Source organism: Oncorhynchus mykiss, chromosome 16 (assembly GCF_013265735.2).
Source record: "Oncorhynchus mykiss isolate Arlee chromosome 16, USDA_OmykA_1.1, whole genome shotgun sequence".
In the NCBI taxonomy this organism is placed as follows: domain Eukaryota; kingdom Metazoa; phylum Chordata; class Actinopteri; order Salmoniformes; family Salmonidae; genus Oncorhynchus; species Oncorhynchus mykiss.
In genome coordinates this window covers 53311463-53452127 of record NC_048580.1, presented here as the reverse complement: position 1 = coordinate 53452127, position 140665 = coordinate 53311463, and the positions used below count along the sequence as shown (strand labels likewise).

At 43.3% G+C, this 140665-nt stretch overlaps 4 protein-coding genes and 1 pseudogene across 16 annotated transcripts in view; 3 read left to right on the top strand and 2 right to left on the bottom strand.

Moving 5' to 3' along the window:
• Nucleotides 1–288, bottom strand: part of LOC110492289 (ephrin type-B receptor 2-like) — a 50533-nt gene extending 50245 nt beyond the window's left edge. For both annotated transcript variants that reach the window (XM_021566488.2, XM_021566489.2), the window contains exon 1: nt 98–288. In XM_021566488.2, the coding sequence (XP_021422163.1) occupies nt 98–194 (97 nt within the window). In that variant the 5' untranslated portion in view covers nt 195–288. The remainder of the gene's footprint in view (nt 1–97) is intronic.
• Nucleotides 289–11866: 11578 nt separating this feature from the next.
• Nucleotides 11867–13136, top strand: LOC110491099 (annotated as a pseudogene).
• An 11311-nt stretch (nt 13137–24447) lies between these two features.
• On the bottom strand, nt 24448–86040 carry LOC110492287 (polyhomeotic-like protein 2). 6 transcript variants are annotated; one of them, XM_021566485.2, is made up of 12 exons: nt 85454–86040; nt 45233–45381; nt 42812–42889; nt 42335–42496; nt 41589–41678; nt 41300–41422; nt 28842–29053; nt 28477–28606; nt 26557–26668; nt 25579–25705; nt 25160–25433; nt 24448–24864 (listed from the first exon to the last, which is right to left on the bottom strand). In XM_021566485.2, the coding sequence occupies exons 7-12, from the start codon at nt 28992–28994 to the stop codon at nt 24710–24712; spliced, it is 951 nt and encodes a 316-aa protein (XP_021422160.2). In that variant the 5' UTR covers nt 28995–29053; nt 41300–41422; nt 41589–41678; nt 42335–42496; nt 42812–42889; nt 45233–45381; nt 85454–86040; the 3' UTR covers nt 24448–24709. The 6 variants fall into 6 exon arrangements, 5 of the variants coding, with proteins under 5 accessions (XP_021422160.2, XP_036803143.1, XP_021422161.2 ...); XM_036947248.1 differs by having other exon boundaries at nt 28842–29050; XR_005036545.1 differs by lacking the exons at nt 41300–41422; nt 41589–41678; nt 42335–42496; ... (1 more) ...; nt 45233–45381; nt 85454–86040 and adding an exon at nt 29679–29813 and having other exon boundaries at nt 24448–24558; nt 24592–24864.
• Nucleotides 75136–127804, top strand: LOC110492286 (solute carrier family 2, facilitated glucose transporter member 1-like). 4 transcript variants are annotated; one of them, XM_036947246.1, is made up of 11 exons: nt 102669–103060; nt 108485–108580; nt 108887–108961; nt 110980–111140; nt 122356–122596; nt 122778–122940; nt 123354–123541; nt 123659–123763; nt 123982–124083; nt 124204–124407; nt 125468–125671. In XM_036947246.1, the coding sequence occupies exons 5-11, from the start codon at nt 122366–122368 to the stop codon at nt 125669–125671; spliced, it is 1197 nt and encodes a 398-aa protein (XP_036803141.1). In that variant the 5' UTR covers nt 102669–103060; nt 108485–108580; nt 108887–108961; nt 110980–111140; nt 122356–122365. The 4 variants fall into 4 exon arrangements, with proteins under 4 accessions (XP_021422158.1, XP_036803141.1, XP_021422155.2 ...); XM_021566481.2 differs by lacking the exon at nt 108887–108961 and having other exon boundaries at nt 102674–102790; nt 102895–103060; XM_021566483.2 differs by lacking the exons at nt 102669–103060; nt 108887–108961 and adding an exon at nt 75136–75268.
• A 10765-nt stretch (nt 127805–138569) lies between these two features.
• LOC110492285 (targeting protein for Xklp2) overlaps nt 138570–140665 on the top strand; it is a 10218-nt gene continuing 8122 nt past the window's right edge. For all 4 annotated transcript variants that reach the window (XM_021566478.2, XM_021566476.2, XM_021566475.2 and 1 more), the window contains exons 1-4: nt 138570–138727; nt 139047–139182; nt 139848–139988; nt 140087–140222. In XM_021566478.2, the coding sequence (XP_021422153.2) occupies nt 139068–139182; nt 139848–139988; nt 140087–140222 (392 nt within the window). In that variant the 5' untranslated portion in view covers nt 138570–138727; nt 139047–139067. The remainder of the gene's footprint in view (nt 138728–139046; nt 139183–139847; nt 139989–140086; nt 140223–140665) is intronic.

Genomic DNA, 140665 nt, shown 5'->3' with positions numbered 1-140665 from the left:
TATAATTAATATATTTTTTGCTGAGAGCTTATGACAGTCGTTCATGCACGTTTTAATTATGCATTCTGACGAGATAAAGAAAAAGCAGCGTTCTTACCTTCGACAGCCCCTACCATTGGAAATATCCATACAAAATATAACATATCCATAACAACTGAAATACTTGGCATTTTGGCTGTAAGAAGCCAAGGCATTCATAGAAAACAGGTCCACCAGCGGGCCATTGACAGCGAATTCATCTACAGAAGCGCAAAACCACACACAGCCAATGGTTAGAACGGACCGCTTTTGCAGGGAGAACACGCATAATCTAAACGTTTGGGCGAAACCAACGTGAATCATACAGGGGGCAATGTACACGACATGGCCAATGGTGTGTGGACACCCCTTCGAATTAGTGGATTCGGCAATTTCAGCCACACACGTTGCTGAAAGGTGTTTAATATTGAGCACACAGCCATGCAATCTCCATAGACAAACATTAGCAGTAGAATGGCCCGTACTGAAGAGATCAATGACTTTCAACGTGGCACCATCATAGGATGCCACCTTTCCAACAAGTCAGTTTGTCAAATTTCAGGGCTGCCCAGTCAACTGTAAGTGCTGTTATTGTGAAGTGGAAACGTCTAGGAGCAACAACGGCTCAGCCACGTAGTGGTAAGCCAGACAAGCTCACAGAACGGGACCGCCAAGTTCTGAAGCACGCAGCGTGTAAAAATCGTCTGTCCTCGGTTGCAACACTCACAACCAATTTCCAAACTGCCCCTGGAAGCAAGGTCAGCACAATGACTGTTCGTTGGGAGCTTCATGAAATGGGTTTCCATGGCCAAGCAAGATCATCCTGCCCAATGCCAAGCGTCGTCTGGAGTGGTGTATAGCTCTTCACACTTCACCATCTGGCAGTCCGACGGACAAATCTTTGTTTGGTGGATGCCAGGAGAATGCTACCTGCCCAAATGCATAGTGTCAACTGTAATGTTTGGTGGAGGAGGAACAATGGTCTTGGGCTGTTTTTCATTGTTTGGGATTGTGCCCTTTGCTCCAGTGAAGGCTAATCTTAATGCTTCAGCATACAATGACATTCTAGACGCACAGTTTGGGGAAGGCCCTTTCCTGTTTCAGCATGGCAATGCCCCCATGCACAAAGCGAGGTCTATACAGGAAGGGTTTGTCAAGATCTATGTGGAAGAACTTGACTGGCCTGCATAGAGCCCTGACCTCAACGCTATCCAACACCTTTGGGATGAATTGAAACGTTGACTGCGTGCTAGACTTAAACACCAAACATCAGTGCCCAACCTCACCTATGCTCTTGCGGCTGAATGGAAGCAAGTCCCCGCAGCCACGTTCCAACATGTAGAGGAAAGCCTTCCCAGAAGAATGGAGGCTGTTAAAGCAGCAAAGGGGGGACTAACTTAATTTTAATGCCCATGATTTTGGAATGAGATGTTCGACGAGCAGGGGTCCACATACTTTTGTAGTGTATCTGTAATTTGGAGATGGCTGCAATCTTCCTTTGCAAGATCCCTCTGATATGAGATTTTAATAATTGTTGTAATTACTGTAAATCAACTCAATGTGAACTATTATATGGTGGATTTCATCTTTTTTTGTGTACATACTAGCAACAATACTACCACCACCACTATAAATAGCCTGCCACCAGTTGTAGCTACAATTACATAGAGCATACATTCATAAAATATTTGAATAAAGTGGTTAAATTGTTTGTTTTGTTGATTGACTGAGCCTGTCTTTATAGGACATGTTTTGGAACACACACACACACACACACACACACACGTTAGGATCACACTGTTGAGTGGAGATAAGAGTAGTGCATAGTGTTTCTTAACTAATGGTCATTAAAGCCACTGGCTCTTTGAAGCAGCTGCATGAACATTATTACACCTCTCTGCTCAAATATTAAGACTTTTCAAATGCCTCAGCAGTAAGTATCATTTTTATAAATGTATATATTTATATTTATTATGATAATCTGTAGGTGAATAATAAACAAAGAAAAGCATGTAAACTATTTTCAAATGAAAAGGTCAGACATCTTTGGCGCTTCTCCTGAATGTACAGTATCCTTCAAGAACAAGGGTGCCACCGTGAGTAGGAAATAGAAACAACATGATATGAGTTGTGTTTTTTTTAGAAATAATGGTTTCTGGAGAGGTTGGGAGTCAGGTTGACGCCTGGAAACAGAAATGACAGATTGGGGCTTTATAATCATAGAGAGGGTAGACTATTGTCTGAGTCTGCTTAGTGTGATGGATCATCCAATTGGAATGCTAGGATTTGGTATGGTCAGTAAGAAACAAGTGGCACGCAGCGTGTAAAAATCACACAAGTGTGTCAAGTGCACACTTGGTCTTTGACCCTAACCTGAGAACATCAACAAAGCAATGCATCCTGGAATTAACCCCTATTTAGTCATGGATTAACACTTCCCATTTCTCTAATCAACAGCACTTCAAGTAATGTGACAGACATGGAGCGCAGGGCACCTGATATCAAGCCTTAAAACCCCCTACTGTAAGAACAGTACGTTCATTTCCCAACAACACCTTAATTAAGATCTGCCCATCAATAAATGTATTATGATGAGATAATTATTTATTATAGTAATTACATTTATTATAAAATTAATTATTATGATAAGATTGTTGGATACAGTCCTAATTTAATAGTTTGAATAAATGTGTATTTAAGATTATATTTTGAAGTAAAAAAAAAAAAAACACCTGCTATTTCTGTTTCCATATTGCATAAAGACAGAATAACACAACCAAAGAAACAACTATTTAGAATGAAAACAATTAAACCACCCACTGGCCACTGCATTAATAATTTGAATGTTGATCCTACCTGAATACTGTATACTATGGGTCTTGATGTACTAGCATAATTTAGCGGCTAGGTGGATCTAGCACATCACATCTGTTTGGATTCTGAATTATACATGTTTGATGCACAGGGACACATCAAACACATTGATGTGCTGATCAAAACCATAGGCATGTCTATTGTCACTGTACACTCTCAGAGAGTGAGCAGCAGGCTGGCGCTGGATCTGTGTTCCTGTGCTGCCTGTGGACAGCTGAGATCCGCTCAATGAGAAATAACAAAATAATGACAAAGCATCCCAGTCGCGCTTCTGTGTATTTCATATTTACATCTAAAATATTTGCCAACATTAATCATACAATGCATTTTGTGGAAAAATTGATATCTGGCATATTTTTCGAGTATTTCAGTTCAATTATATAGCAGATGAATGTGAAACATGCTGCTGGGATTTCAGTTGGAAAACCAGGCTGATTCACAGCAAAACACAGTAGAGTTTCGGTAGATAAAGATGTAAGGAAGATAAAACAGAGCAGTGCCTGCCGACCAGAGAGGGCAGGGGGAAGTGAGGAGGGGGGCAGGGGGAGGCAAAGAGGGAGTGAGTGGGTCTAGGGTGAGGAAATAGAGCAGAAGATTATGGGACTGACATAAAGGAATCCAGCATAACTCAGTCTCAAGATGAGTGAGGGCTGGAAAACAGCAGATTAGAGGAGCCAGAGGTCGTTCCCATGGAAACCTTTGCACAGGGAGATGGCCACCCTCTAGTCTGACAATGCGAGCTGAGCACAGATTGTAGGTCACACATGGCACCAACAATCCAGTCAGGTCTAATCTGTCTTGATTTATGGGTCATAAATTGAACTTGGAAGCTGGTTCCCTCTCTGGCTTCCTTCACTGATGACGCTCATTTCTTTATTATTTCATGTCGATCCTGCCACACAGCCAAATTTAGCAACACAACCTGACTAGATAGGGAAGTAAAGTCGGCCACAGATTTTTTAATGAATGTTATAAAACTGATCCATGGTCAGCTCATACCCTCAAATACAAAGGGATAAAACACACACACAAACACACAAACACACACACACAGATACGTACACACACATGGTAACATGGCGTACAAAAGAGCTACATAACTAGTGTGGTCTTGGATAAAGGTCTTTTTATAGAATTCAATAGTCTATGGACTTACATCATGCATTACGAAAAGACACACACCCACTCACTTCCCTGATTTTCCCTGAGGCAAATGCTGAAGACTCACACTATGATCAAACAACTCCCCTGACCGTTTCCTGCCTGTAATGACAAAACAAAACCATCAGGGATTGGATCATTATGTGGACAAATTGGGCCTCCAGGCAAAAACCAATGCTTGGGAAATAAGTATTTACTAGACAAAAAATTATTATAATTAATTAATTGCAAAGAATAAGGTTGAAATGGTCAAGGTAACTTTTCGGTGACCTCTGACTAGTGCAGTGCAGAGTGAGATAAGTCAGAGTGAGGCGTGAGGTGAAGAGGTGACAAGGTACATGGTGGATGTCTGAAGATGTCCGAAGATGTCCTAATATGGATGCCGTACTTAATGCCATACTTAATAATTTTTTTTCTCAGTATTTCACCACCACAAATCCTAACTGTTTCCTGAAATGAGAAGTACAGTAAGTAAACACTACACTGACTATTTCCAGTCCCACGCACCCAGTGAACTTGTCCTTGATTATGATGTGTACTGAAGTGCGTCTGGCCTTTCAGGCCTCTGCACTAAATTGAAAAAATTGACCTTGCTGATGGAGGTGACACGAGCCTGCTCTGGAAGACATTTCCGGAGCTAAATGGTCTCTACAAAGACTGCCACGCAGCTGCAGGAAGAAGCAAATACAGTAGTTAAAAAGTACTTTAATATCTTGTGCCAGACATTGTTCTCCTGAGAATTCACCATATTTTTATTTTAAATTTTTCATAAATGCTGTTTAGAAGAAACTTGCAGAAATAGGCAGTCAGTCATGCATGACTTGTGCCCAAAACCTACATTCTGTAAATTTTGCATAATCAAAAATCTTAATTTAAAAAGTCAATATTAATTAAGGAATGATGTAGAACAGACAAATGTCAAGATGACTGTAATTGACATCTCACTTTGACACCTGTATGATGGCAATGTGAAGAAAAACTATTCACGCTGCATGGGGTTAATGTCTATCTGTCTGTCAGTGACCTTCCACTTTCTCCTGCTTGGCTGCAGTGATGAGGTCACAGCAGAGATAGGAGGGGTCAGAAATGGACAGCAGCAAATAGCATCTTCCTCTTTTCACCTCATCCGGAAGTGGCTTGGCTTGTGGAGCGAGGGTGGAGAGGTGTCTAGAAAATCTCTAATTTGCATTCTCTCTCTCTTTTGCATTTTGGTACATATCTAAGCACATATCTAACACAAATTGTGAATATAAGACAGGCTCTGAGCCTTAGGAATTCCTCCTACACTCACATGCAGTAATCCATTCTGAGGATTCACTCTTAGAAAAAAAGGAGCTATCGAGAACCTAAAAAGGTTCTTTGGCTGTCCCCATAGGAAAACCCTTTGAAGAACCCTTTTTGGTTCCAGCTAGAACCCTGTTGGTTCTACATGGAACCCAAAAGGGCTCTATCTGGAACCAAAAGTATTGTCTTATGGGGATTGGCAAAGAACCCTTTTGGAACCCTTTTTTCTAAGGGTGTGGATTCACTTTGTGTTTTGTCTGTAGCTACTGTATGGCCGACTGCCTGTGATACAAATTAACTTCCAAAAGGGTTCACATATCTGGGTGTCTCAGTTACCCGCCATTTGAAAGACCTCCTAAAGGCAAACAGAGTTACTATAACATACCAAACAGAGTTACTATAACATAACAAACAGAGTTACTATAACATACCAAACAGAGTTACTATAACATACCAAACAGAGTTACTATAACATACCAAACAGAGGTACTATAACATACCAAACAGAGTTACTATAACATACCAAACAGAGGTACTATAACATACCAAACAGAGTTACTATAACATACCAAACAGAGTTACTATAACATACCAAACAGAGTTACTATAACATACCAAACAGAGTTACTATAACATACAAACAGAGTTACTATAACATACCAAACAGAGTTACTATAACATACCAAACAGAGTTACTATAACATACCAAACAGAGTTACTATAACATACCAAACAGAGTTACTATAACATACCAAACAGAGTTACTATAACATACCAAACAGAGTTACTAAAACTTACCAAACAGAGTTACTATAACATACCAAACAGAGTTACTATAACATACCAAACAGAGTTACTATAACTTACCAAACAGAGTTACTATAACATACCAAACAGAGTTACTATAACTTACCAAACAGAGTTACTATAACATACCAAACAGAGTTACTATAACTTACCAAACAGAGTAACTATAACATACCAAACAGAGTTACTATAACATACCAAACAGAGTTACTATAACTTACCAAACAGAGTTACTATAACATACCAAACAGAGTTACTATAACTTACCAAACAGAGTTACTATAACATACCAAACAGAGTTACTATAACATACCAAACTAGACTTTGAGAGCTGGAGGCTTCTTTCAGGGTTAATCCATCTTTTTCAATGTGTTCCAGTTTTTATTACTAAATCCTTCTTTAACAATCTAGATGAAGTTATTACCTCTTTCATTTTGAATATGAAAACTGCTTGCCTGACTGATGTTGTTGCTATTGTTATAATTATTTATTTTAAAATATTTGATTTGCATCCATTACGTGTGGATGGTTTGGTCCCGCTGAGAATCTTCTATCATACCTGTCCATATACCTCTGAGCTGTGCTTCTTGGTCCTGGCCCTATCTAACCTCTCATTCATTTTAGGTATGTGGAGGCATGACCTTCTAACAATGTAAAAATGTCCATGTCCATTACCCATATAAATATATATTGGCTGTTCCACCAGTTTGGTGCCTTTTGAGAAATATATCTTAGTTAACAAATTACTTATGATTTCAATAATTTGAACATTCTGTCATGAAGTGCATAATGTCCAAATTAATAAAAAACAAGTTATCCCATCTCAAGAGGTTAAATTTGAAAAAGGACTATAGTAAGAGCCTATTAAGTGCCAAATAAAATAACAGAGTTGACCGTAACAGGGTTTCACGATTGAATCTTAAATCAGCCATGAATCCCCATATGACAGGGGGAATGAAAGCTTGTTGTTGTGTGCAACAAGGAGTGGCAATTAAATGCAAGCTTTACAAAAAAATATGTTTAAAATGACCCATCTGACTGCATGAATTAATCTGATATTGTAAACCATGAAATGTATATGAAATATGAAGAAGAACTAATGATATATGTAAAGAAGTGTGTGTGCAGGGTGACATTAGTAAACAAAGACACTGCATAACATTTGCTTTGGGGGGGGGGGTTCATTTAATTCCAGACTGTAACAGACAAGTTCTAGGATCAGCCAAGGTCAACAAAGACCTGGTATGGAAGGCATGCAACACAAAGTTATCCCAAAATAGACATCAAATGTTAAAGGGTCATAAAGGCTAAAAAGTGTTACATTATATTTATTTTATTTCACCTTTATTTAACAAGGCAAGTCAGTTAAGAACAAATTCTTATTTACAATGACGGCCAACCAAAAGGCAAAAGTCCTCCTGCGGGGACAAGGGTTGGGATTAAAAATTTAAAATATAGGACAAAACACACATCAAGACAAGAGAGACACCACAACACTACATAAAGAGAGACCTAAGACAACAACATGGCAGCAACACAGCATGGTAGAAACATCACATGACAACAACATGGTAGCAACACAACATGGCAGCAGCACCACATGGTAGCAGCACAAAACATGGTACAAACATTATTGGGCACAAACAATATCACAAAGGCAAGAAGGTAGAGGCAACAATACATCACGCGAAGCAATGAACAATGGGACTATATATGCTGCATGCATACAAATAAGTCAAGCCCTTAAATATACTAACCAACACAAACACACAATAGTTGTATTCAGAATACCTACTATTAACCTTACAAAAAACACACAGAGACTGAAAAAGGATTGTCAACTACAAACGGAATGTTCATGGACTATAGCTGGAGCGGGGGCTTTGCAGACAGGAGGACTGTACCCGGCTTGCCGTCTCCTGGCTTCAGGAAATGCACCACCATTTTGAGAGAACAGGTGGAGGTGCATTGTTCATAGTCACACCTGGAACCAGTCAGAGCACAGAAACAATTAATTTAAACTGACCAATGGGAGAGCATACACAGTTCACATGACTACTGTAGTTACTCTAACTAGGTCAGGCACCTCCATCCCTTTACAAGCCTTACTTTGAATTATTTTGATAAGGCCTCCACAATTTCTGCACTAAAAGCATACATTAGTTTAGATTTTGTAAGAGCTGTCATGGTATATCTAGAACCTACTCTGAGTAAACTATTAGAGGAAAATGTGTTTTGTTAGACACAATTATATTGTCCTAATAATATTGTTGCTGGGTTAACTCAGATCCTGGAGAAATCCAATCAATCCTTACTGGTGCTTAATGTTGCTATCATGGTTGTTACTACCAAATCCAGTTTTAATCTTTTATGGTATGATGAGTGTGCCGCAGCCTGGTTATAGCCACAGTATCTACTGCCCTCTTGTGGTCTGATTGGAATGCGTTATGACTCGAATGTGTCATGCCTGATACATTATGTAGGAAGCTACTGTATCTGTCTCTCTTACGTATTTGAGCTTCCTACCCATCTGCTTCCTACCTGTACTTGTATAACTCATAAACTCTTCCTCATACATATGTACTTATATCTAGTGCTTCCATAAACCTTCTGCAGTCAGCATATGAAATGCCAAATGTATTTTCTAAGACTGAGAACAGAAAGCTCCACTCCATCCTGTCAAACTCCTTCTCAGCATCCAGTGAAGCCAGCAGGACAGGGGTCTTCTGTATGTTTAATAATATCAAAAAGACTGTGAATGTTATCAGAAGAGTACCTGTCTCTAATAAATCCAGTTTGCTCCGCTTTTATTATTTTGGAAAGAAGTATGTTTTGTCTTTTGGTGAGCAATTTGGTAATGATTTTGTAGTCAAAGTCGAACAAGTTTACTGGCCGGAAGGACGAGCAGGAGGGAGGGTCCTCGTCTTTTTGAGAAACACTGTAAGGCAGGCTGTATACATAGGGTCTGGGAAAGCTCAGTTTTTCAGGATTGGCATGTATATAGGGCTAAGCTGGGGCCAAAAGGCTTTGTAGAATCTGGGAAATCGGTCTGGACCTGGGGACTTGTTAGGTGGCATGGAGATAATTGCCTCTAGGACCTTCTCAGGAGTGAGTGGGAGTTGAGATGTTCTTGGTCGGTCTCTGCACCTGTATGTTTTCTCTCAGAAATATATCATTTGCATAAAAAAATCATGAAAAGTTAAATGTATCTTATTTGGAACATATGGAACATATGACCTGCTGTTTTGATGGCCATGATTGTACTCATTTTTTAAAATTGGTATGCAAGCAATCTTTTAGGCCTATTGCTATACATATATTGTATTCTATTTAGTAAAGAAAACAGGGTTTTTTATCTCTCAAGAATACTCCAAGTTAAGTTTGGCTTTGGCTGTTCTTAAGTTGACTTCTGGAGGCACTGTCTGATTGTTTATGTACTTTTTCACAGCATTCCAGGTCCTTCTCAAGAAGGATTTGTGTGCTTCCATTGCTTTCTTCTTAGAGGAAGCATATGCAATCAGATGACCTCTTAGTGTGGCTTTGGCAGAGCCCCACATTGTGGCCAGAGAAACAGGAGATTTTAAATTTTACCTTTATTTAACTGGGCAAGTCAGTTAAGAACAACTTCTTATTTTTAATGATGGCCTAGGAGCAGTGGGTTAACTGCCTGTTCAGGGGCAGAATGACAGATTTGTAACTTGTCAGCTTGGGGATTTGAACTTGCAACCTTTTGGTGACTAGTCCAACACTCTAACCACTAGGCTACTCTGCCGCCCCAGTGCTTAATTGTCTTGTGTGTAGTTGTCTATCCATGTAGTGACCATGCTTTGTTTGATAGCATGGAGATGTTGCATTTCCAGCTCTTTGACCTCGGGATGTTTTTACAGAGGTCAAAGCGGAGGCAGACAGAGGCGTGATCTGAAAGTGCTATGGGTCTGATTGTACAAGTGGCAGAATTTATGAAAATCTTAGGGATGAAAATATAATCTGTACGAGAGAAGGTTTTATTGGAATAGTATGTATAGTCCAGAGATAAGCCATTATTCTCTCTCCAGATATCTAGATATCTATCAGTCCCATCTCTATAGTAAGAGAGTTCAACATCTTTGCTGATCTGGGGTTTGTGGCGGGGACTTGAGATGATTTGTCCAGATTTTAGTTGCGGGTACAATTGAAATCTCCAACCAGCACTTAAAAGGAAGCACAATGCTCATTGAACAGGGTTATAATTTTCAACATGAAAGCAGGAGTATCTGTGTTAGGGGAATATATATATATATATAGTGGAGAACAGGAGGGCTTCTTAAATAAAAACGAACAGGTCTGTGAGAGCCGGAATTCTTACTGGTTGGTAGGTGATCAAATACTTATGTCATGCAATAAAAATGTTGTTTTTTGATTTTTGTTTTAGATTCCGTCTCTTACAGACCTCTACATGCTTTGTAAGTAGGAAAACTTGCAAAATCGGCAGTGTATCAGATACTTGTTCTCCCCACTGTATATATGTATATATATATATATATATATGTATATATATATATATATATATATATATATATATATATATATATATATATATATATATATATATATAAATATATATATATATATATATATATATATATATATATTTATATATATATTGCCCAGACAGTGACCCAGTTAACATAATCAGTTTAGAAAGATGCAACATTACCCTTGAATAAATATGTGTTGGAATTGAGTGTCATACAAATGTAATCCTTCTTCCAAAGCAACATATACAGGCAGTGGTAATCTTGGCACCTCAAACCAAATCTCAGCTACAGTGGCTGTCACGTGAAGAGGTGAATTATAATTTGTCTCTAGCTGGTGTAAATCCTCATCCTCAATGCTGTACATCACTTCAACCAGAGGCAAACCTAATGGCTTGGTGGAAGTAGAGAGAGACAGTGTGATAGATTAGTGTTACAGAGAGACAGTATTACATGTCAAACGTACATGGCCAATTTCTAATTAGACCACATCTACAATCATCAACAAGTATTTCTCCATAGATCTCTAATGGTCACACCAACCATGTGTCTGCTCTTAAATCCCAAGTGTAATTAAGAGAATGGTATAGATGGTTGATTTGTGTAGTGAATCAATTTGCCCTCCCCCTGTTTGTCGTGAACTGATTTGATTGCTGAGGATGAGAGCTGAGCTTAAGGGTTCCCTCCTCTCCTAGGCCTTCTCCAACATGGCTTTACAGCAGAATCTCTGCAGATTATGACATCACATCCCCTAGTTGGCGGACAGGGAATAGAATCACCCGTTCAGGGATCACCGGCTGGGATTAAGTGTGGGTAGATAGCAATGGACATCACATTTGATTGCATTAGCACCTGGGATTGACAGTGTTCTGGTTCGTGTTGCTATTGGCTTGTATTGCTATAGACTGCCATGTGCTTGATGCAACAATCTTTTGGTTCAATGTCATGTTTACTTTTGAAAAGATAGTAGCAACTGTTGTGTTAATCAGACACTTCTTGTCCACTAACCAATGTATCCTCATCTGCCAAGGAATGCTTAGTTAGGTAAAGTCTTTGATTGAGGAAAATACTTTAAGAGGTGCAATATCTGTAAGATAACTGGAGACCAACTTTAATGTATTTTCCATCCACGGGTTGCAGGAGGAATAACACTAGACAATTGTTTTCCCTGCAGCATCGCTAGTCTCTCGAATATCTTTCCCATACTGATGCTGTACAAGCAATGGGAGGAAGGGAAGGTGGCCTTCTTGGATGACTCTCTGGAGAAGTATGCAGCAAACTTCACCATCAAAAACCTGCTGGGGAAGCGGCGGGATGATGTGGATGTCAAGGTTGGTTCAGAGATACCCAGCCTCATTCAAACCTCTGTCACCCTGATGGCCGGAACAGCTCTCTTGTAAAGGCACTCTTCCTCATCATGACTAGCTTACCCTGGCCATTACGTGATTAGAGAAGAGAGAGGCTATACTTGGAGGTTAATGAGCTCATGGCTTGTTAGCCTTTTCTCCTGACCAGATCCCTCTGTATGTGCTGTATTGTACTCTACTGTACTTTCACTGGATTAAACCTGAGGAAAGTTCCCTTGTACATTCCTTTGACTCCAGAACTCAGTTTTGTCATTCATTTGACCATAGCGTTTGACTCCCAAATTTGTGTTTCCATTTCAGGGTTACCGAGGCAGCTTCGGGGCAACAAATCTACTGTGGGGTGGAGACACAGAGGTTGCTATAGATCTGTTACAGGATGATGTCCTAATGGCAGACCCAAGCACCAAGTAGGGTACACCTAATTCCCCTTCCTGTCAACATCTAGTACATTTTTGTAAAGGGTGTTTGGGATTTCATGTGACTGAGACATTACCAATGTTTCCTCCTGCTCCCTTACATGTCACTACAACAACGTGGACTTTTCCTTATTGGCTAACGTCTTGGCCGAGAAATTCTCGTATTCGGACTATCAGCGCTGGGTGTCTGACAACATCCTGGAGCAGCTGAGGATGGAGGAGACAGGCTTTGCCATCACCCCATTCAAAGCCAGATGGCGGTGGGCGTGTACAGCAGCGGCCAATTGGCACTCCTCTATGAAGTGGGCTGGTACCGGCTCGCTGGCCAGATGTACTCCACAGCGACCAACATGGCCAAACTGGGTGTGGTGATTCTGGGGGCTTACAGCCGGTCCCTCCTCTAACAGGACACCCTAAAGACCCTGCTGACCCCTCTGTTTCGCTGTCACAAGGGCTACTTCACCAACTACACTGGCACACCCTGGGAGGTCAATGAGCAGCTTGGCTATGAGGTGGTCCGTAAGGACGCAGAACAAGACGGCTACGCCGCCACCTTCTCCCTGGTTCTCCGGTTGAAGGTGGGCCTGGTGGTGCTGATGGCCGGAGTGAGGCCGCCAGCAGCAGACAGGGACCTGGTCATGCAGGCCTCCTTGTGGCTTTTTGCCAAATGTCTAATGCTGTTCATGCCCAGGTAAGTACCAATCCTACTTGGGGAGAACTGAGCTTTAATAAAAATGTACTGCAAGGTCATTGTAGTAAATGAAAACTGAAACAAAAACTAATCATTTAAAAAAAAGAAATTGTAAACTGACATAAAATAACTAAGAAACCTGTTTGAAAAGCTACATAAAATAAAAACCATAATCAATTAGATTCAGTTTTAGTATTTTTTTCATCTTAGTTTTGGGTTAAAATCTAATGGCCTCTGAAGCTGGCGGGTAATTGCTGCCAGGAGATTGCCATGTTTCAAATAGGCCTAGCTTGTGCATAACGGCCGAGATCAGTAAAGCATGTTGGGGGGTGATGAAACAACAGAAGCCCATTCATTTTCAATGACAAATTGAAGCTCACTATAGCTTCAAGCCCCTACTGGATTGGCTGTTAATAAATAGCACTATCTAGCATGCTAGCTAGCTTGCTAGAACCCACAAGAGGGTGAAGCTAGCGTTGCTATCAGAATAGCCAATTACCGGAAAGAGAGAAGATGGCGATGCGTGCAGAGGGTAATTTATCTTACTCTGAGTAACCTAAACGTTTATCCTTCTCAAACTTACTTAAATGTAACAAAACTTGGTTTATAGTTAACACAACAGAGAACAACACTCAGTAGACTGCTAATTTAATCTGAAACTTGGCAAAAGGGAAGAGAAATATGTGTGAAAAAGCACTCAGCTAATAACCCTGATCCTTCTCGGATGGGCACTGCTAATGTAACTCTATGGCAGCACCCAAGGGGCTTGAATTTTCAAGCTCTACCGTTAGACTTGGCGGTGATGTAGTGTCCCCATGAATGACAGAGCACTGAGCCAATCACGGTGCAACTCTCCGTATATTTTCTGCCCTGAATGACAGGTCGCTAGTCCATACACCTGAGAGACACCGCCACCAGACTCCTCAGGAGAAGAAATGGAGGAATCTGGACATTCGATTGATTCTGATTCTCCAGTCAGTAGATCTGCACCTAAAAATACAAAGAATTGTCTTTGCGCGAACTCCAGGTCAATTGAATCGATGATGTCACTGCAAAGATAAATGAAAGAGCTGATGGTCTGGAGAAAATGATACTTGAAAACACATAAAAAGGAGAGTATCAAAGATCTTAAACTTGCAAACACTGCAACCTCTGATAAATGTACTGCACAGGAGAAAACCATTGCCATCATCCAAGAGCAGTTGTCGGAAGCAGAGCAATATCGGAGAAAGCGGGGGCTACAGCTTTAAGGTGTCCTGAGGACCAGGGTGAGAATGTGATGTGCAAAGTAAGTGACATCTGTAACCGTGTGGCCCCAGACTTCCCAGAAGGATATATGGACATGGCTGTGGATGTCGCTCATAGTATTGGGAAGAAGCAAGATGCCATCGGCAGCCACTCGATTCTCATCCAGTTCGCTTTCGCACAGCGAGAGATGCAGTTTGGAAGAAAGCAAAGGAAACTGGTGACCTGACTGCAGCAGACAAGGCTTCAAAGTCTTGGCTTCTTGTCCAAAAGCCCAAAATCAAGGAAAGGGTGGATACTACAAGGGAATCTTTTCCACCTTTTTCGCAGATGGAAAAGTCTCTGATTGGCTCAACTGGGGGTGATTTGCTCCAATAAACTAGCGTTCTAGTTTTGAATTGTGGTGTTATGGTTTACAAGTTGACTTCTGTTAATACATTTATGAAGCATCTTTCTATAGAGAGGGTAGAGTGGAGATTGTATATGATTTTCCTTTCTATTTTTTATAAATGGACTTGAAGTTTGTAAATCAATGCCAGGGGGATACGAAACTTGTTGAAGAGGAAAGCTTTTCTATGTTTTGTAAGGACTGCAACGCAGATCTTGTATTCGTGCAAGAGACACATTCAAGCAAAGAGGACTATTTTTTTTTTAAATCAGTAAGGCAGTGAAATTTTCTGGGCCCATGTGATTAATCATTCAACTGGGGTTACAATTTTAGCACACAATTTCAACTGTTTTTCTTTTACCTAAATGGAAACCAATGGACATTGGCTAGTGGACATATCATTTTTGTTGTGTAATGTACAGTATCAGTCAAAGTTTGGATACACCTACTCATTCAAGGGATTTATATTTGTACTATTTTCTACATTGTAGAATAATAGAATAGTGTAGACATCAAAACTATGAAATACACATATGGAATCAAGTAGCAACCAAAAAAGTGTTAAACAAATCAAAATACAGTATATTTTAGATTTTAGATTCTTCAAAGTAGCCACCCTTTGCCTTGATAACACCTTTGCACAATCTTGGCATTCTCTCAACCAGCTTCACCTGGAATGATTTTCCAACAGTCTTGAAGGAGTTCCCACATATGATGAGCACTTGTTGGCTGCTTTTCACTCACTCCTTCACTCTACGGTCCAACTCATCCCAAACCATTTCAACTGGGTTGAGGTCGGGTGATTGTGAGGTTTGAGGCCAGGTCATCTGATGCAGCACTCCGTCAATCTCCTTCTTGGTCAAATAGCGCTTACACAGCCTGGAGGTGTGTTGGAACATTGTTCTGTTGAAAAACTAATGATAGTCCCACTAACCGCAAACCAGATGGGATGGCAAATCGTTGCAAAATGCTGTGGTAGCCATGCTGGTTAAGTGTGCCTTGAATTCTAAATAAATCACTGACGGTGTCAACAGCAAAGCATCCCCACACCATCACACCTCCTCCTCTATGCTTCAGGGTGGGAACCACACATGCAGAGATCATCCGTTCACCTACTCTGCATCTCACAAAGACACAGTGGTTGGAACCAAAAATCTCAAATTGGGACTCATCAGACCAAAGGACAGATTTCCATTGTTTGTGTTTCTTGGCCCAGGCAAGTCTCTTCTTATTGGTGTCCTTTAGTCATGGTTTCTTTGTAAAAATGTGATCATGAAGGCCTTATTCATGCAGTCTCCTCTGAACAGTTAATGTTGAGATGTGTCTGTTACTTGAACCCTGTGAATAATTTATTTCAACTTCAATTTCTGAGGCTGGTAACTTGTCCTCTACAGCAGAGGTAATTCTGGGTCTTCCTTTCCTGTGGCAGTCCTCATGAGAGCCAGTTTTATTATAGAGCTTGATTTTTGTGACTGCACTTGAAGAAACTTTTAAAGTTCTTGAAATTTTCTGGATTGACTGACCATCATGTTTTAAAGTAAAGATGGATTATTCTCTTTGCTTTTTTGAGCTGTTCTTAATATGGACTTGGTCTTTTACCAAATAAGGCTATCTTCTGTATACCACACATACCTTGTCACAACACAACTGATTGGCTCAAATGCATTATGAAGGAATGAAATTCCAATTTAACAAAGGCACACCTGTTAATTGAAATGCATTCCTCATGAAGCTGGTTGAGAGAATGCTCAATGTTTCTGACTTGCCTAGTTAAATAAAGGTTCAATAAAAATGCCAAGAGAGTGCAAAGCTGTCATCTAGGCAAATGGTGGCTACTTTGAAGAATCTCAAATATAACAAATATTTTTATTTGTTTAATACTTTTTTGGTTACTGCATGATTCCATATGTGTTATTTCATAGTTTTGATGTCTTAACTATTATTCTACAATAGTAAAAAGAAAGAAAAACCCTGGAATGAGTAGGTGCATCCAAACCTTTGACTGGTACTGTATATGTATAATATTCTGGTCTTGCAAATGACTTACTTCTATAGGAAATTGAGAAAAGTATTTTGGGAAAATACTTATCCAGTCAGAATATAGTTGGTGGGGATTTTAATATGGTTTATTCTAATGAGACTGATAGATTGCCCTATAGGCCTAACATTGGTGTGAACAAATTGGTGAATTTCTGCCAAAGCCTGGACTTAATTGACATGTGGAGAGTTAAAAACCCTGGAGAGAAACAGTACACATGTAGTAATAGAGATTGTTCAGTACAATCAAGAATTTACTTGTGGGTGATAACCTCTAGCCTTGAGCCCAACACTGTAGAGGTAAAAATACAGCCTGCAGTCCTGATGGATCATAACGTCATATGGCTGTCTGTAATAATGTACAGTAATGATGGTAAGAAATACTCTAGTTGTTATTGGAAATTGAATAATGATGATTTCTTAATGATGATTAAGAATCAAATGTCTGTTTATTGGAATTTAGCTACCTCTAATGCAGAATATGGGAAATATTGGGAACTGCAGAAAGGTAAAATCCCCTCAACCTGTATTACTTATGGGAAACAGGAGATGTGAGGCAGCTGAGTTTTCTAAGAAAATTGCTGATATCACAGAGATTGAGCATTTTAATCATAATGAGAAAGCTACATTGAATGATTTACAGAAAGAACTAGATACATTTTATGGGGAAAAAGCTAGAGGATCCTTCATAAGGTCCAGAAAACACTAGATTGAAAAGGCAAAAAGAACAGTAAATACTTTTTTTTAAGAGGAGTGGGGAATTTAACACACGTTGGAAAAGTAAGATTAATGGTGTAAACTCTGAGGATAGAGATTTGTTATCAGACTTTAACACTAAGTTTTATGAGAATCTTTGCTCCATAGATAACAGTTTCAGTGACTCTAAGGATCTCTTTGATTCTATAGAGAATGTTAACTCAGTTAGTAAATCATTTAGTTATCCATTATGGACATCCAATATCAAATAACTCAATTAAAAAAGCACAAATCTCCAGGCTGTGATGGAGTAACCTCTGATTTTACAAAACATTTTTACTAGAAACCTTCAAGGAGGCTATAAAGAAGGGAGAACTACCTGCCTCTCTGAAGCAAGGGGTTATTACTCTTATACCTAAACCACACAAGGGTCTCTTAATTATTGATATTTGGCGTCCAATCACACTCCTCAATAACGACTACAAAATGATAGCCTCAATCTTTGTGAAAAGGTTCAAGTCGAGCTTGAATGATCTGTTTGATGAATGTCAATCAGGGTTTATGAAAGGGCGCCATATATCGAATCATTTGAGGCTGGTGTTGGATTTGGTTGAGTATGGTGATCTATTGGATGACTTCCCTGTTATCGTATTTTTCAATTTTCAGAAAGCATTTGATACTGTAAGTCACAATTGTATCTTTGATTGTCTTAAGCATTTGAAGTTTGGTCATTTTTTTGTTGATGCTATTAGAACGATAATGGTGACAATAGCTGAATCAACGTCTGTCATGGAACTTCCTCAAGGTTTAACATTTACAAAGGAATACGACAAGGTTGTCCAATCTCACCTTTTTTATTTTTGTTAGTATCTCAAACCTTATGCTCAGTTTCTCAAAGTCAATTTGAAGGCATTACATTCCAAGCCTGAGAGCTCAAGATATCCCAACTGGCGGGTGACACCTCACTTAAAAAAAAAAAATGTGTCACAAGCTAGATTGGCATTGGATATTGTGAAGCAGTTCTTCAAATTCTCAGGTTAGGTATGACATGTTTCCAAATGTGAGATGTTTGTTCTGAAAGGAGCTGTCAATCCAGCAGATTGTAACATCTCTGAAAAAGATACTGTAGCCTACCTTGGTGTAAAGATCACCAACAATCTTATGGCTGTTAATGATCTTAATTTGAATCCTGTAACTGAATCTATCAAAATTTAATTATCCTCATGGTTAGAGCGGGATTTAAGTTTTCATTGGAGTGTACTTTTATCCAAAGCTGAGGGGCTATCTCATAAATCCTATCTTTTTTAATCTATTGACATTCCAAAATCTTTAGAAAGTTTATTGTACAATTTCATATGGAAAAACAAGCCACATAAGATAAAAAAAGGCTTGTGATGGCAGTCTAAATGTCTTAGACTTCCCTCTCTTTAATCAAATACCAAAAGTCAACTGGGTTAAAAGGGACTTAAAAAATCCTCATCGTTTTTGGAATATTTTTCTTTTTTTTTCATAAACTCTGAGAGCTTAATTGTTTACTACAATGTCCTTATATTGTGAGTAAACTTCCCGTGAAATTGGCGACTTTTCACAAGCAGGCTTTAATGTGCTGGGCTTTGCTGTATAAACACAACTTTTTACCTCATAAATGTTTTATATGGAATTATGGGTCGACATTACATAGAAACAAGATGTTATCTTACCATAATTGGTTCTTAAAAAACATTGTCCTTGTCAGCCAATTAGTTAGTATTAATGGGAATCTTTTTTTATACGGAGAGAATTTATTGAAAGATACAACTTTGAAGTTTCAAGCAAGGAATATGACACTGTTATAAAAGCTATACCCAGTGGGATAAAATCTTTACTACAGAATAATGCATATTCTGGAACACCTATTGTAAGCAATGTCGAGGTGAATGGCATAGCTTTACTAGGTAAGCAATTCAACAATTGTTTATTAAGTGATATTTTCTACAGGAATTCCATTCCTTCTGCCATATTTGTTGGGCTTCATCATTTGATGTGAAATGGTGCCGTGTTTGGCTCACTGCACACATATTTAAAGTGACCAATAAAGTAAAGGAGATCTACTTTAAGATTATCCATAGATTCTACCCGTGTAATAGCTTGATTTCTAAATATATACCTGATGTTACCAGTGAATGCAGTTTTTGTGAACTAGAAACTGAATCTATTGAATACTTATTTTGTAATTGCTTACACAGTGAGGTGTTCTGGACTGAGGTGAAACTATATCTGGGCAACAAAAGTTTCACAACCATTGAAATATCTAAGTTTGACATATTATTTTACAACGCTGATTCCACAATTGAATGTTCATACACAAATCAAAATGCACCATTTTTATTATCTGATTTGGAAAACCGTTTATAATCATTAAAATGTATGCAAAATAAAATGTTTAAAAAATGTAATCGCTACATGTCTGTATTTGATTTGGTCTGTATTTATACCTCTGGCTGTTCTGTTTTTTTTGTGTTTTGCATGTTACTGTTTAATAAAATTTAAAAAATAGTAGATTACCACTAGCTAACAGTGAATAAATATGCTAGGTACTTAAGCTAGCCAAAGGGCGCACATAGCGTGAACAATGGCAGCAGCAAACCCTAAACCACCAGTGTTCGGTCAATAATGACAAAGCCCCATATGTTATTATTTTGAGTACATTGATGAGAGAGACACAAGTAAATGTATTGTCGGGTTAGATGGTAGCCTGTGTGGTATAGAGTTCACCTGAACAGCATCCACAAAGAAGCATTCAAATAATTAGAGGAAAAACACTAAGTGAAACAGCCATCAGGTACCTCTTCCCGTGGACAACAGAACAGAAACCTGGAAACCTCAAATCAATGAGTATAGACAGTGCATTCGGAAAGTATTCAGACCCTTTGACTTTTTCCACATTTTCTTACGATACAGCCTTATTCTAAAATGGATTAAATAGTTTCCCCCCTCATCAATCTACACACAATACCCCACAATGACTAAGCAAAAACAGTTTTTTTGATTTTTTTTTGCAAGGGCTTACACAAATATGCTGTTTTTCAATTTGCAAAAAAATATAAAACCTGTCTTTGCTTTGTAATTATTGGGTATTGTGTGTAGATTGATGAGGAACATTTTAGAGTAAGGCTGTAATGTAAAATGTGAATAAAGTCAAGGGGTCTGAATACTTTCCGAATGCATTGTATTTCTCTGTTGTGGTTTTTCCAAAAGCACTCCTAGAGAGCGAGCTGGGCACTACTATGCACATGATGCTGCTGCAATGATCCATTTTTGTATTCTATTTTCTCCATGGGAAGCAGACTTCCTATTCTCTCTGGAAGTGAAGGGACCATTAAGCAGAATCTTCATTTGGCGCAGAATCCTCATTTGGCAAAGACTAGCACAGTGCCTGTGTGTGCCAAGTTTTCTCTAACCGAAGAATTCATGCCTTTGTACCAGGCTAGGTGAGTTGAAGCTGCACTCCATAACATTTTCCACTAGGGGCACTCATGACTAAAACTGGATCAGGGATCCGCAGTTTGGGGTCCAGGTTGGAAACCATGCTAATTAGCAACTAAGCTCCCAGACTAATTTTAAAGGAAGTTTGAGGGGGTCACGAGAAGAGGGAGTAACCTGAGGATTGATTGGCTGAAAACATTGGTATTTTCACATTTATCTTCAAAAGGCTAATAGTGTTGTCTAGTTCATTTGCTGATTAGTGGATTCTTACTGTAATCTTGTGAGCACCGATAAATACAGCGTATGCTTGTGTAAATACTTAAGAAAAATCTGTGGTAATTTGAATGGTTGTGAACATTTGTGGCTGCCCATCCTCATGACTCTGAGATCTGCATGTTTGCTGCTTGTACTGGCTGTTGAAATAGACAGCTGCCAACCTTTCTAAAATAAGACATTCTAGATATATTATTATTCTATACAAATGGTCAGCTTCTTCCATAATATGTCTGATTGAAAAATATTAATCTTCAATTGCTGTTCTCACACGTCTTATTTTGATAAGCTTCGTACTCCTACATCGGTCATGGCTTTTCAAAGTTTATACAGTAGAGGAGCTTATTTGTGAAATATGTTTCTATTTTCAAAATCAGCCAGTTGAATATTAACTGATTATTTGTATGGGATACACCACTCAAAATGTATTTCAGTTAAACATTCACAAACAGTCAATCTTTTCATCTGGATTTGTCACAATTGAATACATTTGTAATAAATGACAGTATGGTCTGGTGAAGAAGAGTAAGAGTAAACAAATACCATGTTTATTTTTTAAGTACAAAATGTGGTATGAGAGAACTAGTTCCATAACTACAAAATACTCAACCAAGTTTAGAACTTGAAAAACGCGTGAGTTTCTAATGCTAAACATCAGATAAACATGATGCTGCTTTGGTTTAAGCGTTACAACAGGCTTCAATAAAGTCTATAAAATGCCTACTAGACATGTTGCAGTGATGACCAAAATAAACTAAATTCAGAGCGATTTAAATCTAATAACACCTGCATTTCCTTGTGTGAACTAACGCTTTAATTCAATACAGAGTACAAAATGGAAAGGTGATGGTCTGGTAAATAGATTCCTTTATCATTTTAACCCACCAATCTATTCAAAATGTCACTGAGGTATTTCATCCACAACAGGTGAGGGAAAACTGAGTGTCCCTCCACAATGTTCCTGACAAATTAAACCTTAATAGTACATCACCCAGAATAATTCAAAGTTGGAATGAGTTACTTTTTCTGGCTTTCACACAGAGTTCATAACAGTAAATCCATTTCTATTAGCCCCGATTTCTGGAGGCCAGGGTCATGACTTTGAGGCCAGTTAGGACAGACAATTACATATTGTTACAGCTTGTCCCTTTAAAAATGGTCTTTGCAGAAGTAGGAAGAATATTGAGAAAGTGAACAAATTCCAATTTACAATCCTCAAAACACTGGTTCTGTAGAGAAAATACCAGACAAACAATTATAAAAAAAAATGTTTTTAGAGGATACAATGATTTGAGGATATTTTGTTGAATATATATATATATATATATATATAGTGCCTTGCGAAAGTATTCGGCCCCCTTGAACTTTGCGACCTTTTGCCACATTTCAGGCTTCAAACAAAGATATAAAACTATTTTTTTGTGAAGAATCAACAACAAGTGGGACACAATCAAGAAGTGGAACGACATTTATTGGATATTTCAAACTTTTTTAACAAATCAAAAACTGAAAAATTGGGCGTGCAAAATTATTCAGCCCCCTTAAGTTAATACTTTGTAGCGCCACCTTTTGCTGCGATTACAGCTGTAAGTCGCTTGGAGTATGTCTATCAGTTTTGCACATCGAGAGACGGACATTTTTTTTCCCATTCCTCCTTGCAAAACAGCTCGAGCTCAGTGAGGTTGGATGGAGAGCATTTGTGAACAGCAGTTTTCAGTTCTTTCCACAGATTCTCGATTGGATTCAGGTCTGGACTTTGACTTGGCCATTCTAACACCTGGATATGTTTATTTTTGAACCATTCCATTGTAGATTTTGCTTTATGTTTTGGATCGTTGTCTTGTTGGAAGACAAATCTCCGTCCCAGTCTCAGGTCTTTTGCAGACTCCATCAGGTTTTCTTCCAGAATGGTCCTGTATTTGGCTCCATCCATCTTCCCATCAATTTTAACCATCTTCCCTGTCCCTGCTGAAGAAAAGCAGGCCCAAACCATGATGCTGCCACCACCATGTTTGACAGTGGGGATGGTGTGTTCAGCTGTGTTGCTTTTACGCCAAACATAACGTTTTGCATTGTTGCCAAAAAGTTCAATTTTGGTTTCATCTGACCAGAGCACCTTCTTCCACATGTTTGGTGTGTCTCCCAGGTGGCTTGTGGCAAACTTTAAACAACACTTTTTATGGATATCTTTAAGAAATGGCTTTCTTCTTGCCACTCTTCCATAAAGGCCAGATTTGTGCAATATACGACTGATTGTTGTCCTATGGACAGAGTCTCCCACCTCAGCTGTAGATCTCTGCAGTTCATCCAGAGTGATCATGGGCCTCTTGGCTGCATCTCTGATCAGTCTTCTCCTTGTATGAGCTGAAAGTTTAGAGGGACGGCCAGGTCTTGGTAGATTGGCAGTGGTCTGATACTCCTTCCATTTCAATATGATCGCTTGCACAGTGCTCCTTGGGATGTTTAAAGCTTGGGAAATATTTTTGTATCCAAATCCGGCTTTAAACTTCTTCACAACAGTATCTCGGACCTGCCTGGTGTGTTCCTTGTTCTTCATGATGCTCTCTGCGCTTTTAACGGACCTCTGAGACTATCACAGTGCAGGTGCATTTATACGGAGACTTGATTACACACAGGTGGATTGTATTTATCATCATTAGTCATTTAGGTCAACATTGGATCATTCAGAGATCCTCACTGAACTTCTGGAGAGAGTTTGCTGCACTGAAAGTAAAAGGGCTGAATAATTTTGCACGGCCAATTTTTCAGTTTTTGATTTGTTAAAAAAGTTTGAAATATCCAATAAATGTCGTTCCACTTCATGATTGTGTCCCACTTGTTGCTGATTCTTCACAAAAAAAATACAGTTTTATATCTTTATGTTTGAAGCCTGAAATGTGGCAAAAGGTCGCAAAGTTCAAGGGGGCCGAATACTTTCGCAAGGCACTGTATATATAAAATACTTAATTACAACATTCCAAGGCATGAACTGTAAAATACAGTCCTAGGCAGGTTTTCAATCACTTTCCACCAAGACCAAAATGCCCTAAACACCAACTTCCAGTCAAGAACCAAAAATATATTATCTATGGAAAGGTTATACGATGCAACTACCTCACAATTGTTAGAAACTGACTACTAGTAATGGCATTTCCTTACTTAAGTACCACGTTGTCCACTTGGAGTCTGGCTGGGTGAGCTACTTGTGCACAGTACAACATCCACAGTACAACTCATACAGTAGCTAACCATTCCTGCATGGCATGGGAGACAGTCCAGAGTCAAAGCTCTAAAATTAAATAGTGCTGTCAATATCCTGTGGACCATCATCTTTTATGGGACAGAGACAAAACCGTCGTCCATCCGCCACCACCCTGGAACGCACCTGCAACAGCAGTAGGCTTGAGAATGGTCGGAGTTGAGGACAGAGATCATTGCAGAAAAAGACAGTGTGTAGCGACTCCAGAGAGGGGCTACGAGTCTCTCAGCACACTGATCTGGGCAAAGATCTTGAGCGCGGGCCCCAGTTTAATGTTCATTGTGCCCATAAGGTGGTCCTCTTTAAGCAGCAGCAAGGACTGGCCGTCGATCTCCTGGGAGCGGAACTCCTCGGCTATCGCCAGGCAACCTGGGAACAAATCAAACAGCCACTGCATTGCTAGGAAAGAGCTTGGAAGCAAGCATTTCACTGTACTGTTTTACACCTGCTGTATCATGTACAAAATAAACATTAACTTCAACCTCTAAATAAAGTTTGATTTCATTTGGATTTGAACTAAGTTTGTTGGCTGAAGTAGGTGTTTTACTACAGGGCTAAAACAAAAGCCTGCACATCTCCAATACCCTGTATGGGGCGGCTACTCCACCATTTTGGCTGATATTAAGCATCTGTTGGGGTATGTGGAAAATGTGGCAATGCCAACCTGGCAGGGAGCAGATGAAGCCGTAGACGTCCTCCACGTTCCACTTGGCTGGATCGCTGGGCAGGAAGTGCTTTGTGAGGTTTTGTCCACAGCCTTCCATGTGCTCGGGCCCTCTGTCCACCTGGGGCCTGTGAGCACCGAAGCTGGCAGCAGACAGGGGGGGCGAAGGAGGACCCTCGTAGCTAGACATGTCCGAACACTGGCTGGACTCCCCGTGAGAGGGGTGGCTGGAAGTCAACGATCCACCCCCAGTTTGTTGGCCAGTGGTGGGAGTCTGAAAGCACAGGAAGGGTTTAGCTTTTAAGTGATCATATAGGACAGGTCTGCTTCAACCTGCCTTGCAAAGAGGGCATCAATGGAAATACATTTTTAAAGTCATACTGCATTTATTCTTTATATTTTGAACAGTGCCATTTCACCCGTTTTTTGGTTTCTGAACTTGAGTTCTGTTGGTTTCCATCCAACATTCTTTGCTTCTTCAGTTTCTCCATGGTGGTTTGTCGATTTGGAAAGAGGCCCATTCGCTTTGTACAGCCCACATTATACCTGCACAAAAATGAAATTGTGTGTGGGGGTGGAGAATAGACAATGTATCAACAAGTAGCTTGGGTAATCAAGTATGTCAGAAGCTGAGCAAGCCATTTAATTGTGGGTCTACATTTGTCAGAGAAACAAATTATAGGCTAAAGTAAAGAACAAGCCATTTATTTGTTATTTCTGCACATATACATGTGTACTACTGCTATAATTACTACAGCAACAACTGCTGACAAACATGTCATTCAGAAAGCCTGAGTTGTATTATTTAGACCAGGGGTTCCTAAACGTTTCCACTCTAGGCCCCCCTTCCAATATTGGAAAAAATCCTGCTTCCACCCTGCACACACCATGTCTATTTCTATGGACACAAGTACTGTTCATGACAACTTGTTGATGTTGAGATTTGGAAGTTTGAAGGTTATTTAGTGCAATTCTACACATCGTCATGGGGTGCAAATATCTTCATGCAATTCTATACATTTTGCCAAGTCTATAGTGTATTCATGTGATACTGACAAAAAAACAGCTGGCATGGGCTAGTTGATCTGGACATCTGTTAAATAGCTCTAACGTATACAATAACTAACATGACAAGAGGAAATGATGCACTAGCCAATTTCAAAATTGCACATTCTACTATTACAACTTCCAAGAGTAAGTTTAAAGCTGGACTAGGGGGCACGCCCCCTACAGCAGTGAACCACTGCATTAGACCACACCTAAGGAAAATGTTTTACAATGGGAAAAGGAAATTGGTTCAAATAGTCCCTCCCCGTTGCAGTCTGTATCCTTCCATTTGGTGCCTAATGAATACACCTCAGATTTCAGTCCCAGCATGTTCTCTACCCAGGCCTTACCGTTTGGCACATACTGTGGAGCAGAACCTCTTGGATCTCTTGAAGTTGTAGGCAAAGTCCACTCTGCCACATAGCTCACACGTCAGGGTGGGCTCCTCCTGCGGCTTCAGCTCTGCCCAGCAAAACAGATACACATCAACAAATGGGAACCAGGGATGCAGTGGTAAAAAATACAGTTGGTATAAACATTGAATCCCAGTTGACATGGCAGGCAGTGAGTGGCATGGTTACATGGCTCAGACATTTGGCTGATTTGACACAAATAAAAAAGGTATACAAGACATTTGTACAGTATGTGCCAAATATCAAGGCACTTATCAAAGTGCCAATTTGTGCCAACAATGAGCCAATGAAATTCCAGCTGAAGTGAGATTATGAAGCCAGGTAGCCAATGACACAATGAGAAACTTGTAGTTCTGGTTTTAGAGTGGGCCAAGCAAGATGTCCTACTTGGGCTGCACAATAAGGGCAAAATCATTATTATAAAAAAATGTAACCAAATATTGCAATTTGAATTGGACTTGCTGACGGGCCACCCCCAGGTGGTGAAGGTAGGAAACAACATCTCCACTTCACTGATGCTTAACACGGGGGCCCCACAATGATGCATGCTCAGCCTCCTCCTGTACTCCCTGTTCACCCATGACTGCGTGGCCAACTCAAACCTCAAGTTCAGACGACAACAGTAATAGGCCTGATTACCAACAATGACGAGAGCCTACAGGGGAGGTGAGGGCCGTGGCAGAGTGGTGTCAGGAAAATAACTTCTCCCTCAACAAAATTAAAAGTGTAGGAGAAAAAGTTCCGCAGCATTCACGTCACTGAAAATCTGAAATGGTCCACACAGAGTGTGGTGAAGGCACAATAGTGCATATTCAACCTCAGGAGGCTGAGGAAATTTGTCTTGGCCCCCCGAAGACCCTCAAACTTCTACAGAAAGACAATTGAGAGCATCACCACCTGGTACAGCAACCGCACCGACCGCAAAGCTCTCCAGAGGGTGGTGCGGTCTGCCCAACGTATCCCCAGGGACACACTGCCTGCCCTTCAAGACACCTACAGCACCGATGTCACAGGATGGCCAAAAAGATCATCAAGGACATCAACCACCCGGGCCACGGCCTGTTCACCTGCTAACATCCAGAAGGCGAGGTCAGTACAAGTGCATCAAAGCTGGGACAGAGACTAAAAAAAACTGCTTCTCTCTCAAGGCCAGACTTAAATAGCCATCACTAGCCAGCTACCACCTGGTTACTCATCCCTGCACCTTAGAGGCTGCTGCCCTATATACATGGAATCACTGTACACTTCAATAATGGAACACTAGTCACTTTAATAATGTTTACATACTGCTTTACTCATCTCATATGTATATATTGTGTTCTATTCTATTCTACTGTATTTTAGTCAATACTTCTGACATTGCTCGTCCTAATATTTATACATTTCTTAATTACTTTATTTTACTTTTAGATTGGTGTATTGTTAGATACTTTGCACTGTTGGAGCTAGGAAAACAAGCATTTCGCTACACCCACAATAACATCTGGTAAATATGTGTATGTGACCAATACTTGGGTGAACTGGAATCATAAAAATAGCCATTAACATTAAAACAAAAAGTAGAATCGATTTTGTTTGGTACAATCTGTTGACTGCACTTGACCTATAAGAACATCATGCAAATTTATAGTGTATCTAACAGCGAGGAAGAACTGCACTGCTTGAGTGACAGTGGGGAGGGCTTTATATGTGTGAGAAGCAGCCGCAAGAAGAGGGAGAGAGACGAAAAACGGAGTAAACAAAATATTGCATGCAATATGATCTCTTTCAATATGGATATTGCACATGTCAGTATTGCAATTTTGATGTGAATTTGATTCATTGTGCAGCCCTATGTCCTCCAGGCTGGCCCTTTACCTTGGTGTGATAAGTCCTCCATCTCAGAGTCTGTGGTGCTGTTGGAGGAGGTCGTTTTCTCTGAGTCGGAAAGTGTTTGCTGTTTGTGTTTCTTCAGGTTCTCGATCAGCAACGACAACGGACGTTCCACCTGAAAGGACAGACACTTTAGACATGCTGCTTTACCCCCATAGTAAAATGCTGAACAGTACAGAATATAGGGTTTAGTCAAATGTTGTCCACTAGAGGGAAGTGCACTCCTTCTCGTGGACAGGGCTAACTGTGTCCTTATGGTTCAGTTGAAAGCCCACCTTACATATTGTGTGTGTTTCTGAACAGCCATGTGCCCAGTGGGTGGAAAGCTTCTTCATTATCCTACTACTTACAGGGAAAGGCTCGGCTCCCTCCTGGATCACAAATCCCTCAATGACGTGGGTGAGGATCTGGGGTTTCACTATTGCCTGGGGCGGTTTGCTCTCGCCATTATGAGGGGTGCTGCCGGTCACCGTGGGCGCATTGTTCCCATTCCCCGAGGTCATGACTGGAAGCGAGCCTGCACCTGGTTGCGCATTCAGCCGCTCAGCGTCTCCCTTACCTGCTGGGAATAATAATATTCGAACGCGAGTAAATAAAATTATATATTGATATGTCAAATGACTGACATCGTGCAAGAGTCGGTACTGATGTATACAAAAATAAAATAGTTCAAAGTCAATGACCACTCATGTCGTTGATTAATCTGTTAACATTTTATACATTGGAGATTATTTTCAGCAGAATATCTGGACCACTTAGTAAATTGTTTGTTTACTTTTCTTCCCACTTAATTCTACACCTAGGCCAACAAAAAACAATTAGTTGTATTTCATACAATGAATGTGTACTGTAACAACTAAATGATATTACGCAATTTGATTATCCCAAATTCGTATTGTTAATCCATTATAACAAAAAGCAAAGGTTTCGTCGACATCTGCTTGAAAAGTAAATGTGACCACATTTTAACACTAACTTAAATTGAGAAACCTGCCACAATAAATTACAAATACAGGGGATGTGATAACTGATTCAAACGCCCCGACAATGGTCAACACGGAGCGAAAGAACACCCTTTTGTTCCAATGCTCCAAACAACCTTCCCTTTCATATCCTCTCTGCCGAGGCAACATGAAGCAAACAAATCATGTGCTCAAAAATCTCAAATATTCCGTGGAAATACGCACCCGTTACATCAGTAGAAGTTACACAAGCAATGCAATCTTTCCAACGTTTTAACGTGCTTTCTTCTGTTTGTTCGGTCGCTATTACCACTGCAGCAAGCACACAGTACACACTTTAATCGCTTTGTATGCGGGAAGTGAATAGGAAATAAAGCGCCCCACCATTGGCCCGTGCTATTTAGAATGTGATCCAATGGCGGCGAGTATCTCAAACGGACTTCCTCTCTGATTGGTTGGACTATTTTCACCTCCCACTCATTTCAAGTTTAATCTACCACATTATTTGAGAAATATAGTGGCAAAACAGAAGTGAAAGTCTATGTAAAAATACAATTTTCCTTGATTAGAGACAAATCGTTGGAATGGGAATTGTTGAAAGATGGATTTTCTCAACTTTTGAGCTATGGCCCTAGAGGTAGGGCCTCTAATGTTTTCATATCTTATCATTATATTAAAAAAAACGACATAAATGGTAAAGACAATGTTCATTGTATGTCAGACAAGCAGACATGCTGGGCCTTGAGAATTAGTCCAAGGCACCACTGGTCTTGCTAGATCAAGGCTATAATATGGACCACCTAATGATAACACTTAGAGGAGGAGTGCCCTGATCACATGGTGGTCTAACTCAAAGTAGCCAAGTGGCACTGTTGGACACTTCAGTATACGCTGAGTAACAGCTTCCTGGTCTTTTGAAAGTACTGTATATCACAGGAGGTTGGTGGCAAGTTTTGGGAAGGACAGGCTTGTGGTAATGGCTGGGGCAGTATAGGTGAAATGGTATCAAATTCATCAAACATGGTTTCCATGTGTTTGATGCCATTCCACTCGCTCCGTTCCAGTCATTATTTTGAGCCATCCTCCCCTCAGAAGCCTCCACTGCTGTATATTATTCATGTTTGAATGTGGATGGGCCTTGCGCGTATACACCTGCCAGACATTACAAGTGCTCCTTTCTTCCCCCTAGCCCATGGGGAGAATTACAAAGCCCGGCCCCTCTCCCCTAATTATGGCTAAAGCTGTCGCGTTCCCCCAAGTGGCAGGGCAGAACAATGGACTCTGTGGCGTGACAGATTTAGTCTTCCGCTTGAGGGGAGTGCTGGAGTGGGGATGGCCATTGTGCCTGGGCTGCCTAGGCCTACAGACAGAGTGAGTCTGAGGGAGGGAGGGAGTGTGAACCCCTCTCTGCCATGTGGGTGGACCTTCACATTACTGTATCAAATTGAACAGCGTCAGGGCTTCTGGTCATCCATAAGTCCAATGACTTTGAGATGCAACCGTATGTGAAATATAAAATATACAGTAATATCTACCTCCAGTGTGTGTGGTGGGGCTGCTGGGGTCCAATGGGCATTACTCACTAGTGAGGACCTCAAGAGTACAATGGGCTGTTGGCTGCTGTACGAGGGAAGTGAAACTGTTCTCCGTGACTACCTCAGATGTGGGCAGCTCCTTGCTGGCACTGTCCTGAACCAGCTGAGAGTCCGGGGCAGAAGCTGTTGGCTGGATCTGGAGGTTGACTGCAGCTAGCTTCCCTAGCTTAGTATTGGGCAGAGGGGCAGCCTGGGTCTGGCACATTTTGGGTAAGGATCTGGGAGCTGATAGTGGAGATATTGGCCTGCTGGCTGGGAACAGGAGCATAAACAGGGGGTTTGGACAGCACAGGGCTGGTGCTGGATAAACAGGGCCTGTAGCATCTGGGCTAGAGAGTGGCTGTGGATGGAGGATGTGTACAGCACTAGGGCCTGGCCCCTTAGAGGAAGCTGCTGGGTCTGGTGATGCTAGAACAAACTGCTGCTGTTTATGCTGCTACAGGATCTGGTGTGTCTGGATTTATGTGTACTCTGTAAAAACAACACAAATCAACATTAGTCTTTGCTTTAAACTAAGAAATGTCAGGTTTCTTTCACAAAACGAACAATAAACTACAGACAGTCCATGTACACAATTATAAGTTGAGCACATTGAGTTAGGATTTGGCCCCAAGTGTGTATGCCTATAAAGCCCCAGGTATATTGTATAATGGTTACCACAGCAATAACTTCCCAAACAGACAGACACCCCAGGGGATGTTTAGTCTTGGCTTTAGTCGGTGAAGCCTGGACTGAGGCTTCCGCTCATAGAAAGTGTTTATAAACCAAACAGTAGATGCCCTGAGGCCTAACACATTATCATGGTCTATAGAATTTAAAGATAACAAACATCTGGGGATAAAGATAAAGATTTAACTGCTTTTAATAAACTGATACTTCAGCTAGCAATATCCTTGTGTAGCCATCCAATGCATACTTCTAATCCTCGCATAGATTGCTGGGTAACGTAGTCTTCATGTTATTAAGAAATAACACATATTCCTTCCTTTAAAAAAAACACATTTTCTCTGTAACTAAACATGTCACATATCAAATCGCACATTTGTTTACTCAACCTGCATAACATACAATTTTCAATAACATACATTTCTTCCCTTTTCATTTCAAAATCGCTCTCATCAGTTAAGAGGAAGTAAACATTTTTATTTTTCAACTAAACACATTCTGTCCAACAATACTCTTTTGGGGCTCTATTTGTTTTCACATAAATGAAAACATTCAGTCCAGTTGCTTTTATATTTTTGAGCAATTCTCAATAAGCCTTTCTGGGGCTCTGACAGTCCTTTTTGGTCGTTCTGCTGAAGTGCTTCCTGAAACAGTTGGACAGTGGTCGTTGTCACTCAGGGTTGTTCTGACTCTTTTGTCCATTGGTAAAGACACTTCAGCAGTATCCTCCTGATGATCCTCAGTCTCTTGAGTGAATGGCTGAAGCCTTAGATCCACTCTGTTTTGTCTCAGTTGTGATCCATGCTCCGTTTGGATCTCATAGGATCGCGGTGCAACTTCTCTCTGCGCACACCCTTGCTGCATCCAGGTTCCTGTAGTGATGTCTCGGAGTCATACATGATCTCCAGGTTTCAGTTCAGATAAATGTCTTGCACTGTTGTCATGTCGCTGTTTTTGTTTGTCTTTGTTTTTCCCTTTGCGAGTTTGACTTGTGAGTACCTCTGGGTGTTAGCATGTCCTCATGGATGGGTAGGTTGGTTCTGATGCAATGTCCCATCAACATTTGTCTGTTCTGCAGCTGTGCGCTGCGGTAGATCAGACTTTTTAGGAAATTCTCCTTTCCACCGTGTGCCTTTTTCATCAGACCTTTGACAATTTTGACTGAACTCTCTGCTAAGCCGTTGGACCTTGGGTAGTTGGGGCTGGAGGTGTTGTGTCGGAATCCCTCGTTGTAAGCGAACTATCAGAATTAGGAACTTGAGAACTGCCATTGCATAATCCAAAATATTGGTGCCCTCGGATGCTCTTGGGTAGAGCTCCCACCAGGTCCATTGCGATCCTGCTGAAAGGGACTGAAATAATCGGTAGGAGAATTAAGGGGCTGATAAAGTGTGGTTTTGGAGCCACCTGCTGGTACTCCAGGCTACTGCGGCAGTAATCTTCCACTGCTCTCTTGGCCAGTAAAATCATGCCTTGATCTGGTCTAAGGTCTTCTCCACCCCTAGGTGAGCCCCAAGAAGGTGTGAGTGCGACAACTGCAGGGCAGATTGTACAAAGGGATGGAGCACCAACAACAATGCCATACATTCGTCATTCTTCTTCATGACCTGATACAGCAATTTCTTCTTCATAGAAAAATGGGGGTAGGTGATCTGACTTACCCCCTCCATGGGCTTTCCATCCACTAAGGTCACCTGCTGGAGAGCGCTGGCCAGGTTAGGATCCTACAATTGGGCCGTGCAGAACCGGACCGCTAGGGAGGCGTGCTCTGGCGCCACCTCATGATCCAGTGGGAACATGTCTTCCAGACTCGCCACACCTTCCTCCAGTCTTGCTTCACCCGAGTCACCCTCCGAGAGGGGTTCTGTTGACGCCTGGGGGTCCACTTCCTGGAATCCACACATCCGGTCATCCCTCCTTCTGGCATCCCTCCCACCTCTCTGGCTTCCTCCTCCCTTCTGGTACCCCACGTCTCTGGACATACTGGTCCACAGTTGGCGGAATATCAGGAAATCCCTCCCAATAAGGACCGGCACAGGCAGGTTTGGGACAACTCCCACTGGCCCTGTGTGTTGTTCCTTAGTGGTCTGTAGGTGGATGAGTGTGGTAGGGTAGTCCTTGGTCTCACCGTGTATGCATGTGATGGCTACAGTGTCAGTCAGGTTCGGGGACTGGGCAAAGTCAGGTTTGATCAGGGTCACCATACTCCCGGAGTCCAAAAGTGCTGTGGTGTCCTTTCTGTTGGCTCTTACCGGGGTGACAGGGGAAGGACCACTCTCCTTAGCCCAGCATGCCATCAGCAAGCCGCAGAGACTCCCGGTGGCTACCTTAGTGGCTAAGGCATCGGGATATCGTGGTTTGGACAGTTCCAGGTGATGTGTCCCTGCTCGCCACACTTGTAGTTCTTCCTGTTGCCAAGGTTCAGGAAGGGGCGTTGTCTCTGGGAGCTGGCTGTTGTTGGGGGTCCCGGCATGGTCCTTGGCTTGGGTCGCAGCGTTGTCCTCCGCCCTTTTCCGCTCAGTTGGGCGAGTGGAGGGTTCAGCCTTCCGTGGTTGTCCGCTGTGCAGGACCTCCAAAGCCACCTGTTGACCTTCCACCAGTTTCACCAGCTGATCTGCGCTCTGCGGGTTAGCTTGCTAACGTTTTAGCTTTGAACTGGATAGAGCGTAGAAATGTATCTATGACCACTTTCTCGATGGGTGTGAGCATCAGTGGTTCAGCAGTTAGCCAGCTCTTGGCCAGCCTAATTAGGGTGTAACCATACCGGCTCAGGATTTCCTTTTTCAGCCCCTTGTAATGCATCTCCTGGTCAGCCGTCAGATCCTGATAGGTCTTCTGTGCTGCGCCTGACAGGAAGGGTGCTAGCAGGCTGGCCCATTGCTCATGGGGCCATTTCTCCGTAGCCACCATCCTCTCAAAGGCTTGGAGGTAAGCCTTGATGTCATCAGCCTCTGTCAGCTACAGTATAAACCTACTGAGTTTGGAACAAGAGACTGCTGCACCTGCAGCCACGCCAGCCTGGGCGGCTGTCAGCTGGCTGAGTCCAGCTCACAGGAGAGCGGTCTGCTGACGCTGTTCCTCCAGCAGCTACCGATGCATAGCCTGCTGCGGTAGGTTTGCCTCCACCAGCTGTTTCACCAATGCTTCCATTGTGCTCTGTGTCTGTTTAGTTATTGAGCTTGGTTTGCCCGCATTCTCCACCACATGTAGCAGGCTTAAGGGGGGTGAGGTTTCCACATCACCAAGTTCAATAACCAAAAACGCACACAAAGCACAACTAGAATACAAATGGGGAATGTATTAGGGAGAATTGCACACTATAGGAAAGGGAGGAATTCAACAACCAGTTCACAGTTCACAGTCTGTTCTCATTGTCCATTCCATTCTCCAGGGGTAATCCTAAAACTCGGCTCCTCAGCCAAACCAGTTCGGTACACAGTGGAGGGGGGTGGGCAATTACACAGCTAATTCTCTCTTCTCACACTCTCCATAACACTCTCAGTCCTCTCCCAATAAGTGCAGCCCGCTTCCTCTTTTATCCCCAAGCACTCCATGACTTAATGATGCAAAGGCTTGCCTCGTTGGGGCAGGAAGTCCATATAAGGCACGGGGGTGGAGCCAGCGGGCTGTAAGATATCTCCCTTCAATCACCACTCCCCCCACCTCTCCCTGCCATCTGCCACAATATTTAAAATCAAATACTTTTACTCAAGTAGAATTTTACTGGGTGACTTTCAACTTTTACTTGACTATTGGGTACTTTTTCCACCACTGAAATTTTTGGTGCTGCCTCTCGTCCCAGCCGTGCTGCCTCCTTATACCACCGCCTCTCAGCTTTCGCTGCCTCCAGCTCTGCCTTGGGGCGGCGATATTCTCCCAGCTGTACCCAGGGTCCCTTGCCATCCAAGATCTCCTCCCATGTCCAGGAGTCTGGAGATCGCTGCTGTTGCCCGTTACCACGCTGCTTGGTCCTTTGGTGGTGGGTGATTCTGTAACAGTATTCTGACGAGGAGGAGTAGTAGGAAGGATCGGAGGACCAATGCGCAGCGTGGTAAGTGTTCATGATATTTATTATAACTCAGAACACTAAAGAACAAAAACAATAAAGCGACTACGAACGAAATGAAACAGTCCTATACGGTGAATATACAAAAACACAGTACAGAAAGTATTCACCCAAAAATCAAAGGTGAAACCAGGCTACCTAAGTATGGTTCTCAATCAGGGACAACAATTGACAGCTGCCTCTGATTGAGATCCATACCAGGCCAAACACAGAAATCCCAAATTATATAAAAAATAACAGACAGCCCACTCCAACTCACGCCCTGACCATACTAAAACAAAGACAAAACAAAGGAACTAAGGTCAGAACATGACAATCAAAAAATCAAAAAAAAAAGAAAAATATCGGATATCGGTATCGGACAAAGATATTAAATTTTTGTCCGATACCGATATCCGATATTTTTCTTGCCAAAAAAACCTGATACCGATATAAAAAAAATGTTTGCGTCCTTTTAAGCATTCTATTACAGTTAAATAGTTAACACACTGTCAAGACGTGCCCTGGGGGGAGGATCATAGCCCCCTTCTCTCTCGCTCCACAGTTGTATAACTTTACGACAGGTCATAAATACCTGGTAGAAACTGGCATGCAGCATTGAGAGAGTCTAAGAGAACAAAGACCCTCTCTTGGCCAAACTCCTAATCCCCAAAATGGGAGAATTAAACAATATTTCTACTTTTGAGAATGTGGGAGGGGTCCGTGGACACTTAGGGGACAGTTATGACGGGTGTGTTTCATTTGGCAATCTCATGAAGGACAGGAAACACACATAACTGTATCTCTTCAAGTGTACGTTTCCCAGCTGTTAGGTTTACATCTAAATATTGTGAAACATATGTGATTAAACATGAAGCTATTTGTGAAAAGATGTAATGTGATGTTAACCTTCTAAATGAGAGTATGGGGTTTCATATAAAGTTAACCAAATCAATGGCCACGCCCACGTGAGCGTAGACATCAGGTTGAGAGCTTCAAATTCCTTGGTGTCCACATCAACAACAAACTAGAATGGTCCAAACACACCAAGACAGTCGTGAAGAGGGCACGACAAAGCCTATTCCCCCTCAGGAAACTAAAAAGATTTGGCATGGGTCCTGAGATCCTCAAAAGGTTCTACAGCTGCAACATCGAGAGCATCCTGGCCGGTTGCATCACTGTCTGATACGGTAATTGCTCGGCCTCCGACCGCAAGGCAGTTCAGCGGGTAGTGCGTAGGGCCCAGTACATCACTGGGGCAAAGCTGCTTGCCATCCAGGACATCGACACCAGGCAGTGTCAGAGGAAGGCCCTAAAAACTGTCAAAGACCCCAGCCACCCCAGTCATAGACTGTTCTCTCTACTACCGCATGGCAAGCGGTACCGGAGTGCCAAGTCTAGCACAAAAAGGCTTCTCAACAGTTTTTACCCCCAAGCCATAAGACTCCTGAACAGGCAACCAAATGGTTACCCGGACTATTTGCATTGTGTGCCCCCCCCCAACCCCTCTTTTACTCTCTGTTTATCTATACAACAGTTGTATTCGGCGCAAGTGACAAATAAACTTTGATTTGATTATAAAGCTGTAGTTTGGCTACAATTTAACTAGGCAAGTCAGTGAAGAACATATTCTTATTTTCAATGACAGCCTAGGAACAGTGGGTTAACTGCCTGTTCAGGGGCAGAACGACAGAGCTCTGTCGGGTTTGAACTTGCAACCTTCTGCTTACTAGTACTGCCGCCCCAAATCGCTGAGACTATCGATCACTACAGAATAAGATCAAATCTTAGACGTATAATTACTAGTCTGCAGCTAGAAATTACGTAAGCCTAGAACAAGAATACAGACAACCGACGAAGCATCTATCTATTGGAACATTTCCGAATGGTACTCTGAAGTATCCATTCTAACCACCTACAACCACGAAAGACATTGTGACATCTGGGAAAGTTAACCAGAGACTCTGATGAACCCTACAGGATGATTGAGGATTCCAACAGAGAAGACAACAACGAGATAGAGGAGTAAATATAGATACATTGCAATTATTCTCGAATGAGTGGCCGTGCATGTGCAAAGGATTAGGATTAATGTAATTATAGACTGTGTGCAGTGAATCCACTTGGTCTTTTCCGCTCTTTCTCAGTCCCCACCCCTTTCCTTTGACTACCAAGCCATCATATCAGCTTAACCCACTAGGGACTTTTCTATCATTGTTCGTAACCAATATCTACTGTTTGTTTGTTATGTAATCCTGTGTGATTATTTAGTTAGTTAGTAAATAAATAAATAAGCCAATTTGTATATTGCTGATTCATTATGGAAACTAAGGTTTGTGCAGATAACCATTAATTTTCTGACGTTTGGAATGAGACTAATAAGGTAACAATTCAGAATTCATTAATAGAAGACTAATTGATCAGATATTAAAATATCTGAAGAGTTACATTCGGAAAATTATAACTTTGTAATCAACATTTCCCGTGGTGCCCCGACTTCCTAGTTAATGTTTACATGATTAGTTTAATCATGTAATAATTAAACCTAGAGTACTGATTTGATATACAGTTGAAGTCTATATCTTGGGTATTGAGTAGACTGTTAGCCCATTTCATTGATCCCCAATCCTTAGGTAAAGCTGTACAGTGCAATATGAATGTCAATACACACAATAGGCTGACTGTGGAGGTGATTTCACACAGTCACAGTCCCGCAATAATTATTGTGGCTAGCTTCACAACACATAACCCGGTCAGGTCACTCCTCACTAGCCAGATGAAGCTAGCTGGCTGCTTATAATGTTAGCTTTGGGCAACAGGGTTAAGTAGCTGCCTAGCTATTTATTTTTCATGAACTAAAGTTACATTTCAATTGGCAAACAACAAGTGGTTACCTAGCTAATACTTACTCACAAGGATTCCTAAATCATTACTAAGATTAGTGAAAATGACTGCAGTTTCTACTGGTCATTGTTTTCAGGTTGGTTGTATTGTTGCTAGCTAGGTACCCCAAAGCTAGCTACCCCAGAAGTTGTGGTCGAACAAATAATGCTTCATTACCAACGCGGTATTGTAAACACATTGTTTGTGGCCGGTGTTTGCTGTTTGCAGACTTTTTGTACAGCTTTGACAGTGCTACTGATAGTAGTGGTGGGGCTTGCACATGCAAATTCATAACACCCAACAATCTATAATATAACTGTTATTTGATGTGTCAAATTAAAAGCGAATTTAACATGTCAAATAGTGTTTTTTGACATGTATCTTTTTTGACACGCAAAGACCCAAATGGCGTTCCATAGTATGTCGTGAAGCTAATAGCAGTGAGCTATTACTGTGTAACTCCGGCAGGGCAACATCTGAACAATAGCGGACTTGGTTACATTAGTGTGTACCGGTGCTCAACCAGTCACGAAAGCCATCACCCACGACAGAACGGTTGATTGTCAAGGGCAATGAATTCCATTATCTTGGCATTAATGGATTTTGTCTTTGTTGTCTCGCTGAAATGTTCTTACTCTTTCAAATGACTGCTCGACTTGTTGACTGCTCGATAAACACAGCAGACATTGTGGGCTATGTTAGGAATACTGTGTTGCAGGTGCAGCGCAAAATTTTACATGGCGTCATTACGTCATGTACCTACGTTATATAGGTATGCACGTCAGTTTTGACATCGGTTTTTCACAACGGCGTTAAACTAGACATCGGCCGATACCGATGTTGGCATTTTTAGCTAATATCGTCCGATTCCGATATGTTCACCAATATATCATGCATCCCTATAAAAAATGCTCCATGGTCGAATTCGTATTGATAAAAGGAATCACTTGAAGCCATTGTTTTGACCAAATTATTTTGTTGTTAGTGTCCGCCTCCTTTTCAAAAAGGCCCGCCTTGGGGGAGGGATGGGGGCCAGACCACGAAGCACCGCCCAACACAAGTTGTAGGCTTTCAGAGACTGGAAAAAAATGGTCTGCTTGTATATTTAGCAATGAATCCAAATATCGCTGAAAGACGTCCAATGGCTCTATCGAACAAGGACAATCATATCTACATGCACAAAAAAGTATAGTGCAATTAGTATAACATAGAGCCTTCGCGAAATGCCATAAAGCAGGACTACATTTATTTTTAGATCTCACCCCCCGCAGTGTACTTTTGGTTTTACACATTTCAATAAATAATAGAATCCAGCACACAATGTTCCGTACATGAACCAATTGAGCCTGTCAAAATAACCCAACAAACACAACTAAATCAAAAGGAAATACCACCAAACAATTTTAAGCAAAACAGTAGCGCAACTATCGTGGCATGCATTTTTTTCAAAAACAGAGGATCCTGCCTCTGATCTATTGATTTTGGTCCCTGAGATGGGGGGGAGGGTTTCCTGTGCGCACATGGTGGCAGAGAGGAAGATGTGCTGCGCTGAATGGCGTGCACCCAGCCAACCCCCATCTGGTAGTAGCTGATTAGGAGTACCTTAGCTCGGTTGTGGAGACCCATGGGTCAGGCCTCCGCTGCAAGCTTGTCCTCCTCACCTTTAGCTTCACTACGGAAACAGTCTGGTTCTGCTTAGAGCTTCTTAAAGCTACACTGCTGCAGGAAGGAGGTGATTGTGTAAGACAGTGTTTGGGAGATCCCCTTTATCCCAACTTCTAATTAGATCCTCATGAGGAAAAAATTGAGCGGAGAGATTCAGCACAAAACTGTCTACATTTCTAAAGAATTCTACCAATAACAAGAAGGACGGAATTGGATCACTGTCTGCACATAGTGTTGCATACTGCACACAGGCAGTAGAGGTTTAATGTTGATGTTGATGGACTATTGGAAATCTAGTTAAAGTCAAGGAACTCTTCATATTAGAATTATGCTGAGTGTACTGCTGCTGCTGCTGTGTTTTGAAGCTGTCATTCCTCTTGCCATTAAGATACTTTTAGGACTCATCTCTGCCATGTTTGCTCAGTATAGGAGCTGTTACTGGGGTCTGGCTGAGGCTTTCTGTCTGATTAGGCCATTTCCCCTTTAAGTCCTGTAATAATAACCAATTTCCTCTGTTAGTGGGTTCACGTGGATAGGGCTGTCTGTCTAATGAAGGGCATTTACAGAAAAGCCTTTGGATAGGTCTGACAGACAGCCCTGTCCCTGGTAATGTGGTTAGGAAATACTGTAGAACTCAAAAGGCCCTATAGTGGAGACGAGGTTATGGATGTGCCTTTTGACAAAATGATGAAAGAACACGTGAAATGTGATGTCTATATCACAAAAGTAAAAAATCAACAGCAGAATGATTCTCTTTTGAATGTGGACACTCATGTTGCTTAACACTCCCCCAAATCTGTTCAGCATGGCATAGAAATAGCAGCTCTGGCTGCGGCTACATGCACTACAGTTGTCATGTTTATGAAAACCTATGCTTCTCTGTTATGCTAACCTAATAATGTGTTTGAGCATGGAAGTCCTGACCAGGGTGCTTTGAATGTTATCTACCTGGGTTGACTGCTGACAGCTGTCAAACTGTGTCTCACACTCACCAGGTGGGCACTCAGCTTTATGTGGAGCTGGGCCTCTCCAGACATCTGTTTGAGATACAGGCCCTGGAGCTGAGAGGAGGAGGAGGGAGCCTCCTGCTGGCTACGGATGGCAATGTTCTGCACCTGTGGGAATCAGGGTATTTAGAGCGACAATATAGTGTCCATGGTATGTGTGTGGTGAGGATGTGTGTTGTGTGATAATGTGTGTGCCTGTGTCTGTGCATACAGTATGTGTGCTCATTGAGGTTGTGAGTGCACATGGATGTGCATGTTGTGGGGTGAACATTACCTGTGCACTATTAGACTGTTGGTTGATGGCGGACTGTACGGAGGCCTCTGATTGGAGAGTGGCAACAGCTGCAGTTGGGGTGAAGATGAGCTGGGGGGACAAAGAACAACAAATATTGGCACTAACACTGCTCCAAATCAGGACCAGCTAAGCCCTCAGCCAAGGTTGTGTTATCCCACTGTGCTAAGACAAAAAATAACAACAGTAACAAAGCTCTTTCAACTGGATCTCGCACTCCATGAACTACATGGCTAAGGCATTTTCTTCCATGGCAGCAATTTGATTTTGAATAAGGCCAGTCATGTGCAGCATTGTACCTATTGTGTTACTCTGATCTAAAATGGATAGCAACTCAGTGGCGCTTGATGGTTACAGATTGCAACGGTGTCAAAAAAAAACATTACTCCAAAAATCATACGAGGAACCTCAGTATTTCTACCAGGAAAAATATGACTGACACTCAAGTCTTGAGTTTTGTTTTTCACCGAAATTAGCCTCTGCCGTGCCACAGTTCTATACCCTGGCCACATGAAGGAAAACATCATATTGAATCATATGGAAAACAAAAACTAGATGGGGTAGACAGAGGAAGGAAAGTTTTCAGAAAATAAAGCCATATCCAAACTTTCCATCATTATTCAGATGAAGTGTGCCCATCCAGTCATGTGGAGAGGAGATGACTATTGACCTAGGTGAAATAGGAATGAGAAATGTGGAGTGTGTGTGCGTGTGTACCATTTCCTTACCATCTGAGCCCGCAGATACATCTGAGCTTGGCTGGTGGTGAGGGCGGGACTGGAGGCGTTGCCCAGGAGCATGGCCTGCTGGAGGATACATGTGGGGGCAGAGCTAACATTTTGGGCTCTGCTGATTAGCTGGGCTGCTGCTAGAGGTGTGGCCAGGTTTACCTGGGAGAGGAGGAAGGAAGTGTACTGTTATGACTATACTAACACAATTCCAAACATATTTCTTCAGCCCAATATGTTAATGTGATGAACGTTTTGTAAGATTGCCCCCTCATGAACACGCCCTATATATAATCAGTCACAGAAAGTCCTGAAAAAGACACAGAGATGCAGGAACAGACTTACAGACATGGACATGCAGCACACACCAAGATAAACATGAATACAAGGACACAAGCAGACAGAAACTGGGACAGTCATTGAACTCAGTGGACTAGCTACAGACTAAGACAGCTATTTCACAACAGTTCTACTTACAGTGGTCTGTGTGGAACCTGTCTGCTAAGAAGTGTTCCCACTCAGATTGTAGCTCTGTCGTCCTGCCACTATGGTAACCTGGGAAATGTAGGAAATGAAATGGTTCCAATATCAAAACCATCAATAGGTAATTTGTGCCACCCTGCAATATACTAAACATTCATTGATGTTGTCCCTTATAAGTAGGCCATGCTATAGATTAGCGTCCTGTCCAGAGAGTGTACTTGTAAGCTGCCTCAGGCTACAGAAACAGGACACGGGCTAATGCTCTATGGACTATTCTGGCTCTGAATGGCTCTACATACTTTATTACTTATATTTGCCCCTACATAGGGAAAATCCAATACAGGCCAGAGTAATGGACAGTTTTAGCCCCCAAGTGTAGCCTACGCTTCTCTAATGGAGTGTAAAGACCTTCATAAGATGTAAGATGAGTGTGCCACCAGGGAGGGACTGACCCGTCGACCATCAAGAGCCCATGTTGACCAGCCTGTCACGCCCTGACCTTCGAGATCCTTATTTATTCTCTATGTTTGGTTAGGTCAGGGTGTGACTCGGGTGGGAGAATCTATGTTTTCTATTTCTTTGTTGTTTTTGCCTATTGTGGTTCCCAATCAGAGGCAGCTGTCTATCGTTGTCTCTGATTGGGGATCATATATAAGTTGTGATTTTCCATTTGGGTTTTGTGGGGAGTTATTTTCTGTTTTGTTGCCTGACAGAACTGTGCACTTTTGTTTTTTCTACTTTGTTATTTTGTTGCGGTGTTCAGTTGATTAAAAATCACGCTGCACCTTGGTCTCCTTCTTCAACCCACGAGAGTTGTTACCCAGCCAGGCCTCATACTGATGGAGAACCAATTCATGTTATGTTGGGGGAAACTATACGGGAGTCTTAACTTGGTTAGTTGTGAGCAACCAGTAGTTCTCTTTAGCTATAGCTGTAATGGGGCTCATACATGCTTATAGCAAGTTATAAAGCATTATACCGGCAGGCTGTGAAGTGTTACTGCTATAATGACTGCTGTCAATGCTGGACTGTCCATTGTTTTAATCAATGTTGTTAGGAGGATAGATACGCGATTCACTGACCACTGATCAGATAGGTTAATTATTAACCATCCCTACTGAGCACAGGCGGCCGGCGGCACTGTAGCCCTCTCCTGCAGTCAAATGACCATATTGCCCTCTAGTGGCCTCGTGTGTAACGTTATTCATATTTTTCATAATTTCATAATTAATTTCATAATTAAACATACATACAAATTTAAAAAATCAAACTATTTTTGTTATATTTCATTCTGTGATATATATAAAGTGTAATGTTGGGATGCAAATGCTAATGTAATACATTTCAACTCTGTATCCGACATGGTAAAGGTTTCCTCTTATTTTAAGCCCATAATCATGTGTGTGAGGTGTATACTTTTGTTTCAAAGTAGATTTATTTAAGACTACCAAGAAACTCTGTGACCCTGATTTAGCCCACTGCAGTAAAATGTTAATGGGGAGGACAGCCTCATAGAAATGGCTGGAATGAAATAAATTGAATGGTATCGCACACATCAAACACATGTTTTCCATGTGGTTGATACCATTCCATTTACTCCATTCCAGACATTATTATGAGCCGGCCTCCCTCAGCAGTCTCCTGTGCTATTAAGATATACTCTCAATTCAATGTCATCCTATTGAGGTCCATTTCCATGTCACTGTCATTTTTCACAGATTTCTAAACAAAAGTCGATGCCTTGAACCCCAAGATAGTGAGACAGAGACATATGCAAGGACTCCATTCTCCATTCAACTGACGTGATTACTTGGACGTACTGCGAGAGCTATCATCTCTGTGTGTTTAGAAAATGGCCGACCTTTGTATTCCTGTTTCTGGACCTTCCCTCGTTTCCCCAAACAAAACAAAACCCTTTCTTTCTAACAAGGTACTGTATATGAAGTATGCTGTGGGTCCCTTGACACTGGTATATGCCTTGGAGTCTCCCAGGTATACATACATTCTCCCTCTGAGCTTTGACATTGATGAGAGCGAGAGAGAGAGAGAGGTAACAATGTACAAACAAATGCAGTGTACAAAAGAGGGCTCTCCATCCATCCACACATTAGCCCACAGGAAGCATTGCCATCGCAGATAAAAATGGAGGGAAGGAAGGCAGCGTGGGGAAATATTTTTGGCAGTCTGTCAGCTAGCAAGTCAATAGCGCACACAACCTATGCCTTGTTTAAAAAATGTCCCTTAAAACCATAAACATTATAAATCACATGTCACTGTCACACTGTTTTTGAATAGGTTTGTTAGGCTCAAAGGGCACCCCCTATTATTAAGGTCATTAATATGCACCCTATTTCTAATAAACTTCTAAACAACTAATGCTCTAACAAATACAGACAGACACACACACACAAACACCTGCTGCACAGCGACTAGACTTTGGAACTGAGCGTTGCTTAGTTGCTGCTGCTGTTGGAGGGCTGCTGTCTGTAACATGAAGTGTTGCTGCTGGGCTGCGTACATCTGCTGCAAGTACTGGACTGTCTATGATGCGCCTGTTGCATCACCTGCAAAGAGAGAGGGATAGAAAGAGAGAGCGAGAGAAACAGAAAGAAAGAATGACAGATAAAGAATGAGGGGAGAGAAAGAAAAAACAAAAGAAGGAAAGAAGGAAAGAAGGAGCATAATAAATATGGAGGCAGGATTTTACATTACATTTCAAATCAAATCAAATCAAATTTTATTTGTCACATACACATGGTTAGCAGATGTTAATGCGAGTGTAGCGAAATGCTTGTGCTTCTAGTTCTGACAATGCAGTAATAACCAACAAGTAATCTAACTAACAATTCCAAAACTACTGTCTTATACACAGTGTAAGGGGATAAAGAATATGTACATAAAGATATATGGATGAGTGATGGTACAGAGCAGCATAGGCAAGATACAGTAGATGGTATCGAGTACAGTATATACATATGAGATGAGTATGTAAACAAAGTGGCATAGTTAAAGTGGCTAGTGACACATGTATTACATAAGGATGCAGTAGATGATATAGAGTACAGTATATACGTATACATATGAGATGAATAATGTAGGGTATGTAAACATTATATTAGGTAGTGTTGTAATAACATATTAAAACATGTAATGACGCATTCACGGACTGTTGTTAAACACACTGATAACCCATGAATATACACTGCTCCAAACCCTTTGGGATGGGCTACAAAGACACAGAACTCTGTCAAGAACCAATGTGATACAGACAACAGGCTGGAGAGGACTGTCTATCACCTACGAACAACCAACCAGGAGCCAGGACTACTAGAATCTACCTACGTCATTTCAATGTATAAATGTACTGCCCAAATATGTGTTACGCCCTCTTTTTCCGAAACCTCCCTAAGAGTGGACGATGAGAGCCGTGCTGCACGTTTGCCAGATATCACTATGCTAGATTAAAAGGCCTCAAATATACCGTATCCGCCTTGTCCAGAGTCTCATCTTGGTCTTGTCTCTCCTATAACTAATCATTGACAAATTGGTAGCTAGAGGATGGTAGAAATCCATGAATTCGGTCCATTTGATGAGAGAAAAGACAAGTTGACGACAGATTCTAGAAGGACGGGCGACCTGTCTACAGGAGCCATCGGGGATTCAACTCGCCTCAGGAAACTGACCAAAGAGCTCGACATTATAAAGGTACGCAGAACCGGTTTAATCGAATTCTGCATATTATAGTATAATCAATATCCAAATTATGGTCAGAAGTACTGAGTGCGTGAGTATGAATTGCCGTTAAATTTATGAAAATTGTTCCGATAACCAAAGGCATTTGCATAATGATATCTGTGTAAATATATTGTTCAAATCTGATTCAAATAGTCCTGCAACAGTAATAAAATTACTGGGTGTCGTGGTGAGGAATTGGAGGACAGAATGTGATATGATGTGATATATTGTTTAAGATTTAATCCAAATAGGCTGGCAGTAGTTGATATGTAAATCGACTAGGTGTTACGGTGAAGGATTTGATAACAGAATTTGATGGAATGTGATGCACTGTTTTAATCGGGTCCAAATAGGCTGGCAATTTTCGATTTGGCAATCGTTTAGGTGTTACGGTGAGGGATTCGATAACTCAGTGAAATGAAATATGAATGAGATGATGAAATGTTTTGTTAATTGATCGAGACGTATATTTAAGACTGTAACTAGTGGAGTAGCATCCCACTAGGAGCAACAGTTAACAAGCTAAATAATTGGACTAGGAGTGAAGGAATTAAACCTGATCTCTCCAGATTGATGTCACTGATTCACCGTTCCATGAGACCGAGGGATACTGACCACCGGCTCTAAATTTGACCGCCGAGTCAAAAGTTTGGGCGGGGCTGTGCGGCCGCCGTGCCGTGTAACGAATTGATTTCTGTTCTCTTTGTGCTGTTGGGGTTGCCTAGAATTAATTTGACAAATATTATAGAAGGCATCTGAATGCATTGACATTGACCCAAAAGTAGGCGTTTGGGACACTAACATTTCGCCAGGCAGTAGAAATGTGTGAACCTGTAAAATTACTCCAGTAAAATACCCTAGACGCATAATTATCTCGCGAATATCCTTTTGCGATATTATAGTACAGCAATTCTACAAAACTCTGTGTGCACGAGGGTGAGACACGAGAGATAAGTCTGTGTGGGCACCAGGGATACATCGCTGGTTTCGACCAAGTGACGGGCTAAGTGCACATAGTTGCGGAGGGCCATAGTGCAATGTGCAACATTTAGTTGTTTTTAATTGTTTTACATAATTTTTTATCGGACCCAGACATAGTGAATCGTCAATATGGCCTCAATTACCGTTCCCAAACTCAAATTCAATGAATATTTAGATCAGAGAATACAGGAAAGGGCAGGAGGAAAACAGGAATATAAAACAATAAAGAAGATATGGGGGGAAATTAGGCTAAGAGAGTGAGGCAGAAAATAATAGCAGACATTTTTTTTCAAGAAAAAAGGAACGAAGGAGAGAGAGAGAGCGGAGGCGGAGCTGAGAATAGGGACATGGGCAATAGAGGTGAAAAAAAGGACATGCCCACAAAAGAAACCTGATATGATGGGGGTGCTTGCTGGGGCCTCAGATGACGTCAGAGAAGGCACAAACAACAACCACAACACACCACCACCCACCGTGACCACCCCATCGGCCCCGCTCCCTCTATACCCGCCACAGGAAGAGAAGACTGAAGTGCCACCTCCCTATTCACAAAATCCATTCGCATACCTCCCACACAACCCATTTAAAAACCCACACCACACCAGCAGCCATACAGGCCCCGGTCTTCATGGTGAAGGGAGGACAGCTAAAAGGGAACATGACTGTGGGGATTCAAGAAGGCCACCTCGTCTGTGAAGGCCCGATTTGCTCAAGCCCCACAGCACTACAAGGCCCAGGTGGGTCCCTGCTGAACTACCCACAAGGAAGGGAAGGTGGATCTCAACCGGGCCTCCTAAAGAGAGAAGGCCACGATCTTATTCAGTTCTCCTCTACTCCAAACACAGACAATTAGCTGAAATCATAGGCTTGACACAAGCACTGAAAGGAGCAGGAAGGGGCCTACCAACTTCCCCTACGCCCAGCAGTTGATCCACGCTTCGTTGAGTACCAGCCTGGGAAGACCGCCTTGATGGGACAGATGCCCAGCCTACATGGAGGAGCCTCTACATGGATACACTAACTGCAATGAAAATACTACTACCCAAAGCCACGAACACAGGATGAGGAGGAGGAGGAGGAAGAGGACCCCCTCCTCTACAATACAACCACCCAGGGCCCAGCCACATGCAGCAGCAACAGCAAGATTACAACCAACCACAGTTTCAAGGTATGGCAGGGAACACCATGCCCTGGCCATAAAAGATTCCCACACTGTCTGAAACCCCAGAAGTGTACTGGCCAAAATGCCTACCCACAGGGCCTGCCACCCCTCACATCCAGTTTAAGTTCAACCAACTGAAAGCTCAAATCTACACTGCACCCATATAAGACTCCCCAAGCTGAGATCCATTGCACACTCAATGCAACAGAAACCGATGACTTCCTCTACACTGCAGACTGGGACGAAGACAGGATGCACCTGACCCCTCCTATCAGGTGTTGTACCATTGGGTGTGGCCCAGAGGGGGTGGCAGCACCGGTCATCCTACGATCAAGGAACCTCCATGCACCCCTGGCCTGGATGGCTGAAGCATCAACAGCCATAGCACTCCTGAAAACAGATCTATCAGCGGCAGCAGCTCTGACTGCACCTGACTACAAGAACAAGTTCCATTTGGATGTTTCTGAAAGGGAAGGATTCACCTCATCCGTCCTATTCCAGAAACAAGAGGGGGAGAGACGGGTCTTGACGCACTACTCTTCCAAACTTGACCACATTGAGGTAGAACAGACAACATGCTCCAGATACGTTGCTGCAGTAGCAAAAGCTATTGAAAAAACAGCTCACCTCGTGATGTCACCCTTCAAACAGCCATCATCCCTCAACCAGCATCGGCCCAATTAGCTGAAATCATCGGATTGACGCAGGCCCTCATCAGAGGAAAAGGAAAGACTGTGAATATCTATAGAGACTCAGCCCATGCCCATGAAGCAGTCCACACTGATGGACCCAGAACTTTTATGAGAAGCACATGGCCCACACACACACGAAGGCAAACTAAAGACCCTCCAAAAGACCCTCACATAAAAAATATGACTGACTTATTTATTTTATGATTTATTTTGTGACGAATGCAATGTTTGTGACAGACACAACCCAAAGAAACCATATCGAACACCAATGGGCTCATACCCATTACCTAATGCATGATTTCAGGTTATTAGCATAGAATACACAGACATGGGGGCGGATAAGGTGGTTAATGGGAAACAATACCTATTAGTGATGGTGGATAGGTTTTCCAAATGGGTAGAGGCAATTCCAGCGGCGGGGGAGGATGCGAGGTCAGTTATAGGCCACAATCCCAAGATCTCATGGAACGCGCAAGTCAAACGTATGTGCCGGGTCGAAGTTGAAATGGGTCGAAGCCCTGCCCCTGGCGTTGATGGCCATGAGAGCCTCACCAGGATCAGGCACCCATCTCTCTCCTCATGAGATAATGACTGGTAGAGTCATGCCTGGCCCACCAAGGGAGGGAGGTCATATGCCCGCCCTTGATGTGCAATAAATTGTAATGTCTAATTATGTGAAAACACTGACGGTTCTCTCTGCAGCACTCTCTACCCAGGTTCACAAGGTCCAGGAGGGGGAGCTGCCGGGGGACACGCCACCACTGAAGGTAAAACTTGGAGACTGGGTAAGGGTGAAGGTCCACAAGAGAAAGTGGCTGGAACCCAGGTGGACTGGTCCGTACGAAGTGAAGGAGGTTACTTCACACTCAGTCCAGGTCAAAGGTAAATTGGGCGCACCTTGGCACCACCTCACACATTGTACACCAGCTCCAACCCCTTCCCGCACACTGACGGAAGTCAGAACCGACCTAAGTGGTCTACATTCGGCCCCAAATCTTGCACCTCCTTAGTCAGGGAAAATGGGAGGTTCAGCCCCATATTCACTGACTAAGTCACACCGTACTCCTTGGGAACGGTTGGGGATCTCCGGACCCCTGTTTGTTATTTTTCTTCTCATGGGAGGAGTCACTGTATGTACACTCACATGGCTTATAAACCAACAGATGCACCCACTACAGATGCACCCACTACAGACTCACACACTGAATTCTACTCTGCCAGGTGAAACTAACTCTCTCTCTTTTCCCTCTTATCTACCACATGACCATACCGTTTCTAGGCGTGAGGTGGGAGTCACTAAGTGCACCCCCCAGGAGTTGAAGAGCACCACCTTGTGTTTGCCTTTCAATGCCACCACCACCGTTTACCTGCCTTGGGGCCTTTTGGGTCATGCGCAAAATAGTTGGGGCTACCTGCCTGGACCTATTCCAGTTTTAACTGGTATATAACCAAAGGGGGATATGGTGAGTGGTCTTGGAAAAACTTGGTGGCAGAAACGGGGCATGACTGGTCCAGCTATTCCAAGGGACGGGTTGTTCTTGCCTGGCGCAAACGGCTTACATTTTCACGCACTGGTTTTCAACTAAAGCTGATTGTACGACCTGGAACCACTATGGGGTGTCAGGTTTTTACGTTGGCCCCATATGTAGATACCGACAGGGCTGAAGTCCATTTCACACTATATATCTGTGTTACGCCAGAACCACAGCCTACTTCTGTGACGGTGCGTGACGATATGGCAAAGCCACATACCCTGCCCCAGCACAGGGATGGGTGGGGTTCTGCTGTTTTAGTGGTCACCACCCCTACCCCGGATGAGAACATTCAGGTTGCTACAGGTATCTCAGGTTTGTCTAACAATTGGCTATTATTGACCGAACAAGCAGCCAATACAACCCCCACTAGTTGTGTAGTTTGCATGGGTGCCCGACCATTGCTCCGCATTGTCCCGGCTACTGTCGAGATCGGATGTTTAATGCCCCTTATGGACCAAGACAATCCGACTGGTAATTGTTTCTTGTGGGATGCAGTTTACCCTGTTGTCTCCGCTACGGACAGGGCACCAGTATTTTCCTCTGATGTTGCCAGGGCCGAATTCTCCTGTATTAACATGACAGGGGGTATACTACAGTTAGGTTTGCTCCCTGTTGGTTGGTGTACAAATACTATCGTAGTAGTTGGAGTTTTTAAGCCAGTGATCAGGGCTGACATCTGGTGGTGGTGTGGGGGACCTCGGCTTTTTGACAGACCTCCCAATAAGGCTACGGGTACTTGTGCGCTTGTAACACTTCTACTGCCTATCTCTGTTTACCCTATAGGTGTGGGTGATTTGGTGACCCGGATACAGGCTGTGGACCCACAGTTTCTGCCTACCAGAACCAAGTGGGAAGCAGCCCTGACTGTTGGGGATCCCACATATATTGATGCTATAGGTGTTCCTAGGGGGGTCCCTGATGAGTACAAGCTGGTGGACCAGGTCGCCGCAGGTTTTCAATCATCTCTCTGCTAGTGGTGCACTGTGAATAAAAATGTTGACCGCATTAACTATATACATTTCAATGTCCAAAAATTAGGGAACTGGACTCAACAAGGTTTTGAGGCCGTACATGGTCAACTGGCGGCTACCTCCCTTATGGCTTTTCAAAATCGCATTGCCGTTGACATGTTGCTGGCTGAGAAGGGTGGTATATGTTTTATGTTTGGGGAGCAATGTTGCACATTTATCCCCAATAATACAGCCTCTGATGGCAGTCTCACTGTTGCGTTAGAAGGACTACGTACCCTGAATGGTAAAATGAAATCCCACTCTGGGGTTGATACCAGCAAGTGGGACTCCTGGATGGATGCATTTGGTAAATATAAGGTCCTGGTCTCTTCTATTCTGGTCTCTATCTCTGTGTTTGTTGCAATATTAACCCTCTGTGGCTGTTGTTGCATCCCATGTGCCCGCTCCCTGCTTTCTCGAGTTATTACTTCTGCTATTGCACCAAATAATGACCCTGCACTGATGTTCCCCCTCCTACAACAGGAGGATCCTCTGGTGGAGTTTGAAACATGCACATATGAGTAATTTTCACGTCTCTTTGGAGACGTGAAGAGGGGGACTACAAATTTCCTAAAATGTCCTATTCTATTTTTCTTACATTTAGTTTTTGTCACGTCTAGTAGACGTGAAGAGGGGGTGTTGTAATAACATATTAAAACATGTAATGACGCATTCACGGACTGTTGTTAAACACACTGATAACCCATGAATATACACTGCTCCAAACCCTTTGGGATGGGCTACAAAGACACAGAACTCTGTCAAGAACCAATGTGATACAGACAACAGGCTGGAGAGGACTGTCTATCACCTACGAACAACCAACCAGGAGCCAGGACTACTAGAATCTACCTACGTCATTTCAATGTATAAATGTACTGCCCAAATATGTGTTACGCCCTCTTTTTCCGAAACCTCCCTAAGAGTGGACGATGAGAGCCGTGCTGCACGTTTGCCAGATATCACTATGCTAGATTAAAAGGCCTCAAATATACCGTATCCGCCTTGTCCAGAGTCTCATCTTGGTCTTGTCTCTCCTATAACTAATCATTGACAGTAGCATTGTTTAAAGTGGCTAGTGATATATTTTACATCATTTCCCATCAATTCCCATTATTAAAGTGGCTGGAGTTGAGTCAGTGTGTTGGCAGCAGCCACTCAATGTTAGTGATGGCTGTTTAACAGTCTGATGGCCTTGAGATAGAAGCTGTTTTTCAGTCTCTCGGTCCCAGCTTTGATGCACCTGTACTGACCTCGCCTTCTGGATGATAGCGGGGTGAACAGGCAGTGGCTCGGGTGGTTGTTGTCCTTGATGATCTTTATGGCCTTCCTGTAACATCGGGTGGTGTAGGTGTCCTGGAGGGCAGGTAGTTTGCCCCCGGTGATGCGTTGTGCAGACCTCACTACCCTCTGGAGAGCCTTACGGTTGTGGACACCAGTTGCCGTACCAGGCGGTGATACAGCCCGACAGGATGCTCATGATTGTGCATCTGTAGAAGTTTGTGAGTGCTTTTGGTGACAAGCCAAATTTCTTCAGCCTCCTGAGGTTGAAGAGGCGCTGCTGCGCCTTCTTCACGATGCTGACTGTGTGAGTGGACCAATTCAGTTTGTCTGTGATGTGTATGCCGAGGAACTTAAAACTTACTACCCTCTCCACTACTGTTCCATCGATGTGGATAGGGGGGTGTTCCCTCTGCTGTTTCCTGAAGTCCACAATCATCTCCTTAGTTTTGTTGACGTTGAGTGTGAGGTTATTTTCCTGACACCACACTCCGAGGGCCCTCACCTCCTCCCTGTAGGCCGTTTCGCCGTTGTTGGTAATCAAGCCTACCACTGTTGTGTCGTCCGCAAACTTGATGATTGAGTTGGAGGCGTGCGTGGCCACGCAGTCGTGGGTGAACAGGGAGTACAGGAGAGGGCTCAGAACACACCCTTGTGGGGCCCCAGTGTTGAGGATCAGCGGGGTGGAGATGTTGTTGCCTACCCTCACCACCTGGGGGCGGCCCGTCAGGAAGTCCAGTACCCAGTTGCACAGGGCGGGGTCGAGACCCAGGGTCTCGAGCTTGATGACGAGCTTGGAGGGTACTATGGTGTTGAATGCCGAGCTGTAGTCGATGAACAGCATTCTCACATAGGTATTCCTATTGTCCAGATGGGTTAGGGCAGTGTGCAGTGTGGTTGAGATTGCATCGTCTGTGGACCTATTTGGGCGGTAAGCAAATTGGAGTGGGTCTAGGGTGTCAGGTAGGGTGGAGGTGATATGGTCCTTGACTAGTCTCTCAAAGCACTTCATGATGACGGAAGTGAGTGCTACGGGGAGGTAGTCGTTTAGCTCAGTTACCTTAGCTTTCTTGGGAACAGGAACAACGGTGGCCCTCTTGAAGCATGTGGGAACAGCAGACTGGTATAGGGATTGATTGAATATGTCCGTAAACACACCGGCCAGCTGGTCTGCGCATGCTCTGAGAGCATACCCTATACCAGTCTGCTGTTCCCACATGCTTCAAGAGGGCCACCGGCTGGGGATGCCGTCTGGGCCTGCAGCCTTACGAGGGTTAACACGTTTAAATGTTTTACTCACCTCGGCTGCAGTGAAGGAGAGTCCGCATGTTTTCGTTGCAGGCCTTGTCAGTGGCACTGTATTGTCCTCAAAGCGGGCAAAAAAGTTATTTAGTCTGCCTGGGAGCAAGACATCCTGGTCCGTGACTGGGCTGGTTTTCTTCTTGTAGTCCGTGATTGACTGTAGACCCTGCCACATACCTCTTGTGTCTGAGCCGTTGAATTGAGATTCTACTTTGTCTCTATATTGACGCTTAGCTTGTTTGATAGCCTTGCGGAGGGAATAGCTGCACTGTTTGTATTCGGTCATGTTACCAGTCACCTAGCCCTGATTAAAAGCAGTGGTTCGCGCTTTCAGTTTTACGCGAATGCTGCCTTCAATCCCCGGTTTCTGGTTAGGGAATGTTTTAATCGTTGCTATGGGAACGACATATTCAACGCACGTTCTAATGAACTCGCACACCGAATCAGCGTATTCATCAATGTTGTTATCTGACGCAATACGAAACATATCCCAGTCCACGTGATGGAAGCAGTCTTGGAGTGTGGAATCAGCTTGGTCGGACCAGCGTTGGACAGACCTCAGCGTGGGAGCTTCTTGTTTTAGTTTCTGTCTGTAGGCAGGGATCAGCAAAATGGAGTCATGGTCAGCTTTTCCAAAAGGAGGGCGGGGCAGGGCCTTATATGTGTCGCGGAAGTTAGAATAACAATGATCCAAGGTTTTTCCAGCCCTGGTTGCGCAATCGATATGCTGATACAATTTAGGGAGTCTTGTTTTCAGACTAGCCTTGTTAAAATCCCCAGCTATAATGAATGCAGCCTCAGGATGTATGGATTCCAGTTTGCAAAGAGTCAAATAAAGTTTGTTCAGAGCCATCGATGTGTCTGCTTGGGGGGGAATATATACGGCTGTGATTATAATCGAAGAGAATTCTCTTGGTAGATAATGCGGTCGACATTTGATTGTGAGGAATTCTAAATCAGGTGAACAGAAGGATTTGAGTTCCTGTATGTTTCTGTGATCACACCACGTCTCGTTAGCCATAAGGCATACGCCCCCGCCCCTCTTCTTACCAGAAAGATGTTTGTTTGTTTAGCACACATCACAGTCGTAGTAAGTACCTTACTCCTCAATAAAGAAGTTGGTGTCGTCTGCATAGAGGTGGATCAGAGACTCACCAGCAGCAAGAGCGACCTCATTGATGTATACAGAGAAGAGAGTCGGTCCAAGAATTGAACCCTGTGGCACCCCCATAGAGACTGCCAGAGGTCCGGACAGCAGACCCTCCGATTTGACACACTGAACTCTATCAGAGAAGTAGTTGGTGAACCAGGCGAGGCAATCATTTGAGAAACCAAGGCTGTCGAGTCTGCCGATGAGGATGTGGTGATTGACAGAGTCGAAAGCCTTGGCCAGATCAATGAATACGGCTGCACAGTAATGTTTCTTATCGATGGCGGTTAAGATATAATTTAGGACCTTGAGCGTGGCTGAGGTGCACCCATGACCAGCTCTGAAACCAGATTGCATAGCAGAGAAGGTATGGTGAGATTCAAATTGGTCGGTAATCTGTTTGTTGACTTGGCTTTCGAAGACCTTAGAAAGGCATGGTAGGATAGATATAGGTCTGTAGCAGTTTGGGTCAAGAGTGTCACCCCCTTTGAAGAGGGGGATGACCGCAGCTGCTTTCCAATCTTTGGGAATCTCAGACGACACGAAAGAGAGGTTGAACAGGCTAGTAATAGGGGTGGCAACAATTTTGGCAGATCATTTTAGAAAGAAAGGGTCCAGATTGTCTAGCCCGGCTGATTTGTAGGGGTCCAGATTTTGCAGCTCATTCAGAACATCAGCTGAGCAGATTTGGGAGAAGGAGAAATGGGGAAGGCTTGGGCGAGTTGTTGTGGGGGGTGCAGTGCTGTTGACCGGGGTAGGAGTAGCCAGGTGGAAAGCATGGCCAGCCGTAGAAAAATGCTTATTGAAATTCTCAATTATGGTGGATTTATCAGTGGTGACAGTGTTTCCTATCTTCAGTGCAGTGGTCAGCTGGGAGGAGGGGTTCTTATTCTCCATGGACTTTACAGTGTCCCAGAACTTTTTTGAGTTAGTGTTGCAGGAAGCAAATTTCTGCTTGAAAAAGCTAGCCTTGGCTTTTCTAACTGCCTGTGTATAATGGTTTCTAGCTTCCCTGAACAGCTGCATATCACGGGGGCTGTTCGATGCTAATGCAGAACGCCATAGGATGTTTTTTTGTTGGTTAAGGGCAGTCAGGTCTGGGGAGAACCAAGGGCTATATCTATTCCTGGTTCTAAATTTCTTGAATGGGGCATGTTTATTTAAGATGGTTAGGAAGACATTTTAAAAAAATATCCAGGCATCCTCTACTGACGGGATGAGATCAATATCCTTCCAGGATACCCCGGCCAGGTCGATTAGAAAGGCCTGCTCGCTGAAGTGTTTCAGGGAGCGTTTTACAGTGATGAGTGGAGGTCATTTGACCGCTGACCCGTTACGGATGCAGGCAATGAGGCAGTGATCGCTGAGATCTTGGTTGAAAACAGCAGAAGTGTATTTAGAGGGCAAGTTGGTTAGGATGATATCTATGAGGGTGCCCGTGTTTAAGGCTTTGGGGAGGTATCTGGTAGGTTCATTGATAATTTGTGTGAGGTTGAGGGCATCAAGTTTAGATTGTAGGATGGCTGGGGTGTTAAGCATGTTCCAATTTAGGTCGCCTAGCAGCACAAGCTCTGAAGATAGATGGGGGGCAATCAGTTCACATATGGTGTCCAGAGCACAGCTGGGGGCAGAGGGTGGTCTATAGCAGGCGGCAACGGTGAGAGACTTGTTTTTAGAGAGGTGGATTTTTAAAAGTAGAAGTTCAAATTGTTTGGGTACAGACCTGGATAGTAGGACAGAACTCTGCAGGCTATCTTTGCAGTAGATTGCAATACCGCCCCCTTTGGCAGTTCTATCTTGTCTGAAAATGTTGTAGTTTGGAATTAAAATGTCTGAATTTTTGGTGGCCTTCCTAAGCCAGGATTCAGACACAGCTAGAACATCCGGGTTGGCAGAGTGTGCTAAAGCAGTGAATAGAACAAACTTAGGGATGAGGCTTCTAATGTTAACATGCATGAAACCAAGGCTATTACGGTTACAGAAGTCGTCAAAAGAGAGCGCCTGGGGAATAGGAGTGGAGCTAGGCACTGCAGGGCCTGGATTCACCTCTACATCGCCAGATGAACAGAGTAGTAGTAGAATAAGGGTGCGGCTAAAAGCAATAAGAATTGGTCGTTTAGAACGTCTGGAACAGAGAGTAAAAGGAGGTTTCTGGGGGCGATAAAATAGCATCAAGGTATAATGTAACGGTAACGTAGGATGTGAATACAGTGGAGGTAACCGACACAAGTCCTTCATCAACCGGGACATGAACGGGGTTCCTTGATCAGTTAAGACAGTCTTGGGGAGGCCCACACGAGAGAACATCAGGAATAACTCCTTGGCAATTCCCTTTGACGACATGTTACGCAGGGGTATGGCCTCCGGGAACTTGGTAGCGTAATCTATAACCACTAAGATGTACTCGTGTCCTCTGGCGGATTTTGGGAGGGGTCCTACGAGGTCCATAGCTATGCGTTCAAAGGGAGTCTCTATGATGGGGAGAGGAATCAAAGGGTTACGTAGGTGTGGCCGTGGGGCTGTACGTTGACATTGATCACACGTCCTACAATACCTGGCCACATCCCAGGTGACCCGGGGCCAATAGAATCTCTGCATGATTCTGGTAATAGTCTTGTCTCGTGCCAGGTGTCCTCCTAGGACGTGGGAATGGGCTAACTGTAGAACTGTATCCCTGTATGGCCTAGGCACCATTAGTAATTCCTGGTTTTCCCCCCTTCGTCATACGACCCAGTATAAGAGACCCCGCCTGATTGCATAGTAAGGAAGAGGGGGCTCACCTGATCCGTCGACGTTCCTCACGTCGATCACCTTCACCTTCCTCATGGCCTCCCTTAGGTCTGGGTCTCTATGCTGCGAGGTGCCGAACTGTCCCTTTAATTCCTGGGGCAGGTCGACCTCGGTAGAGGGATGTGGAGGATGTTCCACATCCCCATCAGGGGTGACCGAGGAGAATCCCTTCCAGGTTCCCTCCTCGGATGGAGCTTCAAATATATCCCTTAGCGCATGGTTGCTCCTTCCTTCCTGCGTTATGTATAACCCTTCACATGTGTCTTCATCGGTGGTTTCCTGGAATATCTGTCGTAAACGTTGGGTCGCTATTTCTTCCTCTGCTGCTGGACTACTACCTCGGGCTTGGATTTTCTCTTCTTTCCTGTCCCCCTTCTTCCCGTGCATAACGTCATCTGCCGAAGCTCCTTATATAGGGGACAGTCTCTCCCGATCAATAATGGCACCTTCAGCTGGGGCACTTTCCCTGCCCTGACTGTACACCTTCCTTTTGGAGTGAGAATAGGCAGATTCACAGTGGGGTAATAGTGGGTGTCTCCATGGATACAGGATACGGCTACTTTGTCTGGTAGCAGTGTTGCGGAGGTCACCATCCGCTCCTCTACTAACGTAACCATACTTCCCGAGTCGAGAATAGCTACCACATCTTGTCCTTCGACTCGCACCGGAATCTCTGTGGCTGGGGCTATCTCTGCTAACCAACAGTGTTGATCCTGCCCCCTCACAACGGGATGTGTGGGGGTAGGCAGTGATGACTCCGTGACCATGGGCTCATCCTTGCTAGGACATTGTGGGGCATAATGGTTGGGAGACTGACATTTATAACACCGACCCTGCTGTGTGGTGGCTGACTTCTCCCACCTCCGGGGGGGGTTTGGACGTTTCGGTGGTGGGCGCGCCGGGGTGAGTCGTGGTACGGGATTGGAAGACTCCTTCCGTTCCTCCTTGTCACTTTTTAACAACTCCCCTGTAGACCGATATGTTTCCACCGCCTGGGCTATGTCGTCGGCTGACAACGGGTTGGCTTGCCCCACAACCCTTTTTAAGTCACTGGGTAATTCTCTCAATATCTTGTCCACTACGAGAGTCTCTATCACATGTCCTACTCCCTTTCCAGGTTCTAGACACTGTTTCGTCAGTCGTATTAATGCGAAGATCTGGGCACGGACGGGTTGATCAGCTGTATAGGTCCATTGATGGAACTTTACAGCCCTATCTCTGGCAGTCAGCTGGTACCGGGACAGGATCTCGGTTTTTAGTCGCCCATAGTCCGCATTTTCGCGGGAATCCAGGTCAAAATAGGCTTCCTGAGCCACCCCGGTCAAAAGAGGGGCTAATGCACTCGCCCATTCTGTGGGCGGCCACTCTTCCAAGGTGGCCGTCCTTTTGAAGGTCATGAGGAAGGCCTCAATATCATCCTCCTTGGAGAGACGAGGTAAGATGGCGTGAGCAGCCGCTCTTGGCTTAACTCTAGGTTCTTCTCGTCGGCTCAGCTGTTGTTGCAGGAGTTCTATGGTTGTCTGCTGTGCCGTGATCAATTGTTGTAGTAGGGCGTTATCCATCGTTCTTGAATGGTTCCTCCGGGTCTACTGGAAGAATCTTGATTTAGTCACTTATCCTTGTGTCACTCGTCCACCTAATGCCCGCATCCTCCACCAATGTGAGCGGACCAAGTAATTGGGCGTCACTCTAAAGCGGGAAGGTGGAATAAACGAGTCAGGAGTAGGTTCTTGATTGAACACAGTTCTCTATTGAGGGCATTTGGTCAACACAAGCACTCCAACATAATCAATGAAAATCTTCCAAGGAAAACCATACATCTTCTTCTCCAGATGAAATAGGAACACAATATGATTATCTTTAAACTACAACAAAAAGTCACGGGACTGTCACCGTCTTAGTGGTTCTTCCTGGATAGCTCCTCTCTCTCGGTGGCCATCTTCCAGAGATAGTTTTCCCCCTCCTCTCTGTTGGTTCCATTCTCTCTCTTATAGGGGAAGGAGAGTATGTCATTAGTACCGTCAGCTGTGCTTAATTGCCTCTGGTTACCTTGTCTCCCATGCCTTGTTGGGCTACTATCCATGAGCCCAGCCTGCCCTCTGGTGGTCCTTCCACAATAGCTAAGGTCAAGTATTTTATTTCAGTCACTGATCTGGAGAAAGTTATACATGCTTTTATTTGCTCAGACTTAGATTACGTAACTTTTTGCATACATGTCTCAGTCAGAAATCACTCAATCGTCTACAGATAGTTTAAAAAAAAGCTGCAGCTAGGCTTTTAACAGGCACCATAAAACGTAACCATATCACACCTATTTTAGCTTCTCTACATTGGCTACCAGTCATGTTTAAAATAGATTTTAAAATGTTACTAATCACGTTTAAGGCTTGGTTTAGCCCCATCCTATATCTCTGATTTGTATCTCTCTACGAGCCAGGACGCAGCCTGAGATCTTCTGGCAGGGAACAGTTGACCCTTCCAAAGTCTAGGGTGAAAACTAAAGTAGACTGGGAATTTGCAATTAGGGCCCCTAGACTTTGGAATGGTCTACCAGAGGAGATCAGGATTGCAGCTTCAGTACCTCTTTTAAAATCCCTGCTGAAGACACACTTTTAGAAAGATGCTTTTAATGTACAATTTCAATGTATGATTTTAGTTCTCCTTACTCCTGTCTTAGTTTTTTGTAGTACTTTTATATATGTTTTATTGTTTTATTATTTATTGTTTTATTATGTGAAGCACTTGAAAAGCGCTGTACACAAAGTTATTATTATTTTGATAAGGATGATGATGATGATGATGATGATGATGATAATAATAATATTCATCATCATCTTAAGCAGCGCTTGGAACCGGTTCAGGGAACAGAACTAAAAACTGGAAAAGAAAGACATTTTTCAAGGAATAGAATCAGAACCGTTAAAAAAATGAATATGGGAACAGGTTAATAACGTTCTTGCTTCCCTGCTTTTTCCCCCAGTCCCACATAAAATATAACAAAGCGCCTATGCAAAGCCCTCCCTTTGTCGATCAGAAACCTCTTCCAATGTCTGCCTGACAGCTGAAAATCTTTGCCAGTGTGTGTGCATGTAGGCTACCTGCACCTCCCCTCCAAAGCAGAACTGTAGCCTACTGACATTACAAATGTGATTCAGAAGATAGGGAAAGAGATTTTTAATTAGAGAAGGATGGATTAACTTTTTCAATGCTAATTGTGTAGTTAGGACATTTCACATTGGATTTATTAACTACAAAAACGTAAGACGTGTTTTTAATTCTGGTACCGCTTTGTACACACATGCTTCTTAGCTTGCTAGCTAGCTCTGGACCAGCGTTAAGCCAACTCTGAAGTCAAAGACATTCAAAGTTCTTCCAAAGAAGCCGCTCCTCCGTAGGTATAATTCTGTGGGCCTAATTCAGATAATGTATGTAATCACAAGATTCCCAGCGCTTCAAGCCAACCCTCCTCTACCTTCTCGCTCTCTCCACACCAGCAACATTTCTGTTGCATCTCATGCCCTACACTTGTCTTTCCATCACCCAACTAAACAACTCACTGAGCTATAATTTGCCTGCTCCATAGCAAGCTGCTCAGCACTGCATGATTGGTGAAGTAATTTAATGTTGAGCTTAATGCAAAAACAATAATGATTTCAGAGGTTTAAAAAGGAACAGCAAGGAACTATATAAACCGGTAATTTTTTGGGGTTCAAACTTTATTTTGCTGGTAGGAACAGTGGAACAGAACGCAAAAAATAAGGGTTATTTTCAGAACGAGACAAATGGAAAATTATTTTGGTTCCAACCCCTGATCTTAAGACTTACGTCTTAAAATGGCTACTAGATGGTGGTAATGACCTGGCAAATACAGCTGGTGCTCTCATGCATGGTTCAGTGTTGCCTGCCTCGAAGCAAGCATAGAAGGCATTTAGCTCATCTGGTAGGCTCGTGTCACTGGGCAGCTCGCAGCTGGTTTGCCCTTTGTAATCCATGTATTGACGCTTTGCTTCTTAGGTGGTTCGTCAGAGGGAGTAGCGGGATTTCCTATAAGCGTTCGGATTAGTGTCACGCTTCTTGAAAGCGGAATCTCTAGCTTTTAGCTCAGTGCAAATGTTTCCTGTAATCCATGGCTTCTGGATATGTACTGTACGTACAATCACCACAGGGACAACGTTGTCGATGTACTTATTAATGAAGCCGTTGACTGATGTGGTGAAGTCCTCAATGCCAACGGATGAATACCGGAACATATTCCAGTCTGTGCTAGCGAAATAACTACCATATTGAGTGCGTCACTGGTAATTCCTGTTTGAGTTTTTGCTTTTAAGTAGGAATCAGGAGGATAGAGCTTTATGGTCAGATCTGCCAAATGGAGGGGGAGCTTTGTATTATTTTCTTTGTGTGGAGTAAAGGTGAACTACAGTTTTTTAAACAGGTTAACACTCACAAGACTGCAGGGCCAGACGGATTACCTAGACACGTACTCAGAGCATGTGCTGATCAGCTGGGAGACCTCTGTTTTAATTAGACATACCGTACGTTCATTTCACTAATTCATGTCCAGTTGCACAGGTGACATGCTGGTAGAAATTAGGTACAACGGATTTCAGTTTTCCTGCATTAAAATCACCTGCCGCTAGGAGTGCTGCCTCTGGGTGAGCATTTTCTTGTTTGCTTCTGGCCCTATGTACTTACTGTGTACTTAGTGGCAGCATTAGTTTGTGGTGGTAAATAGACAGCTCTGATTAATATAGGTGAAAATTATCTTGCCAAATAGTATGATCTACTGCTTATCATGAGGTATTCTGACTCAGGGGAGCAAAACCTTGAGATCACACACCAGCTGTTGTTAACAAAGAGACACACACCACCACCACTGAGCTTACCCGATGCTGCCGTTCTTTCCTGCCGATGTAAAGAAAAACTTAAGATCAGCGCAAAAAAATATTTAAAAAATAGCCCAGTTGGTCAGGAGCCCCTAAAATGTATGCTATTCCCTCCAGCTCCATTCTTTTGAGCATGCGCTGACCAGCTGGCAAGTGTCTTCACTGACATTTTCAAACTCTCTCTGGCCGAGTCTGTAATACCGACATGTTTCAAGCAGATAACCCTGTGCCCTGTGCCCAAGAACACCAAGGTAAACAGTCTAAATGACTATTGCTCCGTAACACCCACATCTGCAGCCATGAAATGCTTTGAAAGGCTAGTCATGGCACACATCATTGCCATCATCCCAGACACCCTGGACCCACTCCAATTCACATACCACCCCAACATATCCACAGATAATGCAATCTCCACTGCCCTTTCCCACCTGAACAAACGGATCACCTATGTGAGAATGCTGTTAATTGACTACAGTTCAGCGTTCAACACCATAGTGCCCTCCAAGCTCATCAATAAGCTACGGACCTTGGGAGTAAACACCTCCCTCTGCAACTCGATCCTGGACTTCCTGACGGGCTGTAGGGTTGGCAACAACACATCCTCCACGCTGACCCTCAACACAGGGCTTCTCAAGGGTGTGTGCTTAGTCCCCTCCTGTACTCCCCATTCACCCATAACAACTCCAACACCATCATTATGTTTTCTGACGACACAAGAGTGGTTGGCCTGATCACCAACAACGATGAAACAGCCTACAGGGAGGAGGCCAGAGACACGTGCCAGGACAACAACCTCTCTCTCAATGTCAGCAAGACAAAGGAGCTGATCGTGGACTACAGGAAATGGAGGGCCAAACACGCAACCATTCACATTGACGGGGCTGTAGTCTCAGAGCTCTACAGACAATTCCTTTGACCTCATGGCTTGGTTTTTGCTCTGACATGCACTGTCAACTGTGGGACCTTATATAGACAGTTGTGTGCCTTTCCAAATCATGTCCCATCAATTGAATTTACCACAGGTTGACTCCAATCAAGTTGTAGAAACATCTCAAAGATGATCAATGGAAACAGGGTGCACCTGAGCTTAATTTTGAGTCTCAGAGCAAATGGTCTGAATACTTATCCCAACCAATATGTGACATAAAGCTTAGGTCCCCACAGCTGGTAGGGGGCCCCGGACAAAGAAAATATATTTCCTATTGTTATGTGAGTCACTGACTGTCACTCAATTAACCCATGTTAAATGTTTTGGGGATTGCTTGGTAAGTTAGTCTAGCCAGGTATCTAAACCTTGTAGTAATCATGGTACTACAGGGGGTCTGAGGATTTTTAGATTTCTATTTTTCAATCTAACCTTGTAGTTATGGTTGAATTAGCTTACCGACAGGGCACGTGCCCAAGGTCCCTGACCTCAAGGGGGCCCCCATTGATGTTGTTAATCCCTCTCACTCAGATATCATATGAACATGGCATAAATCATGACAAAATGTGTAGAATTGCAGGGAATTAGCTTTAAAACTGCCAAATGTTCACTCCGCCGCATGGCAAGATGTGTAGAATTTCAGGAAATTTGCTTTAATATTATCCTTGCCATTCTAATTCATCTGATAAGACAAGACATCTGAAAAAGTGTTTTGCTAACATATGATGGAGTTCCCTGGCTCACCGGTTTGCCTGAGTGGGGCTTCCTGGGCAAGAAAAGTTTAAAACCCGTGCTTTACAGTATTGAGGAAAAATGTACTTACTATGACAGTGATATGTGCTTGTCTCAGATTAATGCGCTAAATCGTTCTGGATAAGAGTGTCTACTACATGCCTAAAATGTAAATGAAAATATAGGTCAGTTTTACTGGGAGAAAAAATAAAATTGCTAACAAAATAATCTGTGAATGAATACATATATTGCAATATACCTAAAATGTACATTTAATTTGAGTGCTTTTCTGTCTGTGTTCTCATTCAGGAGTTGTTTGTAAAGTTTTCATGGTATTGTGAATCATGCTGTAGTGTTGATGTGTCTCAGCCTCATCTAGTGAGCAAGGTTCAGAAGCACAGGTTTTTAGTCAATCGGATACATTGGGGTGGCAGGGTAGCCTAGTGGTGTTAGGTAGCAAATTCAAATCCCCAGGCTGACAAGGTACAAATCTGCCCCTGAACAGTGTTCCTAAGCTATCATTGAAAATAAGAATTTGTTCATAACTTATTTGCCAAGTTAAATAAAGGTTGAAAAAATAAACATTGATGAAACAGATCAAATGATGATGTTTTTATACTGTTGCTAAAAGGCCCAGCAACAGTAAAGTGAATAATTATTATGATCAAACTGAATCAATTATGCGCATTGATACTAGAGATTGAGATCAAACATAATACTTTGGCTAGTTCAATATCTGTTTTCAAACTACAGACTGGGAACAGGGACATTTTCATTAAAAAACTCAGCAAAAAAGGAAATGTCCTCTCACTGTCAACTGCGTTTATTTTCAGCAAACTTAAAATGTGTACATATTTGTATAACAAGATTCAACAACTGATACATAAAATTAACAAGTTCCACAGATATGTGACTAACAGAAATGGAATAATGTGTCCCTGACCAAAGGGGGGGTCAAAATCAAAAGTAACAGTCAGTATCTGCGGCCTCCCGGGTGGCGCAGTAGTTAAGGGTGCTGTACTGCAGCGCCAGCTGTGCCATCAGAGTCCCTGGGTTCGCGCCTATGCTCTGTCGTAACCGGCCGCGACCGGGAGGTCCGTGGGGCGACGCACAATTGGCGTCGTCCGGGTTAGGGAGGGATTGGTTGGTAGGGATCTCCTTGTCTCATCGCGCACCAGTGACTCCTGTGGCGGACAACTCTGGCTCCTGTGCAGGTGTTATTACACGTGGTCTGCCACTGCGAGGACGATCAGCTGTCCATCCTATCTCCCTGTAGAACTGTCTTAGGCGTCTCACAGTACGGACATTGCAATTTATTGCCCTGACCACATCTGCAGTCCTTATGCCTCCTTGCAGCATGCATAAGGCACGTTCACGCAGATGAGCAGGGATCCTGGGCATTTTCCTTTTGGTGTTCTTCAGAGTCAGTAGAAAGGCCTCTTGAGTGTCCTAAGTTTTCATAATTGTGACCTTAATTCCCTACCGTCTGTAAGCTGTTGGCATCTTAACGACCGTTCCACAAGTGCATGTTCATTAATTGTTTATTGGTCATTGAACAAGCATGTGAAATAGTGTTTAAACCCTTTACAATGAAGATCTGTGAAGTACAAATTATATTTGAAAGATAGGGTCCTGAAAAAAGGATGTTTCTTTTTTTGCTGAGTTTATGTAATCACTATAGACAAAACATTAGCACACTGAGGTGAGATGTCTACTACCAAACTGCATAGGGCTTCATATTATATGTTAATGAAAAGCGGCAATATCCCATTTAATTTGCTTAGTGAATGATTGGCTTGAACAGTGCGGTCCTATAGGCTGTTTGCACAGCGGCCTGCAGTGTCAGTTGATGACAGAGGTGGTAGGGGATGAATGGGAGCTCTGACACACAAACACACACAGACCCTGTGGGATCCAGCCAGGATCAGACAGCTGCCTCTGTCTCTCCCTGCCTCTGTACCACCACCGGCCCTTCAGCCGCTCAGATTCCCTCCACTACCAGGTCCATAGGACCAGAGGACCATGTCCACCACAGACGGGGTCAAGACCCCCATCCCTGGCCCCACAGAAGCCACCAGGCTGGTCAGGGGGCCAAGCCAAGAACAGGTAATGGCCCTTCCCGGGGATTCATTTAATCTCTTACAGCTTTTTCATATCATATCTTTAAAAAAATGCTGTGGGTGGTAACAAGCCAGAGTTTTTTGGTAGAAAGTGTTTTTATGTTTAAGTATTCCTAGGGGAATGATATTGCCTCATGTTGATGAGCTCGACTTTGATTGTTTGGGGGTTATCAAAAATGATTTAATGATCTTGGAGGAGTAATATTGTTTTGTGTTACAGCGTTTATTGTGTGTAAGTAGTTGTGTTTTTGCAAAATAAAGAAGATGGAGCAAAAAAAAAATTCATGGCTACATAGATACAGCTGTCTCGGTTGATATAGACCATAGCGCGGTAGATGGTGTGATTGTGGTATAATCTGATTACAGTATGGTACTGCACGTATGAAGCTGATGACTGAAATTAGGCATGCGCACACTGCGTAATCCCGTTATAGCAGGCTAGTTATGACCTAGCTAGGACCTATTTGTACAATGTATTATATTATGTGTATCCTATCTGCAGCTCTACATAAACTTTTTATCCGACTACAGTATAAAAGACATGGCTGGTAGCCTGGAACAATGCTGAGCAATATGTAATCCAATCGCAAGTATAGTCCATTAGTGCCACTGAGATGTATTTGTCTGGGGGTCATATTGCTCTTACCTTAATCTGCTAAGAATAGAATAGAATCCATTTTTGTATAGCCTCAGATGGATGAAATGTTTTGAAGTCAATGTCATGACAGAATGTTGGATGAGAAAAAGTAATCTATACTGAATAAAAATCTAAACACAACATGTAAAGTGTTGGTCCCATATTTCATGAGCTGAAATAAAATAAATCTTCCATGCGCACAAAAAGCTTAGTTCTCTCAAATGTTGTGCATTAATTTGCTTACATCCCTATTAGTGAGTATTTCACCTTTGCCAAAATAATTCATCCACCTGACAGGTGTGGCATATTAAGAAGCTGATTAAACAGCATTACCATTACAAAGGTGCACCTTGTGCCGTGGACAATAAAAGGCCACTCTAAAATGTGAGTTTTGTCACACAACATAATGCCACAGATGTTGCAAGTTTTGAGGGAGCACAATTGGCATGCCTACTGCAGCTATGTCCACCAGAGCTGTTGCCAGATAATTTAATGTTAATTTATCTACCATAAACTGCCTCCAACGTTGTTTTAGAATATTTGGCAGTGTGTCCAACCGGCCTCACAACCACAGACCATGTGTATTCATGCCAGCCCAGGACCTCCACATCTGGCTTCTTCACCTGTGGAATGGTCTGAGACCAGTCACCTGGACGGCTGATGAATTTGAGGAGTATTTCAGTCTGTAATAAAGTTTTTTTGTAAAGAAAAACTCATTCTGATTGACTGGACCTGGCTCCAGTGGGTGGGCCTATGCCCTCCCAGGCCTACCCATTCTCCCATGTTTATTCTACAATTTGGACGTTTTCTGCAATTCCATTTCACCTACTCTTAATATTTAGGAATATTTAGGAACACAAATAGTGTTTCATATAGCCTTGTGTTTATCTGTCATCGTGTGATAGAGCTGTGAGCGTTAAAGAGAAGTATTTGATTTGGCATCGCAGTAATGGGGAGTTGCTGATTGGCTGATTGGATGATTTTTGCTTCATAATCTGGTAAAGACAACAGAAGAAGGGAGTGTGTGTGTGAACAGTGACCTACTGTCAAGCATGAAATTTGTTCACCATTACATTCTGTGTACCACTCACTGGCCTTGTTGCTCCACCTGTTGCTCCATTCCCTAAATGCATTGACCCTTATCCTGACCTGATACAGCCAAACCTATTTATTGTCCTTAAAAACACATTTGTTTCATTGTATGACGCTTATTATGCAAAGCATGTTTTTGAGATTCTAATCATCTGAAATTAGATTGAATCGAATATATAAGGAAAGTAAATGTTACATTTTCTAATTTTACTTACTACTGCGGCAAGATCCTATTTTCACATGCAAATTAGTTTTATGGCAAACTGTAAATTTGCAGCAACTTGTGATCTTCTGGAAAACAATTCTTGGAAACATTCTATTCGCTGCAAACTCAGCGTGAATATGCAAATTAGATCTGGTTTTTGGTTACTGTGTGTTAAACATTTAAATGTATCTACATAAACCAAATCACATGAACTTACTTCACAGAGAAGAAAAATGTACATCCTAAATGTGGTAAATATACTAAATTCAATGTCTTCAACAGAAAAATACATCCAATACAACTTGAAATCATCAGCATGGTGTCACATCCTGACCTTAGTTCCTTTTTATGTCTCTGTTTTAGTTTGGTCAGGGCGTGAGTTGGGGTGAGCATTCTATGTGTTCTATGTTTTTGTATTTCTGTGTTTGGCCTGGTATGGTTCCCAATCAGAAGCTGCTGTTTATCGTTGTCTCTGATTAGCAGGCACTGCTTTTACATTAAAACAACAAACTAAAAGTCAATCTAACAGAGTTATAAATAGTTCCTCATGAGCACATTAGCATTGGAATGAAACAGTCATGACTCATCCATCCATTGATCTATTAATTCACAGTGGGAAAGTTGATAAACACAATAGGACTTGAAGCACACATCCAGTGCCCCAAGCAGTGTACCTTACTCCAATGCCGGTCCACTAATGAATATAAACACCTGTGAGCAGTCCCCAAGAGCCAAAACAAATGGGGAGGGTCTGGTCACTGTGCCTGGTGCAGGTACTCAACCATGTTGGTCCCATCTTGTTTGAGAAATCATTTGATTTTAGAATATGAGGACTTGTGCAAAGTATGGAGGCACACTGACAATGCCATCACATACACAATCGATTTTGTATATTTTATAGCCATTTACATCCATTAACACCCAGTTTGATGTTTACATCATTCATTTGGTGCTGGGGCTCATAGGTTCATTTACACAACACTAACCATGTTCCCATCCAACCATTTAATGCGGCTGAATTACCTGATGCATGAAAAAAGCAACACAATCTCACACTCAATTCATGCAAATATGTACAAAAAGTATTGCAGCAGCAATGCATTTTTGGCAATGATGTTCTACACTGCCTTTTTTTGTGTCCCACATTTATTTATATATAACAAAAAAAGTGTTAACAACCCAATATTGTTAATCTACCAGGTTGTCACAAAATACATACAATATAATAGTTCATCAATTGTCACGCCCTGACCTTAGTATTCTTTGTTTTCTTTATTATTTTGGTTAGGTCAGGGTGTGACATGGTGATATGTGTGTTTTTGTCTTATTCTATGGTGTTTGTACTGTCTAGGGGTTTTTGTAGATTTATGGGGTTGTTTTCATCTAGGTGTTTATGTTGGTCTATGGTTGCCTAGATTGGTTCTCAATTAGAGGCAGGTGTTTATCGTTGTCTCTGATTGGGAACCATATTTAGGCAGCCATCTTCTTTGGGTATTTTGTGGGTTATTGTCTATGTTATGTTGCATGTTATCACAGTGTTTATATAGCGGTCGTCTTAATCGTTTTGTTGTTTAAGTGTTCTTTATTCAATAAAGAAGAATGTATTCTAACCACGCTACGCTTTGGTCCCCTCCATGCGACGATCGTGACATTGATAAATGTGGAGAAATAGAAGACCTGCAAAAATGGCTGTTAGAGCTCACTTTGCCATGCATGAGCCCTAGTTAGAGTCCCTGTTGCAGCTTTCACTTTCTTCTGCTACATTGCTGGCAGCGTCTAGCTCACATCTAGTTATGTAATCTACTGTTGGGAAGCATTCTGTTTTTCAACATTGTGTTGGGTGTAATTACATTGATATATCTAATGAACAATGGATAAGCAACAATGGATTTGACAGAAATAGTCACTACAGGTGTGATCAAGCCTTGCTGTACATCAAAGTTGCCTGAAGCTGAATGGAAAGTACTATGCCCTGACCAGTTATTCAGGAGAAAATCCTCTGTGACTAGACATTTACATGAGTTAACTTACCAGTGTGGACCCAAAACAAACACATTCTACCTGTTTAAAGTGCTATTAAAACCATGGTGTTACTGAAGCTTATTTATCTAATAACCTGACAATGATCCACATCATCTGGGTAGACGATGTGTTATGCAGCAAGACACAACTAACTTTTTTTTTAGGGTGAAAACCAGTAATATAAATCACTGTTGATCCATCCTGTTCTGATCTAATAAGATGAATGTAGGATTTCCTGCGGCCTAGAATTGAGGCCTTTCCCAGTCATAAAGGACGAAGCTAGGCCCCTCTTGGTTATCATTGGGGAAGATAGGGTTAGGGGCTATACAATGCATTCGGAAAGTATTCAGACCCCTTTACTTTTTCCACATTTTGTTACATTACAGCCTTATTCTAAAATGGGATAAATAGTTTTTTTCCCTCATCAATCTCAGCTATCACAGCACAGGTAAATGCATCTTAAAAAATGCTATTCTGTTATTTTGAAATAAATTGTCTTCGTAGCATGTTTTTTTTATAACCTTTCTAAACAAAATATGAATGGATTTCTTTGTGATTGTGTATATTAAATGTATATATTAGACTGGCAGCTACTGGTAGGCTACTCATCGAGTCCCAGCTATTCTACTCTTAGTGTGCATATGGTGCAGGAAACATCACATGCGTATATTCCCCAGCCCTTTACAATATGAATATGATGGAAAATAACAGAATACCTTAGAAAGGATATTTTCCCAAAATCGGTATTTGCTGATTGTCATCAGTAGTCATGGAGCTGTGGTTATTCTAGGAAAACATTGTATTTTGAAAGAGAGACCATCTGTAAAATATTTTGTGTTTTTTGGCAAAACTAGGCTCATTAAAAACTGTGGAATATGCTTTTCCGGAGAGGGTATAGCAATCAAAATGTCTGGCCTGCATTTGGAAAAGTAAACAAGCACCAGCAAGCTTCTCAAAGATGCCCTCTGGTGGTCGAACTATCATTAATGGCAACAGTGGCTGACAGTAAAGACTATGCCACCATGCACTCCTCCATGCCATACAATTCCCCAGCATCCCACAAGCTGTGTTATTAAAACCATGGTGTTACTGAAGTTTATATATCTAATATCCTGAATGTATGTCGCAACTTTTAAAGGAAAACCCACTTTATGCAAATAAGTTATTTCTGTTTGTTTTTTTCAATACATTTGCTTTGCATTATTGGGTATTTGGGTGTAGGTTGATGAGGATTTATTTTTCTTTAATCCATTTTAGAATAAGGCTGTACCGTAACAAAATGTGGAAAAATGCACTGTATGTCACTCTCTTATACCTCTTTGTCCAACATGTTATACCTCAGAGGTTGTAAATAAACCCTTTTTAAGGTGATATAACTTCTATCATTATTTTACTTCTATCATTATTATCGGGCATACATTTATTTATATTAACATCTTAAAAACTTTTCACTGCACTTCTCCGTAACCTTAAAAATCAACCATATTCATTTCACATTAAAACAAACTATTAATCCTTCAAATAAATACACCTGACCAGCAGTGGGGGCACAAGGGGCAGTGGGGTGATTTCCCTTACTTAGACAACCTTGTCCTGCTTTTTAAAGCTATTTTAAATTTTATTTGCTTGATCTCCAAGGGAAGGCTATTCCATAGACAAATGCCTATATAGAAAAACGTGTTCCTCGCAGTACTGTTTACTCTTGGGATTTTACAAGACATAACACTAGCTCTGGTATTGTGATGGTTGGTTATGGACCATATCATACCTGTATAGTTCCCCTCCTCACTTTCCTGCTTAATGTGGTCAAAAAGCTGGATAAGTATCAGGAATAAAGGTAAGAACCAAGTGTAGAAGTAACAATGTTTATTGTACCAACGGGGCAGGCAAGCGTCAAAGCAGGCAGGCTCAGATCAGGCAGAGGTCGGTAATCCAGAGATGGAGCAAAGGTACAGGACCGCAGGGAGACTCCCGGTCAGTGACAGGCAGGGTGGTCAGGCGGGTACAGGGACAGGTCAGGTCAGGATAGGCAAGGCAAGGCAAGGCAAGGCAAGGCAAGGCAATGCAAGGCAAGACACTTTGTGAAATGTCAGAATAATAGTAGAGAGAACTATTTATTTCAGCTTTTATTTCTTTCATCACATTCCCAGTGGGTCAGAAGTTTACATACACTCAATTAAATGGTTTAACTTGAGTCAAACGTTTCGCGTAGCCTTCAACAAGCTTCCCACAATAAATTGGGTGAATTTTGGCCCATTCCTCCTGACAGAGCTGGTGTAACGGAGTCAGGTTTGTAGGCCTCCTTCCTCGCACACGCTTTTTCAGTTCTGCCCACACATGTTCTATAGGATTGAGGTCAGGTCTTTGTGATGACCACTACAATACCTTGACCGTGTTGTCCTTAAGCCATTTTGCCACAACTTTGGAAGTATGCTTGGGGTCATTGTCCATTTGGAAGACCCATTTGCGACCAAGCTTTAACTTTAACTGATGCCTTGAGATGTTGGTTCAATATATCCACATCATTTTCCGTCCTCATGATGCCATCTATTTTGTGAAGTGCACCAGTCCCTCCTGCAGCACAGCACCCCTACAACATGATGCTGCCACCTCCATGCTTCACGGTTGGGATGGTGTTCTTCAGCTTGCAAGCCTCCCCCTTTTTCCTCCAAACATAACAATGGTCATTATGACCAAACAGTTCTATTTTTGTTCCATCAAAGAGGACATTTCTCCAAAAGGTACGATCTTTGTCCCCATGTGCAGTTGCAAACCGTAGTCTGGCTTTTTAATGGCGGTTTTGGAGCAGTGGCGTCTTCCTTGCTGAGCGGCCTTTCTGGTTATGTCGATATAGGACTCGTTTTACTGTGGATATTGATATTTTTGTACCTCCCATCTTCACAAGGTAATTTGCTGTTGTTCTGGGATTGATTTGCACTTTTCGCACCAAAGTACGTTCATCTCTAGGAGACAGAATGCGCCTCCTTCCTGAGCGGAATGAAGGCTGCGTGGTCCCATGATGTTTATACTTACGCACTATTGTTTGCACAGATGAACGTGGTACCTTCAGGTGTTTGGACATTTCTTCCAAGGATGAACCAGACTTGTGGAGGTCTACAATTTGTTTTCTGAGGTCTTGGCTGATTTCTTTTAATTTTCCCATGATGTCAAGCAAAGAGGCATTGAGTTTGAAGGTAGGCCTTGAAATACATCCACAGGTACACCTCCAGTTGACTCAAATTATGTCAATTAGCCTATCAGAAGCTTCTAAAGCCATGACATAATTTTCTGGAATTTTACAAGCTGTTTAAAGGCACATGTAAACTTCTTTTCTTTTTTTTTTTACCCCTTTTTCTCCCCAATTTCGTGGTATCCAATTGTTGTAGTAGCTACTGTCTTGTCTCATTGCTACAACTCCCGTACGGGCTCGGGAGAGACGAAGGTTGAATGTCATGCGTCCTCCGATACACAACCCAACCAGCCGTACGGCTTCTTAACACAGCGCGCCTCCAACCCGGAAGCCAGCCGCACCAATGTGTCGGAGGCTACACCGTGCACCTGGCAACCTTGGCTAGCGCGCACTGCGCGCCACAGGAGTCGCTGGTGCGCGATGAGACAAGGAGATCCCTACCGACCAATCCCTCCCTAACCCGGACGACGCTAGGCCAATTGTGCGTCGCCCCACGGACCTCCCGGTCGCGGCCGGTTACGACAGAGCCTGGGCGCGAACCCAGGGACTCTGAGGGCACAGCTGGCGCTGCAGTACAAGGCACATGTAAACTTCTGACCCACTGTTATTGTGATACAGCGAATGATAAGTTAAATAATCTGTCTGTAAACAATTGTTGGTAAAATTACTTGTGTCATGCACAGAGTAGATGTCCTAACCGACTTGCCAAAACTATAGTTTGTTAACAAGAAATTTGTGGAGTGGTTGAAAAACTAGTAAATGACTCCAACCTATGTGTGTAAACTTCCGATTTCAATTGTAAGTGGGGAAGATGGGCGACACCTGGAGGGGGTGGAGACAAGCACAAAGACAGGCGAAACAGATCAGGCAAGTATCAGTGGAGTGAGCTGTTCTGAAACCAGATTGTAGTTCATAAAGAAGTTTGTGCTCAAGAAGGTATCCCTCAAGTTGATTAAAATCAAATCTCTCAATAACTTTGGATAAGGTGCTGAGGATTGACACAGGTCTGTAGATTCCTACATTTGTTTTACTGCTCTTCTTGTGAAGTGTAACCACCCAGGCTGTTTTGAGATCCTTGGGAAATGTACCACTACTTATTTTTATTTTATTTAACCTTTATTTATACCGTTTTTTCTCAATTACATAACATCTATTTTCCAATGGAGACCTTGTCCAACTAATAGAAAGGTTTACAATATGCGTTATTTTAGCAGTGACACAAGCACTATCTTTTATGAATCTTGCAGGATGGTTATCCAGCCCAGTTGCTTTGTTTGTGCTCATTAAGCATAGTAGATTGGAAATGTTGTCCTCTGTTACCATGCACAGCCCAAACAAATAATTTGTGAGACCTTTGCTATGGTAAAAGTTGTTTATGAAAGACTGGCCAGTGTCCAGAGCAGATAGGTAACTTAACCAGAGATGAGACTATAGTTGTAAAAAATGTGTTTAAATTTGCAAACTTTGCTTGGTCAAAAACATAAAACGTCATCACTATCCAGGCCAATTCTACCTTATGGGGAGTTTTTGAGCCAATGTCCATTCAAATTTTCCACAGTTTGAGGCTGATGTAAGTTGTCATTAACAGCATCTATATAATGTTGCGATTTGGCCTTATCCATTTTGTATCTTGCCTGGTTTCTACAGTTAATATAACTGTCATAATCTTGTTGTAGATTTGTCCTTCTGAATCTGGCCAGGTAGCGATCCCTTTTCCTTATGAGGACTAAGATCTGGGAAATGATCCATTTCCCTGACCGCTGTTCGATTCGAATTTGACTCTGACAGCTGGTGCTTAAAGCTAGTGAGGGAGATGAATCTCCAGCTTCAGTGATTTTTGCAGTTCGTTCCAGTCATTGGCAGCATAGAACTGGAAGGAAAGGTGGCCGAAGGAGGAATTGGCTTTGGGGGTGACCAGTGAAATATACCTGCTGGAGCGCGGGTGGGTGCTGCTATGGTGACCAGTGAGCTGAGATAAGGCGGGGCTTTACCTAGCAACGACTTATAGATGACCTTGAGCCAGTAGGTTTGGCGATGGATATGAAGCGAGGGCCAGCCATCGAGCGCATACAGGTCGCAGTGGTGGGTAGTATATGGTGACACAACGGATGGCACTGTGATAGACTGCATCCAATTTTCTGAGTAGAGTGTTGGGGGCTATTTTGTAAATGACATTGCCGAAGTCAAGGATCGGTAGGATAGTCAGTTTTACAAGGGTATGGTTAGCAGCATGAGAGAAGGATGCTTTGTTGCAAAATAGGAAGCCAATTCTAGATTTAATTTTGGATTGGAGATGCTTAATGTGAGTCTGGAAGGAGAGTTTACAGTCTAACCAGATACCTATGCCTTGTTAATTTGTGGAATTTCTTTCCTCCTTAATTTGTTTAAGCCAATCAGTTGTGTTGTGACAAGGTAGGAGTGGTATACAGAAGATGGCCCTACTTGGTAAAAGACCAAGTCCATATTATGGCAAGAACAGCTCAAATAAGCAAAGAGAAATGACAGTCCATCATTACTTTAAGACATGTAGGTCAGTCAATTCTGACATTTTCAGGAACTTCTATCAGCCAGAGTTACCAGCTACAATCTCTATCCACTGCTATTGTGCCCATGAGCTTCGCCCAGCCTGTGATGTGTGTCAAGTTGGTCACTGACACTTTCAGTTCAAATGACCAATAAAGCAAGTATGGTAAAATTAAGGCCAGGCTGACTATGGTATCTGTGCATGTAATGTATCTAGTCCCAAATTTTCTACATGGTTCTAAGAAGTTCTGGTGAAGTTGAGTCTTTCACGTTTCCATTAAGGTTGTACTATTGGTTATCGATAACAATGTGGAAGAAGTAGATGCTATTTTACATGGGGTCAATGAAAATGTGACAGACTACCTCAATTCGGTCTTACAGTATGTAGCAACATTTGAAATTTCACGTGAGGACTTGTGCTAAACAGAGTGAGTAGGGTAGTAAACAACAAAATATTAAGTGGTAAAACAGCCTACAATAAGGAAACTCAATCAAATCAAAGTTTGTCACATGCACAGGATATAGGTGTAAACTGTAGAGTGAAATGGTTACTTGCATATTTGCGTAGTAGCAATATCAAAAATAAAGTCTCAATCAAAAGTTTGGACACCTATTCATTCAAGGTTTTTTCTTTATTTGTACTATTTTCTACATTGTATAATAGTAGTGAAGACATCAAACTATGAAATAACACATATGGAATCATGTAGTAACTGTTGTAATAACATATTAAAACATGTAATGACGCATTCACGGACTGTTGTTAAACACACTGATAACCCATGAATATACACTGCTCCAAACCCTTTGGGATGGGCTACAAAGACAATGAACTCTGTCAAGAACCAATGAGATACAGACAACAGGCTGGAGAGGACTGTCTATCACCTACGAACAACCAACCAGGAGCCAGGACTACTAGAATCTACCTACGTCATTCCAATGTATAAATGTACTGCCCAAATATGTGTTACGCCCTCTTTTTCCGAAACCTCCCTAAGAGTGGACGATGAGAGCCGTGCTGCACGTTTGCCAGATATCACTATGCTAGATTAAAAGGCCTCAAATATACCGTATCCGCCTTGTCCAGAGTCTCATCTTGGTCTTGTCTCTCCTATAACTAATTCATTAACAAATTGGTAGCTAGAGGATGGTAGAAATCCATGAATTCGGTCCATAGATTTGATGAGAGAAAAGACAAGTTGACGACAGATTCTAGAAGGACGGGCGACCTGTCTACAGGAGCCATCGGGGATTCAACTCGCCTCAGGAAACTGACCAAAGAGCTCGACATTATAAAGGTACGCAGAACCGGTTTAATCGAATTCTGCATATTATAGTATAATCAATATCCAAATTATGGTCAGAAGTACTGAGTGCGTGAGTATGAATTGCCGTTAAATTTATGAAAAAATTATCCAATAACCAAAGGCATTTGCATAATGATATCTGTGTAAATATATTGTTCAAATCTGATTCAAATAGTCCTGCAACAGTAATAAAATTACTGGGTGTCGCGGTGAGGAATTGGAGGACAGAATGTGATATATTGTTCAAATCTGATTCAAATAGTCTGGCAATAGTTGATATGTAAATCAGCTAGGTGTTACGGTGAGGAATTGGAGGACAGAATGTGATATATTGTTTAAAATCTAATCCATATAGTCTGGCAATAGTTGATATGTAAATCAACTAGGTGTTACGGTGAAGGATTTGATAACAGAATTTGATGGAATGTGATGCACTGTTTTAATCGGGTCCAGATAGTCTGGCAATTTTCGATTTGGCAATCGTTTAGGTGTTACGGTGAGGGATTCGATAACTCAGTGAAATGAAATATGAATGAGATGATGAAATGTTTTGTTAATTGATCGAGACACATAACAAAGACTGGGACTAGTGGAGTTGACATCCCACTAGGAGCATCAGTTAATAAGCTAAAAAATTGGACTAGGAGTGAAGGAATTAAACCTGATCTCTCCAGATTAATGTCACTGATTCACCGTTCCATGAGACAGAGTGATACTGACCACCGGCTCTAAATTTGACCGCCGAGTCAAAAGTTTGGGCGGGGCTGTGCGGCCGCCGTGCCGTGTAACGAATTGATTTCTGTTCTCTTTGTGCTGTTGGGGTTGCCTAGAATTAATTTGACAAATATTATAGAAGGCATTTGAATGCTTTGACATTGACCCAAAAGTAGGCGTTTGGGACACTAACATTTCGCCAGGCAGTAGAAATGTGTGAACCTGTAAAATTACTCCAGTAAAATACCCTAGACGCATGATTATCTCGCGAATATCCCTTTGCGATATTATAGTACAGCAATTCTACAAAACTCTGTGTGCACGAGGGTGAGACACGAGAGATAAGTCTGTGTGGGCACCAGGGATACATCGCTGGTTTTGACCAAGTGACGGGCTAAGTGCACATAGTTGCGGAGGGCCATAGTGCAATGTGCAACATTTAGTTGTTTTTAATTGTTTTACATAATTTTTTATCGGACCCAGACATAGTGAATCGTCAATATGGCCTCAATTACCGTTCCCAAACTCAAATTCAATGAATATTTAGATCAGAGAATACAGGAAAGGGCAGGAGGAAAACAGGAATATAAATCAATAAAGAAGATATGGGGGGAAATTAGGCTAAGATGGACCCAGGCAGGTTACATTGGTGGAGTTGCCCCATCCAGGGAACAACTCAGCACTATGGAAAGAGAATTAGAGGAGGCAGTCAGGCACGGGAGAGAGAGTGAGGCAGAAAAGAATAGCAGCCATTTTTTTCAAGAAAAAAGGAACGAAGGAGAGAGAGAGAGCGGAGGCGGAGCTGAGAATAGGGACATGGGCAATAGAGGTGAAAAAAAGGACATGCCCACAAAAGAAACCTGATATGATGGGGGTGCTTGCTGGGGCCTCAGATGACGTCAGAGAAGGCACAAACAACAACCACAACACACCACCACCCACCGTGACCACCCCATCGGCCCCGCTCCCTCTATACCCGCCACAGGAAGAGAAGACTGAAGTGCCACCTCCCTATTCACAAAATCCATTCGCATACCTCCCACACAACCCATTTAAAAACCCACACCACACCAGCAGCCATACAGGCCCCGGTCTTCATGGTGAAGGGAGGACAGCTAAAAGGGAACATGACTGTGGGGATTCAAGAAGGCCACCTTGTCTGTGAAGAAAGGCCCGATTTGCTCAAGCCCCACAGCACTACAAGGCCCAGGTGGGTCCCTGCTGAACTACCCCCAAGGAAGGGAAGGTGGATCTCAACCGGGCCTCCTAAAGAGAGAAGGCCACGATCTTATTCAGTTCTCCTATACTCCAAACACAGACAATTAGCTGAAATCATAGGCTTGACACAAGCACTGAAAGGAGCAGGAAGGGGCCTACCAACTTCCCCTACGCCCAGCAGTTGATCCATGCTTCGTTGAGTACCAGCCTGGGAAGACCGCCTTGATGGGACAGATGCCCAGCCTACATGGAGGAGCCTCTACATGGATACACTAACTGCAATGAAAATACTACTACCCAAAGCCACGAACACAGGATGAGGAGGAGGAGGAGGAAGAGGACCCCCTCCTCTACAATACAACCACCCAGGGCCCAGCCACATGCAGCAGCAACAGCAAGATTACAACCAACCACAGTTTCAAGGTATGGCAGGGAACACCATGCCCTGGCCATAAAAGATGCCCACACTGTCTGAAACCCCAGAAGTGTACTGGCCAAAATGCCTACCCACAGGGCCTGCCACCCCTCACATCCAGTTTAAGTTCAACCAACTGAAAGCTCAAATCTACACTGCACCCATTAAAGACTCCCCAAGCTGAGATCCATTGCACACTCAATGCAACAGAAACCGATGACTGCCTCTACACTGCAGACTGGGACGAAGACAGGATGCACCTGACCCCTCCTATCAGGTGTTGTACCATTGTGTGAGGCCCAGAGGGGGTGGCAGCACCGGTCATCCTACGATCAAGGAACCTCCATGCACCCCTGGCCTGGACGGCTGAAGCATCAACAGCCATAGCACTCCTGAAAACAGATCTATCAGCGGCAGCTGCTCTGACTGCACCTGACTACAAGAACAAGTTCCATTTGGATGTTTCTGAAAGGGAAGGATTCACCTCATCCGTCCTATTCCAGAAACAAGAGGGGGAGAGACGGGTCTTGATGCACTACTCTTCTAAACTTGACCACATTGAGGTAGGACAGTCAACATGCTCCAGATACGTTGCTGCAGTAGCAAAAGCTATTGAAAAAACAGCTCACAGCCATCATCCCTCAACCAACATCGGCCCAATTAGCTGAAATCATCGGATTGACGCAGGCCCTCATCAGAGGAAAAGGAAAGACTGTGAATATCTATAGAGACTCAGCCCATGCCCATGAAGCAGTCCACACTGATGGACCCAGAACTTTTATGAGAAGCACATGGCCCCACACACACAAAGGCAAACTAAAGACCCTCCAAAAGGCCCTCACATAAAAAATATGACTGACTTATTTATTTTATGACGAATGCAATGTTTGTGACAGACACAACCCAAAGAAACCATATCGAACACCAATGGGCTCATACCCATTACCTAATGCATGATTTCAGGTTATTAGCATAGAATACACAGACATGGGGGCGGATAAGGTGGTTAATGGGAAACAATACCTATTAGTGATGGTGGATAGGTTTTCCAAATGGGTAGAGGCAATTCCAGCGGCGGGGGAGGATGCGAAGTCAGTTATAGGCCACAATCCCAAGATCTCATGGAACGCGCAAGTCAAACGTATGTGCCGGGTCGAAGTTGAAATGGGTCGAAGCCCTGCCCCTGGCGTTGATGGCCATGAGAGCCTCACCAGGATCAGGCACCCATCTCTCTCCTCATGAGATAATGACTGGTAGAGTCATGCCTGGCCCACCAAGGGAGGGAGGTCATATGCCCGCCCTTGATGTGCAATAAATTGTAATGTCTAATTATGTGAAAAAACTGACGGTTCTCTCTGCAGCACTCTCTACCCAGGTTCACAAGGTACCGGAGGGGGAGCTGCCGGGGGACACGCCACCACTGAAGGTAAAACTTGGAGACTGGGTAAGGGTGAAGGTCCACAAGAGAAAGTGGCTGGAACCCAGGTGGACTGGTCCGTACGAAGTGAAGGAGGTTACTTCACACTCAGTCCAGGTCAAAGGTAAATTGGGCGCACCTTGGCACCACCTCACACATTGTACACCAGCTCCAACCCCTTCCCGCACACTGACGGAAGTCAGAACCGACCTAAGTGGTCTACATTCGGCCCCAAATCTTGCACCTCCTTAGTCAGGGAAAATGGGAGGTTCAACCCCATATTCACTGACTAAGTCACACCGTACTCCTTGGGAACGGTTGGGGATCTCCGGACCACTGTTTGTTATTTTTCTTCTCATGGGAGGAGTCACTGTATGTACACTCACATGGCTTATAAACCAACAGATGCACCCACTACAGATGCACCCACTACAGACTCACACACTGAATTCTACTCTGCCAGGTGAAACTAACTCTCTCTCTTTTCCCTCTTATCTACCACAAGACCATACCGTTTCTAGGCGTGAGGTGGGAGTCACTAAGTGCACCCCCCAGGAGTTGAAGAGCACCACCTTGTGTTTGCCTTTCAATGCCACCACCACCGTTTACCTGCCTTGGGGCCTTTTGGGTCATGCGCAAAATAGTTTGGGGCTACCTGCCTGGACCTATTCCAGTTTTAACTGGTATATAACCAAAGGGGGATATGGTGAGTGGTCTTGGAAAAACTTGGTGGCAGAAACGGGGCATGACTGGTCCAGCTATTCCAAGGGACGGGTTGTTCTTGCCTGGCGCAAACGGCTTACATTTTCACGCACTGGTTTTCAACTAAAGCTGATTGTACGACCTGGGACCACTATGGGGTGTCAGGTTTTTACGTTGGCCCCATATGTAGATACCGACAGGGCTGAAGTCCATTTCACACTATATATCTGTGTTACGCCAGAACCACAGCCTACTTCTGTGACGGTGCGTGACGATATGGCAAAGCCACATACCCTGCCCCAGCACAGGGATGGGTGGGGTTCTGCTGTTTTAGTGGTCACCACCCCTACCCCGGATGAGAACATTCGGGTTGCTACAGGTATCTCAGGTTTGTCTAACAATTGGCTATTATTGACCGAACAAGCAGCCAATACAACCCCCACTAGTTGTGTAGTTTGCATGGGTGCCCGACCATTGCTCCGCATTGTCCCGGATACTGTCGAGATCGGACGTTTAATGCCCCTTATGGACCAAGACAATCCGACTGGTAATTGTTTCTTGTGGGATGCAGTTTACCCTGTTGTCTCCGCTACGGACAGGGCACCAGTATTTTCCTCTGATGTTGCCAGGGCCGAATTCTCCTGTATTAACATGACAGGGGGTATACTACAGTTATGTTTGCTCCCTGTTGGTTGGTGTACAAATACTATCGTAGTAGTTGGTGTTTTTAAGCCAGTGATCAGGGCTGACATCTGGTGGTGGTGTGGGGGACCTCGGCTTTTTGACAGACCTCCCAATAAGGCTACGGGTACTTGTGCGCTTGTAACACTTCTACTGCCTATCTCTGTTTACCCTATAGGTGTGGGTGATTTGGTGACCCGGATACAGGCTGTGGACCCACAGTTTCTGCCTACCAGAACCAAGTGGGAAGCAGCCCTGACTGTTGGGGATCCCACATATATTGATGCTATAGGTGTTCCTAGGGGGGTTCCTGATGAGTACAAGCTGGTGGACCAGGTCGCCGCAGGTTTTGAATCATCTCTCTGCTGGTGGTGCACTGTGAATAAAAAATGTTGACCGCATTAACTATATACATTTCAATGTCCAAAAAATTAGGGAACTGGACTCAACAAGGTTTTGAGGCCGTACATGGTCAACTGGCGGCTACCTCCCTTATGGCTTTTCAAAATCGCATTGCCGTTGACATGTTGCTGGCTGAGAAGGGTGGGATATGTTTTATGTTTGGGGAGCAATGTTGCACATTTATCCCCAATAACACAGCCTCTGATGGCAGTCTCACTGTTGCGTTAGAAGGACTACGTACCCTGAATGGTAAAATGAAATCCCACTCTGGGGTTGATACCAGCACGTGGGACTCCTGGATGGATGCATTTGGTAAATATAAGGTCCTGGTCTCTTCTATTCTGGTCTCTATCTCTGTGTTTGTTGCAATATTAACCCTCTGTGGCTGTTGTTGCATCCCATGTGCCCGCTCCCTGCTTTCTCGAGTCATTACTTCTGCTATTGCACCAAATAATGACCCTGCACTGATGTTCCCCCTCCTACAACAGGAGGATCCTCTGGTGGAGTTTGAAACATGCACATATGAGTAATTTTCACGTCTCTTTGGAGACGTGAAGAGGGGGACTACAAATTTCCTAAAATGTCCTATTCTATTTTTCTTACATTTAGTTTTGTCACGTCTAGTAGACGTGAAGAGGGGGTGTTGTAATAACATATTAAAACATGTAATGACGCATTCACGGACTGTTGTTAAACACACTGATAACCCATGAATATACACTGCTCCAAACCCTTTGGGATGGGCTACAAAGACAATGAACTCTGTCAAGAACCAATGAGATACAGACAACAGGCTGGAGAGGACTGTCTATCACCTACGAACAACCAACCAGGAGCCAGGACTACTAGAATCTACCTACGTCATTCCAATGTATAAATGTACTGCCCAAATATGTGTTACGCCCTCTTTTTCCGAAACCTCCCTAAGAGTGGACGATGAGAGCCGTGCTGCACGTTTGCCAGATATCACTATGCTAGATTAAAAGGCCTCAAATATACCGTATCCGCCTTGTCCAGAGTCTCATCTTGGTCTTGTCTCTCCTATAACTAATTCATTAACATAACCAAAAGTTATATATTTTATTTTTAGCTAGCTAACGCTCAAGCTAACATTTGCAAGCTACCCAATTGTGATAGGACAAACTATTTAACCTGAACGACCATCACATTCATAATTCGTAGTGTTTGTCATTCGTAGTGATTGTTCAGTCAACCAAAACACCCTTGGTCAGAATAACGTTAGCCGTTTTCCACTCGTCAGTCACACTAGAACTAGAGTACTTGCAAATATTCTGGTGAACCTCACGTGCTGGTGGCGGGTAAATTAACCCACTGGCTGGGTCAAATATCCATAACCCAGCACCAACAACCAAACCTTGTTGTATTTACAGAAAACAACCCGACGATTGACCCAATGCCTGCAACCCAGCAATTGGGTCATCCAAACAACTCTTACATCTCAAAGCCATGCATGCAAGAAGCCTTACCCTGTCATGTGTACACATACTGTAATTCTCTGTCCTCAGTTTGATTGAAGGCCTATATCTGTATTTTTGCCTTGTAACTGATTGCTTCTAGAAAGTGAGAAGGAACAACACATGATCAAGATGAGCTAGCTACTAGTTTAAAGTGATGAAATATCTCATTCTTACAAAGAATGAATATATGGGCTACATTTATGAGAATACACGCATTGAGGTGCTTCTACACCTGCATTGCTTGCTGTTTTAGGTTGGGTTTCTGTACAGCACTTTGAGATATCAGCTGATGTACGAATGACTATATAAATACATTTGATTTGACTTACCTTATAAATCTTGAAGACGATACACTCATTTATCACTCAGTAAGTGTTGCGCGAGTGCACCACAAACATATTTCCAGGGTGTTGATGCATCCTCTTACAACATATCGGGAAGGGAAAGGTATCCATCTGTCAGAATTAAGGTTTGCTTTGATGTCAAATCTAGCTAGCTACCTTAGCTGGCTGTTGTGCTAGCTAATGCTACTGAACCATTACACTAGCATATTGACATGCATATTCGTATAAAAGTAACGCATCCACCTAAAAATGTGTCCAATTCTGTACTACCATTAAAATAAAACTAACTCCCCCCCCACAATTACAACACTTAACCTTCACTTTTGTAGTGTCTTAACACTTAGTATTTATTTATATAATAAGAAAGACTGAATACAAGTAATTGAACTGGAGCTTCACATGTACTCAAACGAGTTAGTACCAGAATAACATAGAACAACACTGCGCATGACCAAGGATGCTCCATCCTTAAAGGGGACATCAGTAATTAACAGAACATAACATTCCTTCTCTTATACAATCAGAGTTACTTTTACCAAACCACAACTGAAACATTTCCCAGAACTTGTTGTAGTTATTTTGCATATTTTAATTTGAACTTGAACAGTTCATGTTTGTTTGTTTATAAGTCTAGTCTGTCTGGTGGACGGTGCCTTCATTCTGGGTAGCGCCTCGGATTGTCTGGAGGCTCCTGAACATCCTCAGTGTGTGCTTGTTCCATTATAGCTTCTGCTATAGCAGCACCTTCATCAACACGTTCCCTTCTTTCACTCTGGGGTCTCTTTACTGCCCCACCCCCCCCCCCCCCCCCCTCCTACAGTTCCCTGTGTCACACTCAGGATCTCTCTGGGCCTGTTCTCTCTCGATTGTTGTGCTGTTTTCCGTGGAATGCATTTGGTTAATGTGACGCCGGCACATTATGTCTGGGTTCACTTGAACCTGGTAAGTTCTGGGTCCCGTTTGTGTGTGTACGGTCCCTCTTGTCCATTTCCCTCCTCTTCTGTAGTCTCGCACCATCACTTCCTGTCCTGTTTGGAGATGGCGCTCCCGGCCACCGGAGAGCATCTTGGCTTGTTTGTTCAGCACTTCATTACGCCTGTTTGGCTTCATGATGTCCAGCTGTGTGCGGAGAGGCCTCCCGAACATCAGTGCGGCTGGGCTTTCATTTGTCATGGCATGTGGGGTGTTTCGGTAGGAGGCCAGGAACTTGGCCAGTTTTGTTTGCAAAGTCCCTTCGTCTCGTTTTGCTGCACGGAGTCCTTGCTTTAGGGTTTACACAAAGCGTTCTGCCAGCCCATTGGTGGCAGGGTGGTACGGAGCTGAGGTTGAGTGTTTGATTCCATTTACTGACTTGGAAACGCGTCACTTACAAAAGCTTGCGCGTTGTCACTTACCAGCTGCAGCGGCAAACAGAAGGGAGAACACTATCGTCTGAGCTGAGGTAGAGGAGTCAGTGCAAAACACCTCTGGCCATTTGGAATGGGCATCAACAGTAACCAGAAACATGTGCTTTTCAAAGGGACCAGTGTAGTCCACATGAATTCTCTGCCATGGCTCTGCGGGCCATTCCCATGGGTGGACTGGGACAGGCGCAGGCATGTGAAGGGTTTCAAAACATCCGCTACAGTTCTTCACCATATTATCTATCTGTTGATCCAGACCTGGCCACCAGAAGTGGCTCCTTGAGAGCAGCTTCATTTTGACAATTCCAACATGATCTTCATGTAGTTGCTGCAATACTAGATGTTGGCGTTTCTGGGGTATCATGACTCTCATTCCCCACATCAAACATCCTTGGTACGTTGTAATTCCGTTTCTCCGCTGGAAATACGGAGTCAGCTCCTTTCTGCCAGTAGCTGGCCATCCTGACATGGTGTAGGTGTACACTTTTTGACAAGGTCACATCTTTCCTTGTCTCCTGTTTGATAACTGTGCTTGTAACTGGTAGTGCCACGAGCTGAGCGGTATGGAACATGTCCACTGCATCCACCCTCCTTTGTCTTTCTCTTGTACACGGCAGTCTGGATAATCCATCTGCATTTGTGTGGAGGGATGACGGCTTAAACTCAATGTCATACATATGACTGGCAAGGAACAGGGCATATCGCTGTAACCTGGCTGCTGTCATTGCCGGAATGCCTTTCTTTGGACTGAAAATGGAAAGCAACGGCTGGTGATCTGTAACCAGTGTGAAACAATAATGGGGGGCCAGTTCCAGGCACCACATACAGCTGTAACTGCTGTGTTTGCCCCCCATAATGCACTCTGACCTGCAATGCCCCCATTGGGCTCAATCTCTCTCCTGAGTAGGTCTTCAGCAACACATGTGTTCTTCAGCTTGATAGCCTTAAAAGTTCTGATTGTAGACGGTAGTGGAAATCATAGACACTGCAGATCCTGTGTCCAGCTCCATTTTGAGGGGTTTGCCTTCGATATCTGGTGTCCCCCATATTATGCTACTGCTGGGAGAAGTCACTGTTTAACTCCATTGTACCAATTAATCGTTCATCTGAATCACTGCCACTGTTCTCTGCTAGTGCATTCACAGACCCTTTAATTTTCTCAGTGATCCCTTTTGTGACTGAATTTTGCTTTGCATGCTCTTTGAATGTGCCCCCTTCTACTGCATTTGTGACAAATTTCGTCTTTGAAACGGCAGTCCTCTGCTCTGTGACCATCTCTGTCACACCTGTTGCATTTTTCGGCCACACGGGGGCGCTGTCGTCTGCATGAACTTGTGCAGGGAAATTTGTGACAGGTTAGTACTACTTTTACTTTGCAACTCAAGTGCATCTTTAGTTGCGATTTCCATAGCCACAGCAATTTCAACCGCCTTTGCAAACGTGAGCTCTGATTCTGTGAGCAAACGTTTTTGAATGTCATGCAGTATTCTATGTTATTCTGGTACTAACTCGTTTGAGTAAATGTGAAGTTCCAGTTCAATTACTTGTATTCAGAGTCTTTCTTATTATATAAATGAGTACTAAGTGTTAAGACACTACAATGGCGACCAGGATGATTACCTGCAGTGTGCATCACGAATACAGATGGAGCTCGTAGGAAGAGGAAGATTTTGACCCTGTAGCACAACAGCTAGCAAGCAATGAAGACGAGGGGAGAGCTGACGAGAACGAGGCGGCAGATCAAAGACCCGTGGAGCCAGAGGTAAAGAGAACGGCTAGCATCGGGAAAATAGATGTTTGACGACGCGCAAGAAAACTGGGCAACTTACATTGAACGACTGGAACAGTACTTCATTGCAAATGACATTGCTGATAACAAGAGAGTACCAGCGTTGTTGAGTTTAATTGGCCCAAAAACGTACCGTTTGCTAAGAGATCTGACTGCCCCTCTGAAGCCCTCAAATAAAACGTTCACAGAGATTGTGGAGATATTGCAAAATCACCTATTCCCCCCAAACCACTCATCGCGGAACGTTTTCGTTTCCACAAGAGAGATCAGAATGAGGGGGAGGGTGTTAGTTTATTCAACTCAGTTACATATGTACTGTCTGAACATTGCCAGTTTGGAGAGAACCTAAATGACACATTAAGGGATAGATTTGTTTGTGGACTGAAACAGAACAACACTGCACATGACCAAGAGTGCTCCATCCTTAAAGGGGCATCCGTAATTAACATAACAACTTTTCTCCCACATTCACCGTAATCATGTTCCCCTCCACACTTGGCACGTCATTCCTTCCTTTACATTGAACAGCTCCATTACCCATTCTTTCACATTTAAAACACCGCAATATCTGACATTGAAACTAAGGAATCCTATCTGTACTTTCCCAGGCATAACCTTCTCAAACCTCAGCAGCACTGATAGGCTTTCATTTCTTTGACCCGCTTTCCTTGACCCACTTGGCCTCAATCCCTCTTCCTCCCTTCAAATTTTCTATAATATCATCTATGGACCCCAGTAATGACTCCAATCTAGCATAAGCACCAATGACATGGCTTTTTATTTTATTTTTTTGCCCCTTTTTCTCACCAATATCATGGTATCCAATTGTCCCATCGCTGCAACTCCCATACGGACACGCGAAGGTCGAGAGCCGTGTGTCCTCCTAAACACGACCCAGCCAAGCCGCACTGCTTCTTGACACAATGCTCGCTTAACCCGGAAGCCAGCCGCACCAATGTGTCGGAGGAAACACCGTACACCTGGCTACCATGTCAGCGTGCATGTGCCCGGGCCCGCCACAGGAGTCACTAGAGCGTGATGGGACAAAGACATCCCCTAAACTGGACGAAGCTGGGCCAATTGTGCGCCGCCCCATGGGTCTCCCGGTCACGGCCAGTTGCGACAGATCCTGGACTTGAACCAGGATCTCTAGTGGCACAGCACCTTAGACCACTCGGGAGGCCCACCAGGGACATGGCTTTTAAGCTTGTTCCCATTAAGCTATTCAATTTTCAGAATCGTCTCTTGCTGAGCCTGGCTTTCACAAATATTAACAATCTACAATTTCCAATGAACTGAGCTAATTTGACTTTCCACTGCCGACCATTCTTGTCCTTGACCATCATCCTCCTGCTCCATACTATCAGAACTGACACCCATATTGTTTACAATCCAGCACAGCTGTTGCTTCACTGACTTTTTCTCAATTTCCTCCATTTTGTCCGCAGTACTCGCCGCCATTTCCCCTTAACATTTCCCTGCCAGTTCTTTTGTGTCCCTGACCTGTATGAAGCTACCCACAATAAGGATTAGCTTCTGGTAAACTGTTTGCCACTAGTGGCAATAAATGTTGCTGCCACAGGTTTGCCACATATTCAAATAGAATCTTGAGAGAATTGTCTGCCACAAAAAAAACTCAGGTGAACTGTTTGCCACTAGTGGAAATAAATATTATTGTTGCCAAAGGTTTGCTGCAGATTCACCACTAGTGGCAAACATTTGCAACATTTTTGGCACATGTTTTAGTTTGCAGCAAATTTGCCACAAACTTGTGGGAAGTTTGCATCAAATGTATTTTTGTAAGGATTGGCTAGGGGCGGCAGGGTAGCCTAGTGGTTAGAGCGTTGGACTAGTGACCGGAAGGTTGCAAGTTCAAATCCCCGAGCTGACAAGGTACAAATCTGGGCTGTCATTGAAAATAAGAATTTGTTCTTAACTGACTTGCCTAGTTAAATAAAATAGATGTATTTATACAGTCAAATTAATTGTTGTGATTTCACCATAATGTAGCTTTCCAATATTGTTTGAATAGCTCAATGTTAATATTCTTATTTTCTGTATTAAATTACCAGTGTACGTGGCAATATTGTATTAATGTGCAAGACATATTTTCTACAATGGCTTTCTGTTCCATGGTGTTCTGTTGGGCCAGTATTTGGTCCTGCTTTCCTGTGCTCAAAGTTATAGGTGCTATTCTACACAAGATGGCAGCAGCATACAGTACTGCCAAGAGGACCCTGCTACCAGGTTTCCCTAATAGCTCTGCATAAGTCTATGGAAGGTTGCTGGGGTGCTGCATAAGGGGCCTGTGTTCAAACATTTTCTCACATTGAAAGCAAAGGATCACTTGCTGTGTTCCGACAATGCTTAGTTAAACATCTATTTTCATCTACATCCCTCAAACACAATGACTTCAAAAAAATATGCAAACGTCCCATTTGCTGATATGCAAAACTCACCACCTTTCTTTTCACATCCCCTTTAGAGCAACTTCCTCTTGTTTTTATAGGGGCTTGACCAACATTTTCGATCTTTTCATCTAGGAACCATTTGAACATTTTTAAGGATTGTTCTGAACTTTCACTCTCCTGGATGGGATTTTATCTCCCAGAAAATGTTCGATAACTTTCGAAAGATCCTTCAAGGCTGGAACAAGTTATTTTACTGTCTCTGTCACATGTAGATTTCCAGTTGCTGGTGTCAGTCATTAAAATTCCAAAGCTGATGAAGCAGATTCTCCAATTAATTACATAGATTGGTCAGCACATTTACCAGCTTGTCCCTAGCTATGACTCATTGCACTGAATGACTGGTCAAATTCAGGATGCCAGCCTGTTCTCCTATTTGTCCCAGTGGCAGGAAACAAAGAGGCAAAGTTGTCCTAATTGGGGAAAGGGAATAATGGCCCTACAGTATTTCGCCAACAGAGCAAACTGAGTACTCTTGCCACATAATTGTGGCTTGAAACTGCATGCACTGTGCTGATGTCATGTCACCATCTTTGTGGGAGTGATGGGTTCCATTTGACACCCCACTTTCATGCTGTGCAACGAACCTTTCAACGGTGTCAACCTCTATTACAAAATGGTACCCTTGATGACAGGGACAAGAGCAGGAGAGAAAGTGAATGTGGGGGTACTTGTTTTGGGTACACTGGTGTCGTGTCTTTGGCTATGCCGGATTAAGTGATATGACATGCTATTCTATAAAATACTTTCTCCGTAATTAATATCACCTGATTGAGCTAATCATGTAAATGTAATTAACTAGAGAGTCGGGGCACCACATAATATTTATAGAGCTGTTATCTTCCGAATAAACTCTTAAAGACCTAGTAATATTTTATAGCAGTCAATATTAATCGTCACCTTAATTCAGTCTCATCTGAAAGTTGTAAATTCTTGGTTATCTGCACGAACCCTGGCTAACAAGTTGACTCAGCAATACAAAATTGGGTGTAATTATTTATTTACTAAATACCTAATTACTCATACACATAGTTAATCATAACTTTATGAATAATTGTCAAAGGAAAACGTCCCTAGTGGGCGGAACAGATATGACAGCTTGTTACACAAAAGAAAAGGGGCTGGGTTTGAGTGAAAGAGCGGGAAGAATGAGGAACAAAGGGCGAAGCTGTGGTATCTTAAATACAGTATCTTATGCATTCTAAATTACCGCCCATTTGGAACAGGAAAATGCAATAAATATTTACTCTGAGCTGCGCTTCGGTAGGTTGGTGGTAGATGGAAGGCCGTGTTGCCAAACCGAGTCCTTTGTCCTTTGAAGAATGTCTCTGGTGGTCAATTGGATACGTTGCAGTAACGTCGTTGTGTGGTAGACAGTAGACTCTGTAGACTCTGTCTGTTCCTTCATATGTTGGCTTCGTTCTGTAGTTATTATCTGAACCATTCTGACATCGAACCGTCGTCCTCACATCCTCGGAACCGGAGGTTATATTATCGTCAAGGCTTTATATAGGAAGGGAGAGGAGGGCGTGTTTGAAAAGTTTTATAGCCCATGTCCCTTCACAGGGGCAGGCCACTGATTGAGCAGAGCCCTAACCTTATGAAAACCCAAATCTCACATTTTAGTAGCTAAAATCACATTTCATCCCATCACGAATAATTTCATGTAAAAACATTTAAATTGAACAATTCCATGTGAATCTGATAAATATGTGTAGACTTTCCTCTGTAGAGTTTGTCATCTTATCATTGATGAGAATGTCTCAGATGACAACCGAACTGACATCATATTCATTAAGTACCACCACATATGTTCAATTGGTCGGATTACCAGAATATAGTTCATTTCCCCCCCACCTTCTGATGTTCCCAGAATCTCTATGTTAACCAAGGGGTTTGCAAATGTAACACCAGTAGGGTAGAGAGAGGAAAAAGGGTGGAAGAGGTATTTATGACTGTCATAAACCTACCCCCAGGCCAACGTCATGACACTGGTGAGTCTTTTGCCGCCACCAACCTCTGGATCAGGTCTTGATCTTCCTGTTTGAACTCAGTGAACTGGCAGATCCCATTCAACTTTACAGTAGGTCCAGGACAGAGAGAGAGTGTCAGAAATGATGGCAGGCAGGGCTACCCAGTAAAAAGTTTAAATCGCCACTACTGTACAATATGCTTGCTAGGCACTGGTTTAAAAGAGTGAATAACAGTAGTTGTTTTGAGGGAAAAAGTCCTTGCGCCAGCCTTCCTCAATATTTGTGCTCTGCCATGCCACCTATACAACTTCCTTGACTGTTCTACCCATGACCTTGTGTGTATTTACTAGGCCTACTTTCATGATTTATTATTTGTGCATAGTGTCTCAAAGCACTTATACCATGTGTATTTTCTCTGTACTCTGGATTGGCCAGTTTGGATGTCCGTCACCTGTGCTAGGCTGGGATTGGAGGTTGGAGGCAGGATGGAGGCAGGATGCTGGATTAGGCAGCGGGAGCAGGTGGGCCTCAGGTGTCAGAGCAGGCAGGTGGGGAGGGGATCAGGTTCCTGTCATGTGAAGTTGAGTCATCCTGGAGGCAGGGAGTATTCCCATGAGCCAGCAGCACTATGGAGGTCACATGACTGCCTGGATTAGGTGTCATGTTTGTAGCCGAGCTCATCCTCTCTCAAGGGAAGTCAAGGTGGCCATCAGCCAGTTCACACCCAGCCACAGCCCTCAGCCCTCACCAACAACAACTGCAAGACAAAAGTGTGTGTTTCAAACTCACATTGGTCTCACATGCAAGACGTTCAACAAAAACAATTGCGCTGGTGCAAAGTTTGAAGTTAAATTTTTTTCAGAGGGAATCAAATTAAACACAAAAGGTAAAATAAAAGTTAGAATTGAGTTTAAATGAAAACAATATGGTTTAGCTTTAAGAAATTATTCCCTTCTGCAAATGATAGGTGGCAACTTTGCACAAGTGCAAATGCTTAGTAAATCTGGTCCTAAGACCTGTATGTTACATCCTACCACAGCATCATCCCAGTGTCAGAGGTGCTGGTATCAAAGCATTTCCTTAAAATAGCAACTGTACCCAGGGTGATTACAGTCAGCACTAGGAACTGTCCAGATAAGCACTCTCTCACCTGTACTTACATGAGAGAAACAATGCGACACTGCCAGGACAGGTGAGAGGGAGGGACAGACATAATATATTATCAAATGAGCCTGGAACAAGTGAGCAATGTCATTATTATGACAGTGCAGACCTTGTTCTTCCTTGTGAACATCAGTTGACTGCCCTAGCTTGTTCTGCTATCCCGGTGAAAGTGACATGCTCGTTCATTCCAAATAAAGCTTTTTAGAAGTTTTGTCTCGTCATGAAAAAGCTGTTTGTTTGGCTAGCACACAACTTGGTAAAAACATATTGGGCTCTCTCTAACTGTAGCCTCTGTGTGGTGGAAGTCCTTTCAGTGGTAGATGACGCCATGCAGATATTGGATTGCAAACGCCCATTGTGCTCTCCACCCTACTGTTTCCATTCTAGCATTGTGGCCCGTAGTGGGTGTAATGACCCAATACACAAAATATTTATCACAGAAAAAAATATAGCTGCAGTAATAAATCAAATGTTATTTTGGGGAATTTGTTTACAGGACAAAATTACTAAACTAGACAATGCTTAGCTTATTATGTACGCAGGTGTAGTAGTAGTTCACCAATTAACATGTAAACAAGCAATAAGGAAGCCATTTTCTTTCTCTGACTACTAGGCCATACTGTTGTGGATGTGGTCTGTTTATTGTATTTGCTTATCCTGAACTGCTGCTATGTTCACAATGTGTTGTGTTTATCATTGTTGGTCCGTCAGTCAGTCAATGGTCGGCTAACTAAGGTGACCCTTGCGAATCCATTAGGCCTATTATCATGACAGAGGAGGACCCCGTGTCTTGCATGCAGGGGCTATCTATATCTTCACTAGTTACAGCACAACCAAAGCAGAAACCCATTCAATAACAACCAGTCTGGTAGGTGGAAGAATGGGATTCCTGTTTCTGCTAAATGGCTCATTCATTACCTGTCAGTTCTGTCTTTCATTATATACTGTAATAGTTTGCTTTGTATTAAACTATCTGTACTGTTTTGTATGAATGTATTTTCCAAACCTGGATGTTTTTGATCATGTTGCATGGCTTTGGACACAAGGTGTTCGCAATGGCTTGCATTCAAGAATTCTCTTTTGATATATTAAACAATACTGATCCCACCAAACCTCCACCCATTCTTTCTTTTAACAGTATTGTTTATGTTCACTTTCAAAGTGTATTGATTAAATCATATGGACCCAAGTTTTGCATTCATTTGCTCTTGGAGCAGTAGTCTGCACGTAGGTCTTTCCTGCACCTCGCAAAATATATGTTTTTTTGATTTTGGCATTGATGACCGGACAGCACCCTACTGTCAGGAACAAAGGTTGGCGTCAATAAAGCCATTGACCTCAGCACATTTACCCTTTCTGTGGAAAAGTAGTGTACTTCAGTCCCATTTTTTTATTAGTAGTAAGACCAAACCTATTGATATTTTTGTCCTATAGTTATTGTTCCTCTGGTGGCTTTGACCTGTAAACCAGATCTACTAAATGTCCCATCCCTCCACTTGCAAAACTCCAATCCAGTATTATTGCTGTGCGTGTCTTTTAAAGTGTCTTGTACCCATTTATGGAATTGGCCTGTTTTCCTTTTTAATACAAGCAATGACCATTGTTACATTTTAAATTTGAGTCATTTAGCAGACACTCTTATCCAGAGCACCTTACAGTTAGTGCATTCATCTTAGGGTGGCTAGGTGGGACAACCACATCACAGGCATACAGTAGTAAGTAAACTTTTCCTCAAAGTAGCTATCAGCAAAGTCAGAGCAAAGAGGGGGGGGTGCAAGTGTTTAAGTTTTTTATTTTTTTAGGGGGGAGGGGTTGAGGTGAGGGGGATTATTTCAGATATTCTTTGAAGAGGTAGGGTTTTAGGTGCTTTCGGAAGATGGGCAAGGACGGTGCTGTCCTAGCTTCAGATTCCACCATTGGGGTGCCAGGACAGAGAAGAGCTTGGACTGGGCTGAGCAGGAGCGGGCCTCCCGTAGGGGTGGGAGAGCCAAGAGACCTGAGGTGGCAGAAATTATGTGCTCGGGTTGGAGTGTAGGGTTTGAGCATAGTGGTAGAGAGAGACAGTTCCTCTTGCTGCTCCGTAGGCAAGCACCATGGTCTTGTAGTGGATGCGAGCTTTGACTGGAAGCCAATGGAATGTGCGGAGGATCTGGGTAGCATGGGAGAACTTGGGAAGGTTGAAAGCCAGTATAGCGTTCTGGATAAGTTGCAGGGGTTTGATGGCACAAGCGGGGAACCCAGCCAGCGTGTTGCAGTAGTCCAGACGGGAGATGACAACTGCCTGGATTAGGACCTGTGTGAGGTAGGGTCGTACTCTACGGATGTTGTAGAGCATGAACCTGCAGGAGCGAGTCACTGCTTTGATGTTTGCAGAGAACGTGACCCTGGTGTTGTCCAGGGTCACGAACCTTGATGTTTGCACTCTGGGAAGGCGACACTGTAGAGTTGTCAACCGGGATGGAGAGGTCTTTGAGCAGGCAGGTCTTCTCTGGGAGGAAGAGCAGCTCCGTCTTGTTGAGCTTGAGGTGGTGGAACGACATCCAAGCTGAGATACCAGTCGCCTCCTGGGTGTCAGGAGGGAAGGAGAAAAGTAGAGTGTCATCCACATAGCAATGATGGGAGAGGCCATGTGAGGATATGACAAAGCTGAGTGACTTGGTGTAGAGAGGGAAGAGGAGAGGACCTAGAACCAAGCCCTGGGGGAGACCAATAGTGAGAGTATTCTTTCCACGTCACATGGTAGGAGCAGTCTGCCAGGTAGGATGCAATCAAAGAGTGTGCAGAGCCTGAGACGCCCAGCCCTGAGAGCGTGGAGAGGAGGATCTGATGTTTCACGGTGTCGAAGGCGGCGGCTAGATCTAGGAGGATAAAAAGAGGAGAGCGAGTCAGCTTCGACAGTGCGGAGAGCCTCTGACACAGAGAAGAGCATTCTCGGTTGAGTGACCTGTCTTGAAGCCTGCCTGGTTAGAGTCAAGAAGATCATTCTGAGAGGGATAACGAGAGAATTGATCAGAGACCGTGTACAATAGTGAAAATTCACTTTGTCTGAGAAATACAGAGAATTAATGTAGAGGGTCTATGACCCTAATAAGATGTACTATCTATTATTGTTTGAAGGCTATAGGCCCATTATCGTGTCTAGTTGGTATAGCCAAGGTTGAGAGCCCTGCGTCACCGCCCGGAATACTATAAGATGCACGTGCCTAGGTTAAATGTTATGCAATTATTAAGAGGCTAAGGAACAAAGAGCTAATATCTTGCAATGTCCTTCTCAATGTCCAAGCATTAAATGATTTAGGTAACCTAAGCTCAGAGAAGCACAGTTAGAGACCGAGCATACATGCTATGTATATTGCTAATAACATTTACTGCTAGACACTTCACCAAATAATAAGAAGTAATAGTCCTCAGAAATGTGAGGACTACGGTTCGTATCCATTTAAAGATAATAAGAACATAACACATTTAACAAATGGTACATATCAGAAATCTTTGATAAAAAGAATACAAAATGTCTTAGCAGCATAGAAAATTCACCACTATGACATACAAATGTACATCAGGAGATCGGTTTTCCTAAGACTCCATAATCAATGTTTTTAAACCCAGTTTTTATTATTATTCCAAGAGCTCCAAATCCCAGCATCTCCAGTCTAATTAACATCACTTTGCATGGCCCAAAACATTAAAACAAAGACATGAAAACAACACACAAATTCTTGGATCTAGTCATCACAACTCCAATCTAAATTATACAGGCACATCCCTGTGTCGCTCCTCTTTGAACTAGTCGCCATCCGACAAACAGAATAACAGTTACTCTGTAACAATAAATCCATAGCACTTACCATACAATGACACATGTCAAAATTCATAGCTCTTTGTTTCAAGAGTTCATAATCCAAACATGACAATCTAATTGTTTTAATTAATTTTAGTCGGTTCAAGTTGCATCAGTCTTCACCCCTCCTGGCTTCAGTGACCCTAGAAGTTCTGTGGTAATGTCTTCATTGAGATTGCCACAGATAAGGTGTTTGACCCCTGTGATAGCCCACAGATGGTGTCATTCTACCAATACTCGGCGTCAGCAATTCACTGGCCATCATCGTTCCCCTTTGTTCACTCTCTTTATATTTCCACTACAACATGCTCAAATGTTTTGGAAAGAACCTAAAGAAGGGATACAGGTCTATAGTTTTTGACATCAGATGAGTCGAGTGTTGGTTTCTTGAGGAGGGGAGCAACTCGGGCCATTTTGAAGTCAGAGGGGACGCAACCAGTGGTCAGGGATGAGTTGATGAAACAGGAGGGAGAAGGATTTAGCAGAAGGGAGAGATGATAGAATAGACGATGGCGTGGTGGGAGATTGCGACGGCTCATGACCATCTGGGTAGGGGCTGAGTGGCTAGGGTTGGTGGAAAGGGAGACAAAGGGAAACAAAATAGGGATCAGGGGGTTGCAGTGAGAATACTAGGTGAACAGCCTCTAGTATTGCTTGCCTTGTGAGCGTATTGCTTGCATTGTGAGTTGGAGGGGATTGGGAAAGGGTGAGGTCAAAAGAGTGGAAAGATAATCGAAGGCAGACGTCTATAGAGGTTGAAGTCGCCAAGTACAAAGAGTGATGTGCCATTGTAAAGAAATTTGCTTTTCAAGGTGTCAAGCTCATTGAGGAACTCTCTAAGGGCACCTATTGGGTGATCGAAGACAATGTTAAGCTTTAGTGGACAAGTGACAGCATTGAATTCAAATGAGGAGATGGACAGGTGAGAGAAGGAGAAAATGAGTAGCCCTGTGCCACCACTGCGGCGACCAGATGCACTTGGATTATGAGAGAAAACGTAGTCCGATGAAGAGAGCAGCTGGAATAGCAGTGTTCTCTGGGGTGATCCATGTCTCCGTCAGGGCCAAACATTAAAGGGACTGAGGGGCAGCATAGGCTGAGATGAACTCCACGTTCTTGACCACAGATTGGCAGTTCCAAACGCTGCCAGAGACCCATAATTCCACATGGATTGTGGAATTTTAATTACACTAAATTAGAAGGGTTGCAGCCAAGGTGTGTAGCGTCTGTAAAGCCTACAGGGAGATTAGCAAACAGGTATAGAACAACACACACATAGTTGCCAAAGCTACAAAAGTGTCATTAATTTTCAGGCATTTTCAAGACTGAGAATTTAGTCACCTCGGGCTCCATATTCACAGTTATGTCCATAATGTTCATTATTTGTTTTAAAAGTGGACATTACCTTGCCAGTAACATGATGGCGTAGCCTACGCAAACAGATTAAGAGTCTACATGAAACATGTAATGTTCATGTGAGGGACAATTGCTCCTCCTGATAAACAGGTGTAACGAAATTCCTCTTCTTCAGAGGAGGAGTAGCAAGGATCAGACCAATGTGCAGCGTGGTAAGTGTCCATAATGATATATTTAATAAATCAACAGAACAAAAGTACAAACAACCGAAACAGTCCCGTATGGTGAAAACACTAACACAGGATACAACCACCCACAAAACACAATAGAAAACAGGCTACCTAAATATGACTCCCAATCAGAGACAACGACTGACACCTGCATCTGATTGAGGACCATACTAGGCCAAACACATAGAAATATAACAGAACAAAACATAGAAAAACAACACAGAATGCCCACCCCAACTCACGCCCTGACCAACTAAAATAAAGACATAAAGGAACTAAGGTCAGAACGTGACAACAGGTTCACTTCCCAAACTATTTACAATGCCAATCTTGTATTAGTGGTGTGGCTAATTTGGCCTAGAGGTAGATTTGTGTTTAGAAAATATTTTGATAACATGCCATCACAGATCTGGCATGAGAGGGCTGTGGCACCCATCTTAAAAATGAAAGGTTGAAAAAAAAAAAACACATCCAGGAAAGAGCAGCTTAGCATTACCACGATGCAGGAGTAAACAGCATACGACTGACAGGAACAACTCCTATGGAAATGTAGCCGTGTTTTCAACATTATAATTTCTTGCAGTTCTACACTTTTTGTCCAAGGGGTGGAGAAGAAATTATACAGTTTTAAAGCATAAGTACTGCCAATGTCCTGCCATTCTCAGATCACTGCACCTGTACATAGATGGGCTGTTTACAGATGGGCTATCTACCTACCTCATCCCCATACAGTATTTATTTATCTTGCTCCTTTGCACCCCAGTATCTCTACTTGCACATTCATCTTCTGCACTTCTACCATTCCAGTGTTTCAATTGCTATATTGTAATTACTTCGCCACCATGGTCCATTTATTGCCTTAACTCCCTTATCTTACCTCATTTGCACTCACTGTACATAGACATTTTGTTTTCTTTTGTTCCGCTGTATTATTGACTATGTTTCGTTTATTCCATGTGTAACTCTGTGTTGTATGTGTCGAATTGCTATGTTTTATCTTGGCCAGGTCGCAGTTGCAAATGAGAACTTGTTCTCAACTAGCCTACCTGGTTAAATAAAGGTAAAATAAAAAACATGTTGCCATGGGTTATGCAATATTCATATGATATCTGAGTGACCGTGACAAACAAAATCAATTGGGGCCCACTGGAGGTCAGGGCCCCTGGACACATGCCTTGCGTACTCAGTCAGTAATTCTGCCACTACAAGGTTTAGATTGCTAGGTGAGTCTAGCCAGCTATCTATAAAATGTTCGCTGACATGGCCTAATTAAGTGACTGTGAGTGACTGACGCAAGAGAATAACTGCTGCTTTTTCATTTTATTTTTGTTTTGGGGGTCCCCTAGCGGATGGTTGTTGCTTATGTCTAGAAACGGCACTGCTCAAGTCATTGCTGCCAGTACGACTGTTCCTGTCAGTCGTGTGCTGTTTACTCCTGCATCAACGTTCATGCCAAGCTGCTCGTTCAAGGACTTGTTTATTTATTTTCGTCAGTCAACCTGTATTATGCTGGCCCAAAACAATGTAGGGAATGTTCTGATCAGTGGTATAGTGGTTGGTAAACACACATAGACACCCTAGTGACATCTTATCAGAACAATCTGACATTTAGAAAAATCCAGAAAAATTATTGTGGGAGTTTGTATATTAATTAAAAGCTCCATCACCTATTTTGGAAGATATCTGCCATGGAGCCAGACCTGCGATTGGCACGATATCTAAATATTTGTATACAATATGTGCCAAATTTGGTGCTTTTATCTCAAACTGAACAAGTATTATGCTTAGTCACCCCAAGATATGGTCTGATTCATATGTCCTCACTGCTTGAACATTTAATTAATCTAATCCCCAAGTAACTCAACAATGGCCATGTTCCTAAAGCAACGCTATGCTACTATTCACTTCCACCAGAGCACATGCCACTCAGTTACTTTCAGACCAGCCCAACATCTAAACAGCTTGTCTGTCTTTATCATTGAACTTCAAATCAAATGTTCACCTTACAGTGAAATGCTTGCTTACGAGCCCTTAACCAACAATGCTTTAAGAAGTTAAGAAAAATAAGTGTTAAGTAAAAAATTGATAGGTATAAAAGTAACAAATAATTAAACAGCAGCAGTAAAATAACAATAGCGAGGCTATATACAGGGGGTACCGGTACAGAGTCAATGTGCGGGGGCACTGGTTAGTCGAGGTAATTGAGGTGATATGTACATGTAGGTAGAGTTAAAGTGACTATGCATAGATAATAAACGGAGAGTAGCAGCATCGTAAAAGAGGGGTCTGGGTAGCCCTTTGATTAGCTGTTCAGGAGTCTTATGGCTTGGGGGTAGAAGCTGTTAAGAAGCCTCTTGGACCTAGACTTGGCGCTCCGGTACCGCTTGCCGTGCGGTAGCAGAGAGAACAGTCCATGACTAGGGTGGCTGGAGTCTTTGACAATTCTAGGGCCTTCCTCTGACACCACCCGGTATAGTGGTCCTGGATGGCAGGAAGCTTGGCCCCAGTGATGTACTGCGCTGTACGCACTACCATCTGTAGTGCCCTGCGGTCGGAGGCCAAGCGGTTGCCATGCCAGGCAGTGGTGCAACCTGTCAGGATGCTCTCGATGGTGCAGCTGTAGAACTTCATAACAATTTCATGAAAGATATCACCTCATGGATATGCCTCCTTTAATTTATAATACCTTCTGCACACATTGAAGGCTTTACCTTTTTAAAGTAGCCTGACAATACATAATATTACAGCAATAAGTTAGTTACTAATGGATAATTGAATTGCTAATCTATTAACAAGTACTCTTGCCTTAGATACTAGAATTACTTTTTCAAAGTAGCACATGCAACATACATATGGACTGAAGTGGGAAAATAGCTCTGTCCATCAGAACTTTCTTCTACAGTAGTACGCAATGATCTACGTCATCTGCCGAGCTATCCACAGCCAATTAGAATCATATTTTACAAACAGGCTCTCTCCCACTCCTCGGAATCGCTCGCTCCGAAGCTGCCGACAGTCAATAACATTGAAAGCTGATTGAATAATATTAACCGGTTTATGTCCAGTAAGAACGTATCAATGGGAGCCTATAACGAACGGTAGGTATACTCGCGTATCATAAAATAGATGAGTAAAGACCGCATAATGAAATTGTAATAATGAATTGTGGATTTTCAATGTTTTTTAAAAACTTTAATATCAGTATTTACAAAGGCTAACGACGGTGTAGTAAGCACTGGATTTTAGTTTCCCCACTGGAGATAAAAGGATACTAGAAGACGTCTGCATAATTGTGTCCTGTCTTCTGCGAGGTATCCCGACAACCATCTATACTTCGTTGATCAATCACCATGGAAGGCGAAGGAAAGGTAATGACAAAGAGCTACCCAGAAACTGGTCAAATTAGCCGAGTAGCCAAAGTATGCTGATGGGCAAAGAGTCTTGTTAGCATGTACAGTTTGGTTTGTCTACATGACTTATGGATAGTCTACTAATGTTAACTTTTTTTGCAGAGTATATGGAATAGCCTGGGCAGCACTTGGGCGCATGCCATGAAACGACCCGACACAAAGGATGTTTGTAATGTAAACATTTGACAATAACTAATGTGGTTGGGTTAGGGTTGAACGGGATGGTTAAATTTGTTTGTGGGACCAAAGTCTCAAACTTGCATATCAGTCTAGACTGGATCCTTATACTTAAACAATCCATCATAGACTCTGCTTTATTTTGTGAATTACATAAAACGAAATGCTTACAATTCTTTACTTTATTCGAGCTTAACCAAGTGTCAAAACATCTACAGTTGAAGTCGGAAGTTTACAAACACTTAGGTTGGAGTCATTAACTCGTTTTTCAACCACTCCACAAATTTCTTGTTAACAAACTATAGTTTTGGCAAGTCGGTTAGGACATCTACTTTGTGCATGACACAAGTAATTTTTCCAACAATTGTTTACAGACAGATTATTTCACTTATAATTCACTGTATCACAATTCCAGTGGGTCAGAAGTTTACATACACTAAGTTGACTGTGCCTTTAAAATGCTTGGAAAATTCCAGAAAAGGATGTCATGGCTTTAGAAGCTTCTGATAAGCTAATTGACATAATTTGATGTACCTGTGGATGTAATTCAAGGCCTACCTTCAAACTCTGTCTCTTTGCTTGACATCATTGGAAAATCAAAAGAAATCAGCCAAGACAAGAAAACAAATTGTAGACCTCCACAAGTCTGGTTCAACCTTGGGAGCAATTTCCAAACGCCTGAAGGTACCACGTTCATCTGTACAAACAATAGTACGCAAGTATAAACACCATGGGACCACGCAGCCGTCATACAGCTCAGGAAGGAGACACGTTCTGTCTCCTCGAGATGAATGTACTTTGGTGTGAAAGTGCAAATCAATCCCAGAACAACAGCAAAGGACCTTGTGAAGATGCTGGAGGAAACCGGTACAAAAGTATCTATATCCACAGTAAAACGAGTCCTATATCGACAATCTGAAAGGCCGCTCAGCAAGGAAGAAGCCACTGCTCCAAAACCGCCATTAAAAAAAGCCAGACTACGGTTTGCAACTGCACATGGGGACAAAGATCACACTTTTTGGAGAAATGTCCTCTGGTCTGATGAAACAAAAATAGAACTGTTTGGCCATAATGACAATCGTTATGTTTGGAGGAAAAAGGGGGAGGCTTGCAAGCCGAAGAACACCTTCCCAACTGTGAAGCATGGGGGTGGCAGCATCATGTTGTGGGGGTGCTTTGCTGCAGGAGGGACTGATGCACTTCACAACATAGATGGCATCAGGAGGACGGAAAATTATGTGGTTATATTGAAGCAGCATCAAGGCATCAGTCAGGAATTTAAATCTTGGTCTCAAATGGGTCTTCCAAATAGACAATGACCCCAAGCATACTTCCAAAGTTGTGGCAAAATGGCTTAAGTCAAAGTCAAGGTATTGGAGTGGCCATCACAAAGCCCTGACCTCAATCCTATAGAACACTTGTGGGCAGAACTGAAAAAGCGTGTGCAGCAAGGAGGCCTACAAACCTGACTCCGTTACACCAGCTCTGTCAGGAGGAATGGGCCAAAATTCACCCAATTTATTGTGGGAAGCTTGTGGAAGGCTACCTGAAACGTTTGACCCAAATTAATTATTATGACATTTCACATTCTTAGGATCAACACTTTATTTTAACTGGCCTAAGACAGGGAATTTTTACTTGGATTAAATGTCAGGGATTGTGAAAAACTGAGTTTAAATGTATTTGGCTAAGGTGTATGTAAACCTCCGACTATATGTGTGCGTGTTGCCGTCCTATGTCAATGGTGCATGTATCTCTTCTGACTGACAACATTTGAAACAAATCATGTTATTTTATTACTTATTGCTCACCCTGAGAAATTATAGGCATAATCCTAGTTAGATAAACGCTTTATATGTTATAATCACCAGATGAATGAATGTCTTTGGGGAACCCTGTCCTGTATGGCAGTAAACAAATTGTAATATTCCTACAAATATTAAGCCACTTCATCATCCTTATTCGGTACATTCGGAAAGTATTCAGACCCTTTGACTTTCTCCACCCTTTGTTACGTTACAGCCTTATTCTAAAATGGATTAAAAATGAATAAAAACTCAATCTACAAACAATACCCCATAATGAGAAAGAAAACGTTTTTTTTTAGACATTTTGCAAATAATTTAATTTCAGACTCTTTACTCAGTACTTGTTTCAGCACCTTTGGCAAAGATTACAGCCTCGAGTCTTAGGTATGACGCTACAAACTTGGGACACCTGTTTTTGGGGAGTTTCTCCCGTTTCTTCTCTGCAGAGCCTCTCAAGCTCTGTCAGGTTGGATTGGGAGTGTCGCTGCTCAGCTATTTTCAGGTCTCTCCAGAGATGTTCAAGTCTGGGCTCTGACTGGACCACTCAAGGACATTCAGAGACTTGTCCCGAAGTTGTCCTAAGTTGCCCCGGTCTGAGGTCCTGAGGCCTCTGGAGCAGGTTTTCTTCAAGGATCTCTGTGCTTTTCTCCGTTAATCTTTCCTTCGATCCTGACTAGTCTCCCAGTCCCTGCCGCTGAAAAACATTCCCACAGCATGATGCTGCCACAGTGCTTCACCTTAGGGATGGTGCAAGGTTTCCTTATTTTGACTGGGCAGCCAGCTCTAGGAAGAGTATTCTTCCATTTAAGAATGATGGAGGGCACTGTTCTTGGACCTTCAATGCTGCAGAAATGGTTTTGTACCCTTCCCCAGATCTGTGCCTCGACACAATCCTGTCTCGGAGCTCTACGGACATTTCCTTCGACCTCATGGCTTGTTTTTTTGCTCTGATATGCACTGTAAACAGGATGCACTTGTGCTCAATTTCGAGTCCCATAGCAAAGGGTCTGATGTTTACCTTTCCGGCAAAGGCCCCCCCCCACACATCAAATTTTATTTGTCACACACACATGGTTAGCAGATGTTAATGCGAATGTAGCGAAATGCTTGTGCTTCTAGTTCCGACAATGCAGTAATAACCAACAAGTAATCTAACCTAACAATTCCACAACAACTACCTTATACACACAAGTGTAAAGGGATAAAGAATATGTACATAAAGATGTATAAATGAGTGATGGTACAGAACGGCATAGGCTAGATGCAGTAGATGGTATCGAGTACAGTATATAGATATGAGATGAGTAATGTAGGATATGTAAACATATTAAGTGGCATTGTTTAAAGTGGCTAGTGATACATTTTTTACATCAATTTTCCATTATTAAAGTGGCTAGAGATTTGAGTCAGTATGTTGGCAGCAGCCACTCAATGTTAGTGGTGGCTGTTTAACAGTCTGATGGCCTTGAGATAGAAGCTGTTTTTCAGTCTCTCGGCCCCTGCTTTGATGCACCTGTACTGACCTCTCCTTCTGGATGATAGTGGGATGAACAGGCAGTGGCTAGGGTGGTTGTTGTCCTTGATGATCTTTATGGCCTTCCTGTGACATCGGGTGGTGTAGGTGTCCTGGAGGGCGGGTAGTTTGCCTCCGGTGATGCGTTGTGCAGGCCTCACTACCCTCTGGAGAGCCTTACGGTTGTGGGCGGAGCAGTTGCCGTACCAGGTGGTGATACAGCCTGACAGGATGCTCTTGATTGTGCATCTGTAAAAGTTTGTGCTTTTGGGGACACGCCAAATTTCTTCAGCCTCCTGAGGTTGAAGAGGCGCAGCTGCGCCTTCTTCACCACGCTGTCTGTGTGGGTGGACCAATTCAGTTTGTCCGTGATGTGTACGCCGAGGAACTTAACTTTCTACCCTCTCCACTACTGTCCCGTCGATGTGGATAGGGGGCTGCTCCCTCTGCTGTTTCCTGAAGTCCACAATCATCTCCTTTGTTTTGTTGACGTTGAGTGTGAGGTTATTTTCCTGACGCCACACTCCGAGGGCCCTCACCTCTTCCTTGTAGGCCGTCTCGCCGTTGTTGGTAATCAAGCCTGCGACTGTAGTGTCGTCCGCAAACTTGATGATTGAGTTGGAGGCGTGCGTGGCCACACAGTCGTGGGTGAACAGGGAGTACAGGAGAGGGCTCAGAACGCACCCTTGTGGGGCCCCAGTGTTGAAGATCAGCGGGGTGGAGATGTTGTTACCTACCCTCACCACCTGGGGGCAACCCTTCAGGAAGTCCAGTACCCAGTTGCACAGGGTGGGGTCGAGACCCAGGGGGTGCTGGGCCATGTTGACTACAATGCTTCCCACAGTTGTGTCATGTTGGCTGGATGTCCTTTGGGTGGTGGACCATTCTTGATACACACAGGAAACTGTTGAGCGTGAAAAACCTGGATTCACTTGGTCAGTCTGTCATGGAAAAAGCAGTTGTTCCTAATGCTTTGTACACTCAGTGTATATTGCTGTTGAACTGGATGGTTAAATTTGTCTGTGGGACCAAAGTCTCAACTGGATCCTGATACCTAAAGCAGAGTCTGATGGTTTGTATATTCTGTGAATTACATAAGGCGAAATGCTTAGACAGAGATTCATGTCGATGTGCGTTTGAGGGAAACTTCTATAGACATTAGTGTGACTGCAACTATTTCACATCTTGGAGGGGGTGTCACTCACTAAGAAGAGCCTACGCACTTAGGTGTGTTTCTTACGTAAGTTTAAGTGTTCGCGTGTGGCTTGGCACAGTGTGGCCTGTGTAAGCAAGCTGTCCTGTTTGCTTGCCTTGGTTCTGATGTTCATCATTCCTTAAGTGGATTATACTGAATGGACCACCATTCTCAGCCAGTGCTTACCATAGTGTCACAATGGTGGTGCACCTGCGAAGCTCAAGGATATGACAGGTGTCCAGATTAATTAATACTTTTAATAAAGCGGATACTCTTTGAACAGTTTACAGTCTTCAGATGTATTGTTCCAACATTAGACATTGCTAGAACATTTGTCATCAACTGTTCCTAAGGGGATTACACTGAACGGACCACCTGTGTCAGCCAAGTGTTACTGTAGAGTCACTATCACTTGTAAGTATGTTAACACAGAGTCCAAGTCAGGTCTCCAATTTCTCGTGCACATTTATTAAGTCTTAGTCCCAATTCACCTGTCATCTCATCCAAGTCCAAGACTTCTTAAATAAAAATCAGATTAGGCTAAATATACCCTCTCTCAAAGATAGTAAAAATCAACAACAATTACTTGTAGGCTAATGCTTTAATGCATGTGTTCTGAAGGCAGATGGAGCACTTTAGCTATTCTTTGTTAAACTGAAGAGATGTTTGTTTTTGCTCTGTGCCCACAGGGGTTGACGCTCCAGCTGATGATGGCAGTGGGAACAGCTGTGATTGGCTCGCTGCAGTTTGGCTACAACACAGGGGTCATCAATGCTCCCCAAAAGGTGAGTGAAAAAGAGTTTCAAATGGCACCCTAATCCCTATATGGTGCACTATTTTTGGACAGAGCCATAGAGGCCCTGTATAGAGAATCAAGTTAAAAAATGTTATGCATATTCTATGTTTGTGACCCTTAGAAGCCTGTCCAAATCCATTGAATGCGAAAACAGTATTGTTCCTATTCTTTCTTGATACCTCTGACTAGCTCAGCAGGTTAAGATGTTCCTCAGAGATGCATGGCGCTCATAGATCTCCTACCCAAAGGTGCCGTAATGCATGTTCCGACAGATTGCATCCCATCTCTCCAGCAGGAGCCCTGCCAGGTCAATCGAAGGTGATACATCACATACATGTAGGATCTTTGACTGACGTGGTGAGACTCGCTGGTGAGATGCAGTCCTTCTACTGAATTTAACACTTGGCTAAGTGACAGTCTGGCAGATATACTGGAGAGACTCTGGTACTGTATGTACTTCAAGCCAGCAGCTTCTTAAGAAAGTTCCTCAAGGTTTCTCTGATACCTGCTCTGTAAATAAGAATTTTCCTGAAATCCCAGTTGGAGGAGTCTTATTTCCATCTTATTCCAGGAAGGCTTCAACTGGGAAGTTTGGGAAAGGTTTACCATTGTGATCAATTCACTTGTGGTGTGTCCATTACACCTGGCAGAGATAACAAGGATTATTGTCAAATTCATAGGATTTAAGGGGAGGCTAGAGGAGTGTAACTGAGTTGTCCAATGAAACGAATGTCTTTTGCATCCCTCTGATTTTTTTAAGTTGACATTGCACCAATAGAGCATTTTAACCTCTAGCGTCTAGCCATGCCGGATCCGGGATCGTGAAAACAGCCTCAAGCTCATTACCATAACGCAACGTTAACTATTCATGAAAATCGCAAATGAAATGAAATAAATATGCTAGCTCTCAAGCTTAGCCTTTTGTTAACAACACTGTCATCTCAGATTTTCAAAATATGCTTCTCAACCATAGGAAAACAATCATTTGTGTAACAGTAGCTAGCTAGCGTAGCATTTAGCGTTAGCGTTAGCATTCAGCAGGCAACATTTTCACAAAAACCAGAAAAGCATTCAAATAAAATCATTTACCTTTGAAGAACTTCAGATGTTTTCAATGAGGACTCTGTTAGATAGCAAATGTTCAGTTTTTCCTGAAAGATTATTTGTTTAGGAGAATTCGCTCCGTTTGGTGCGTCACGTTTGGCTACCAAAAAAAAATGAAAATCCAGTCATCAAAACGCCAAACTTTTTTCCAAATTAACTCCATAATATCGACTGAAACATGGCAAACGTTGTTTAGAACCAATCCTCAAGGTGTTTTTCACATATCTCTTCAATAATATATCGTTCGTGGAAGTGTGCTTTCTGTCCTGAATCCCAGGAGAAAATGCCCGCAACTGAAGATTACGCACCAATTTAGACAAAGGACACCGGGCGGACCCCTGGAAAATGTAGTCTCTTATGGCCAATCTTCCAGTGATATGCCTACAAATACGTCACAATGCTGCAGACATCTTGAAGAAACGACAGAAAGCGCAGGCTCGTTCCTGGTGCATTCACAGCCATATAAGGAGACATTGGAAAACAGAGCTTCAGAAATTCAGCTAATTTCCTGTTTGAAGTTTCATCTTGGTTTCGCCTGTAGCATGAGTTCTGTGGCACTCACAGATAATATATTTGCAGTTTTGGAAACGTTAGACTGTTTTCTTTCCAAAGCTGTCAATTATATGCATAGTCGAGCATCTTTTCGTGACAAAATATTGCGCATAAAACGGGCACGTTTTTTTATCCAATAATGAAATAGCGCCCCCATAGATTCAACAGGTTAAAAGCCTGTTATATTAAATGAAGTGCCTTTCTATAAATCTCATTCAGCATTTTGACATGTCCTTCCGTGTGACTTCTAGGAACATCTTAACCCACTTAACGAAAAATGTTACCATGTCATTAGATTTAAGTTCAAAGTTGGGTGAAAAAAAAAGATTAAATTAACTATTTTGGTTGAAACATGCTCCAATGTTTTGTCACGATCATTTGGACAAATCACGATTTCGCAGATGTTCGCATTGTTCCAATTTCGGAAGGGGAGGGGACATTTGACACATACTTGCAAAGAGAGGGGGGTGGAGCGACCACCCTACTCCTGCTCCTCGTTCTAGTATCTTTTATAACACATCTGCCCCTAGAATTTAAACAAGCATCTGACTCAATTATGCAAGATTTTAGTTCTGGGTAATACCTATAATTTCACTGTATGGTTGGTAATTTACTATAAAGTGAATTGTGACTGTATGTATGATCATTATATTATTTCACGTCTCCATCAACCTTCAATGATGACTATAGTTTATGTATATTCTTCATGTGTTATGTTGTATTGTACCGTAGATCATCGAAGGCTTCCTGAATGACACGTGGAACAGCAGGTACTCTGAGCCCATCCCTACTACTTCCCTAACCACCCTGTGGTCCATATCCGTGGCCATCTTCTCTGTCGGGGGCATTTTCGGCTCCTTCTCCGTGGGCCTCTTTGTCAACCGCCTGGGCAGGTAAAACTGCAGTGTTTTTAATTTTTTTTTATAATATGTTTATTATTTTACAATAAAAAATCAAATAAAAAAGACAGCAATACTAACAATGACATTCATTGTACTGTTGAATGGGTTGGCCAATTTAGAAGACAAAACAAAACTTAACTCACACATACACAAAATAAAACAAAATCCTATTAGGTGGTACATGTATAGGAAGACAGCATATAGTCATTACAAGCAGTGTAGTTAAGCCAAAAATAAATATTGAGTGGAGTACAGCACAGAGTAGCAGCAGATCGTCAACCCAGTTATGAAGCGGGACTAGACCATTTATCCAGTATCGGCTGCCATATCTTGTAAAACATTGAACTTCTATTGGAGGTATTGTATCGACTCTTTTCCATATGTATTACATTCCCTAAATCCCATAACCACATTTCAAAAGTAGGTACAGTCTCAAGTTTCCAAAATTGCAATATGAGCCTTTTGGCTAATAGAGTACAAAGAGAGACAGCTTTCCCTTCGTGGTTATTCCCATCAACTGTACCAAACAGAGCGGTCAATGGGTCTGGGGCTAGAACTCTATTGTTACGGTGCGTGAATGAGGACCCAAAAGCGAATTAACGTAAACAGAGCTTCTTTAATAACAAAACAAAACGTAGGCTCAGATGGACCGGCAGGTTCCGACAGGACAGGACAAGGTTGCAGCAAACATGACGATAGTCTGGTTCAGGCATGAACAACACAAACAAGAATCCGACAAAGACAGGAGCAGAAACAGAGAGAGATATAGAGGACTAATCAGAGGGAAAAAGGGAACAGGTGGGAAAAGGGGTGACGAGGTAGTTAGGAGGAGACAAGGCACAGCTGGGGGAAAGAGGGGGAGAAAAGGTAACCTAACAACGACCAGCAGAGGGAGACAGGGTGAAGGGAAAGGACAGAAACAAGACACAACATGACAGTACATGACAGTACCCCCCCACTCACCGAGCGCCTCCTGGCGCACTCGAGGAGGAAACCTGGCGGCAACGGAGGAAATCATCGATCAGCGCACGGTCCAGCACGTCCCGAGAGGGAACCCAACTCCTCTCCTCAGGACCGTACCCCTCCCAATCTACTAGGTACTAGGTACTCTACACGGCCCCGAGGACGCATGTCCAAAATCCTACGGACCCTGTAGATGGGTGCGCCCTCGACAAGGATGGGGGGGGGGGGGGAAGACGAGCGGGGGCGCGAAGAACGGGCTTGACACAGGCGACATGGAAGACCGGGTGGACGCGACGAAGATATCGCGGAAGAAGAAGTCGAACTGCGACAGGATTAATGATCCGAGAAATACGGAACGGACCAATGAACCGCGGGGTCAACTTGCGAGAAGTGGTCTTAAGGGGAAGGTTCTGAGTGGAGAGCCAAACTCTCTGACCGCGACAATATCTAGGACTCTTAGTTCTACGCTTATTAGCAGCCCTCACAGTCTGCGCCCTATAACGGCAAAGTGCAGACCTGACCCTCTTCCAGGTGCGCTCGCAACGTTGGACAAAAGCCTGAGCGGAGGGGACGCTGGACTCGGCGAACTGAGATGAGAACAGCGGAGGCTGGTACCCGAGGCTACTCTGAAAAGGAGATAGCCCGGTCGCAGACGAAGGAAGCGAGTTGTGGGCGTATTCTGCCCAGGGGAGCTGTTCTGACCAAGACGCAGGGTTGCGAAAAGAAAGACTGCGTAAGATGCGACCAATAGTCTGATTGGCCCGTTCTGCTTGACCGTTAGACTGGGGGTGAAAGCCGGAAGAGAGACTGACGGAAGCCCCAATCAAACGGCAAAACTCCCTCCAAAATTGAGACGTGAATTGCGGACCTCTGTCCGAAACGACGTCTGACGGAAGGCCATGAATTCTGAAAACATTCTCGATGATGATTTGTGCCGTCTCTTTAGCAGAAGGAAGCTTAGCAAGGGGAATAAAATGAGCCGCCTTAGAGAACCTGTCGACAACCGTAAGAATAACAGTCTTCCCCGCTGACGAAGGCAGTCCGGTGACAAAATCTAAGGCGATGTGAGACCACGGTCGAGAGGGAATGGGAAGCGGCCTGAGACGGCCGGCAGGAGGAGAGTTACCGGACTTAGTCTGCGCGCAGACCGAACAAGCAGCCACGAAGCGACGCGTGTCATGCTCCCGGGTGGGCCACCAAAAGCGCTGGCGAATGGAAGCAAGCGTACCCCGAACGCCAGGGTGGCCGGCTAACTTGGCAGAGTGAGCCCACTGAAGAACGGCCAGACGAGTAGGAACGGGAACGAAAAGAAGGTTCCTGGGACAAGCGCGCGGCGACGGAGTTTGAGTGAGTGCTTGCTTTACCTGCCTCTCAATTCCCCAGACAGTCAACCCGACAACACGCCCCTCAGGGAGAATCCCCTCGGGGTCAGTGGAGGCTACTGAAGAACTGAAGAGACGAGATAAAGCATCAGGCTTGGTGTTCTTAGAGCCCGGACGATAAGAAATCACGAACTCGAAACGAGCGAAAAACAGCGCCCAGCGCGCCTGACGCGCATTAAGTCGTTTGGCAGAACGGATGTACTCAAGGTTCCTATGGTCAGTCCAAACGACAAAAGGAACGGTCGCCCCCTCCAACCACTGTCGCCATTCGCCTAGGGCTAAGCGGATGGCGAGCAGTTCGCGGTTTCCCACATCATAGTTACGTTCCGACGGCGACAGGCGATGAGAAAAATACGCGCAAGGGTGGACCTTGTCGTCAGAGAAGGAGCGCTGAGAAAGAATGGCTCCCACGCCCACCTCTGACGCGTCAACCTCGACAATGAACTGTCTAGAGACGTCAGGTGTAACAAGGATAGGTGCGGATGTAAAACGATTCTTGAGGAGATCAAAAGCTCCCTGGGCGGAAACGGACCACTTAAAGCACGTCTTGACAGAAGTAAGGGCTGTGAGAGGGGCTGCCACCTGACCGAAATTACGGATGAAACGACGATAGAAGTTTGCGAAGCCGAGAAAGCGCTGCAACTCGACGCGTGACTTAGGGACGGGCCAATCAATGACAGCTTGGACCTTAGCGGGATCCATCTTAATGCCTTCAGCGGAAATAACAGAACCGAGAAATGTGACGGAGGAGGCATGAAAAGAGCACTTCTCAGCCTTCACAAAAAGACAATTCTCTAAAAGGCGCTGGAGGACACGTCGAACGTGCTGAACATGAATCTGGAGTGACGGTGAAAAAATCAGGATATCGTCAAGGTAAACGAAAACAAAGATGTTCAGCATGTCTCTCAGGACATCATTGACTAATGCCTGAAAGACAGCTGGAGCGTTAGCGAGGCCGAAAGGAAGAACCCGGTATTCAAAGTGCCCTAACGGAGTGTTAAACGCCGTCTTCCACTCGTCCCCCTCCCTGATGCGCACGAGATGGTAAGCGTTACGAAGGTCCAACTTAGTGAAAAACCTGGCTCCCTGCAGGATCTCGAAGGCTGAAGACATAAGAGGAAGCGGATAACGATTCTTCACTGTTATGTCATTCAGCCCTCGATAATCTATGCAGGGGCGCAGGGACCCGTCCTTCTTCTTAACAAAAAAAAAACCCCGCTCCGGCGGGAGAGGAGGAGGGGACTATGGTACCGGCGGCAAGAGCTACAGACAAATAATCTTCGAGAGCCTTACGTTCGGGAGCCGACAGAGAGTATAGTCTACCCCGGGGGGGAGTGGTTCCCGGAAGGAGATCAATACTACAATCATACGACCGGTGTGGAGGAAGAGAGGTGGCCCTGGACCGACTGAACACCGTGCGCAGATCGTGATATTCCTCCGGCACCCCTGTCAAATCACCAGGCTCCTCCTGTGAAGAAGAGACAGAGGAAACAGGAGGGATAGCAGACATTAAACATTTCACATGACAAGAGACGTTCCAGGAGAGGATAGAATTACTAGACCAATTAATGGAAGGATTATGACAAACTAGCCAGGGATGGCCCAAAACAACAGGTGTAAAAGGTGAACGAAAAATTAAAAAAGAAATGGTTTCGCTATGATTACCAGAAACAGTGAGGGTTAAAGGTAGCGTCTCACGCTGAATCCTGGGGAGAGGACTACCATCCAGGGCGAACAAGGCCGTGGACTCCCTTAACTGTCTGAGAGGAATGTCATGTTCCCGAGCCCAGGTCTCGTCCATAAAACAGCCCTCCGCCCCAGAGTCTATTAAGGCACTGCAGGAAGCTGACGAACCGGTCCAGCGTAGATGGACCGACAAGGTAGTGCAGGATCTTGAAGGAGAGACAGGAGTAGTAGCGCTCACCAGTAGCCCTCCGCTTACTGATGAGCTCTGGCTTTTACTGGACATGAAGTGACAAAATGACCAGCAGAACCGCAATAGAGACAGAGGCGGTTGGTGATTCTCCGTTCCCTCTCCTTAGTCGAGATGCGGATACCTCCCAGCTGCATAGGCTCAGCACCCGAGCCGGCAGAGGAAGATGGTAGTGATGCGGAGAGGGGGGCAACGGAGAACGCGAGCTCCTTTCCACGAGCTCGGTGACGAAGATCAACCCGTCGCTCAATGCGAATAGCGAGTTCAATCAAGGAATCCACGCTGGAAGGAACCTCCCGGGAGAGAATCTCATCCTTTACATCTGCGCGGAGACCCTCCAGAAAACGAGCGAGCAAAGCCGGCTCGTTCCAGCCACTGGAGGCAGCAAGAGTGCGAAACTCAATAGAGTAGTCTGTTATGGATCGATTACCCTGACATAGGGAAGACAGGGCCCTGGAAGCCTCCTCCCCAAAAACAGATCGATCAAAAACCCGTATCATCTCCTCCTTAAAGTCCTGATACTGGTTAGTACACTCAGCCCTTGCCTCCCAGATTGCCGTGCCCCACTCACGAGCCCGTCCAGTAAGGAGAGATATGACGTAGGCGACACGAGCAGTGCTCCTGGAGTAAGTGTTGGGCTGGAGAGAAAACACAATATCACACTGGGTGAGGAACGAGCGGCATTCAGTGGGCTCCCCAGAGTAACACGGCGGGTTATTGATTCTGGGCTCCGGAGATTCGAAAGCCCTGGAAGTGGCCGGTGGATCGAGGCGGAGATGGTGAACCTGTTCTGTGAGGTTGGAGACTTGGGTGGCCAGGGTCTCAACGGCATGTCGAGCAGCAGACAATTCCTGCTTGTGTCTGCCTAGCATCGCTCCCTGGATCTCGACGGCTGAGTGGAGAGGATCCGAAGTCGCTGGGTCCATTCTTGGTCGGATTCTTCTGTTACGGTGCGTGAATGAGGACCCAAAAGCGAATTAACGTAAACAGAGCTTCTTTAATAACAAAACAAAACGTAGGCTCAGATGGACCGGCAGGTTCCGACAGGACAGGACAAGGTTGCAGCAAACATGACGATAGTCTGGTTCAGGCATGAACAACACAAACAAGAATCCGACAAAGACAGGAGCAGAAACAGAGAGAGATATAGAGGACTAATCAGAGGGAAAAAGGGAACAGGTGGGAAAAGGGGTGACGAGGTAGTTAGGAGGAGACAAGGCACAGCTGGGGGAAAGAGGGGGAGAAAAGGTAACCTAACAACGACCAGCAGAGGGAGACAGGGTGAAGGGAAAGGACAGAAACAAGACACAACATGACAGTACATGACATCTATCAAAGGCTCTAGATAAGTAATCAAAAATGAGAGCCCAGTAAACATGTAACTTGGGACAGAATATGTGGGTCAACGTCCCCTCGTCCTGCTTGCACCTCTCACACAGTGGTGAGGTGTCCGGGAATATTTTATGCAGTTTCACTTTTGAGTAATGTAACCTGTGTATCACCTTAAACTGTACAAGGTTGTGTCTGGCATTCACTGAACTGTGGTTTATATTCCTGAGAGCTTCTACCCAGTCCTCATCTGAGATTTCTGACCCAATTTCTTGTTCCCAAGCCCTTTTAATGGTGTCTGTGGATACCTCTATGGGCCTGTAGCACATCATACAGTCTAGAGACTGACCCTTTTGAATGGGGTTTGACAAGGATTAAGCTATCTAATGTAGGACTATTTGGCTTCATGCCGTACTGTGGGATATGTGTCCTTATGAAATTCCTGATTTGGAGGTATCTGAAAAAATGTGTTGTTGGCATGTTGAACTTTCCCTGTAATTGTTGAAATGAAGCTAACTGACCATCTATGTATAGATTAACAAATGTTGTGAGCCCCTTCTCCCTCCACTGTGAAAACACCACATCATCCAATGCGGGGTGGAAAGCATGATTCAGGCAAATCGGGCTGTCAATGTATACAGTGGGTATGTTAAGAAAATACCTAATCTGTTTCCAGATCCTAAGCGTATGACAAATGACTGGGTTGGAGTCATAAGTGGATTTTTTTCACATATGATGGGCTATTAACAAGTGCAGGGAGTGAGGAACGTTGACAGGAGGCCTGCTCAATCAAAAGCCATGCAGGCATATCCTTCTGTCTCATCGCAGGTGAACTTTCCCTCCAGAAAGACACACTGTTCAGATTAGCAGCCCAATAATACAGTATAAAGTGAGGAAGGCCAAAGCCTATTTTGTTCTTGCATAAATGCTTCTTTGAAATTCTGGCTGCCTTGTTATCCCATAAAAACGGAGTTACTATTGAATCCAACTTCTTAAAATAGCTTTGTGGTATGAAATTGGGTAGACATTGGAAGAGGTAAAGAAACCTGGGTAGGACAACCATTTTAATAGCGTTTATACGGCCAACCAAGGAGATAGGCAGAGTTTTCCAAAAATCTATATTTTGTTTAAGCTGATATATTTTCATGTCCCAATTCGCTTTCAATAGCTGATCAAGGTCTCTTGTCACTACAATGCCAAGGCTTGTGAACTTGTCCATCACTGTTCTAAACGGGGTAGATTGCAGAAATTGCATATCCACAGGCCGTGATATCGGCATCAACTCACTTTTTTGCCAGTTTATCTTGTAGCCAGAGAAGGGGCCAAATGTGTTTATCAAGTTAAGTAAGGGTGGAATAGAAGTTTTAGGCTTGGACAAAAACAAAAGAACATCGTCTGCATATAGGGACATTTTGTGCTGTGTGTCCTTTATTTTAACAGAAGCTATATCGGCACATGCCCGAATGCGAGTAGCAAGGGGTTCCATGGCTATAGCGAAGAGAGCAGGCGAAATAGGGCACCTCTGTCGGCACCCCTTGAACAAGCGGAATGACTGCGACATTTCTTGATTGGTTACCACGGACGCCATTGGGTGTGCATAAATAATTCTTATCCAATTAATAAATTCCTTTCCAAACCCGAAGTGCTCCAGAACCGACATCATATACTTCCACTCAATCCGATCAAACGCCTTCTCTGCATCAAGAGCTATTACCACTGCCTCAACCTTCTCTGCATCAAGAGCTATTACCACTGCCTCAACCTTCTCTGCATCAAGAGCTATTACCACTGCCTCAACCTTCTCTGCATCAAGAGCTATTACCACTGCCTCAACCTTCTCTGCATCAAGAGCTATTACCACTGCCTCAACCTTCTCTGCATCAAGAGCTATTACCACTGCCTCAACCTTCTCTGCATCAAGAGCTATTACCACTGCCTCAACCTTCTCTGCATCAAGAGCTATTACCACTGCCTCAACCTTCTCTGCATCAAGAGCTATTACCACTGCCTCAACCTTCTCTGCATCAAGAGCTATTACCACTGCCTCAACCTTCTCTGCATCAAGAGCTATTACCACTGCCTCAACCTTATGATCGTGATACATTAAGTTGAAAAGGCGTCTCAAATTGTAGTATATATGTCGGCCCGGGATAAAAACCTGTCTGGTCAGGGTGTATGATGTCGGAAATATATGTTTTCAATCGGTTTGCCAATATCTTTGTCAACACCTTGTTTTCTATGGGGAGTAACGACACGGGGCGATAAGACACATCTCCATGGAATCTCTATATTTCTTCAAGATCAGTGCTATTGTAGCCTCATATAGTGTTTGCGGGAGTTCAGCATTTTCTTTGGAGTGTTTAAACATTCGCAACATAAGTGGAGATAGACTGGCGCAGTACTCCTTATAGAATTCTATTACATATCCATCGGGCCCAGGGGCCTTGCTGTTTGGAAATGGTGCTATCGCTGTGTTAATTTCCTCTAAAGTTATCCCTGCATCGAGTGCAGCAGCTGCCCCCCTGTCTAGTTTAGGAAGTTCACATTCAGCGAGAAAGCGTTCCATACTTTGTGGATCAGTAGCATCGCAGTTTGATTGGTATAGCTCTGAGTAAAACTGTGCAAAGCATTTATTAATATCCTGCGGATCTGTTACTATTTTACCCTTGTCTTTTATTTTGTGAATAGCTCTAGATGCTTGTACATGCCTTAGCTGTCTTGCTAATCATTTGTGGTTTGTCACCCAGTTCAAAATAACTTTGTTGCGTTCTAGCAAGTAAAGAGCCCACACGTTTCGAAAGGATGGTATTGTATTCATATTTTAACTTTGATCTTCTCAAGGACTGTATACGAGGAATTCGTCCTAAAAACGTTCTCCTGTTCCCCTACCTCTCTTTTCAATTTCTCTCAGCTAGTATTGGCGCGTTTCTTCCTCTCTGATGTATAAGAAAAACTGCAGTGTTAATGTATTTTAGGCTGGTATTCATATTAAAAGGCGATTTTTAGCATGTCAATCTTGGTGGGGCAAACTCAACAACAACAAAAAATGTGATGCATGCCAACAAAGCCCTCTACACAACACTAAACAATACATGAATTACTGTCAAGGGTGTGTACGGGAGGCGAAGTCAGGTGTAGGAGAGCAGAGTGTAGTGAACAGGTGCACTTTAATTCCGTTCCACAAAATACAGCACATAAAAACAATAACGTGCCAAAAACACGGAACATGGCAAAAGTAAAGCGCCCGACAATAATCCACATCACAAACAAACAATTACACAAAGACATGAGGACTAAATACATGCAGTAATTATGGAATGAACACCAGGTGTGTAATGGAACGAGACAAAACCAATGGAACGGCGATGGCTAGAATGCCGGTGACGTCGATCGCCGAACAAGGAGAGGAGCCGACTTCGGTGGACGTCGTGACAATTGCACAATAACAATGACAAACGGTGCCCACAAACTTTTAGGGCCATAAAGCTGTCCCAACACCTTACCACTGCTACACCTGGCTATCGGCGGAGCCTTGTCTGGCAGAGAAACAGTTAATTCAGCCTCATTTACTGCCTTTTAAAAAAACATAGCTGACATGTCTGCCGTGCTTAAAGAAATGTGGTTTCTACTGACAATTGAGACGTATAAACTGGCAGAAGGCGATGACGAGCGGATAAGAGGCAATCCATCATTTCGATTAAGACATTAATGAGGGAGCTAGGACGGACGTAGTCAATATAACTAACTATTTGTTCAGCATTTTGAAATGTACAGCGACAGAATCCAGAACATGGGCCATTCTAACAGTGTTGTCCCTGTACAAGTCAGAACCGTAGGATAAATGAGGCATTTAATATTCGATGATGACATTTCTCTAAAACAGGCTATAGGCTACATGTGCACCATCAAGTCAGAACAGTAGGCTGTTATGAGGGAGGAAATGGATAAAATGATTAGGGTGAGGCACATGGGCTAACAGCTTACTACACAACATACGTTTAGTATTACTTTCTTGGCTACAGTATACATATGTCCCTGGCATATTACATCATTCATGCAGCAGCATACAATACATTTTTGGACTCACTTTGTTGTGCTGTGCTCAGTTGAACAGGAAGGTGGCGCGGCAGTCCTTTTTGTGGGCTCTAGAAAAGCGGTCCAAAATTCCGAGTTGGTTAACCGTTATTTTAGGTCTTTTCCCAGTCGGAGCTGGTTCCCAGTTGTATTGAACTGAAGTCTGAGATGTCCCGTTTCTGAGTTTCCAGTTGATTTGAATGCGACAGAACTGATGCTGGATTGACAGCATGGCAAACGTTTTCAAACTTTTCTGGCCCATGGCGTTACTCCTTTATTCGTGATATCCAATTGGTAGTTACAATCTTCTCTCATCGCTGCAACTCCCCTACCGACTTGGCGAAGGTCAAGAGCCAAGCTGCACTGCTTCTTGACACACTGCTTGCTTAACCCGGAAGCCAGCCACACCAATGTGTCGGAGGAAACAATCGACCTGACAACCGAGGTCAGCTTGCAGTAGCTCGGCATGCCACAAGGAGTCGCTAGAGCGCGATGAGACAGACATCCCGGCCTGCAAAACCCTCCCCTAACCCGGATGACACTGGACCAATGGTCACTGCCGGCAGTGGCGCCTTAGCACTTATTCTTGAATTTGCGATTTCCAACTTGTGTAATGTTTATTGTCCAATGGCCGATGAGCACCTATACGCTTTATCTATAATTTCTCTTCATATGACAAGGATTGAAAAAGATTTGCCAGTAGATTGTCGACTTGATTCATGATGATGAATGCTAGCCAAGATTTTTAAAGTATGATGTTGACATGATCAGTCCAATCAAGGCTACTGTAGATATAACGTGATTTGATATCATTTTAACTGTGGGCAATGATCTTGAGCCTTCTTGGATTGGCACTTCTAATGTAAGTCTATGGCAGCACCCAGGAGGCTTGTATTTTCTAGCTCTACCCATAGATTTTGCGGTGACGTTGTGTCCTCATGAGTGACAGAACATTGAGCCAATCACGGCGCAACTAGAGAACTGTCTCACCACCACCAAAAGCACTGAGCTAGGCTGAATCATCTGCAAAAAATGTTTGTATGCGTCTTTATTAACTCAATTATGATAATTTGTTTTACATTGTTTGCAAACTGATATGTGACACGTATTAATGGCAAAATAATATGCTAAACAGGCAACAAAAAATATATATAAACAGGCAACAAAAAACAAAAACAGGCAAAAAAAAAATATATATATATATATATTAGCTAAACAGGTGGGGTTCCCACCTGCCATGATTGACGCGTCGCCGCTGGTGGTAATCATGGGTCATTTCGGTTTGTTGTGCTGTCCTGTGCACCTCAACAACAGTATAGTGTTGTTGTGCTGTCCTGTGCACCTCAACAACAGTATAGTGTTGTTGTGCTGTCCTGTGCACCTCAACAACAGTACAGTGTTGTTGTGCTGTCCTGTGCACCTCAACAACAGTATAGTGTTGTTGTGCTGTCCTGTGCACCTCAACAACAGTATAGCGTTGTTGTGCCTTTAGGAAGTGAAGACGACCTCTGTGAATGATTTGCAGGAGAAACTCGATGCTTATTGCCAACGTGCTGGCGTTCATCTCCGCCGGGTTCATGGGCTTCTCCAAGCTGGCGGCGTCGTGGGAGATGCTGATTATCGGGCGCTTCATTGTGGGGCTCTACTCCGGCCTGTCCACTGGCTTCGTGCCCATGTACGTGGGAGAGATTGCTCCCACCTCGCTCCGCGGGGCGCTGGGCACTCTGCACCAGCTGGGCATCGTCCTTGGCATCCTCATGGCACAGGTAGGCACTGTCCGTCGGGTGACTTTTTTTTTAAAGCTAGTGATACAGCACAATCATCTGGACAAATGTCCACCAACATACGGTACTCAAGTAACCTCACAACCTTACCACAGTGTATTTCCATGGTAGTTTATCTTTCATTGACAGCATAATTAGTGTAGTTAAATATTGTTTCTTACAGGTGTTTGGGATCGAGTCGATCATGGGGAACTCCACTCTGTGGCCCTTCCTACTGGGCTTCACATTCATCCCAGCCATGCTGCAGTGTATCCTGTTACCCTTCTGCCCCGAGAGCCCCCGCTTCCTCCTAATCAACCGCAACGAGGAGCTCAAGGCCAGAGAAGGTAAGCCTCTGACCAGCTACTCCTACACCCCTCAAACTCAACTCTGGACCTCAAAGCCAGTTCCACTGCATTTTTTCATTGTTCCCCTTTTATTCAGGGACTGATTTAGACCTGGGACACCAGGTGTGTGTAATTAATTATCAGGTAAAACAGAAAACCAGCAGGCTCCAGACCTCGTAGGGTAACAGTTGAGTACCCCTGTCCTACACCCCTATTCCCACGAAAAGCAGGAGAGCTCTTGGGTGCGCTGGCTTTTGTTGCAGCCCTGCTCTAACACACCATTGAACTTATCAAGGTCCTGACCAGAAGCTTATTAATAGAATCTGGTGTGTTAGATTAAGACTGTAACAAAGGGCTTCACCTCGAGTAGCTCTCCAGGAGGGAATGGAGCTGAGTTGTCTATTTCCCTGCAGTGCTGGAGAAGCTGCGAGGCACTGAGGAGGTGGGCGCCGACATGCAGGAGATGAAGGAGGAGGCCAGGCAGATGATGAAGGAGAAGAAGGTGACCATCCTGGAGCTGTTCCGCTCGCCACTCTACCGCCAGCCCATCTTCATCGCCGTCATGCTCCAGCTCTCCCAGCAGTTGTCTGGCATCAACGCTGTGAGTGTGGGACACTCTGGGAGACACACACTGACTTGCAAATACACACATGCTAACTCGGGCACACACACACACTTCAAACTATATGGTTCAATCAATTATGACATTTTTGTGCAGGTTTTCTACTACTCCACCAGGATCTTTGAGAAGGCGGGAGTCTCTCAGCCAGTCTATGCTACGATTGGTGCCGGAGTGGTCAATACAGCCTTCACTGTTGTGTCTGTAAGTCTGAAACACTGTACAACATCCATAAACAGGAGCCCAGTCCCAGTGATCATATGATCATCTCAACAATGAGTATTACGATTTTTTGGGTGGGAATGGAATTGATCAAATATGATTATTGTTTCCATTATGATATATTATGACATAAATGAATCCACTTCCCAACCCCCACAAACACCACCATTCTTCTCTTCTTCCTCTCTCTCTTTATTTAGCTATTCGTCGTGGAGCGTGCTGGGCGAAGATCCCTTCACCTCACTGGGTTGCTGGGGATGGCATTCTCAGCTGTCCTGATGACAATCGCTATGGCACTACTGGTATGTATAATGGCACAATAAACATTTTAAAAAATCACTGGATTTGCGTATATCGTGTTTTATGTAGACGACTACCTCAGCCAGCCTCCTCCACTGATGTTCCCCTGTGTTTTTCCTCAGGACCAGCTGCCATGGATGTCCTACGTCAGCATCGTAGCCATCTTTAGCTTTGTGGCCTTCTTTGAGATCGGCCCGGGCCCCATCCCCTGGTTCATTGTGGCTGAGCTCTTCAGCCAAGGTCCTCGGCCCTCTGCCTTTGCCGTTGCTGGATTCTCCAACTGGTCGGCTAACTTCATAGTGGGCATGACCTTCCAATACGTTGAGGTAAGGAGACAGAAAAAAAACTCAGATTTTTGGGTTATTGCCTTGATGGCTCTATTACATATGTACCGGTATATCAATTATTACAAACCGTGTAGTTTGTGTCCTGGGTGCTGATTGGTTGAAACAGCATATCAGCCGTGTGTATATCCAACAATATACCACAGTTATGAGACAAAAATAGTTGTTTCCTATTCTATTTATGTTGGTAACCAGTTTAAAATAGCAATAATGCACCTTGGTTTGTGGTATGACATAGCGTCGTGCCTAAGAACAGCTCTTAGCCGTGGTATATTAGCCATATACCACACCCCCTTGTGCCTTATTGCTTAAATATACCACACCCCCTCTGGCCTTTTTACTTAAATATACACAGAGTATACAAAAGATTAAGAACACCTGCTTTTCCATGACATAGACTGACCAGGCGAATCCAGGTAAAAGCTATGATCCTTTATTGATGTTACTTGTTAAATCCCCTTCAATTAGTGTAGATGAAGGGGAGACAGGTTAAATATGGATTTTTAAGCCTTGAGACAATTGTGACATTGATTGCGTATGTGTGCCATTCAGAGGGTGAATGGGCAAGACAAATGTAAGTGCCTTTGAACGGGGTATGGTAGGAGGTAGTAGGTGCCAATCACATCTGTCTGTGTCAAGAACTGCAACGCTTCTGGATTTTTCACGATCAACAGTTTCCTGTGTGTATCAAGAATGGTCCACCACCTAAAAGACATTCAGTCAACTTGACACAACTGTGGGAAACATTGGAGTCAACATGAGCCAGCATCGCTGTGGAAGGCTTTCAACACTTTTTAGAGTCCATGTCCCGTCGAATTGAGGCTGTTCTGAGGGCTAAAGGGGGTGGGGGGTGCAACTCAATATTAGGAAGGGATTCCTAATGTTTGGTTTACTCAATGTACATTGATAGTACAGTATATATTATATAACTGTAGTTTATAATAGCCCTGATGACTTCCATTTTCAATTTCAAATTGAAGTTGAAGTCCAATTTATGAATGGAAAAATGTGAAAATAATGTTACTTTCTGTCTTTTCTGTAGCAACTGTGTGGCCCCTACGTCTTCATCATCTTCACTGTGCTACTGCTGGGCTTCTTCATCTTCACTTATTTCAAGGTGCCCGAAACCAAGGGACGGTCGTTTGACGAGATCTCAGCCGGCTTCCGCCATGAGGCCGGACAGTCAGGGGAAAAGTATGCTCCTGATGAGATGAACAGCCTTGGGGGAGCCGACTCTCAACTTTAAGATCTCCGACAACACCCCCAACCTCCTTCAATACTACTGATAGACTGGGTGGGCAACATACGCCTGGGCATTTCTAGTTTAGGGACGAGTGCCACTCCTATAGGCCTTCAGTGTCCCACCTGTGGTAAACTGATGACTGCAGTATGCATGGGGTTCCAGGAGGGCGCGATGAGAGACTGCAAATTCACAATAGAGATGTGTAGAGATCGCAATGTTGTATGTTTCATTATGGTGTCTGTGGCAGCATGGGCAGCACCATTGAGGCCAACTCCATTTTAAAGTAGTACATTTTCTTCTTTTGATGTTTAAAAAAAAGTGTAATGCTATTGTGATTTACCACCACCTGCAGTGCTGTAGTCTTGAAACAAATCTGGGGTGTCATTCATTTATTATGTCAACTAGATGGCTGTGATATAGCTTAAAAGCCCGTTACAAACTAGGCAAAACAATTTGAAGACAATGCTCTGATCATTGAGAGAATCTCAATTGCATTGTCCTCGCGTCCTCTCGTCTCCTTTTCAAAATCCATTGGAAGAGGTCAGAGGCGAGGGACCTCTGGCTTTTTCATCCAATGGGTTTTGAGAAGGAAGAGAGGAGAGAGAACGCGAGGCGTATGCAATTGAGATTCTCCCATTGGCCTTCCCCACCCAGCTGACTACTTTAAAATGGTGGAAGACCTCAATGGCAATGTCCATGCAAAAAATGGTTATTTCCAAGTAGCGATCTCTATACATCTCTATAGTATTCACAGGAAGTAGAGGCTCTCCTTGTTGACCCTTGTGTAATATTGGCAGATATCCATATCAGATACGGAAGAGAAAGCGAGACATCTCACAGGCAAATTCTTTCATCTCCGATCGGGTGGTGCAAACGGGGGAGAGGGGAATAAGTAGACCAGAGCCAGCTGTTATAAAAGGGTGTTTATGAGACATCTTCATTATCTTGTTGGTTTAAATCCTCATCAGCCTGAATGGGAAAATAGCTCTTTATCCTCTTTTGGTCTCTTCCTGCAGCTTAAAGGGGCTGACTTGGTTGCTATTAAGATAACAAAGTGAAACACTGAATTAAACCATGCTTTCCATTCCACTTATCCAATCCTTAATATCACCACAGACTATGCAGTTAGTGAGACACATTCTCAATTCCAACTGTTCATCCACAATTTACTTCAGCAAACTCTGACAATAAAAACAAAGACCCTAGACCAATTTAATTGACAAAAGCCAAGACCAAGCCGAGATATTGTAAAATGCATGTCAATATTTGACTTATTTGTGTCTTTGCTCTTCTGTTACTGAGGAGCAATATGAACAATCTTTGCTAAAGCATTCTATTTACGCCATGAGAAATTAATTAATTATGAAGCCAATCCTAATCATGGAAGTTTAATTATATATCCCTCAATTATTTTCTTTATTAGGTGAAGTGTTATATTGTATCTTAATACTAGCAACAGTGGTGTAGTGGAGGGTAAACACAAGTAAACACAGTTTACCCAGCTTTTTTTGCCCAACAGTTTACCATGGTCTTGTCAAATTGTTGAACTAGATCACATTTTAAAATGATTGAATCTGTTTTTCTCTCAACACAATTGATTTACAGTATATAAAATAGAAACTTGTAAATTATATTGCATAATTAGATAATGTCAACTAACCAGGCCTATCAAGTGTATTATTGAACTATATTTCTAATATTTCTGTATCTGCCCTTTGATCTGTTTAACGAATTGTAGCTGTCGTTGATCCTCAATGTTACTTTTGGAATATGCATTTGTGTTCACCACCCCAATATAAACTCAGCAAAAAAAGAAACGTCCTCTCACTGTCAATTGCATTTATATTCAGCAAACTTAACATATGTAAATATTTGTATGAACATAAGATTCAACAACTGAGACAAACTGAACAAGTTCCACAGACATGTGACTAACAGAAATGGAATGTGTCCATGAACAAAGGGGGTGTCAAAAGGACCAGTCAGTATCTGGTGTGGCCACCAGCTGCATTAAGTACTGCAGTGTATCTCCTCCTCATGGACTGCAGCAGATTTGCCAGTTTTTGCTGTGAGATGTTACCCCACTCTTCCACTAAGGAACCTGGAAGTTCCAAGACATTTCTGTGGGGAATGGCCCTAGCCCTCACCCTCAGATCCAACAGGTCCCAGACGTGCTCAATGGGATTGAGATCGGTGCTCTTCGCTGGCCATGGCAGAACACTGACATTCCTGTATTGCAGAAAATCACCGACAGAACGAGCAGTATGGCTGGTGACATTGTCATGCTGGAGGGTCATGTCAGGATGAGCCTGCAGGAAGGGTACCACATGAGGGAGGAGGATGTCTTCCCTGTAATGCACAGCGTTGAGATTGCCTGCAATGACAACAAGCTCAGTCCGATGATGCTGTGACACACCGCCCCAGACCATGATGGACCCTCCACCTCCAAATCAATCCCTCTCCATAGTACAGGCCTCGGTGTAGCGCTCATTCCTTTGACAATAAATGCAAATCCGACCATCGCCCCTGGTGAGACAAAACCGCGACTTTTCAGTGAAGATAACTTTTTGCCAGTCCTGTCTGGTCCAGCGACGGTTGGTTTGTGCCCGTAGGCGACGTTGTTGCCGGTGATGTCTGGTGAGGACCTGCCTTACAACAGGCCTACAAACCCTCAGTCCAGCCTCTCTCAGCCTATTGCGGACAGTCTGAGCACTGATGAAGGGATTGTGCGTTCCTGGTGTAACTCGGACAGTTGTTGCCATCCTGTATTTGTCCCGTAGGTCTGATGTTCGGATGTACAGATCCTGTGCAGGCATTGTTACACGACGTCTGCCACTGCGAGGACGACTAGCTGTCCATCCTGTCTCCCTGTAGCGCTGTCTTAGGCATCTCACAGTATGGACATTTATTGCCCTGGCCTCATCTGCAGTCCTCATGCCTCCTTGCAGCATGCCTAACCACATTCACGCAGATGAGCAGGGACCCTGGGCATCTTTCTTTTGGTGTTTTTCAGAGTCAGTAGAAAGGCCTCTTTAGTGTCCTAAGCTTTCATAACTGACCTTAATTGCCTACCGTCTGTAAGCTGTTAGTGTCTTAATGACCGTTCCACAGGTGCATGTTCATTAATTGTTTATGGTTCATTGAACAAGCATGGGAACAGTGTTTTAAACCCTTTACAAGATTTTATGAATTATCTTTGAAAGACAGGGTACTGAAAAAAAAAGTTTTTTGCTGAGTTTATAATAATACAATGGGGTGTTCACAGGGTAACCTTAACAAATTAAATATTGAGCAATAAAACCTTTTACGGTATGTTCTAATCTATGCACCGAAGACTAAGTATCAACATTAGTAAGTAGGACAATGATATCAGCAAATGTGAATATATACTTTTACTAGCAAATGTTACATACACTCCACTTGAACCTATGTATTTTAGAGGGTAACTGCTTTGTTATGACAAATGGGGATTTGTAGTGTGTCCTCTGATTTTCAGAAGTATAGCTACTGTAGTCTTTCAATCATCTGAGGCAAAACATTTAGGAATTTACTGATTTTATCCTTGTCTTTGATCAATACAATGTATCATAATTTCCCTACTTGTTTCAAGCTGTGTGTGCCCATGCATGCATGCAATTGTGTCCCTCTCTCTCTCTTTCTCTTGTGTGTTCGTGTACACACAAGTTACTAGGCAATTGACTTTGCTTTAGTATTGAACACTTCCTGTAAATAACATAAAATATAAATAATTGTAGTTGTATAACCAGAACAAAAGAAAATCCCATGTAAGCTCTAACTTGTCAATTATAGAGTGGGGACATATATCATTTTTTAAAACAAATCATTTATTAGTGAGCTGTACAAATTTACTGTATAACAAAGATAAAATCTGTGTGTTGTGCCTAGTGGTTGGGGGTGTAGATTTTTAGCTTTCTTTTATGTAAAAACAATGTGCCAAGACTGCTATATTCAGTTTTTCCCCTTTTTACGAGGTATTGTATAGCTGGATATTTGGCTCAATAAAAACAAGCTGCACCCAGGGAACCATGTTCATGGTTGTCTTTTCTGTTCAACACATTTAAACAGAGAGTTGAAAGTTATCCAAATAATATCATATAAAACTATTTTTGCTGTACAATTTTGACATATTTTTATCAAGTTAATGCGAGTGTAGCGAAATGCTTGTGCTTCTAGTTTCGACCATGCGGTAATATCTAACAAATAATCTAACAATTTCACAACAACTACCTTTTACACACAAGTGTAAAGGAATTAATAAGAATATGTACTGTGGCGGACAGCAGGTCAGCCACCAGGGGGAAACTCGTCGAGGCCTGGTGACAGACGACGTATACATCACGAGGCGATGGCTCCATCTGCTGGACGTGCCAGGTCTCGACGGGCTCTGCGGCCAGGACTATTTGGGGCTGATTGGGAGTTGGTGAGTAATCAAGGGTTGATTGCTCACCAGCTGTACAAGTCCCATAAAGCTGCCACAAGGGCAGCACACAGGAGGAGACTGGGGGAAGAAAGGACTCCCGTATAGTTGGGGATGGTTACAGAGGTAACAGGAGTGAGTTCACAGGATACAGCAAGACCCGGAGCCCAGAAGACAGTATCCCGGAGAGGGTCTCATGAACTATTATTTTTAATAAACACCTTTGAAACTGAGCTAATCCTACTCTGTCCGTGTCTGATCTGTGGCCACCCCACATGTGCTCTCTCTAATTCTCTTTTTCTTTCTTTCTCTCTCTCGGAGGACCTGAGCCCTAGGACCGTGCCCCAGGACTACCTGACATGATGACTCCTTGCTGTCCCCAGTCCACCTGGCCGTGCTGCTGCTGCCTTAATATTATTCGACCATGCTGGTCATTTATGAACATCTTGGCCATGTTCTGTTATAATCTCCACCCGGTACAGACAGAAGAAGACTGGCCACCCCACATAGCCTGGTTCCTCTCTAAGTTTCTTCCTAGGTTTTGGCCTTTCTAGGGAGTTTTTCCTAGCCACCGTGCTTCTACACCTGCATTGCTTGCTGTTTGGGGTTTTAGGCTGGGTTTCTGTAGAGCACTTTGAGATATCAGCTGATGTACGAAGGGCTATATCAATAAATTTGATTTGATCTGTGTGAACGTTTTGATCCAACCCCCTGGTCTGCCACAGTACATATAAATATATGGATGAGCGGTGGCCGAACAGCATAGGCAAGATGCAGTAGATTGTATAGAGTACAGTATATACATATGAGATGAGTAATATAGGGTACGTAAACATTATATAAAGTGGCATTGTTTAAAGTGACTAGTGATATGTTTATTACATCAAATTTGTAATAATTAAAGTGGCTAGAGATTTGAGTCAGTATGTTGGCAGCAGCCACTCAATGTTAGTGATGGCTGTTTACAGTTTTTTCCAACTGCTTACACACAAAATCTTTTCATGTCACACGATTTTTTAAAACTCTCACTCAAAGTGCAAAACTACACACCAAATATCCAAACCCATAAGCTATTTCTCAGCCTTTGACTCAGTTGTCAATTGCATAAAACACTTTTTTCAAAACACTACACCCAATTCTTTACCTAAAACACAAATATCTAACAGGAAGTGACTTGCTTTCCTTTTCCAAACCCAACCAATCAAAATGCTACAATTATTCACCAGGTCACACACACACTCCTCACATGTGCAAACACTAATAGCTTAACTGATCACTTACCATTCACTGCTTTACTGTAGTATAGGCCTATAAATAGGTCAAAGGTCAGATTACCTGTTTTGAACAATGGACAGAGAGCAAGAGGAGTAGGAGGAAGAGGAAGAAGATGACGAGGGCAAAGAAGAGAAGGAAGGAGAGCCATCTATGATGAGATTAGGGCAACACTTGTTGATCATGTGATCAACCACAGTTTGACCATGAGAGAGGCTGCAGCCCAACTTGAGTCGATTTACAGTGGCGTCCATAATTCGAACCTTCAGAAATGAGAACAGGTATGCAACTATTTAATGACTATTTTAGCATTACAGTAATGTACTGTAAAATATGTATGACTGCATAGTATTGCATAAACATTTGTAACTCTAAGCCATCCATTTACTGCACTGCATTGAATGAATGAGGTTGGTTATCATGCTGTACTACATTTTTTTGTACATTGTTTACAGTTCCTATGCTGAACACATACTGTGTTTGAATTCTGTACAGAGTGGAAAGGCAAAACCATCATGGAAGACGCTTGTTTATAGATGTACAAGAAACTGTAATTATAAATATGGTTTTGGCCAACAATGCAATTAGGATTTGGGAGATAAGAGAGCATATCTTGAATAATGACACCATATTTAACAACATCAATGCTGTAAGCCTGTCGACCATACAACGCATCCTCCAATGGCACCGAGTGACGATGAAACAACTTTACAAGGTGCCATTTGAGAGAAACTCTGACAGAGTCAAGAATATGCGACATGAATTTGTAGAGGTGAAACTGAGGCACTGGCAAAATGTGAAAAAAGTTCAAGGGATTTTCTATAGGCACTATATATATATATATATATATACAGTGCCTTGCGAAAATATTCGGCCCCCTTGAACTTTGCGACCTTTTGCCACATTTCAGGCTTCAAACATAAAGATATAAAACTGTATTTTTTTGTGAAGAATCAACAACAAGTGGGACACAATCATGAAGTGGAACGACATGTATTGGATATTTCAAACTTTTTTAACAAATCAAAAACTGAAAAATTGGGCGTGCAAAATTATTCAGCCCCTTTACTTTCAGTGCAGCAAACTCTCTCCAGAAGTTCAGTGAGGATCTCTGAATGATCCAATGTTGATATACACGACTGTGATTATAATCAAAGAAAATTATCTTGGTAGATAATGCGGTCTGCATTTGATTGTAAGAAATTCTAGGTCAGGTGAACAAAAGGACTTAAGTTCCTGTATGTTGTTATGATCACACCACGACTTGTTAATCATAAAGTATACACCCCCGCCCTTCTTCTTACCAGGCGATTTCCCCGTCTACGGAGCCTGACCAGAAAACCGCTCTGTCTGCCCCTTCTGCGGCGCCTTTGTTTTGGGTCGCCTGCTGGGATCCGATCCATTGTCCTCGGTGGTGGACCGAACAGAGGATCTGCTTCGGGAAAGTCGTATTCCTGGTCATAATTTTGGTAAAATGACATTGCTCTTATATCCAATAGTTCCTCCCGGCTGTATGTAAAAAGACTTAAGAAATAAATAATACATGAAAAAAACAAAATACTGCATAGTTTTCTAAGAACACTAAGCATAGATTAAGGACGATCCAACTTGGTATACTTATTTTAAGTATTATGTTTATAAATAGATTGCAGTATCATCTCAATATGGAATTTGCTTTCCTCTATATCTAGCCCTTAAAATGTCTGCCATATAACTGTGCTCAAGAGAAGCCTCAGGTAGCTTACGCCAGGTGCATTCATGTAATGTTCTTTTTAAGTTACAATTAAATACTAAAAGGTACTTACGTGTCCGAAGTCATCGATCTAAGAAGTATCCTAAGATACTAATATACACTACATTGATACTAATATACGCTACAAAGTATGTGGGCACCCCTTCAAATTAGTGGATTTGGCTATTTCCACCTTCCAACAAATCAGTTCATCACATTTCTGCCCTGCTAGAGCTGCCCCGGTCAACTGTAAGTGCTGTTATTGTGACGTGGAAACGTCTAGGAGCAACAACGGCTCAGCCGCCAAGTAGTAGGCCACACAAGATCAAGGAGAGCGTAGTGCGTAAAAATCATCTGTCCTCCGACGCTCGTCGGATATGGCAGGGCTTGCAAACTATTACAGACAACAAAGGGAAGCACAGCCGCGAGCTGCACAGTGACATGAGCCTATCAAAATGAGCTAAATTACTTCTATGCTCGATTCCAGGCAAGCAACACTGAAGCATGCATGAGAGCATCAGATGCTCAGGACGACTGTGTGATCACCTCTCCATAGCCAATGTGAGTAAGGCCTTTAAACAGGTAAACATTCACAAGGCCGCAGGGCCAGACAGATTACAGGTGTCTTCACTGACATTTTCAACCAGTCCCTGACTGAGTCTGCAATACCAACATGTTTCAAGCAGACCACCATAGTCCCTGTGCCCAAGAACACTAAGGTAACCTGTCTAAATGACCACTCACGTCTATAACCAGGAAGTGCTTTGAAAGGCTGGTCATGACTCACATCAACATCATTATCCCAGAAACCCCAACATAACGCCCCAACAGATCCACAGATGATGCAATCTCTATTGCACTCCACACCGCCCTTTCCCACCTAGATAAAAGGAACACCTACGTGAGAATGCTATTCATTGACTACAGCTCAGTGTTCAACACCATAGTGCCCTCAAAGCTCATCACTAAGCTAAGGACCCTGGGACTAAACTCCTCCCTCTGCAACTGGATCCTAGACTTCCTGACGGGCCGCCCCCAGGTGGTAAGGGTAGGTAACAACACATCTGCCACACTGATCCTCAACACGGGGGCCCCTCAGGGGTAAGTGCTCAGTTCCATCCTGCACTCCCTGTTCACTCATGACTGCATGGCCAAGCACGACTCCAACGCCATCATTACGTTTGCCAACGACACAACAGTGGTAGGCCTGATCACAGACAACGATGAGACAGCCTATAGGGAGAAGATCAGAGACCTGGCTGTGTGGTGCCAGGATAACAACCTCTCCCTCAATATGATCAAGACAAAGGAGATGATTATGGACTACATCACCAACAAACTTTCATGGTCCAAACACATCAAGACAGTCGTGAAGAGGGCACGACAAAGCCTATTCCCCCTCAGGAGAAAGAAAAGATTTGGCAAGAGTCCTAAGATCCTAAAAAAGTTCTACAACTGCACCATCGAGAGCATCCTGACTGTTTGCATCACTGACTGGTATGGCAACTGCTCGGCCTCCGACGGCCCAGTACATCGCATACTGGGGCACAACTCAGCAGACAGACCTCATCTTATCGTGTGACGCCTCATGGTGTGTGGGTGGTTCTATCACACCAGATGGAGAATGAATAGCTTTACATTCACTATTGTGACCGACCATAAGCCTTTGAGTTCTATGTTCCATGAACAAAAGCCAGTACCACAAATAGTATCTCTAAGAGTTCATCGTTGGGCTGTGTGGCTCAGGGCCTACGAGTACAGAATAATCTACAAGCCAGGTAGATACCATGGGAACGCTAATGCTCTGAGTAGACTGCCCATTCAAGAAATCATCGCTCAGGAAGGAGAAAATTAGCAAGTCTTGATGACTGATGTGTTGGATGATGCACTGGTGAACACAGAACAAATCAGGCAATGGACTTTAAAGGATGTAACGCTATCACAAGTGCATGAATTTATCCTGAAAGGAATGCCTACAGTGACAGAGCCTGAGATAATGCCTTACTACGCTCGCCGCTTGGCCTTGAGTGTTCGAGATGGGTGTGTACGTACTATGGGGTTCAAGAGTAGTTATCCCACCACAAGGGCGGAGTATGCTACTGTAGTTGTTGCACCGGTCGCATCCAGGTACATCGAGAATGAAAGGCCAAGCGAGGTGACCAAAGATGGACAAGGATGTGGAAAATGAGGTCAGCCTGTGTACAGATTGTCAAAGTAACAGGAAGTCACCCCCCACCGTGCCATTACATCCATGGAAATGGCCAGGAAACCCATGGACACGACTACATGTGGACTACGCTGGATCCTTCCTAGGAAAAATATTCCTTGTGCTGATTGATCAATTCTCATTCAAAGTGGATGAATGTTACCCCATGAGCACATCACCATCGCACGCTATGATTGAGAAGTTGAGATAAAGCTTCAGTGTCATGGGATTGCCTCAAATGTTGGTTAGCGACAATGCTACTTGTTTCACAAGCACACAAGTTTCATGAAGCAAAATGGAATTCAGCATGTAACGTCATCCCCTTTTCACCCATCTTCAAATGGATTAGCAGAACGTGCGGTTCAGAACTTGAAATCAAATCAAATCAAATATATTTATATAGCCCTTCTTACATCAGCTGATATTTCAAAGTGCTGTACAGAAACCCACCTAAAACCCCAAACAGCAAGCAATGCAGGTGTAGAAGCACGGTGGCTAGGAAAAACTCCCTAGAATGGCCAGAACCTAGGAAGAAACCTAGAGAGGAAGCAGGCTATGAGGGGTGGCCAGTCCTCTTCTGGCTGTGCCGGTTGGAGATTATAACAGAACATGGCCAAGATGTTCAAATGTTCATAAATGACCAGCATGGTCAAATAATAATAATCACAGTAGTTGTCGAGGGTGCAACAAGTCAGCACCTCAGGAGTAAATGTCAGTTGGCTTTTCATAGCCGATCATTTAGAGTATCCCTACCGCTCCTGCTGTCTCTAGAGAGTTGAAAACAGCAGGTCTGGGACAGGTAGCACGTCCGGTGAACAGGTCAGGGTTCCATAGCCGCAGGCAGAACAGTTGAAATTGGAGCAGCAGCACGGCCAGGTGGACTGGGGACAGCAAGGAGTCATCATGCCAGGTAGTCCTGAGGCATGGTCCTAGGGCTCAGGTCCTCCGAGAGAGAGAAAGAGAGAATTAGAGAGAGCATACTTAGACAGGAACCCAGACAGGAAGGTCACGTCAGTGACTCAACCCACTCAAGTGACGCACCACTCCTAGGGACGGCATGGAAGAGCACCAGTAAGCCAGTGACTCAGCCCCTGTAATAGGGTTATAGGCAGAGAATCCCAGTGGAGAGAGGGGAACCGGCCAGGCAGAGACAGCAAGGGCAGTTCGTTGCTCCAGAGCCTTTCCGTTCACCTTCACACTCCTGGGCCAGACTACACTCAATCATATGACCTACTAAAGAGATGAGTCTTCAATAAAGACTTAAAGGTTGAGACCGAGTCTGCGTCTCTCACATGGGTAGGCAGACCATTCCATCAAAATTGAGCTCTATAGGAGAAAGCCCTTCCTCCAGCTTTGCTTAGAAATTCTAGGGACAATTAGGAGGCCTGCATCTTGTGACCGTAGCATATGTGTAGGTATGTACGGCAGGACCAAATCGGAAAGATAGGTAGGAGCAAGCCCATGCAATGCTTTGTGGGTTAGCAGTAAAACCTTGAAATCAGCCCTGGCCTTAACAGGAAGCCAGTGTAGGGATCCTAGCACTGGAGTAATATGATCCATTTTTTGGGTTCTAGTTAGGAGAGTGGCAGTGGTGTGGATAGGGGGGGGGGGGGGGGGCAATGCAAATAGTCTGGGTAGCCATTTGACTAGATGTTCAGGAGTTTTATGGTTTGGGGGTAGAAGCTGTTTAGAAGCCTCTTGGACCTAGACTCGGCGCTCCGGTACCACTTGCCGTGCAGTAGCAGAGGGAACAGGCTGTGACTAGGGTAGCTGGAGACTTTGACCATTTTTAGGGCCTTCCTCTGACACCTCCTGGTATAAAGGTCTTGGATGGCAGGAAGCTTGGCCCCGGTGATGTACTGGTCAGTTCGCACTACCCTCTGTAGTGCCTTGCGGTCAGAGGCCGAGCAGTTGCCATACCAGGCAGTGATGGTGCAGCAGTAGAACCTTTTGAGAATCTGAGAACATATGCCAAATCTTTTCAGTCTCCTGATGTGGAATAGGTTTTGTCGTGCCCGCTTCACGACTGTCTTGGTGTGCTTGGACCATGTTAGTTTGTTGGTGATGTGGACACCAAGGAACTTGAAGCTCTCAACCTGCTCCACTGAAGCTCCGTCGATGAGAATGGGGGCGTGCTAGGTCCACGCAACTTATGTGACTTGTTAATCACATTTTTACTCCGGAACTTAATTAGGCTTGCCATAACAAAGAGGTTGAATACTAATTTTTAAACCTCCAATATGTAACTTTTTGGGAGATCTGATCAAATTTACATAGAAATGTGTTTTATAGATATGTCATTCTCATTGAAAGTAAGTCTAAGGAATGGTCGATTTGTTCTATGCACACAATTTCTATACTTGCCGGTTTCAAGTTTCATTTTGGCATCTTTTACTTACGGGTTTTGTACACTAGCTTCAAAGTTTGAAAATACAATATTTTTGGTAATGAAAAGATATTTCACAGAGGTTTAGACAGCAATTCTCCACACTATACTTGCTTGTTTTGTCACATACACTGAAATTAGGCAAACTATTGCAATCAGGAAATGGTGGAGAGATTTCTTCATAGTGAATCTTTAATTAATTAGTTTAAAAAAATCTAAAAACCGAATTCCACTTTGACGTTATGGGTTATTGTGTGAAGGCAAGTGACAAAAAAAATGCTGAATGGTGAATTGAATGTCATTGACAAAACAGAAAGGTGTCAATGTTTTTCTTCTTTTTTACAAACATCCTTTCTGAATTTTAAAGTAATCCAATAAGTAATCATCTACTTTTTCAAAAGTATCTGTAATCTGATTACAATATTTGTGCTCAGATTACAGTATTTTTAAAAGCAGATGTAGAGGTTATTCCCCAACCCTGGTCACTCTCTGGATAAGAGTGTCTCCTAAATGAGCAAAATATAACTAAATGAAAAAGGATAGAATGTGGGTAGAGAAAAAAACTAAACAATACGGCCAGAGATGGATTGTTTTAAAGTTTGGGGCGGCAGGTAGCCTAGTGGTTAAAGCGTTGGACAAATAACCGAAAGTTTGAAGGATCGAATCTCCGAGCTGACAAGGTACAAATCTGTCGTTCTGCCCCTGAACAAGGCAGTTAACCCACTGTTCCTAAGCCGTCTTTGAAAATAAGAATTTGTTCTTAATGTTCTTAACTAACTTGCCTTGTTAAATAAATACAAAAGTTACAGAAACTCCTCACGTGACAGGAAATATAACTTGAGTGTGACGTCGACAACCGGAAGCCAATGGAAAAACCGATTGATCTGGACGAGGCTGTTGATTGGCTGGTTCAAATGGCGAGAAACTTTAAACGGTTACGCCAACCCTCACTTGTTATTTTGCGGTCGCGACGTTGCAGCTGACTGCTCACTCGATTTCCATTACGCGTTGGTTGTGTTTAAGAGGTACGTTATATTTTGTATTTGAATGGACATCTCTTTTGTATCTAATTTACCCAGAGAATTTTGATCAACAGTAAACTTACAATAGCTAGCTAACGTTACCTGGTCGACTAATGCTAACTAACATTACTTTTCATAGCTCACATCAATACACAATTTCTGGTGTTAATTTGGATTTTATATAGCTCTCGCGTGTTTACTGTAATAACGTATATTTTGTCGCTACGCAGTTAAATGTGTTTGTGAATGAATAACCTAAGCTAACTAACTTGGATAGCCCCATTTGAACAACTCACAACATGCATCTAATCTGCTTGTTTAGGTGGAGACAATAGATGCGGTGATGGATGCTGAGATGGCGCAGAGTGAATCGGCTAGTCACTACGAATTCGATGCACCGTCACATGTCATTGATTTCCAAGCATTGGATACGGAGGACAACGCAGATATTTGGTTTGGTAAGATGGTTAGCAACCTATGCTTGCGTGCTTGTGAACAATATTTTGAATGTCATTTAATTCTACGGTGGCCTCAAGTAGAATTCAATGAAATTAAAAATGTGAGGGCACAAGTGATCGTTTGGCTCAGGAACGTTTCTTCTAACGACTTCAAGTCAAAGTTGAATAAAAGTATATTTGCACTTTACCTGTTTTGCGTGTGTTTGGTCCTTTTTCAGGTAGGAATGAGACAATGAGCACAAGATTAAAATGCATGCAGGAGACTCACTCATGGGTGTAGAGCTCCTGCACATGCTTCAGGTGATCGCAGTCTTAATGACCTACCAGGCTTTGAAACGTTTATGTAATTACACTTTCTGGTGGAAATATGGTCTCACAATCCTACCTGCAGAAGGACCAACTGCAAGGACTTCAGTCAATTAAGTTAACCATTTTATCCAATATACTGGCTTGTAGAGGTCTTGAGAGAGAACTTTAGCTGACTGAATGCAATTCAACTTCAGGTCTCCAGGCTAGTAAGAATGGTGCTTCCTGGGATGAATGCATGTATTTCAATGTTTGTCAGCATGCTCCAATGGGGGCCTGACTACATGCTTTTGAAGTGGCAAACTTGCCAAATTCTTGAATATCCACAATGTATTCCTGAATCATTTTATGCTCTGCAGACCAATGTGCTGGCCAGGATGAGAGACTGTTTGGCCATCTTGCTACCCCAAACAGAAACAACATACCATTTGGTGCGACCCCCAAAGCACACTTGCCCAGGGCGATTGTCTCTCCCAGGGTGAAAGAGAACTCAGACTCGGGTTGGTACTTTAGACAGTTGTGATCTATCTAGGCCAGATACATTCACAAGTTGACTGACTATTGTGTAATGTGCTAATTACTCATGTTTCCACAATAGAAGCCCCAAGCACGTCCTCAGTACCCGCCACAGCAGGTGCTCAGAGCACGTACTCCAACATTGTCACATCCTGGGGAAATAGGCCAGCACCGGTAGCTGCCCCACCAAAGAAGGGACCGCCTGCCCGAACACACAGGTATTTTGTTTCTAGAACATTTAGCTAACATCTTGTTTGAGAGTTCTGTGAGGCTGCACATTGAGTTTTCACAAACCCATAGATCATTTATTGCAGCTATCGTCCTGCTACAGTTATGGGTGTTCAGAAAATTGTTTATTGCGAAAGTTAAAAGGAAAGATCACATGGATAAAAAGGTTTACTCTGATGTATTGTCTCTGTTCCAAAACAAGCTTCTGCCTGTTTAGCTGTAGACCAGTCCAGGAATACATTTCTAGTTGTCTTTGACTGACAGTGAGGGGGGAAAGTATTTGATACCCTGCTGATTTTGTACATTTGCCCACTGACAAATACTTTTAATGGTAGGTTTATTTGAACAGTGAGACAGAATAACAAAAAAATTCCAGGAAACGTATGTCAAATGTTATAGATTGATTTGCATTTTAATGAGGGAAATATTTTAC

Bases quoted from the DNA above. Each gene is read 5' to 3' on its own strand.
- LOC110492287 (XM_021566485.2), bottom strand. From the start codon at position 28,994: ATGACCTCGGGGAATGGGAACAATGCGCCCACGGTGACCGGCAGCACC. The intron at 28,607-28,841 runs GTAAGTAGTAGG...CTGTCCTTTCAG, and splicing joins AGGGAGCCGAGCCTTTCCCT to GTGGAACGTCCGTTGTCGTT. The intron at 26,669-28,476 runs GTAAAGGGCCAG...TTTGCTGGGCAG, and splicing joins GGAGGACTTATCACACCAAG to AGCTGAAGCCGCAGGAGGAG.
- LOC110492286 (XM_021566480.2), top strand. The intron at 108,581-110,979 runs GTGAGTGAAAAA...ATTGTACCGTAG, and splicing joins TCATCAATGCTCCCCAAAAG to ATCATCGAAGGCTTCCTGAA. The intron at 123,542-123,658 runs GTGAGTGTGGGA...ATTTTTGTGCAG, and splicing joins AGTTGTCTGGCATCAACGCT to GTTTTCTACTACTCCACCAG.